The sequence below is a fragment of the Xiphias gladius genome, chromosome 21 (genome assembly GCF_016859285.1).
Source record: "Xiphias gladius isolate SHS-SW01 ecotype Sanya breed wild chromosome 21, ASM1685928v1, whole genome shotgun sequence".
Lineage (NCBI taxonomy): Eukaryota > Metazoa > Chordata > Actinopteri > Istiophoriformes > Xiphiidae > Xiphias > Xiphias gladius.
The window spans coordinates 13767666-13901292 of NC_053420.1; the positions used below are offsets into that span (position 1 = coordinate 13767666).

Sequence of the window (133627 nt, forward strand, 5' to 3'; positions counted from 1 at the left end):
TACTGGCTGTTTGTGTTCCACCTCCTCCTCCTTCTTCTTCATGGCTTTCCTGACTCTTCAGAAGCAAGTCATTTACCACAGCATGGTCAGGTTGAGGAGCCTGGTCCTAAATTAGATCTGAATCAGACCCTCTATTCCATGGCTCATTCTGAAAGTGAGTATGACCGAGGTTGAGGTTGTGACTTCTCTATCGCTGCCTCCTGAGTGATAGGGGCTCCTGGTCTCTACAGTGAGGCTCAGGAGTTTCATTTCCATCCCTGTGATCTAAACAAACCCATTACCGCCAGCCATTTATGCACAGGGGCAGGACGCAAGCCCCGGGCCTGAGGACACAGCCCAGAGCTAAGCTACCGTGGCACAGAGCCACCTTCAATGGCCGTATGTCCATATAGAGAGGGGCGAGGAGGAACGGAGAGCTCGGGCCTCTGCACTTTATCTAAACCACTCCAGAGAGGCGAGTGGAATCGGCTCTTGTGGGCTCTGTTTATCCTCTGCTCCTGTAGTCAATCAATTAGGGGATCAAAGGAGGAGATGAGGGAAGTGTCACAAAGCTCTCCCACACAGCACTGTCTGAGCTGCCACCTTGTCCAGTCTGAGTGACAGCGGACCAGAGGGAGACAAAACTCCCGGGCCAGCACCTCAGGAGACAAGCTGGAGCAAAGGGGACAACCATGGCACATGCCAAGGTCTAATCTGGACAACCAGAACACAAACTTCCAGAGGAATATATGAGGGATGACACACAGCAGGCAGAAACCCACCTAACAATGCATATTAAATGTGTTGAGCAGATCCACTGAAATCCTTCAGTCTCCTCACAGGGAACTGATATAGAAAAATGTGCTTTGGAATTGATTTAATAATTGACCACTGAAATTGCCCCATCAACATGCTTCTGCAGAACCCACCCTGCAAAGCACGGTGTTTTAAAAGCGTGTTTTGTAATTAGACTTAAAAGAGAATTTCCATTTGCGTCAAACTTAACTGAGCCTTGATGATACAACACAGTGATAACACTGCAGTTTGTAGATGATTTGAATCTCTAAATCTAAAGGGAATACTAATATTCTGCATCTATTTATACACACTGAGCTGTTCAAATCTCCTAAATATTTAAAGTATGAAACATGAATGATAGTTACCTCATGATAACACAGTCTGAATAGAAGTTTTAAACATCAGATTTATCTCCTAATATAATTTGATGTTAATGATGTTAATAATTGTGATTAGTGATGCATTTAATTAGTTTCATTTAATTGCAAATTGCAAACAGTAAAGTATTGGTTATTATTTGTGATATATAAAATGTAAATACATCTCTCACAGCGCAACTTGGCATGATTTGCTGTGTTTGCTTATTTACACAAGATTATTTATAGACGTTTTATAGCTGTTGTAACTGCAAATATATATCAGCCATGTTTGAGATATGTTTAAAATCAGTCAGGACTGACTGAACACACCCAAGGTGTGTTTGACATACCTCCAACCGTGCTGATGGTAAAAACTGAACCAGCGCTAGTGTTCTGACATGTAATATAAAGCACAGCGGATGCTTCCATACTACACCGGTTAGTTCCCCTGCATTCACACCATACCACAGAGATTTGCAGACAACATTCCCCCGGCCAGCAGCGGGAGAGGAAAGCGCTGCTGGTCAGCGGGCAGAATGAATGACTTCCTACAGCTGCAAACAGACACACTCTCACTCTGTGTCTCTGAGTCTGGGAAGTCTGGGCTCTCATCGCTCCCTAATCACATCACCAGCGCTGGAACAGTCACTGGTGGCCTGCTGGCTCCACAAATGTACTTGAACACACATGGAGGACACACATAAACATGCAAAGACTGTGTGCATATGTATATGTGCATATGTGCACAGACGCACTCATAAACTTCACACTAACAATTATTTTCGTTATGAAATAATTGGCTGACTTAATTTTTTTGGATTATTTGTCATATTTTCGCTCTATTAAATGAAAGGTGAAGTCTTCACATTTGTCCAACCGGCAGTCTAAAACTAACAGGTATTCAATTCGAAATGACATAAAACAGAGAAGAGCAACAAATTCTTAGATTTGAGAAGCTGGAACCAGAAAATTAGCTTGATGAATGACTTAAATGGCTCCTCAATTATCAAAATAGCTGTTGGTTAATTTTCTGTCAGCTCTACTTCACCAGAACACACATACATAGTAGTAGATTAGAGATGACACAGAATGTGTTAAAAAACATGCAAAACAATCAACACAAACACAGTAAAAAAAGAGACAAATGGCAGAAATCAGTTTTGGATCTTTAATTGATAACAGTTACGCCAGTGTTACAGTAAACACACCAACAGGCTGAAGGTAGTAAATACCAATACAAGTTTCCCACTATTCTAATACTTCATACAGCAGAATAAATTATACCATGATAATATACACACATGCGGAACAGAAAAGGGAGTAAAGCAAAGCACAGGTGTCAGAAAGCAACTAAACAGGTTAAGGGTCAAACAGACAGGAGGGGGGTAAGGAGTTGCTTTAAATATCCAAATGTTTATTGACGCAAGTGTTAGAAATGGGTTTGATACACTAAAGACGATTCTAAAATTCTTCCTTTTTAAAATATACACATGAGTGAGGCGTCTAAGCGGAGCAGTTGGTACTGCTGAAATTCAGTGCGGAGTCAACGTTACTTTGACTTTTAACTGCCTGAAGTCTTATTGGTCCACAAATCAAACGAGACTCAATTCAGTTCCCCAGATCAGAGCGGCTGTCTTCGCCAGCTTCATCATCATCGCCACGCTGAACCTGATGGCAGAGTCCCACACTGAAGGCTCAGGGGTTCAGGTACGTTAGGTCCGTGGGCCAGTCAAGTCTGGTCTGCACTGGTGGCCAAAAACTCCTTCAATATGCTCTGACAGGTAAAGACGTTTCATCCAGCCACCTATTCAAATATACAGTGGTCCTGTGGTCCAGGGAGTTTATCTGTGGTACCAAGCTTTCATTTTCCATTGAGCTCAGTTTGATCCTCATTTATACAATTTTTCATTGTGACATTTGTAATGGAATTTACTAATTTTGTACAAATTCATTCTTACCTGGGCCAAAAACAAGCACAACTTTTGGTCAAAACAGGTAAACCAATTAAATACAATTAAAAGGAAACCAACAGAAAACAAGCCAGTTAAGGAAACTCAAATTAAACATTTACTTCCACGGATCCCTTGCTTACCTACCACTCGACATAGATTTGTTTTAGTATAAAACATACTCTTTATAAACAAACAATACACAATCTGCTCCAGCTACTGTACAGTTTTCAGTTTTTAAAGGCGACTAAGGACCAAATTCTGTCTTGAGATTAAGTTAATAATTCTGTGAACATCATCAATATCACACTGATGCCAATGAAAAAAATCACACACATCTCGAGGGAACAGCTGGTCCTGGATCGTGTCGAGTCAACTATGAGTGCTACACAAATGTCTCATATTCACTATTCTTTAATTTTTTTTTCTTCTTTTTGTACATTTCAGTGAGTATGTCAAAGTGGAGGATTAGAAGGGGCTCCGGTCCAAACCAGAGAGGGGGGCCAATCAGTGGTGTTACCTGTGCCCTTTCACAACTGACTGGATTATATGATTTTCCAGAGTGCATGTGAATGGCACAGCTTGTGTGATTTTTAATCTCATAACAGAAAGCGCTGGAATGCGTTAGTATATTCGTAAATGGAGCCTGAGGAATGTTTCGAAGGAATGCTTATTTAGTCTGAAAGTGGAAACCGACTGACGGTGCATTTACAAAATGTGCTAATTACTCTATGAAAACAGAGATACTGGCTGGTAATGGGAAGGGTCACTATGAATTAGCTCTGACATTATATTTGTGTGATTTAATCTGCTTTACACTGTTTAAGTCACACAGGATTCCCTGGCAGATGGGGATTTGGGAGGAGTAGAGGGGGGGTATTGAGTTAGCCCTCCTTGGCAAGGTCCATATTTCTAAACAAAATACATTAATTTCCCCAATCCTGTTTTTGCAAACAATGCCCCCCTCCCCATGGACCGGGGCTAAGGATGGGGTGGAGGTTAGAAGGGGAAAGCTATTGGCCACCAAAACACTGCTTTAATTCCCTACAGAATCCATCCAGCCAGATTTCCCACAGAGTGGCCAAGTTCTTTAGGAATGTCAAGATGAATATGGAAGTGGGAAGGTCAAATCGCTCACCAACATTAGAGCTCGGGGAACAGGCAGAGGAACAGCAGCTTGGAAAAAAATCATCCTCTCTTGTGTGACTGTGCCGACACGCAAACATGCACACGCAACAGACACTCACTCCCAAATCGTCTCAGCCATCCGCTGTGTTTTACACACCAACATCTAACAGAGAAAAGAGATACGAATGGAATCAAAGAACAACATAAATCACATTAACCATAATCATATAACAGCAACAATAATCTTAACAATATCAAAAAAGAACAAGAATAAGAGTCGCTCAAATGATATTGGCTTTGTTAACTACTATGAACAGCAAGGTCAAAGTACATGTTGTTGATGGCTCTAAATGTGTGCTGGACTGCAGCCATGATAAAGAGGAACCCGGCTCAAGGCAGCCGACCAATCTTGGGTTGTCTGGGGTCCTGTCTGGCCCTCTGAGCAAAACAAAACAGGGTTTGGGGTAGGAGTACGAGTACAAGGAGCAGGCAGGGGTGCCCAAAGATCGAGAGGAGAGCGTGCAGAGCCGCCTGGTGGTTGACAATGGTGTTAAAAGTTTAGTTCCATTCCCAGAAGAGCCTTGTCACACCCGCAAGCGTCACTTTCTCCGATACGCAGCGAGGCTGCATGTCTGTGCGCTGATGTCATGGCCGGGGCTGCAGATCGAGCAGCAGAGAGGCGAGCTGGAGTTGGAGTCCACACTTGATGGAGCATGTAGGAGGGTGGCAGAGGGTGGAGGAGAGAAGGTCCAGGGTGTGTCCCGAGGGCTTTAGTAGGCCTGTCCCGTCTCCACCTGCAGAAGTCCCAGCACGGCCGAGTGGTCTCCGAGTTTCATCCTCCTCTGGGTGGACAAGCTCACGTTCTTAGCTAGGTAGTCTACAGCAGCTACACAGACACAAAAAGACAGAAAAAAACAAACATATGTCAGACAGGTGGTAGATTCCTGAGACATATGTCCTATTCACTCCCATTTCATTCCTCTGATTAAGGCTGAAATAAGTTGTGGCAGAAGCCGGTGAGTCAAATGAAAAACAATTCACAGAGAGAGAGAGTGAAAGATAAAAACCCCTCCCCTGTCCCCTGTCTGAGGTTGGCACGCTGCTGGCACGGAGCATGTGCATCCTGGTAAAGTCTCCATGCTGTCACTCAGACGGGTCCCTGTGTGTGTTCTATGTGCCAGTCTTCATTACACTTGGCATCTCTGATTTCATGCCCTCCACACTCCACATGGCCGATCATTCTCATCCTCAGACAGCAGCTCTCTCCTCTCTTCTCCATTCATTACCCATCCACTGTGCTCAATCACCATCTTAATTAACCTCACATCAGCTCACATCCGCACTGCCATCAGTTTCGTGCTGCTGACAAAACACTGGTACGCACACACAAAACGTGACGGATTGGCACATGCTCACGTGCATCCATGCACCACAACACAAACACATAAAAAAAAAAAAGAAAAAAAAGAAAACCAGCACATGCACAATACGCCAGATCACTACTAGAACCTGCGTATAAATACAAACAAATGTCGGCCTGCTGGCGCTGGCTGACTTGTTGGGGAAGTGTGCTTCATTTTACCTATTATGAATGGCTGTGACAGCATCAGTCAATTATGCTAATCTAATAAAGCAAACTCTTTCCTGCCCTAGGGGTGTGTGTGTGTGTGTGTGTGTGTGTGTGTGTGTGTGTGTGTGTGTGTGTGTGTGTGTGTGTGTGTGTGTGTATGTGAGTGTGTGATGGAGACAAGAGAAAGAGGGAAAGAGAGAGGTGGGCAAGAGGACACTGTGGCCCCTGAGGGTGTGCCGTTCTTTGAAGTGGCCCTCTCGTCTTTCCCATCCAAGTTGAGTGGGGTGTGACTAAGGCAGCTCTCTAGCAGGATGGTGTTGGTGGTGGTGGGGTGAGGGGGGTCTTTATCAAGAGCACGTGTCTTCTTTAACCAACCGGGGTGCAAAGGTCAGGAGGCTCTCTTGCCTGGGTGATGGGCATCACTTAATAGGCTTTTTAAATTTAGCCAATTTAAAAGGAGGATTGAAACAAATCACCCGTTCTCATCGGACACACAAAAAGACAGAAGCACTCATTATATAAATGTTAATGCCGGGTTTACTTACTCTGGCCGTACTGGCTGTACTGGTAGCCTGCAGTGACGGGGTCCACGCTGTAGCTGGTGGCGCTGTAGGTCGGGGGACAGTATGACTGGGAGGAAGCCAGGCTGTCCACACTCTTGATGGTGTCAGAGCGCTGGCTGCAGCTGGCTGAGATGGGGTTGGAGCTCTCCAGGCTGCTGTGCAGGGGGGAAATGGAAAAGTCGTGCTGGGGCTGGGAGGGTACAGCGCTGGGGTTACTCAGGATACTCATCACCTGGGGGTTGAGGGGGAACGGAGGATGTTAGAAATTTGGAAAATTGAGGATCAAAGCACTGACAGAGTTTAGGGAAAGTACTTTTTTCCTGAAAATATAGTGCCATCCTCGAACTTCACGGTAAAGATGCTGATAAAATACGCTATTTCAACTTTAAAATAGGGAAAGGGAAAAACTTCTGCATCTTTTTTTAAAGAGCAGGGGAATGGATACAAGGAGGGTGATGAGGTTAAAAAAAGGAGAAAGGGAACAAGAGAGACTGTTTCCAATAGCTGGCACTGCCAGTAAGTGTTCTGCTGTGGGACAGAAGGGTCCCAGGGTGATAATAGACCCACCATCCGTGCCAGACAGCCCCTGTCCCGGAGCCTGAGGCCTGAGCCTGAGCCTACAGCACAACAAGCACCAAGGGAGTCCCTAATCCCTCGCCCCTAGCCTACCCATCTCATGAATAGTAATGGAGTTGGAACTGGTAAATGATCCCCTCAGATCCCCACACAAAGTAGGCTCCACAAACCTTACTGAGGGCCCCGCTGATACTGCAGGTTGGGGCTCGCCTGAATATTACAGTGTGTATATCATTCAGAGTGCATAAAAGCTTCCAATTCAATATTCTAGATTAATGTAATAGCATGTGACATTCGTCAGAAGAAGGTCTCAAAATATGTAAAAATGGAAGAGATTACCTCTAGTGCTACTTCAGTCTGAAGCACAGTGGCCCAGAACACTGTGAAGAATTTTGTTTTCTTATGCTGCGACTTTCTTTAAGTGAAAAAGGGAAAGTGGTGAGCGTGTGTGTGTGTGTGTGTTGTTGGCAGAGGGTGGTAAAAAGGGAATTGTCCCACACATGCTTCCCTCCTATTGCAGGGAAGCCTCCCTTTCAACATCAGGTTCATGTTGAGTTTCGCTATGCTGCACTGGCCTTTGGCCCCTTGGCTGCTAAACCAATTAGCCCATCATGGAGGTGGTTACACAGGGGTGACACACACATGCAGACATATGTTTGCATGCATGCACACACACAGACACATACGACACAACCATATAGGCAATGCAAGGGCAGGCCAAATAGTCCACAAATGATGCGCTAAGCCATATCCCGCTGAGGGAAATTTAAACATATTCTGCAAATTAATCATATTTTTAGAAAAGGCCTCCCAGGAAATTCGAAGCACTCGAAGCACATAAGAAACATTAAGGCTGGTTAGTCATTTCCACATGTTAATTCTATCAATATGGAAACCCCCATCGTCCCTTCCACATCTGTGGACAAAGCATGTGACATGTATCCATAAGAGGGAGATTCATGGCCCTCTTCATGCTGGACACATGTGATGCTCCTTCCCATATGGAGCCGAGCTGCACACTCAGAGGAAGATGAGAAGTTTATGTCCTGATGCTTTGCGATGGCTGCGTGGGGGGGGGGGTTTGCTGGTTAAGTGTCCTAAGAGAGACAGCTGGAGGGTGTGAGTCCATTTTAGTCATTGGTTAATTGAAGCTTGATTACATCGCTTCCTTATGAAATAGAATAGCCAACAATTGGCTCGATTATTATTCATGCTCATAAAAGTTCTTCAGAAGAAAATGACTTCTTATCATTGACATTGCTGCAGTTTTTCTATTTTAGTGAGTTAGGATGGATCACCCACTTTAGAGTCTGACATGTGTTGTAATCTGTGAGGATGTAGCAGTCCTTCAGACATCCTTCCCAGAAAAAAAGAAAAAAAACAGAGGATCTTGTCTTTTGCTAGGGGGGATAAGGTAATTCTCTTCTGGACCAATAAGGTTTTCCTTCGCTGTGTGTCAGTTGTATTTTTAGCTCACACTGCTAGGTAAAAATCAATGCTGCGTCTCCAAACCATCCCCCCAATCTGATGAAAGTGCAGATAGATGTGAACTCATCTATCAGCCACCGGGTCGGACTGAGTTAGAGTCACTTCAGCCTCTCAACAAGAGTTCTTCAAACCCCATCTCTTATGTTATCCATAGGAGAGTTTTAATTGCTACTTTGATGTCCCCATAAAGTTCTTTCAGTTCAAATTCAAGTGTTAAATGATACTTCGTCACATAAGCTCGTAAAAAAGGTTTGCAGCTTGATACCTTCACATATTTCTATGTAAAACTAAACTTGATAGATATTAAAGTCTGGTATTCCTGCTGTGGTGTTGATTCAAAATCCCCCTCAAACTCCTAGCCAGCATATTTACTGTCAGAGAGGAATACAAAGTTTTTTGTTTGCCTTCTTCTTTTTTTTTTTTTACATATAAAGTGCACACAGTTTAATAGACATTAAGACAATGTGATTTTGGATCAACAAGGTTCTTGTTGCTACAGTATTTGATGGCGTTTCACCGAGTGACGTCTGCTGCACCAGGGTGTAGCTCAAATTTTAAATTACACCACATCCCAGTATGCACATAGGGACATTACACAAGACTTGTGGAGTTTGAATTAGTGCAAAATTTTAGAGCTGAGCAAAAAAAAAAAAACTTAACCACATTACTTTTCTTATATCATACTTTTGTTGAGAAAGACTGCTTCCCTGCGTCGCAACTCTACTTCCTTCCTTCCCTCCCTCTCCCCCCCTCCTCCCACCTCCCTCTCTTTCCTTGCATACAGCGTCCTCAGCAGCCCAGAGTTCGTTTGTTGTTTGACGTTGTGTGAGTGCTGGTTTGGGAGATAATGTGAGCCAGGACCTAGTTTAAAGGACAATGCTCCAGGGCGTTCCCTGCCTCTCTCACACCCCCCTCCCCTCACCCACTTCTTCTCCTTTTTCCGCTCCCTCTCTACAGATAGATTACTTTATAAATAATAATAAAAAAGTAATTAATTCTCTCAACTTCTGAGCCCTCCAGCCTGTGGCGACGTGAATGGGGAAGTGTAAATTGATACAATGTGCATCCTTTCAGATAAATAAATAGTGCACTTGAGACACAAAAAGAGGCCCTTTCATACCTCCCTAATTTCTTCAACAGTCAAATTACACTTTTTTTTGTCTGCATGAATGTTTGACGGGTTGTTCTTTGTTGGATTTCTTGCCAGAATAAAACAATGTGAAAGAGACAGAGCTGAGAGCAGAACACTGCGAGTGAGACAAAGAAAAATAAAAACAAAAAGAAGGGAAAATTGTCGGTGAAGGAAGACAATGCAGATGCGCTGCAGGACCACATTTTTATAAAAAATTGTCTGTGTTATTGCACTTCAACAATTTAATTCTAATATCTTGGGGGATGCTGTAATGTGCAGCATTTATGTCTTTTTATACTTAGCACTATGGACATCACGCGTCTCAAATCTGTGACTCACAAAATACATATTGCAACTGTTTGTCCCCATTCAAGCGAGTGACATTAATAAGTAGGCGCATGAACTCTTGTGTTGGACTAAAACAACACAAATTCACAAATGTCAAGAGAGGAAATGGAGCAGTGAATATATGAGAGCCTATAGAAAGAGGGTGAGGGGGGCAGAGGAGAGAAGAGAAAGTGATATAGAGTGAGTGAGAAGAAAAGTGGAGGCTTTGGGAAGTACAAAGACTCCTGTAGGACTGCACTGGCCTGAGGGCTAGCCTGCCTGGAGAGCTGATAGGAGCCCCTTCTGTTCCATTCCCGGCGCCAGCGCCAGCGCCAATACACCCCACTCCACAAATACTCTTAATCTGCGCAAGACTGGATTAGTTCCTCTGTCACCGATAGCTCTCCGTTCTGCCCAAATCAAAATGCCCCCAAGATGTACCTTTAAGTTAGGCAGAGGTCACCGGGGCAGACAGGGAAAAATGAGTACTCCAAATGTGTGTAAGTTATCTGAGTGGTGCAGAATAGCATCTTGCACCTTAGCAGATCTGTGTGGCTGATACTCGCTTCAGCAGAGAATGATTAAAGATCCACAGTGATGGCACTGAATTTCAGATCAATATTTGAAGGCCAGTCCTGAGGGCGTGATTACAGGAAGAAAAAAGTGCTTATTTCTGTGACCCTGGGATGCACACAGATCCAGTGACTGGAAAGAGTCTGACTTTCAGAGCAGCCAAAATATTAAACATAGACTTTTAAAAATATATGTGCATGAGAGCAAATTTGTCGAATAAAAATATAATTTTCATTGCCTCAAATCCTTGTTCACAAAATCAGAATCAAACCCCTAATAACCTGAAACAAAACCAAAAATGAAAGAAGTAAATAACAAATGAAAATATCAGGGACTTTCCACCCCGAGTCAGTCGACTCCTGCTCCCACAACGTCCCACCCTTCCCCCATCCCTCACATGAGAGGGCCAGCCCAGCGGGCAGCAAGGCCCCTCATCTGAGCAGACAAAATGACTATTTAAAAATAACAGTGATTGCATAAATTGAATTAAAGCGTTTTGGTCACGGTGGAGGTGGCGCGAGGGGTGGCGTGGGGCCACAGCAGACAGCCGGGATGGTGGCAGGCAGCAGATGAAGGGCTCGGGCCTGTATGCCACTGTGTTAATTGGCCGCAGCACATTAATAAAAACTGAAAAGTGTCTTCCACCAGCGCCATCGGATGAAGAGACAGAAACAAAATGAGAGGTAGAATGGGAGGAAGGGTGGGGGGTTGGTGCTGGAGGGAGAGAAACGGGCCTTTGAAGAATATGGGGCGTATGGGGGGTTGGGGTGGGGTGCTAATTGTGTTCAATTAAGTGGCTGATTGGCACTGACAGAATCTGGGCATTGACAAGTCAGGCGCAGATGAGGACGATTAGCGGGCACTGGAACAAGCTGTCACTCATCACAACATGTTAGCCGTCCTGCGCCTGTGTCTCTTCTCCCTGTGCTCCACGAAGCTGTTCGCTCATACAAAGGAGGCAAAAACAAGTGGAAATGGACTAGAATTCGTACTTATTTCAGGGTTACCCGCACCTCTTCTGTGTCTCTTTGCAAATTTTCATTAAGCTAAATCCTTTTTAGCCCACTTTAGCCCATGCTAGCCTTAGTGTTCAAGAAAGCACAGCTGCTCAAGCCGGAGGAAGGTCCCCCTCCCTCGTAAACATCCCACAGTATAAGCTATAAACTTGGCCCCGCACTAACCAGAGGTTAATATGCCGTCTATTGGACTGCAATTGGAGAACGTGTGGGGAGCAATCCTCTATTCTCTGCTAGTGATATGCTTGAGTAACTATGGGATAGATTCAGCCACTGGGAACAAGAGAGGCCCCTTCAAAGCGCACACACACACAAACACACAGACACACACGGACACACACGAACGCACACACACGCGCACGCGCACGCACACACACACACACACACACACACACACACACACACACAGACGTAAACTCTCTGCACCTTGCACCAACGCCTCCACTAAATTAAACGGCAGATTTTCTGATTCCAGGAGAGTGGTTTCAGCGAGGCAGGGCCTGTGTGTGTCTGAGGGAGCAGCTCCAGAAGGAAAGCGAGGCGGATCGAGGGGGTGAAGGAGAAAAAAGGGGGGTGGAGGAGGAGGAGGAGGAGGAGGAGAGGGGTGGGGGTTGTTTGCTAAAAACAGCAGGGGCCAGGTCTAGTGAAAAATGTCAGGTCAAATTGTTCTTGACAGTGTTAATATCTGCACCTCATAGCCATAATTACATGTAAATACATAGTGAAATAGCTCTCAGCTGGAGACTGAGAGGGGAGAGCTGCTGCATGAGACAACCAGCTGAGGACCCAACCACATCCCATATTCTCATCTTATTGTCAGGAGGAAGAGAAGAGGAGAGAGAAAGAGACACGTGAAATGAAGCATGCTGGCAGCTTTGTTTTTTTTGTTTTTTTCTTTCAAAGGCTAAGAAAACTGTGAATGTTGGATCAACTTTGCTGACAGGTCACGAGCATGAGTGCACAGTGAATGAGAGGTTAAGTGGAGAAAGTCAAGAAACCAGTGAGGGACATGCAGGAAGAGACAGAGGGGAAGGAGGGACAGAATGAGAAAACGTGGGTGAGAGAAAAAGTCAGATGGAGTATTAATCACAGCTATGCACCTGTCAGAGTGGCATCTGGAACTAACAGGAACCACATGCAGCTAGACAACATCCCAAAGCGCGGGCTAGCAGGGCAGGTTCACAGCAAACCAGCCCTCCGTCTTCCCCAGCCATCGCATAACCCTCAGTACCCTGACCCTTGACCCCGTAGAGATAGGTCACCCAGCACATTCCCCACCGACACTTCACCTGCCCAGCAGCCTGCTATTACAAGTAGATATTATTATTATTATTATCATATATATTTTTTTTTTCATTGCAAGTCACCTTCGAATTATGTGCGTATGAGGATGGAAATTTCCACAGATGAGCATGTGACACAGTGTTTGCCTGTGTGTAATAGGTATTTTAGATAGGATCGATGTCTGTGCTTATACTTTAATAAAGGCAGTACCACTCTCCACCTTATAGGCATTTCAACTGCGTGGGACACACAGCATGTGAATCAGTCTCAGTCATTTTGCTCCTTAAATCCCCATCTTCTAGGATTTACTGAAATTCATATTGGCTGCCTCTGCAAGATAAATGTAAATCACATTCCCTTATATTTACTATTTATCAGGATGCAGCAGCTCACTTTCAGCAGGAAATATCTCTCACCCGCACACAAACACCCTTGCATTTAAATAGCATTTTTATTGTCCGCCCTAGCCTTTCATCTGGGCGTAGGGAGAAGAGCTGCCTCTCCAGGGGAGAGAGTTGGAGCAAGAGAGGAAGGTGGGGAGAGAGAGAGGGAGAGAGAGAGAGCAAATCACTATTGGCAAGGCATCATGGGATGACAAAAAGCCAAATGGAGGGAAGGAAGGTTGGTAGGTGAAAAATAGATGATGAATACACAAAGCTCCAACCAAAAATATTTTGGAATGAAAAGGAAAATGGCTTCACTTGGGTGCTCGAGAGACCTAAAAGATGCAGTGAGCAACAAATGGCTGAAGTGGACAGACGGCTGGTAAACTGCGGTACTGTCTCAGCTACTTGCAAATGAGCTCTGCATGTAAAGCAGCAGCTATGACCATGATGTGCTCCACAAGTGGCACTGTGAGTTTAGAGTGAAAAAAGTACTGTTAGTTATAACATTACTTCATAAAAGCTACGCAGATATAGCTCTCTGCAAACTGCAGAAAACAAAATAAGATATCATATAGAGGATGAGGGCCAACACAACACAACGACCATGGTGTGTGCAGACGTACATTTCTGGCGCCATAGATGGAGAATATTTCCTCAGAGTTCAAAAGTGTTGCAAAAAAAAAAAAAAAAACAGCAAACACTAATAATCTGTTGAGAAACAGTTTAGCCAGTGGATATGATTTACAGTCCCTGGATTTTCTTGGCAGCTGCCAACAGCAGGTCTCTTTTTTCTGAAAGCCTCTTACATCTTTTTTTATACTTGCCAAATTGAAACAGTATTTGTTTTAATGGGAGTTCTAATTAACCAGTATGTATTCCCCCTCTTGCACTGTGAGTGGCTGAGCTATGAATGCAGGCTATGTGCTCATCCCCTTTGATTTGTTGTCAGTGGAGCCTGCCAGCTGACACAGTGCCCGGTGAGAGGCTTAATGCCCAAGTTTTAATAATGTGGGGGACTACATGAATCTCCCCCTCTCATTGGTATTCAGGTGCAGAATGTCTTGTTAGAAGTCAGGGAGGGAGGCGGAATGAAGCCAGAGCTCCAGATTGTTCCGTACATTTTCCCCTCTCCATTTCTTTTTTTTTTTTTTTTTTTTTTTTTTTTTGGCAACGGCAGAGCTTGCTTCTTAAAAATAATTCATCCCGTTTTTAAAAGAAGCGTCTGCGCTAGCTAATGGAAGAGCAGCAGCACAGTTTGGAGTCTCCCCTGGCTTATCTCTCTCAGACAGTTGTGGGGAGTCGCTGGTGAGCATGGTGTCAGCGTGCGTGGTACGGTGCAGTGCCGCGCGGGCAGGCAGGCCTGGGGACACAGATCAAAGGGAAGCAGGGGTGAGAGCCGCTCTGCCTCTGATCCCATGTACGTGTGTGTGTGTGTGTGTGTGTGTGTGTGTGTGTGTGTGTGTGTGTGTGTGTGTGTGGAGGCCCAGCCCACTCACACAGCCCAAAGGCCCTCCTCAGATACACACACACACACACATCCTTGTCATTCCAAAACACACAACACTTTCATAAAACTGCAAAACAGAAAAAAAGTTCCTCACAAAACTTTGCGAACTTCCTTCATCAAAACAGCAATAAAATCTCTTTCCACCAACCCTATATAGTTCACGGACTCCAGCTGTTCCTATCATGACTCCCTATCATGTTGGATAATCTGTTAACACCATACAACACCACCGCATGCATTCAATAGTGCACTTCCCACTTTTAGTCTGCAAGAGAGACGCTTTTTGTTCTTTTTATTCCCTGTTGTCATTATTTTCCATTTCTCTGAGGAGGGAAACCCAAGCTTTGCCACTGTGCTCCTCGTGCATGGCTTCAGCTGTCAAGTGTAGTTCAGTTGTTTTCTTTCCTCTCCCAGCAGGTGTCCCTGTCATGCAGTAATGAGGAATTCAGCCCAAATGTCTCCCCACAAAAGCAATGCCCATGAACACCGCTTCAAAGAATCATTTTAAAAGTATGGCGAAGGCTCTTTTGAGTTTCCTATCATTGGGTTTTGTTGAAAGTATACAATATTCTTGAGAGATGACTGTGTCTTGGCTGTCCAAGCGTGACCTTTTCAGTTACAGCAATGCTGTCTGTCCAAAGCAAATATTGCTTATTGGTTTTTTTAGTCAGAGTATGCAAAATTCAAATCTGAAGCATTATGATAAGCACCAAAGAGGTCGACACAAAGGCCTATTTCTAATGAAACGTTAAAAATGAAAAAGACAATAATGAAAAGGCAGACATAAGCTTAAATCTTCAGGTAAAGATGGCTGAAAAATACTGGAATGCCTGTCCTCCGTGCCCTTGCCTTTCCTTCTTTCCAACACCTGCTGTGCCGCTAAATGAAACAAGACCAACAACAAAACACACTTCTGGTTTCATACCTTTTGCCCAGCCATGCACAGCTTCAGTCTCACCACCTCTAATATACTGCCTCCCTCGACTGGCCAAACATGTTGTATATCCCACAATGACAGCAACCAGTTTGAGTGTGGATAGCTTTTCCACCGCCTGTAATGGGAAAATGTGTGCTGTCGGGATAGGTTATGGGATTGGGATGGACGCGAGCTCCTGTCGGGACTGCTGAACGCTGCAGGATTCCATTACAGACTTGGCACCTCGCCACTGCAGCCCATTTACTGGGAATCAGAGAATTTTTGTCAATCTTTACAGCAACCGCTAGGCCATCAATGCCAGACACTTGAAGAAATAGCTCACACATACCAATGCACGAGCATATCTCCTGCAAACAGATGCTGTCAAATTCTCATTTCCAACTCGATAGAGTGTATGTTTGTGTTCCTTTTTTCCATTACAGAGACGGGAAAACAGGACAGGAAAAACATGCTGTAAATCATGAAAAATAAACTGCAAAGTGTCAAACGAGTGTCGATAAATTTTCCAAAGTAAAATTAGTTTAAATGCAAGCAAAGACAAAACAAAGTCTTACTTGGATAAGGTAAACTGAATGTTTGTTTTCTGTGTTTTCTGTGTTATGGATAGCTGAATATTTGTGAACTGACGGGGGGGGGGGGGGGGGGCTGCCCAGCCCAGCAGGACACTACACCACAGAGTGAACTCTGATTCTGCTGTCAGTGGGAACATTCATCTCCATGCTGAGAGACTGATAGGAATGCCATACAGCATTCTGCAGGCATTCAATACATTTCAATTCTGTGCAGTGCAAACATGGTGTGAGACATCAAGACATCCACACCACATGCATATGCCCCCCTCAACAAAAAAAAAAAATCCACAATTTAACTTTAAAATAAATGAATGACTTAATAAACAAATAAACTCTATTTCAGGTGGGTTTTCATAAAGACTTCCATCAAACCCACTTGATAGAGTAATTGAATACTGAAAATCCATGCTGTACAGTTGCCCAAAGGCTCCTGTTCTAATCCTCACTATGACAGGAAATGTTTAATATCCCAACACATTTTTGAATGCCTGTGCAGAGAGGGAGAAAAAGCGACAGTGTACCCCATGCCAGTATTAGAGAGAGCCATTAATGAAAAAAAAAAAAAAAAAAAACGACTCCATGTTCCTGGTGTTTTTGTGCAGGTTTGCAGTGAGAGCATTAGCAGTTAAAGCCCCTGTGCCACGATTAACAATCAAACACGCTGTGAGCCTCCATGTTATCCTCCGTCGCTCCAGCAGGAGAGAAAATCTCTTTTTTGTCACAAAATCCTTAATTCTTTCTTCTCTGAAGAAAGAGGGTAATACCAAGAATGTTTCCAATCTGCTTTGAGAAATATTTGAAGAAAAAAAAAAAAAAAACTCCCAATAAAACACGTGTGAACGACGGGGTAATTGTGGACAAATGCAGCATTGAAATTCATTTTCAACTCTTTACACACCATTTCAATCTTATTTTCTGCCTGTTAACCACATCTTGTTGGTGAGGGTGGGCAAGACTGGCCAGTATTGATGGGTAATTGTGTATAATTCACTCCGTACACACTATGTGCATCAATACAAATCATTTTTCATTCTGTGCTACTTAAAGCTCAACCCTTACCATAGAGTCACATTTAACCGCTCATTAATGGAGGTGTCCAAAGAGGTTAACATGTGAAATCCAGCACTTTTCAGAAAAGGAAGCAAACAAACCTGCACATACAGTATCGCACATTCGGATGGCACAGAAATTATGCTTTTCATGATGGGGGGGTGGGGGTTATTTTAGGGGCTTGTACAGATTTAAACTACAAGTAGGAAACCTAGAAACCTAAGAAGGAGTGTACGAGGGCAGGTGAGGTGACCTGCAGGACTAGAAAACCTCACACTTGGAGAGCTCGACCCCTCTGTCACTCTGTACATTGAGCTGTCTGGAAATGATGCGGTAAAGACAAGAAGAAAATCACACATAACACTGGAGTCTTCCAGCTGCAGACAATTACGTGAAGAAGATTATGGGTCTACATTTATAAGCTTTAGCTAATTATTTCATCTGCATGTGTTCTCACCGCGCTGTGCAGGATTTAGACGTCCCAGGAAAGTCGAAACCGCTGTTTGGAGAAGCTTGAGTACTTGCGGTACTATCAAGATGAATTTTAATTTGTTGATGTTAATCCAATTGTTTTACAAATGTAGCAATTTAGAATAGCTAGAATAAATCCAGGGCTTTGGAAGCCGAACATAAAAGCCCACACTGGCAGTTATTTTGCTGAACATGCTGTTTCTGAATTTTAATTTCAGTCAAGTACAATTACATGTTCTGAACAGTGAGATGAGGAGGAAGAAGCCTGAAAAATGTTAACACTACCTATACGTGAAAATATAGATGTGGCGTATTGAGGTAAAGCCTGTTGGACTGACCTGGGGGGAGAGCCCGTTGCCGACAGGGTTCATATGGTTGCTGGATGCTGAGGGGCTCATGAAAGTATCGGAGTAGCTGGAGAAGCTGTGACGATTGGACGACAGGCCATAAGCAGAGCTGCTGTCAGCACTCAGACCTCCCTGGTGCATGGAGGACGGAGGCAGGGGCTGGGGTCTGTGCAATGTACTGCTGCCCTCTGACACCAAAAAAAAAAAAAACACAACACCGAAAGTGCACAAGTAAGAACAAATCGAGGTAAATATATTTAAAATTCTCAAACAGGAACCTCAAAATGGAAGCTCGAGAGGTCGTAAGTCAAACATTCATTGTCCTTCCTGCAAATTCTTTACCCAATAAACATATCTTTATACATTCAAAGTGTTACAAAAGACAGATATAATCTGCTTCTTGTAACAAGCAAGAAACGAAGTGAAGGCTTGTTTCTGTCGCACTGTGACAAAGCTGTGATTGTAAAGATAACTACTTACTACATGGTTCACATATAATCTATAATGTTGTTAACTTGAACATATGGATGACATACAACAAATAAATAGCACTAATGTAATCTTTACCAAAATTAGATTAAATGTTTCAGATGGAACAGTTTTGTGAGAGTCTGGGTGTAGAAGTGTCGGTCTTACCCTGTGATAACGTGGTGCTGGGGTAGCTGGACTCCGGTAGCTGGTATGTGGGTAAAGTTGGCATCCCTGTGGGTGGGAATCCTCCAGGAAGCAGGTGGTTGAAGGCCGCTAGTTGATTGGCCCCGGCCTGTTTACGCCACCGAGCTCGTCTGTTGCTGAACCACACCTAAGGAAGAAATTAAAGTCTTAGAAAAGACACAATTTCAACACAAAGCACAGTTCAAATTCTTTGTTTTACTCATTTTTACTCAGCATTTGACTGCAGAAGACCCTCTGCAGAGTCTGCTGGCTTCTGCCACCTGTGATTGATCTAGTGTCAGTGTAAGTGTAAGTGGTGGTGCTGGTGGTAGTTGAGAGTCAGCAGTCCCTGTGGGAGCTGCCACAGAGGCTCAGTGGTCTGTCCCTGTTGTTCTTAAGTGGCTGAAGCTGTGATCTTATATAAACAGGCTGCCCTAAGCCTCCTTCAGAGGGAAGAAGTCATTTAAAGGTCAGCGGTAGGCCACTGGTCTCAACATCACACACCTCAGGTATGTTTGTGAAACCATTAGATGCTTTGAGAGAGGCCATCACTGCTCTGGAGATACACAGAAACATTAACTGGTATGCTACTACTGTGCTATTTTAATGTGGTTGTTTTTAAAGCTTTAAAAGTCAGTTTAAATAAAGTGTTTTAACTTCAGAGTCGAGACAGAGCTCTATGGCTGCAAATAGCAAAATGCTCGCAAAATGAGCAGCACTAAAGCGCAGACACACAATGTCAATTCCCTGAATGAAAGGAGGAAAAATAGGACTCTTTTGAACCGCAAAGATTTACACATTCTAAAAAGGCTTCTGCTTCAACAAAACACGAATATAATCAGGCCCTTTTGAAAAGAGCCAGCAACCTGTTCCATTTACCCAAGACAAGGCCCGGGCTTCACTGTGTGCTAAGGGTTGAAGGACATTGATCTATGCCTCGCACAGGCAATTCATCAGAGTTTAATACACTGTCAGCGCAGTTCATCTACTGTTGTGTTTCGAATGGCCTGGGCTATTGTGAGAACACATGAAAGAGGGGGACAAAAGCCCCTCCATACGCCACGGAGAACAGTGGACACAAAGAGGGGGCGTCCCTTTTAAACAGGTCTTAAATAGGGACACTTTCAAGGGGACTTACACAGCGACATACTCACTGCTTTTCGGGGGCTGCCTCTTTTTTTGTACACACAAACATACATATAAACTCGTATAGGCCTACAAGGGATCTCAGCCCAACAGAGATCTTAATTTGAATGTGGTTCTTTTCCCACACAGTCACCGCCTCAGTAAAGACCCAGTGATTTTTTTTTTTTTTGCTTATAGTTCGGTTTAATCGTGAGCGCTTACTAGAAAGAAAATGGGATACGACAGGCGACGACTGCATCGAGAAAAAAACCTCAATAATGCAACTGCAAAACCAATAGGAAATCTTTACGTCAAGCCCAATCGCCTCTAAAGACCCTGTTTGAATCCCTCAATCAGATATTCCAAAACAAATGTGGTGTGTGGCTCCAGTGAAATTTCTGCTATTGGGATGTAGTGGAGCGTGGTCCAAGGTCTGAACTAAGCTCCTACTGGGCCAGACAAACAGCTGCCTGGCCCAGGGGAGGGGGCATGGGGGGCACACCCCTTCCTTCCACACACTCCCCATCACCCCACCCCACAGTGCCACTTCACCTCCGACCTCATCCACTCACCCCACCCCTCTTTTTTGTGCACTTTCACTTCCTTCCCCCTTTGTCATCCAAGCTTAGGAAGGAGGTGTTCCATCATGGCAGACACAAAACACTTAGACATTGAAGACGCTTTTCTCTACCATAATATTAGACATTTCCTTAGCAAAAATAAATTCCCTAACAAATATGAAGATGCAACAGTATTTCTCATGGTGTTTACCACTGTAAATTTGTATATTCTTGCAAATAAAATCTATCATAAACATTGAGCTTGTTTTATGTTTTCCCCCTTCAAACTACGGAAATTTAAAAAAGTCTTGTTTGAGACCAGGGAGATTACACAAAAAATTGTCACTCATTACCTGTCATTACATCGCTTCTTTCAGCCAGTAATCATGAAACTCCTGCAAAGTTGTTTCCTTTCTGATCTGACTCCGTCTCCTTGAAATTGAGTTTTTATACCACTGAAATTTTTTTGCAAATGACTCTTTGTGAGGAAATGTAATTGCTATGTTCTACTGTATGACAGTTGTTTGGAGGGGTACGAGCACAGGACAGAAACCAACACCATGGTCTTTCCTGAACCCTGAACAAGTGCCTTGCATGGCTAAATGTAACAAAAAATACGTTTAATCATGCTTTAGTTGCCATTAGCAGATATTTTAGGGAAGACAAATGAAATAAGTTGTCGGTAAACATTCGTGACTTGGCAGATATGTTTTCTTATTATGTTGATAAACAAGTGTAATCCATTCAGCATTATGTTTCTTTGAAAACGTATTTGCGGTTAAAATTTCTAGGCAACGAGGTTGCCTGATCACCTTCCCTTCAGCTGCCAGAAAAACTCACATAGAACAAAGTCACTCCTCATAATTTGTCGGAATCGACAGTTTTCTGAACAGGCTTGCTAAAGTGTTAATACACTAAACTTAGCTAAACTACCAAAGAGGCTGCAGCTCTACTGAGTTATTGTGCACAATGCCAAGTGCAGTGTGTGCACTTTAACACCGTATACATAAATGGGACAAAAGAGGAGCACGTGTCACCGACTGAGTGCCTTCTCCAACAATCATCAGGCTCTCAGCACAGACTGGGATAAACATGTGCACAAGTGGTGATGCACATGCGCACAAGTGCCCCTACGCTATCACACACACACACACACACTACATTATGGGCACACTTGTACATAAACACCTGTGCTCTCACACAAATTAACACACAGCCTGAAGCTGCGGATTTGAGGCTGCGCTCTGGAACCTGATCACAAAGTCACCTTGGACCACAGATTCTCCTCTGCTTTCCCCAATCCGGTTTAATTCTCTGCAGCACAGAGAGCTGCAGCGCTCCTCCGTGTATCCATCCCTACCTACAAGTGTGCAGCCGAACTCGGGTGGCTCACTTCTGTCTTGTTTTCACGGACTAAAAGGTTTCCCTGCTTCCAGTGCACTTGGACATGTCTGCACCGCATCTCTGGATCGTGGAGGAGAAAGTTTTGGGAGGGAAGGCGGATAGAGGAGCAGTAACCCGTCTTATAGAAGTCAAGCTTAGCGCTGCTTGTAAACAGCTTGAAGGAAGACACAGTTGGGGGAGGACGAGGGGTGAAGGTTGTTCTACAGCACAATCAGAAGAGGGTTTAGATACAAACCTCAAACCTGCAATCGGATAAAAAAAACCTGCAACCACAACATTCACTACATTTTAGTCTCCAGTTCAAGTGTGGCTGCTTGCGTCGGTTCATTGCCTTTAATCTTCCATTCACACTCAGCCAAAGGAATCGATTCCTGGCGATCTAGACGCATTTTGCATTTTCTTATCGCTGATCAGTGATAATACCACATTGTAAACGCGTGACACTGCACTGCAGTAAAAACCTCTCTGGGATGTTTCTCTTAAATAAGATCACTCATATTTCAAAATTCCCCGTTCAGACAATCCTCCATGAATTATTTTGTCAAAGACAAGTACTGTATACGTGACGCATTTCAGGAGCCAATTTGCAACATTCGGTAGATGAATACCAAGAGCCGAGATAATGACAAAACAAAATGGGCTGCTGACTTCATATCCACAAAAACACAGAGGGGTGATGCAACCATCCTCAACATACAAATCCTCTTCTGTCTCATACCACGCAATACCCCCCCCCCCCCCCCCCCCCAACACACACACACACACACCTCCTCCTCCTCTCTCCTTCCCCTCTTCTTTCCCCTCTCTCTCTCTGATTCCCTCCCTGCTTGCCTTCCAGACTGGCAATATGCTAATTAAAGTAGCTAGGAGTGTGAATTTGAGAGGAGAGTGGGATTAGCTTGATAAGTATCAGGAGTACAGAAGCACTGTACCAAAGTCATTTAAATTCTAATAATAAGAAACTGTTAGAACATTCACACTGATGCATTGCAACAATTTCTCCCCTACAATCTACACAAATCCTATTTATTCCTTTATGAAACATAAACCCATACTGGCGGGAATACAGTTGCCTGTTGGGTTTGGTTGACACCACTCAGCTCCATTGTGATTTTTCTCTCTTGCCACTGGTACTTGACTGATATTATAACAATCAGGAAACTGTGTATTACCCCTTGATACCTCCCCATGGAATTATATTTTCACTAGCTATGTTGGAAACCGTTTTAAAAGCATCAGCATGAGTTTGAATTTGGCTGTACCGGTGTTTCACATAGAGCTATGAGGGCCAATTCACACTCCAAATAAATCTTTTTCCTGTGCTCATTCCATACATCAACACACCGGCACAAGCCACAGATGAAGAGAGAAACTTTTCACCAAACTGATTTTCACGCTTCGTAAAAAGCAATGCTTATACCTTATTAGATTCCACTAACTATAACAGCCACATGCAGAAAGTTTATTGGTAATGAAAGAGGATCTATGTGACAGATTTGGTAAAGTGAGCCGGCGGCGGCATGCTGAGATGATGAGCGTCAGCCGAGACTCAGGAGTCAGTCTCTTAAAAACTTCAGTCTAAATAGAGGAGAATGTAATTTGCCTCATCTGTGAGTGCTGATTTACAGCGGCCTGCAGCCTATTGCCTGCCCCCCCCAGTGCTACCCTCACCTTGTCCGCTCCTCAGAGGGAGCGTACACAAATGCTGCTCTCTTCCCTAATAGCTCACGGAACGTCTTTGATGCCTGCTCCTGTTAAGACTGAGGGGCTATCAGATGGAAAGTGGCAGCGCACACTGCATCAACGGAGCATATACTGGAGGTAGACTTGGCAGTATCCCCTCCCACCGAGACAGCCTGGAACTAATTGCTGAGAGATATGGATCATATCCCACAATTTGTCAGTTGGGGTGATAAAACCATTGCGAGGCTCGTGGTGGTGAAGGAGCTCTGCTGAAAGGGGCAGCGGGGCTGATAAAGATGGATGGTGAAAGGGTCTTAAAATGGCAGGCAAGGGCAGACACGAAGGAGTTAGCCCTGTTTATGAGTTTTTGTTCTGAGTCAGTGCTAAGCCAAACACTCATCACTTCCACAAGATTCCAGCAGTTTAATTTACAACACAGCTTTGGGCTGTGGCAGTTGAGTGCCAGTGCAGCCATGTTTGCACCTCACCAGTTCAGTTTACCACTGGTCCCAACCTGAAAAAAATACCTTCCACTTTATCGCCATGTTTAGTGACAAACGGATAGCAGTGAACCATGACTTTGGACGCGAATTCAAGTTAAAATATGAGTCTGTGAGACCCCTTCATCACCCCCTGCCTATAGTTCCTTTCTCAGCCCCAAACACCGATTAGTCTCTGAACGACATCTGGAAGATGCGTCATTGCAGCTGTGCTGGAGAAGCTTTGCTCTCAGGCCAAAGGGTCTCCTCTCTCCTGCCCTGTGATGGGCCATTTGGGCACCTATGTGAAAGCCCAGCTGGTGGACATTTCAGAATGGTGTGATACAAACAACGCACACCAGAAAATTCATTTTTAAACTCGTTTTTTCCACATTTAGTTTATATTTATTATCTAAATGTCCATTAAAAAGGTTCAACGCTGAAATGTTTGTGTGATACTCCAGTAGTTTAAGAACAATAACTCCTTAGAGATGCATTTGGGGAAATGCTTTGACAAAACTATCAGACTCATAAAAAGTTATAGCTACAGACCCATATATTCTTGCAAACACGCTCACCAAACTGCATCGCAACTTTGGGCAATTTTTTTTTTTTTTTTGCTACCACAGCCCTATTTCTATGTAACCTTCTCAGAAAATTAAGTTTCAGTTGACCTTTTGAGACTTTCAAAGCATTTAAGAATTAGATTATGAGGAAAACACCATTAACAAATTATAGCCATGACTCAAATTCAGTAGGTTTTCACATGACATCATTTAAGTCTATTATCTAACAGCAAAGAGACAGCAGTCACTCCATTTTATTTCTTCTCTTGCTTTCATGTTTTAATATTAGCATTGTTTATAGATAGTAAAATACACTGGTGCTAATACAGGCATAGATTATTCTTTCACATTTGAGGTGTTCCTGTCCTCTGTGATGTCTAAGAATTGCACTACAATGATGCACTTGTACACGCCATCTACTATAAAAAATTTGGTTTGCGCAAGTGTGTGGCTAAATTTAACCATATTACAACTGTTGAAACACAGTCTACAAAATGCAAAATTGAATATACTTCTAAATTAATATTATCAGAATGAGTTAGAGTAGATTTTCCATAAAAATTATTGATGTAGCTTTCAGTTCTCCCTCCTCTTGTCCATATTTCCCTCTTGTGCACACACACACACACACACACACACACACACACACACACACACACACACACACACACACACACACACACACACAAAACTAATATATTGTCCTATAACATGAGATAAATTTCTCTTCCCTTGAGTGAGGCATTAAACATTCAGGCACAGGACATCCTTGCGTGTTGGGGGGTTTCAAGATGGACAAAGACATGTGTGGAATCAGTTACCCCAACTGCATGTTTGTAGTGTGATGAACAGTTAGCATGCGGTGAGGAGTTTGGAGGGGGGGTTCAGAGGGAGTGTGAATGACTGTAAGAGGAGAGCTGTGCCCCGGACCTTTTTTTTTTTTTTTTTTTTTACTAGTGGCTGATTGATTAATGTTGTTGTCGGGGCATAGGTTCCCTAGAGAGGATGAGGAACCCTGTGTGATATGTGGAGGGTTTTACAAGCAGCGGCGAGCTTGAAAGTGATGCGATGAGATCCTGGCCAAAGGCCGAAATGAGAAATCCATCAGGAATGCATTCCCTTTCTCTCCTCTCCTCTTTTTTTTTCTCAGTCTTTGGAAGAACAGCTGTTGCTATAACTCTACTGTACATATCTTCCTTCAATCTTACATACGACCGCAGGGCACCCAGGGTGTCGGACAGATTCCAGGGTCTGAGGTGTGAAGATGGGGACTATAACTCTCAAAACACTTGAACATAAAGGCTAACGCTAAGCAGCTAACTCCCTTATGTGCACCGTGCAATATGGAAAAAGGGTAATATCTTCCTGACAGATGAATACATCATTGAAGTAGGGAAAAGTAGAGCAATACTATTATTTTCGGGAGGAAACCCTTTAGTAAGTGAGTGTGAATTCAGTAAGGTGTTATACTTTTTAGGGGGGTGCTTAGGGGAAATTACAGTTTTCTGCTGTTCGTGTAGCGCAGAACCCTGTGAGGTCTGCACAAGGAGTAATAGAGCGTAAGCCTCTACAACAGGCTGCATTCTACAGTAGAAGCCAGATATTTGTCTCAGTCATTCATAGGACTAAGCTTCTACGGCACAGTGATGTTGAGTCTTTAAAGTTAGCAAAGCTGTATCTAGGCATGTAGATAGTTTTGTCTACGTTCTGCGGTATACAACTCTGAGATTCCTGCCTCCACCCCAATACACTGGAGGTGAATGTAATTTTGATTGTGGTGTTTGCAGCCTTGAGGAAAAGAAAATTGTATTGGCAACCTGTCGTTCTAGATCGCTGTCCCAGTTACTCTGGATAATCCACAGATCTCACTGTGAACGGTTTTGATTTTCTTTCTACCAAAGAAATAGTTCCAATAAAAACAGTTGACAGAACACTTTGGGAGTTATCCAGAATATGGGCTCATTTTTCTCTGGAAAAACATGTTGTTGTTCAATTTTTTAAATGTCAAATCCTCCCATTGTCCTTAAGATTTCTTGGGCATAGATTGTCTAAAAACATGGACAAAGTAAGCAAAAACTGTCTGCATGGCAAAGTGCTGCTAGAGGTAGGTGAGAGGATGTGTTAGTGTGCAGGCCTGCTGCAGAACAATGTGTGTGCTCGTCCATCTGTGTACTAGCACCGCACTGTATGTCTGACCTGTACTCTCGCCTCTGTGAGTTTTGTCCTCTGAGCCAGCTCCTCTCTGGTGTAGATGTCTGGGTAATGTGTCCTTTCAAAAGCCTTCTCCAGCTCTTCCAGCTGCTCAGCAGTGAAGGTGGTGCGACTGCGCCTCTGCTTCCTCTTCAGGGGCAGGTCAGGCTCCGAATCTACATCTGAACCTTCATCTGTGCGGTTACCTGAGGTGAGAAGAAAGGGACAGAGGGCCATCTGTGTGTGATCATGGAATAAAAAACAAGTTAAGGAGTCTTTTGTGTGAATTAACTGAGGGGTGTTGGTATAAATAGCATCAAATGTGAGCTGAAACTGATCACAAACTAGCTCTGAAACCATTATCTGCATTTTGAAACCTCTTTTGTTGCTCAAGAGAGAGGAACTGGCAACATAGAACATTCAAATGACAGCTACTCCTCTCTCAATATGCAACTGGGAGAATATTATCTTAATCTGTGGATATTTATTTAATATAGAGGAGGCCCTGATACACAATCCTGCCTCTGAAAGGGGCCCCAGAGGCTGTGAAGGCAGAGGGCTGAGGGGGAGTGGGGGTGTCTGTGGGTAGAGGGGTTAATCTGCACAGGCCACCTTGCTGCTCCTCACCCTGCTTTTCTCTCTCATTGGCCCAGGGCACACTGCTCATACACAGCGCAGCCAAAGTGTATAAAATACAACACAATGCCACACCAAAACCATTTTGTCCCGTGTGTTTCCATCTGCTGTCATTAAATGAATTAGAACATATTTTACATTACTTTTTAGGCATTCAACTAAGCTGAATTTTTGCTCGAGGAATATAGATACAACACAAAGCTGTACAATCCAGGCCGACAGGGAAATTTTTGACAGCAAATACGCATTACCATTGCACATTACCGTCATAACTGAATTTAGAAAATTGCATCATTTTCACCTCCTCTGCATGTCTATTCAAACTACATGGCCCTTTTCATTTCATGTCATAAAATTCACATTTTCATAATTTCCTCATTGAGACATTGACAAGGCGGTGTGATGTGCCAGTGTTGCTCCAGGCCTAGTTGGATTGCATCATGCACAGTCCAGAAAGTGTGGGAGAGGGAAAATAAAGGGAGATATTGAAGAAGAGGGTATATGAGGAGATTTCTGCTTCTGACAGCGGCCCTTTGCTGCTCAGCTCAAATGAAAACCATAATGCTCACCTGAATCTCTCGCCTGAGCGAGTTCCTGCCATCTAATTCATTGTTTTTACTGCTCGGATGTCTGTTTAAAGCTCACTCCAGTCAAATCTTTCAACATAAGTGGACAAAAGAATACTCAAACCTAGCCTCCAAATAACAACTGTGAGAACAAAAGAGCAACAGAGCTGGCGGAGTCTCAAGACCAGCTCCAGAGTTTAATTAAACAAGGAATTATGGGATTATATGGAGACTATCATTACAGGCCACTCCATGAGTCTTCTACGAACATTTTTTGTCCCCCTGAGCTCATGCTCAATGATTCTCTGTGGATTACACGTGGCCGCAGGACATGAGGCCGCATTCATTAAATCAATTCTTCAGTCTTATCCTTTTTAATAAAGATTGATTCTTGAAGCACAGACTCACTCCGCTGCAGAACACCCTTGAACATACAAAGTTGAATATGTACATACACCACATATCCCTTTGTTGGTTTTCATGAGGATGCGTATATCCATTTGCCGGGTAACTTGCCATGACGACACTTGAGACCAGCCGATCAGTGTACAGATCACTTTCCAAAGTCACCTCTGTCTCCTATGGGGAGAAGTGGGGGCCAGAGTGGACTCATACTCAAGGGGCTCTGAGAAAGACCCAAAGTCTTCTCCTCCTCAAATTATTTTCTTTTCCTCCCCTTTGTTTGAGGTGCTTTCACAGACTTTATTTTGCAAGTAAACCGATGTGGCAATCTGTGTCACATTTAGCATGCTATCAGGCTAATGACTGATAAACCTCAACAGACAATAAGCTTGTGCTGCTGCTCTCAATTAAGCCCTACAGAGCCAACACATCTGCTCTTGTACATGAACCAGAAGCACAAGGTCAACAGCCCTGCCTGTAATGAGTAAGGGGAAAATGGAAAATGGCACACGCTGCATGGGGCTAACCGGGATTGGGGTTGGATGTAAAATTCATCTATATGCAGACTGCATTTGGTGAGTAGAAGACAGAAAACATCTAAAAACACGTGGCTGCTGTCCATGTTGACGGGAGACAGAACCTGGCACTGATTTCTGCTTAATATATAGTAGTGCTACAATAGAGGACCAGTCGCTCCTTAGACAGCGGATGATTTAGGAACTGCTCTGAATACATGTCAGTATGCACAAGCAGCAAAACAACCACTTTTCAGTCTGTTTTCTGGACAGAAACACTTAAGACTTTAAATTTCATGTGTCTTTTTTTTCCCCTCTCACTCATGTGCCAATATTAACAACCAGAGACAAAATAAGCAAATGTGCAAGCGAAATCCCTGCAGGGCTGACGAGGTCAGTTCCTCAATGGTCTGTTCGGCACAAAACGGCACACTCTGATTAGGCCTTTGTATAATATGACTGCTGTAATTTCCATTCAAAGGTTCATGGGATATTGATAAACCACTCATGCCTTGTCTCATTAGTTATTGTCCAATTAGAATCTAATTATGTGCCATCCAGTGGGCATGATTATTGCCATGTACTCTCCTCCAGGGGCCCTCTGAGCTTTTGCCCTGATATTGATTTAAAATTGTGCCCATTTGGATAGGAATTAATCAGGTTTACACATCGCTTTGTCTAGGTAAGTGCTTCATTAAAATTGAAGATAACCCTGGGTATGTTTAGATAAAACCTACCTTCACCGAAATTGTAATGTATGTTATGACTTACGCATGAGATGGCTTCAAAAAAAAAAAAAAAAAAAAAAAAAAAGGTGATCACCTTTAAGAGGGCTGATTCTATATCTGCCAACAAAGAACACAGTTTTGTCCCAAATGCACACTACATACTAACTGCATACCGCACAAACTATAGTTTACAGATTTGCAGTTAACATACAAGAAATCAACATACTTAACTGTTTTATACCAACAGTGAATGATACTTATGCAGTCAGATCTCAATCAAACTACAACTGTGCAATTCACCCTCCAATTAAACTTGACAAAGAGACAGCAAAATGTTTTTTAAAAAAAAACAAAAAAACGTTTATTTCTGAGATATTTCCGGATCATCGTCATTCACCGTTAGTTTTAAATGTTTTCCAGCTGTGATAAGCTTTCCTTTTCCTCCCTCATTTCCAGCAGCACACTGAAAAATCAAGGGTTTTCAGTCTGGTTTAAGTGGACTTTATTTTGTCACTTTTCCAGTTTGAACACACTACATACTCAGAGACTGCTTAGGATTTGGATGCAATATGGTTTTGGATATTATATATTTTATATATATATATTATATTATATATATTTTGGATAAAATGAAGTCACGTTTTGATTGGGGCGTGCTGGAGATCTTAACTCTTATTACAGAAACCATTGTTGCGGTAGGTAAGCACTTACAATTAATATGTTTGCAGTGATTAACACTGAAAAACAAACAAATGAATGGAGGGGGGGGGCCTCCGTACTAAAAATGAACGCCACAGATGTGGAGAACCACATTACGTCTTTTGACTCCGGTGTGACTTTGCCTTAGTGATGCTCTAATCCTGACCAGACCTTTTAGATAAAACAACAAAGTTCCTACTCTTGAAGGACTTGAGCTGCCAGTTAATAGTTTTAAGGTTACCATGAGGTTTAAAGCCTGCTCTCTCCTCTGATGCTCCATTGCTGACCTCGCAGACAGACTCCTTAGACTACAGGCAGATGGGATCCTCATCATCACCCTGTTTCCTCAAACCCCTCCTCATATCGACCCCTCCCCTCCGACTCCTCCAGCACTCCTCCTCTTCTCCCTCAACCCCTCGGACTCCTCCAGTCCTCCACCTTTACCCCCGGGACGCTGAGGTAATGCTGATTAAACCGACAGCTGTCCATTCAATGCAATTAACCAAGTGATCTTTAAGGTTACAGGTTTATGATGCATAACAACAGCAATAAACTTCATGTCTACCAGGTTGTTGAAAACACTACATCAGGACATCCAATACTGTGAGGTAGTTTTGAATAAAAAACAACCAAGTCCCTAAAGTAAGCGATCATAAGATGGTACTGTCACCAGCATAAAGAAAAATCTGTTGTGTTCTCTGAAAAACGTCATTTGTGCTTTATTCCTTTTCATGTCTATATCTTTATATGTCTCATAACAACAACGAAAAAAATGATCATAAAGGACTTTATCGGCTCTATTCTGAAAATATAAAACCAATTGCTGTAAAAAAAAAAAAAAAGAAGTAAAAAGGGATTATTATCTTTTTGCATTTGAAACTCTAATTTAAAAACAAACAACTTAAAATCCTGCTTTTGCAGCAGTGTAGGTGTAAGGTGTTTTATCTGTCATCTCTAGCTCACCTGTGAGCAGCATTGGCTTAAAGTAAAGTAGTACTCATCCTACTCAGACTGTCTCTGATATCATAACCCATGGCCTCAATATCTGCCATACCTTTGCAAACTATCCAAGACAGGGGGACAAAAACAGACAGGGCTTTGGCAGTGCAGCATTAGCTCATAATGGCTCATTTTGAAAAGCATATTAGTTCCAGCATAATTACAATCAGGCCTCACGCTCTATGTTTTGCAGGCATTCACAGGACCAGCCTCTGAGCACCGAGTCACACCAGTTGACTGTGACTGACAGAAGATTTAGTTAAAAATGGTGTTTTTTCCTCCCTCTTTTTTTTCCCACAGGACAAAAATAACACCGCATCTTTTCTCCCTATTTATGTTGACTTGTTTATTTTGTGCCTACCTTTTGTCGTACTTGATACTGCAATTATACTTTTTGTCAGTCAGAGGGGGTGAATATCAAAAGACCTAATTATGCAAACAGGCCTGTGATAAGAGGCATCTGCCTGAGATGGGATCTGCTATCTCTGACATGCATCTGTCTCTGTGCTGTCTTTGCTGCTCCAGGCCTGCATATAAACAGCCCTGCCTGTCCCCAGGACTGCATGCAATTCAACCACCAACACTGGAGTGGAGGGATGTTTTGGGGGCGGGGGGGATCGTGCAGCAACATCAAATACCTAACAACTTCCCAATTTGCATTTCTCTGAGAATGGTGCAGCATCTCTGCTTAATGCACTTGCCTGTTCATCCCAAAGGGGTTGCCAAGTTAAAGGAGACATGTGATTCATGGCATTTACTGAAGGATGTGTCTGAGATAGGAACCTTATGTGAATACAAGATAGACGACAGCGATAACCAGAATGGTTTAAAGACAAATTCTCTATGAATAATCTTTTCCTGTAGTTATCTCCCTGCTAGCGAAAAACAAAACTCTCAAGTGAGCATAGCCTCAGCATGGTTGGGATTTATTTCTATTAGATATATGCAGACCAACATACCAAACAATTTGTAAAAATTGTGCATATGCAGCAAAATCAAGTTAACTGTTTACTTGGTTTGGTTACATGCCAAAATGCGTAACCAATTTATTCTGGTTGTCAGTGACCTTCTCTGGGCAATAATTTGACATTTAGCTGAAATTGAATCTGGATGAGATATGTAACTATACATATGGATATTAAAAATCCACCTATCTAAAATAAAATCACTCTCAGCTCACCTTTATGGACAGATGTTATAGGATTCAGCTTTGTCTCATGCCTATCATGTCATTACCAGTTTATAGCAGGTGGTTGAGGGCCAAGGGCACCCGTCGAGACAAGACAAATGGAAGTGACCAAGAGCACTAAAATCTGTGCACAACCTGTACAGCCATTACACCTTTTAAAAACTTTTCAGCGTAAGAAGTGGCTGTTGAAAACTTCAAATAGACTCAACAACTACTTGATGTAAATTCTAGAAAAGGACGCTTTGCTTTTGCTACCGAACACACAACCTCTCGCTGCCAGTGTCAGAGTTTTAGACTCTTTTACATCAACATTCCTCAGGAAAATTCCAATACTTTTCTTCCCCTTGTCTCTCGGACAGAATCACAGTCTTTAGAAAAGGAATAGGGGGCTTGAAAAAGAGGAAAAAAATACAAGGGAGGAAGAAAGATGGGAGGCTCTATAATCTTTGGCTCTCACAACAAACAATTAGCCCCCTTTTCTCTGTTTGAGGTAGGGAGAAAGTGGGAGGGGGGGGTGCAAGAGAAAGCAGAGAGGACAGAGAGGGAGAGGCAGCGAGAGCGATGCTCTTTTATGGCTCTTGTCATATGGATGAAGGCGCGGCGCGTCCATGAGAGCGCACGCTCACCTTCAACAACAGGGCGTCCACTGGGCCTCCCGGCCTTTTCAGCCTGGAGAGACGAGCTCCTCAGGGGGCCATTAGAGCATGAATAGGGGCCTGACAGCCCTGTGCAGCTCCGCAGGGCATCCATAAACGCTGACATATTGACTCCCCATGCCTCTGCACTGCCTGAGTGTGAAAGCGTGAAGGGCTTGAAGGGTGGGCTTCTTTTTCTTTAATATACTACTGACTAAAACTAGTAATTTAGTGACAATATGATTTGTTGCTTTTGGCTCTAACGTATACTCTTTTTCTACATGAGGCAAAAACTGTTGTTCACCAGAGTACTGTTTGAAGTTTTTTTTTATTTTCTAAATATAAATTATTGCTGTGATGTAGATATAAGGAAAAATGCACTTCAAACGTAGCAAAAATGTTTGTTTCCACCCTTTGGATAATGAAAATACTACATTTATGAGCATATAATGTATGAATCTACTTTCTAAATTATCCTTTCCTCTTCCAGTGTGGCAGTTTTTAGAACAAAGCCAGATTACAGAGGATCTTACAGAGCCACATGGACTCATAAAGACTTCAGAGGATACAAAATGTGAACCTTATTAGGAAGACTGTTGCCACCTCTCACTTCCCAAATAAGACTGAGCTTTACACCAGGTTTCTTGTTCTTCTTCTGCAGAGCAGAATGTCACTTCCTGAGCTTGAGTCTTTGCTAACTGAGGTCACAGCGAAAGTAATGAAATTAACAGAGAGCACAAGAAAGTAAAAAGAAGCCCATGGGGGTCTCTGCCAAATGGCACTGGAGCCAGAGCCCTGGTCCCCCAGCAAAAAGCTCTAAAAACCTACGCAGGAAATCAAACAGTAATGTCTCAGGGCTATGAGCCGAGGTCTCCTGAAGGAACAAATCATTTTCTCAACAAAGCCAAAGAGAGATTACTGGGTACAGTATAGAAATGCACAGTGGACATTTTTATGTGCCCAAGGGAAGTTTCCTAATTTTCTGGACAAGGCTGGGCAGCAAATATTTTTGAAAAGTTTGAGTGATAAAGAGGACACAAGGAAGGAAAGAGGAGTTGTGAAGAATAATCAAAACCTAAGTAAAAACTCAGCATTCATGTGAACAAAGCTAAAAAAAACCAAACAAAAAAAAACTATGGAAAGGTTTAATTAATAGGCAGTAAAAGTAGTGTTTTATATCTTTGAATCTTACTTTATTCCTGAAAGTGATTTGTCTCTGTAATGTGAAAAAATAAAAAAACCAAAACAATATTGTTTGAAACCCCTGAAAAATGGCTCTATGATCTCCATGTAAAAAATATAATTTAAATCATTTGTGAAATCATTTAATATATTATCAAAATACTATTATACTGCACTGTATTTTTGGCCACTGATATTTAGTGGATTGTAAGTAAACAAACCGCTACCAAAGAGTCCTTTTATATGAAAAATTAAATGAATATTTCCTGTAAAGGGCTTTTTTTCTGGGTACAGTGAAGCATAACAGTGCTTGGCATTAATTTCTGCGATCCCTCCATATTGAGGGGTTGTAATGTGGCACAGTAGCAAAGCTTTTTATACTGAGACTACATATTCCCCAAGGAGAGAATGACTGACGATGCAGAAATAAGCCCATTAGTTGAAAATAGGGGACAACATTTGAAGTTGTTATTTTGTCGGCTAGGACAGGAGCTCCACCCCACTGTTTGGACAACCGCTTTCACATTTAAACTTGGTGGGAAAAAACACATTTCTGATTTGCAACACTTAGGGAACATGTTTATTGTCTTTGTGGTTATGAAAAAAAAAAACATGCACAATTAAAACAAATGAATATTTCAGTGGTGAAGCAAATCAAGAGCATAAAATGTGAAATGTTCTGGTGTTAAGTAGCATAGGCTAATGGCGATTTTTAAACTAGCAGACCATGGTCAGTGTCTCTTATTCATCACTGAGGGAGAGCATGGGCGCACTGTGCTAAACGTAATTACTGTTGCACATTATGTGGACTATTCCTGTATTGTAATAAAATTAGCCAGAAATGCTTTTTGTCTTTTCTAATGCAGCTCCATGGTAACCAGTGGATGGTCATAATGCAACACACTGTCCCGATCTGTGCCAGCTGTCAGAGTTTGACAACCCTAGCTAGCAAGGCGAATTGGAGGAAACTACATTTCTTTCAATAAATTATGTGGCTCTGACCTGCTCATCCATTGCACAATTTAACATGGACATAATAAAGCTTGAGATGTCCTGATGTACTCTATACTCATTTTGTGATCCTTCAGCTTTACTGTTTGGCAGAATAACAATGGCTTAATCACCAAGACAAAGATCTATTTCTCCCAAAAGCCCTGCTCATTATTACACTGTCCATCTTAACATTTTCCTGAGATTACCTCAGACAGGCAGGGAAATCCATTGGGCTATACAGTATATTCTATATTCCTCAAACTACAGAGAAAAATCTTTAACAATAAGAAAATGTGAATGCTGTGCAGACAGCATTTAACTAGAACAGATATTTGTAACGGCACGACTTCTGGGTTTGTATTGTAAGTCGACCACTTTTACTGATTAAATGATAGTCAATCAGCATTGTAATTAATATTCCTAAAATACATGAAGAAAATACCACAAAACCTATTAAAATGCGAGCCTATATTATGGGGTATTTGTTTGATACCTGCGAAAGCAATCCGTGAAAAAACTGACTTTCACGGGGTTTAAAAGCATAATGTCAAATTTAACGTAGAAAAAAAAGAGCAGCGTTCAGTCAATTTGACCAATTAATACAAGATAGCTTGGCCAAATTTTGTTTGGCTTAAATCACAGAGGCAACTACACGTAAAGGCTTTTCTCCTGACTGACATGTCCTGCATAAATATACTGCAGAATTACTGGTGGACCGTTGACAGATTTTAAGGGCTTTGTCATTATTTGACATTATCTGTGAGCAAGCAACAACATTTACGTTGTTTGGTGGATAACTTATTAGACGAAATGACTACAATTTATGAAATTACATGGTTAATTTAATACTGCTTACAGCTGAAATCACACTGTAAACTGTCTGTCCCCTTTTAGCAATTCACCTACTCGAGACAAAACGTAAACCTATACAGTCTTCATGAGGACAGCAGTAGGAGAAATAAATCATCTGATCAGTCCGTGTTTGGGGCTTATTTTCTATGTCGTGTGATGCCCTAATGAAATGAATGTTCAGAATCATTTTATTGCTTGTTGACATTGTTATTGGTGCTTTCTGACAATGTGCACCATTGTTTGTAAAGGTTGTGGGGTCAGTTAATTATGGTTGTTTATTGCAGCAAAATGATGGCAGCTTTTCTAATGACGTATGCAGAACAACTGCAGCAGGAGGTTTGTTATAGCAGATGTTACCTGAATTGAACTGTTTTTTTTTTCTTTCTGGAGGCCAGGTGGAAAGAGACCAAGAGGACACCTCAAAGCAATTAAATGAGATTTCTGTCTGATGACAAATACTATAGGTTTTTCCATTAAAACCTTTGAAACTAATCTCCCCCGCTGAGAACACTTGTCTCTCCTCATGGCATGCCAAGGAATCAGCAGTGAGAGATAAATAAATGGCCTTTAAAAAACATAGGCCCTCTTGTCAAGACACATACCCACTCAAGAGCTGCAACAGTCCACATGTCAACTCATTCTCTTTCCATTTCCTCTGCTTTCTTTGCTAAGACACTCCTGTCTAATGAAGTAGAGGCACTGCAATCCCACAGGGCTAAGCAGAGCTCTGTCATCCCTGAGTGTTGTTTTCCCTCTGGAGACCACAGGCATTGTCCACTATCGAAGGTAATACTCACCAATCAGGATTCATTACAACGCCAAATCTATGAATGAACTTCCCGCCGCAAGCGCACAACACAACTGCCCGGGAGAAGAAATAGGCCTCCCAGGGACCCCCACCAAACTAAATTGGATTGCCAATACGGCCCACAGACATTTGAGAAGTCGAGAAAAACAATGGAGCAGAAAATAAATACTCCAAAGCCACAATGCTGACTCCACTTGGTAAACTAACACAGTATTGATCGTCTTCTTTTTTTGTTTGTTTAGAAAAGCCTCATCCCTGCTAATAGCTGTCTGAGAGTGTAATCTCTCCCTTGTCCTCCCCCTCCTCTCCTCCCCTCCACATTCCCTATTATGTGGTTTCTTTCAGTGCGCCTCACATAGTTTAGGTTCAGTGTCGCACTGGGGTACGGGGCATGGGACTGGGGACCAATTGTTTGCTAATGTTGACACCTGCCAGAGCAGGCTTGGTCTATTTGGGGCCCGCCAAGCTGCAAACTGGATGCTCCCCCTCTTTAGCGAGATTAAGTGTGGGTTGCTGGGGTCACAAATCACTGGACTCCCTCTGATGTTGTGAGGCACAGAGCCAGAGACTGAGAGGACTAAAAGAGAAAGCTGGAGAGGGAGGAACAGAGGAGGGAAGAGGGATAAAGAGTGACAGTCTATTGTTTACTGAAAAGGAGGGGAATAATGTATCTTCTTGAGTGCGCGTAACCACTTTGTCCCATCCAAAGAAATATATCAACAGTGAATCAATGTCATCAAAGCACACAACCGATTTCTGCCTTGCTTGGGGTGCAAAATGATAAGGAATATTTGAAATCTTTTTGTTTAAAATGCAGCATAAACAGGAAACACCAACTGTCACACTGCACATAACAGCTTGTGCAATTTCCACACTAAAAATACAGCATTAGTAGTAAGAAAAAATATGATGCAGCGCATTAAGCCATCTGCTTTCATGATGATTCACAAGACAGACTTGTTTGAGTTCTCTTGAAAATGACCTATGCTCCTCGAGAATAATTAAATATGAAAATAAAGTGCACTTAGATCCTATATGCTGTGCTTCTGCACTCTAATTCTCCAGACAACTGTTTAAGAATGTGTATAAATATATATTTCCTTTTAGGTTTTATTAAACGCACATATAGTGTAAAGCCCAGGGGAAAACCAGCTTGGCCATGACAGACAGTGCCCAGACCCCCCCGCCCCCCGCCCCCCTCCCTTTTTTTTTTGCAGATGTACATTAATGCAAAAAAAAAGGCAGCATTCGGAGCTGCTGCAGAAGCACCCTCTCTCCCTTTAAAACTGCTGCTGTCCAGCCTGATCGTGTCAGTTTGAAGGCCCCTATTGAAAAGTATTCATGCATCTGCCTTTGAGGCACAATAGCAGCTAGTTTATAAACTGTCTGCCCAGGCACCCAAAGGCTTTAGTTCTTATTGTTTTCAGCCCCTTAATAAACTTTTTGGAGGAGTTCATCAACTTGCCTGAATAGCCTATGCAGCAAGTCTCAAGACAGAAAATAACAGAAGGGCCTTTTCTCCTCCCTCTTCTTTCTCTCGTCCTTTTCTAGAGGCTGTTCATCTAACAATGGTGAGAGTAGGCTGTCAGACATCACAGGGCTTTTTTGTACCAATACAAGAAAAAAAGTATTCAATAAAAAGAGAAAGCAACCTCTTAAAATGGGAATCAAAGACAATTGTATTTTCACATTTGCGCAAAAAATAAAGGCTACTCAAGCAGCACAGTAAGTTAAAAATTTGTTTACAAAATTAAAATGTGCGCATATAACTTTATATAGAGACAGGTAGAGTTTTGTAAGGCAGCAGCATTTGGAGCCCCCGTCACTGTAAAATGACATCAATACCTTGCAGACATTGTGTGACATGTTGACAGTCATGACAATGTATGGATTTAAATTTCACATGTTTGAATTTCTAAATTAAAATACGGTTGGAGGTGAAAAATAGAACAAATTTAAATAGAAGACATGTGTTTTCTGTTCAGTCAAAGATTGTCTGACACCTGTTAGACATGCAGCACAGAAATGACGGGATGCAATAAAATGTAATTTTGGCTGTAAGCCAGTAATCCACTGTTATACCTTTAAACTCTGTGGAAAAAAAAAAATTAGCCAAACTTAAAAGTCTTTAATAGATGCCTGCTCTAATTAATTTCATACCTAATTAAAACAAGGCTACAGCCCATGCAGGCTGCCCTGTTTAGCCCGCTGGATGGCCATAATTGAAGTAATAGCGGAAAAAAACCCTGCTTAGAAATAAAAGCCCGCAGCGGTCCAATTCAACAACACCGCCATCCAACCACGCTGCTCACCCCTGCCGCCCCCCCCCCTTCCACCCTACCCCTCCACCATCTGACCCAAAAAGGCCTCATTGGCTGCCCCGGACTAACCACCTACTGTTTCCCACCGATGCACTCGGTGCGTTTTAACACCCTAATTAGATGTGACAAGTTCAACGAGCTGGTTTCAGAGGAGGAAAAGCTGGTCAGGTTATGATTTCCGAGTCAGACTCACAAGGGAATCTCTGGACAGCTGATTCCTGTCAGCCTCATTCATCCTCTTCCAGCCAATTAAACATTACTGCTAACAAAGCGCTGGCAATTTGGGCAATAGGCTACATTAAACGCCTCAAGTGGAGATGTAAATGTTTGCGGCGATGTCGGCTGACGACACTAACACAATGATAATAATAATAATAATAATAATAATAATAATAATGGCATAAATGTAAACAAAATGTAAACAAAATGACATTGTGAAAGACTTAGTGCCTTTATACTATATCTGAAGTAGGAAGTTGTTTATGATATTTGCCACAGGAAAAATAGGGTAATAAATAAAATAATAGGTCTAATATATAGGAGCAATATTTCGTAGAATAATTGTCAACACTACAAATTGCATTTGCCAAAATATTAACCCCATTTCAACAAAAACATTGCAAAATCTATCCCCATATTACCTCAAATTGCCTACCATGAAATATACAGCCTATAATAATTAGGCTACATAATTATTGAAAAAAAAAAAAATGGCATTTTAAGATACGTACGCTACTTAATATAACTCAAAACCCTCATTCTTTTTGCGAAAAAACGCACCAAGAACAAATCATGGAAAAAATAAAACTAATCAGCTAAAAAAAAAAAAAAGGAAGTTACGCATAATTCAGCTACCTATAGGCCCATTAGTGCCTTTGTTGCTATTACCCACACCTGTTGACATGAATGTGTGATGCTGATGTGAAGGCTATGTGTGTGTGTGTGTGTGTGTGTGTGTGTGTGTGTGTGTGTGTGTGTGTGTGTGAGAGAGAGAGAGAGAGAGAGAGGAGAGAGAGAGAGAGAGAGAGAGAGAGAGAGAGAGAGAGAGGAGAACTCGAGCAAAGACAAGATGAAAAACTGAGATTTTCTATTTATTTTGGACCACAGCCCTGCAGGCACAGCGCAGGATCCCGGAGCCCCATAGTGAAAATTGGCGGAATAAAACACAGACAGAAATGGGGGACGCGCTGAAGCACCCTACTGTTGTGACAGGATACCTGCAGGGCAACGCTTCCTCTTTAATTTGTCTCGTATGGCTTGAGACCCCCAACCAGACATTCAATCCTCAGAGTCTACATAAGCCTACTGAATTTAATTCTCGATGGTGAAATTATATGCTATAATTAAATATCATATCATTTAAAAATGCTCGGTGGCATAGAGGCATCTTATCGACTTGGTCTTCCTTCTTCGTTGTTATCACATTAATAGTAACAACATCTAAAATGGGCCTATCAGCATTTGTGAGGAAAACTGCAGGCTAAACAAAGGGCACGTGTGGGTTTACAGCTTATATTCTGATATTTTCGAGCAGGAAATGTTAACCTTGAAATGCTACTATCTGCGTCTAACAATGTGTGATCATAACCCCATAAATGAGGGGAGAAATTGAATCCTTTTAAGTTATTAAGCAGGAAAGGATTATAAACTCGTCTTTATAAATGAGCTAGAAATCCCCATGTCTTCCTCTGTACACTTTTAAATTTCCCACAAGAAGCTGGAGAGGAAAGATTGCCCCTTTTCAAGAGCCCCACAAGAGATGGAAAAACCATTTTTGTGCCCAGATAGGGAGTCGTCCCACATGGTAAGCGCCACTTTAATTAATAGACAGCCTTGAGAGGTATCACTGTCAGCCTGGATAATGGTGGCAGAGCCAGTGTTTGTGCTTCCATGAATATTTCTGATGTGATCAAAGTCAAATGCCAGCACAGAATGAATTTAAGCCTACTCCGGTTTTTTTTTTTTTTTTTTTTTATTTAGCCTAATGCTGTCGACACTTAAAGCTCCTGACACTGAAATGTCTCTCCGGTTTGGTAGGCCTACAAGCTTAAACTGCACTCCTTAAAATTGATGCATTACTCATTACTCATAAGCAATGGGTTTCATGTTCTTATGTTGCACGGTTTGCTTATGTTACCTTGCTGGAACCAATAGGCTAATTTGTTACACTGGTAGCAGCGCCTGCCATCAAATATCGCGATACGTCATTAACCACAAATCTCACCATTAATTTCGAATTTAAAACAAACGTGTCGAAAAAGGAAAAAAAAAAAAAAAAAAAAAGTCACCAAAACTATCAGGTGGAAATGATTACACTTAGAAAAGGTACATTTTTGGGGATATTTTTCATCTTAAGGCAGGTGAGTTTTGTAGTGGCCCTAACAAAAGGACACGAACGACATGAGGAAGAAACGAACGTGTTTATAATTTAACTTCCAACCAGGGGTAAACAAAAACTACATTTTTATCCCATTACTTAAACAAATATTGAAATTCGTCACACCAGACCTAGCGGCCCGATGACTGACTCCCAGTCATTGCTAAGCAACGCGTTACCTGACAACTAAAGAACAAAGCTTAGCCTTCTGCATTGTAAGCTAGCTAAATGGAGTTCATGTGTCGACTATTTTATGACTTTAAAAAAAAAAAAAAAACATATTATCCTAAAGCAAAATGTCGACGAAACAGCCTGGTGGAAATACCTACACTCCGAGAAAGAAAACATTTTCTGAGATTTCTCATCGTAAGCCAGCACAGTGTTGTAGTGGCCCCAACACAATGAATGACATGAGATAAAAAGGAACAGGTCTGTAATTTATCTTCAATTTATTTGGTAAGAGTGTCACCGAAAACTAGGCTAAGGTTCTAGGCTACTTCTTGAACTAATATTTCAATTTGTCACACCATTTTATATGGAGAAACCGCTTAAACATTGCAATTAGTCGTTACCAAGCAACACGCTGCTTCACAACCATAGCACTGAGTTACCTGCAATTTAAGATAGCTCTGTGCCCACTATTGATCTTTGTTGACGTGTTATTATTCATTCTTAGTATTATTGAGTAGTTGTTAAAGGTTATAATACGATCGTGAATCCTCCCTGAGATGTGTCAACCTGCCACTGTTTATCACACCCTCAAAGAGGAAGACGACGGGTAGCTAGCTATCAGCCTACAGGCCACCACATAAATATAATCTAAACAATCTGTTTTGTAAGAAAAACAGAAAAAAATAAAAGTTCCTTTAAATTCAGAGATGGTGGGAGAGCCAAGGGTCCAGAAGCCTTGAAAACCAAGAGACCTGCAACCTGCGGTCTGACATAACTCACTTGACTCGATAAATATCTTCTGAAAATGCCCCAAATTAGCTCATTAGACTGACACTGTTGAGCTGTTAACAAAAGGAATGTCGATTTGCTTTGAACAATAACTGTTTAGAAGCCTATTGTTTACTTGAAAGTATAAATCTGAACATTTGAATTTTGTTTCAATATTCAGTAGGCACTGTATCTTATTTGGCACCTCTATCAATTGTATTCATTTACTGCAAGTGCAATCGGTCCAGAAAATTATTAAAACGTTTTTATTTTATTTTACTTTGTTTTACTTTATTTTATTTTATTCTATTTTATTTTATTTTATTTTATTTTACTATCTATCGTGTCCTGTCTTTCTGCTCCTGCCCCCTTTATAAAAAATGAAGGCCTACCGATGTAAATTCCAGTGAAATGTGGCTTGAGTGGCTGCGGGGACAGGGGAGGTTAATCCGAGTTTAATGCAGTGAAGCACAGCGCAGGGTCTGGGCTATGATGGGTATGTTATCTCTGCCCAACATTTGGGTCTCCCTCAATTTCCACCCAGCCAAATAGCTGCGAGAAAGTGCAGATGGAGTCACTCTCAATGCCTGAGGAAAAAACGTTATTAATAGCTAAATAACTTCCCCATACTTTCACTGAATCTCTCTCACACACTGTTCCAGATGGATTTGTTTGAAGTGGTCTCTCGCTTCATTCCCCTGTCCTTCTCATTCAGCACGGCTTTAGACCCGAAATATAGCTACATTATATTACCATACACTTAGAGACTGGGTGTGTGTGCACGAAAGCGTGTGCGTGTGTGTGTGAGTGTGCGCCTCCGCGCGTGAGTGCCCACATGTGTGTTTGTGTCATGGAAAAGCACGGAGGGGGCAGCTGTTCACACTTTTTTTTTTTTTTTATCACTGTGGGGCCGAGTGTATCGTTAGTAACAGCAGAAATGATTCTTTTTTTTTTTTTTTTTTTTTTTTTTCCTTCCTGCAGGAAAACATGGCTGTACCTGGGAGTGGGGCAGAAATGGAGAGGAAAAAAAAGGATCATCTAGAGTCAATTATTTTCTCCAAATATGTTTGAAACAAAGTGTAAGTCACAATTTACGTTTTATATTCACTGCATTTCCAATTATATTTAATGTAACAGCAGCCTCCTCCCCCCCCCGTTCCTAACCTGGATCTTTGGGTTGTCTGACTTCCTCACACCTCTCCGCCGTTCTGTCACTTTCCCTCCCTAATGCTCGGAAATAATCCCACATGGCATCTGTTTAATTAGACCGAGGACGTCAGGTAATCCTGCGATTTGCTCTAGTGTCCATCGCCTGTCTCCACCTCATCTGACGGTCAGGATGGATGCATCGGTGTGCCAGATGGACGCTGGACAGCTGATTCGCCCTCTCTCTCTCTCTTACCGGTGTGGCGCAAGACAAAAGGATGCCCAAGTTTGCGCAGATGTAGTGCAACCCTTCCCCCATTCCTTGCGCGTAATTAAACTTTGGCACAGACTTTAACGGCCGCACATCACCATTGAAGTGCGCATCATGGATGGGAAACGTGTTACTGCTCAAACAGAATGGTGGGTGGACCAGGATGTCAGCTTGGTGATCACCAGTCGGTAAACAGTTATCAGAATAAAAAAGGCCCATAAAGTGGAACTATTTTTGGCGCATTAAAACGGAGTTTTGGCTGGTTTACCTTCCCCTACATCCTTCTGAAAAATAACCCCTGGCTCCCTGCAGCAAAATAAAATTTACAAATATTGTAGCCTAATATGGTTAACAGTTTAAATACACGTTTAATAAAGATAGATTAGAGCTGGGATAAATCCGTGATGTAACCACTGAGAAAATCAAATACACAGACCTAATAAACAAATAGATAAATAAATAAAGTCTTAAAATCTGGATAAGTAAACGAAAAAAAAAAATCTCATGAATTTTGTGCCCAGGGCGAGCCACTGTGAGCTCCGCTCTGAGATGAAAGTGAAAAGAAATAAAAGGCTCTATTTAATCTGCTTTAAAACCCCTCTCCACATAAGGGCTGTGCTTCAAACTCGGAGAGTGAGGGGCTGATTGGGGATAAATACATTTCTTACCATGCCTGCGAGCTATTACACCCGGCACGAACACAGCCACCTATTCAGCAACCATCGTTTCCAGTGCTTACTCTAATAAGTATTAACGTTATTAAATGCCATCCGGATGCCGGTAGTCTAAACTGCATTACGCAGAGGGTGCGTCTCTTTTTATAGCAACGTAATTCAGACCCAATTTAAAACATAAGCAGCGCCAAGAAAAAAAAAAAAAAAGAAAGAAAAAAAAATGGAGGCACGAACATTATGTGGGATGATTTGTACCAACAGCAGAAAGTCAATAATAATGCGATGGTAATGCGGTGAACACTTAATGAGTCGAACTATCACATTACCCATCGAACGTGTCCTCAGCTCGGCTGAGTTGTGCGCAATGAACGGACTCTCCAAAAATGTGGCCAGCATTCGCAGCCAGCAGGCTTCAGAGACGGTCTGTACGAACACCGGAGATATGTGCGGCAAAAATAGTGACATTTTTTTCTCGTGACATTAACGCATGGTGTGACAGAGAAAAAAAAAAGAGTCCGTTTTCACGCTATCAACTGATCCCTCTCCAACGCCATTATATAAAATTACAAAACTATCTACCAGCGGGGCGTACTGAATAATTCATCTCCTTTTATGTCTCTCCTTGCCCTTTGTCCAAAGTTTTCTCTCTCTTTTACCCGATTTTTGAATGAGAATGGACGGGCCCATACTCTCCTTTTCGCTGCCCTGCTTTCCAGGATTTGCCTTTGTACCTCGGACCCTTCACTTTAGAAAAGCGTCAATAGAGGGGAGCTTTTGCTCGTGAAGTCCATCTTCAAGTTTGAAAAATTTTGGCAGTGTCTTTTTTGGGGGATCTTTTTGGGGACTCTTATCTTAACCCAATTCACACATGTTTGATCATCTAAAGGCCCAACCTTTGTATCGCTGGGAGGCTGTGAATTTTTCACTCCGCATGGCCAAGAAAAACCCGTAAAACTCTAAGCTGAATAAAATATGACAATAAAAATTAAGTGTTTGACTCGTAAACTGTCAAAAAAAAACTCGTCTTCTGCTCGTGTTAAAGAACTTTAAGTTACGCAGAATAAGAAAATCCTCACATTTTCTAATTCAGAGTCTTAACTGCATGTAATGTTTCCCGGGTGTAATATTCTAGCTGTATTTAAATATATAAAATATCCCAGAAAAATATGAAACCCACATGACACAGCAGCACATTTTAAGGTTATTAAAAGCTTGTAAATTCTATTGACAAATATACTGACAGCGAACACCTGCATGAAAGCTTTATTTTCCCCTCCTCGCAGCATTACTAATAGAGCAAATAATAATATGAGCATTGATTTCCTCTTTAACTGACAAGTGGTGAAATGTCAGTGAGCTGACATCGATTGTGAAGTGGGTCAACTGTCAGCTGTCGTTTAGAGGTCGTTAAATGAGTGAATGAATGAGGAGGAATTCGCAACACAAATTAATTTTCTGCAGTTAAATACCTTCTGCCAAGGCTCTCATAAATAACTGAGTAAATGAACAACTGCTGGCTCGGAGTTAAAAGCAGGAATAAATTCTCTGTTTAGCTGCAGCTCGGATGTGGGACATTTTTCCCAAGAGGACGTAAAGTAGGAAGTATGTTTAAAACAATTGCTTCCTGCTTACAAGGCTGCAATTTACTCTAACTAACTAATAATAATAATAATAGTAATAATGATAATAATAATAGTTTGTTATTTCAGACATATACAAAAGGGCCATATATTTTCTGCTGTTAACTTACATTTATCACCGAGGATGCCATCGATGCTATGCTTTGTTTTCTTTTCTCCATCTTCATCCTTCTTATCACAGTCATCCTCGTCATCTTTTTTGCCAAATCGGGCCCTCAAAACGCGGCTGATGGAGCTCACTAATGGCAACAAAAAGGTAAATGGGTGATTAGCCCTGAAACCCATAAAAGAACCATAATAATCCTATCATACATTTTTCTTTTAGAAGGATACCATACAAAAAAAATAGCACAGGTAAAGTTTTACATGAAGCAGCTGCGTTGAGAAAATGTTTTGTAAAATAAAATTCTATAATAACAGGAGCAATATTACACTGTACAGTAAATACAATGATGTAAATTGACTACTGAGCACCAGAGGCAAATTTTCCCAACAGGGTGACTCTTTTTGACTCTGGGTCGAACAGCTGCAGGTGTGTTTTCCTGCTGTATTGAAACATTTTGCTATCAATAACTGGGCCTTAAAAAATGTTGGATTCAAAGTGATGATCATTCAGAGGTGATGCTGCAGTGTTCGCTGGTAATAAGAAAAAAAAAAAGTGCAGCTTACCAGATGAAGCCTCACCTGAAGGAACTGTGCTTCTGTCGCACACCCCGTCCTTCAGCAGCTTATCCCGGATCTCCCAGCTGAACATACCCGGGTTTTCTCTCTTGTACTCCTCGATCCTCTTCTCCACGTCAGGAGTTGCCACCTGCTTTAGGTTTGAAATGGTGCGAATGAGAAGAAAAAAGACAAAAGGAGGGGGGAAAAAGAAAATACATTTCAGACAGTTTTAATTGAGAGGAATTACGGGGGGGAAAGGACACCTGATCCAGTTAAATGATACAAATATAAATCACATCTATAGCTAAATATACAAAACTATAAATGATGCATCACTTTTAGTGGGAATGTTAAAGGCCATTGACTCCACTGTATATAGGAGACAAAGAAATAGGCCAACCAGTAACAGGTCTTAACGGCACTATAAACTAAATATTTAACAACAGTGAAAAACCATGTGCCAAATATACAGTAATAAAAAAAGATCAAATATGACTATTATTTAGTGTTACATGCTTTAAACACTGTACAATCAATTACTTCTGATCAACACAAACACCCTATAATGAATTGGCCCTATTATAGGAACTGACTTCTCTGTGCCTTTATTTTTCATTTCCAGGATTTTTATTAGGTAAATGTTTTCTTTCTCTATTTCTTTTCGATCGACTGTGTAAAATATTGGACATTTATAGAAATGTTAAGGAAAAATAAGACATCAGCTATGAAGTTCGTTATGACCAGTAGGGCTATAGAAAAGATGTTACAGGTGGGCTGTACTGCACATGTAATTTACAAAAGTCTCTGGTTATATAAAGCACATTATTATTATTATTATTATTATTATTATTATTATTGTTATTATATTTCAGACATACAAAGACTTCAAAAACAAAGGAGGTCTAACACTTTTTTTATGTGTGTGTCTTGATCCTTGCAGTCCATCTGGCTGCTTTGATAACACAACATCAGATTTGGACACACTCAGGTGTCATGCTCCCCGTGCCCCTCTGCACCACCCGACCTGACGCTGCTGTGACCCACAGACCCGTTCATGGACCCCCACTCACCCTGGGCTTGCTGCCTCCTATGGCCCCCGGACGGATCGAGCCGGTCTCTTGGTACCGGCAGAGGATCTTGGAGACACAACCGTGAGAAACTCGCAGTTGTCGCGAGATTACGCAGGGTCGGATGCCGTGGTGGGCCATCTCTACTATCTTGTGTCGGATGTGATTTGGCAGGGGCCTCCCGTTGATGAACACTCCGCCAAGCTGGTTCACCCTACCCTGGCCCAGAGGGGTGGATACTGCGCCACAATAAACAATAAAGTCTCATAAACAACCAAAACAACCACACATCATGTCCTCTAAAGCTTTCAAATTGAGATTCTCAGTAGATGAAGCTGCAATTTAGCCCGCGATGTAGTCACAGAACGGCATGTTTGGTTATGTTGCTGACTTTTAATGGGACGCAGTTTACGCACATTATCATATTATACATTTTCAAGAGAGCGTTATGCCAAATTCATCCAGCGTCAGTCTGGCCGACAGGATGTATCCGAGGCCACTTCAGGATCCAATTTCACATTCAAGAGACACTAAACAGGGTGACACTTCCCACCTCGATTATTCCTAGTCATGCTGTACAAATATTGATGTGATCCTTTGAGCCATCTCTTTGCTGTGTGTATTATTGCCATTTCCAGCAGCAGGACACTTGAACAAATCCCGGAGCTCGAGTAACTTGCGAGCTACGTGGTTTTTGTACATTTCAGTCCCGAGCACTTGAGCACGAACTGGTTGTAATGGGAAAACTGTTTCCATAAATGCATGCAAATACAAAGTGATCTTTTTTCCGCCCATATGGTCAGGCGACTTGAGTGTGGTGGGCATAGAAGTTTTTAAAAATTACCAATTAAATAGCTTTGTGTGTGTGTGTGTGTGTGTGTGTGTGTGTGTGTATGTGTGTGTGAGTGTGTGACAATCGAGGTAGGACTTGTAAAAATGCTCCTTAAAATGTGATAAAAAGAAAACATTTGATTAGTCTGTCCTCTAAATTAACTAAGTGTTGTACAGCCAATTAGTGTTAGTTTGGTATAATTTTTAGTACAGAGTATAATGTAAAATACAGTCATTTCTAGGCCTAGTATTATTATTATTATTATCATTAATGCAATTCCTCTGTAATTTGAAAGTCAAAGCATTAGAGGCATAAGAACAAATACATCCATTAGAAAATAAGACAGTTATTAATACATATATTTCATGTAGATACTGTATAATAAGCAGAAATAACTGAGAGTGAGTCTGTCTAGACTCCAACTAAAATCAATGACAAATAAATACAGACTGAAGTCACAAATGCATAAAAAAAAGGTCACATCGTCAAGCTGAACCGAAAAGGCGTGAACTGATTTTCAACGCACGATCTGCTGCTTTTCTGAAACTGTGCTTCAGTTTTCACTCAGGTTGTAAACTCTAATCATCACTGACTGGAGGTCGCCTTCGTTCACCCACCGTTTTATTTCACAGCATGTCGCCGATAACAAACTGTGCTCGGCGTGACTACCGCGCTACACGCTGACGGAGCGGAGTCCCGATCACCCCTGTCACAGCACAAGTTCGAGCCTCAGACCCATGCTGCCATTTTTCTTACCTTCCAGAGGGAAGCCGGTTCGGGGGTAGTTCTGGCCTGGCGCAGGGCGCACCATCCGAGGTACTGTTCCTGGTAAAGTAGCCATGCTGCAGCTACTCAGACAAACACCGAACCGGACTCTGTTCAAATCTGCTACTCTCACAAAGTCCGAGTCAAAAAAAAAAAAAAAAAAAAAAAAAAAACCCCGGAATGTCTTCAAAATGCTCAAAAGGATGGTGTCTCTGCTGTCAAATCCCAATCCCAGGCGGAGAAACTGGACATGCCCTTCTTCCACCGGGGGGGAAATAAAAGTGATGCTCTCCTCTGGTGCGAAGAATCTGCCCAAAAAATAAATAAATAAATAAATAAAGGCAGCAACGAATACAATTAAAAAACCCTTTGGGCAGGGAAGTCTGCAAAATGGAGGAGTTGCACAGAAAGTTGTGTAACTGAATTTGAAAAATGCACTGTTATTCTTTTCCCGTGGTGTAGTTTGGGTTCAGTATAATGTCTGCTGGCTGGTTGGAAGTAGTTTAAGTGGCCAACTTTCGTGCACGTCGTAGGAGGAGACAGCCGAGCGCTCCCATAGGCTCCCTGGCCTTTCTTTTATGGATGAAAGAGAGTGGGTTTAGCCAGGAGCAGACCGACCAATCAGAGCCACACATTCCACTTTTAATTCACTGCCGCCTCCCTCACAAGACCCCATACACCAAACCCAGTTCAAAATGTTATTATATCTAAATGTTATTCTAAATCCCGTCTTTTCAAAATGCGCCCGCTTCCAAACCTACTTCGAAACTGTGGAATTAAATGATGGTAGCTTCCTTTTTTCCCCCTTCGTTCTTTCTTTCTTTCTTTCTCTTTTTTTCTTTATTTCTTTCTCTCTTTCTTCCTTTTTGTGTGATTGATCAGGAGGAACTCAAGGGAAAAATACATATAACCTTTAAACTGCCACTATGGTCACAACAGCGAAGCCAGAAATTTATTTTTTTTTAAACAAAAAAACAAAACAAAACGGAATTGAAAGTTGTTAAGAATAGTTTATTTTTCATACTGTCTGCAGGCAAATAATTAGATTCCGAGTAAAGTATCATATTTGGAAAAAAAAATATCTGAATTCATCGACCGAAATCATCCTGTTTTCGATAAAACGTCAGGAGTGTAAACGTCCATGTCCAAAGTTACTCGTCCACAGACGCACCGGTGCGCACGCGGCGCTGCGTGTGAATAAAACAATCTCGGCCCGACGTGATTGAGGCAGGAATTCGTGATGTCGTCTCTGAGTGGACAAAGCTGCGCTGAAGCGGTTCTGCCGGGCCAAGGTTGGGCTATAAGATGCCTTCGGCTCGTTAACCTTCCAATTAAGTAAGAATACGCGCAGCATGAACATCTAAATCGCTCCTATAGCTTTTGTGGTAATTACAACATTTGGATCGTCCCCTCTATTGATGACAACAGGTTGACTTGCCCTGGAGTACACACAAGAGTAATTGCTTAAGGGTAATTGTTAAAAAAAAAAAAATAATAATGCGCTACTATTAAACTCGAATAAAAGAGCACATATGGCAGAAAAGAAGAGGTGCATGTGTCAACTCTGTGGGCCCACCGTGCATATAAAATTGTGTGACAATTGCCGTGGAAAACACTCCTGGTGGAAGGCAATTTCACAAATAATTTTAGCAACAATTAGGGAGTGTGGAGGGGTGAAATGGCGATTTCACATGCAGATGTGCCGGTGGGAAGGATCTGGTACCCTGCCGAATAGCTATGACCCTCACTCTCCCGCTTTGGTTTGCTTCACATGGGACAGAAAAGCACAAAGAGACCGCCTCACCCTCCTGGGAAGGCGCAAAGAGCACTGGATTAAGTCAAGCATCAATCATGTGAAATCCAAACAATATGAAATTTCTCTGATGGAAAGCATGTTCCTCTACAAATACTCCACCTCACACACACTCTCTCTCTCTCACTCTCTCTCTAGTGCTACAACAGGTATGTGTTTTTAGAATCACACAGAAACACACGTGAAGCTAATAGTCCAGTATCTCCGCAAATATCATCGGTTCACCACCACCATGTCTTGCCTCTGTTATTCTAATCATTATTAGCCTGATATTCATTTGTTATGCAGCTGCTGATAATTACACCCAAAAGAAAAGAGTTTAGAGTGTGCGGGGAAACTCGCATCATTTCAATTATTATGAGTTCAAGTGTGATGTTGTTTAGTTTGTAAGATTTTTGCAAACACAGTGACAAGGATGTTTTCTCACCTGTGGGTCAGTGCTTTGGGACTCAAATATACAGTATATCCTGTAGATTCTGATTTAATTTTGTTTATTTTCTTTATTTCTATAGTCTGCTGTTACACTTTTATCCAAATAAAAAAGTTTATCAGACTACTCTGTATACAATTCCCCAAATTTACAGTTTACAAGCTCATTTTCAAACAGATATGCATGAGGTGGACAATAAGACAACAACAGCCCTGCACCAAAAACGACTTTAGAGCTGAATGAAAACTGTCACAGAGACAAAAAGAAACCCTACAGGCTCAACAAAGGCAGCCTTTATTGCACTGCTTGAATTGCTCCATATTGCAATTGTTTATCTGTTTGTGTTGGTAGTTTTCTTGATGAAATTATTTATACAATAAGGATCAATAACTCTGTAACCAAAACAGTTGATTTTTAATCTTGCAAAAGCCCCTAGTTGCCCTGTGTTTTTTTGTTTTTGTTTTTTTTTTGTTTTTTGGTTTTTTTTGATGGGCCAAGAAGTTGGCATAAAAATGGTGCATGTCCACTAGTGGGCGACTACTGTTCACTTTTTCTATCAGTTAATTTATGTTCGAAAGGGCACGAACCCTCACTAGGCACCTTTCTGTGAGCTTTATGCTGCTCCAAATCATGTTTTTTTAGGCCTAATGCATGTGTGAAAGCATTATGTTTCTGTATTATCTGACCACAACTGGCATCTGAATCAAACTGGTCCTCGTCACACCCCAAAGTGCATTTATCGTGGTTATTTCTGCAGGGTTCAGCTCAGCGTCTGGCTCATGTAAGTAACTCTGTCACTTAAGTCTCCTTTTAGCTGCAGCAGACAGAAAAACCCTTCCTCTCTCTCATGATACTGTCTCCAATCTTATCTCGATCAGGGCCGCTCTTCAAACACTTTCCTACATAGCCTCTCATTATTTGTGTTATGGCAATTACCAAAGTTTCTTTTTTGCTTGTAGGTGAACACTTTTTTCCCTCTCCTATCTACATGTATTTTCTGTATACACAATGTTTCGCTGTTCACATTGAGAAGCACCAAAAAGAAAACACCTTTGTGGAGAGGCATCGCCAATTTAGGCTTTATCTTTGTCTGAGCTGAACAAAGGCGAAAAGTACAAGCATTAAGTGCATATAAACATTATTTTTATTTAAATTTTAGCAGTTCTTTTATCTTCCAGTAGGTGCGGGTGGAGTGTTGGATCCAAACAAAGCAACACTTTTTGTCTTTAGTGAATGGTGTGCAGAATACGTTTAGATTATTTACTATATTATATATATATATATATATATATATAGAATATATTTTAATTTCTGCAGTATAGCAGACGTTGCATCGGCCAGTTCACTCTGAAAGATGCCTGTTCCAGCTGATAAACCTCTGTTCTGCACTGTCTGTGTACAATGAATAAACTCCGTAAGATGAAAAAGGAAAAACCTCCTAGTTTAAAGGGAGAGGATAGACAGTAAAATATATAAATACAGAAATTCAAAACAGGAACTTAAACCAGTATATTACACAGTTTAGATCTTCAACGTAACCACGCTTTTGCTACAGGCTTTCATAAGACTAAAATCAACACAACAAACATTCAGACAAATACCCTGTCTCCTGCAGTTTTCCAATCCCTGTTAGCCTGCACTGTAAAAATAAAAGAAAATTCATAAATCCAATTTGATTGTTTCCTGAAGCTTTTTTCCATTTCATGCACATATTAATGCTGAAAGCAAGCACTGCCTTTGTAGGCAGATGTTTTGAAAAATAATCTTTCATCTGCACGAGTGCTCAATACATGAACCATAAGCTGCTTCTCTCACATGATGGTTGGTCATACTTCTGTTTGTAAAAAAAATCTGTCTGCATGTAATAAAACAGTGTTCACGACAATGCACTGACACCTAAAGATTGTAATAGGAGGAAGTTGCTATAATGATAAAAATAATAATAGTAATGTGCTTTATATAACCAGAGACTTTGTCTCCTAAAAAAAATACTTAACAATTGGTCATTTTTATCATCATCCTATGCCCATGCGTATTTTATCTCCACTGCCAGGCTCAAGGCTCTGGAGACTGTTACTGTGATGCCGCGGCAAACAGCTTCAGGAGCGATAAGGTCTGCACTTCCACCACAGTCTTCTTAACTTGTTGAGACATTTTCACATCTGTTCAGAATTATCCAAATGTGTACTCACTTCCTTATGGGAATCGTTTTATCACGATAGAGAGAGAGCGTATAAAAGTGCTCTTAGAAGGAGACTGGCGAAAAGCTTACTTTGTGTTGTACTTTTAATTAAAGAAAGCTGATTTGAGATATTCATCTCATTATGTGCGGCACAGGGAGGAGCTCTGAACAGGCATGAAGGGTCTGACAAGGTGATGTTTGGTTAACAGGGGAGAGCAAGGACACAGGAATTCCTCACACTCATTTGGAACAACTTAGCCTACGTGTGAACCTTGCCTGAACTCCCACTGTTCATTCTCTACCTAGCTGGCTCTATACAGTACATATAGGAAACACAGAGGCATTATAAAATAAAGTCAGACAAAGTCAAGGCTTGAAAGGTTTGGAGCTTTTAACAAATTCTCAAAAGAACAACAGAGAAAGTCATTTCATATAACCATAAGGACTCTAAAGTGTATAGAACCATCTCAGCATCGCGGACTCTTTTTGAAATGGTCCTTTAGAAAAGCAATGGTTCCCAACCTGAGTCAGGACCCAATTCAACTGAGGAGTCACGAGTGGGTAAGAAATCTATTACCCAAAATTTGTTGTTGTTTTTTGTGTGTGTTTCTTACACTGGCTTTTTTCATCTCTTCAGGCGTCTAAGATGACATCAAATGAAACAATCGGAGGAGAGAAAACGACTCTTTGGATGAACTGCACCCAACTCATGTCCAGAGTCACAAGTTGACATGTTTTTTTTTTTATTATGAGATATCCAAATGCTTTAGGTCACAAGACTTCCCACAACAACCTCACTCTTTCCTACACCATCTATTCACACACAATGTGTGGCAGGGGAGTGGGAAAACAACATATGTTAAGTTGACATCTGAGTCTGGTGTCTGAGTTATGAGTCACGGAGACATCTATAACTCAACCAGTGATCAAACACAGGCCACAGAGAGAGAAGGCAGCTCTCTCTGGATTTTCCAAAGAGATCAGAGGTATCAGAGGGAGCACAAACTGGGCAAGGACACACGAGGAACAAAAGATCGTAAAACTGGGGTATTAAATGATAAGAAAACAGTCATATTCATCTGAGCCTTGGAGCAGAGAGTGAATGTTGCTTCCTTGTTGCAACACCATCAACAGGCCGATCGGTTCTGCAGAGAAGAGTGGGGCATGTGGGTGACATCACACAAACAGGCAGACTCAGCTGGACGGGTGCAGGTGGGTGCAGGGGTGGCAGCAGCGGGCTGGGGGTTGATCTATGGCAGAGTGGGTGACATCCTGTCACTGCTCATTATAGTGTGAATTCTGCGTATCCTCCATAACACCTTCACTTGGCTCGAGCAGTACAAACTGGGGACGTGACACTAGAGATAGAGGTCTATGGAAGAAGGAAAAAGAGTGCAAATCCAGTTTGATCCCTACGGAACAGGTGGAAGATAATGGGGATGGTGGACAATGTGCTGCACAAAGACAGACAATCTGAAGTCTGCAAATGAGAGTGATCTCACGCTTTGAAGCCAGGAAGTAACTGGGGAAAAAATAAGCAGAAAATACAAGGCACATGACAAAGCACTGCTGATGACTGTTGTCTCCTCAGTGTCTCGGGATGTTCAACAGTGCTCCTTTATCCCCCTTAAACAATATGTTAAGAAACCTGTTGTCTGTATATCCCCAGGCTCTTATCACCCCACAGCAGAGCTCACCTGTCCTCTTCTGTTTAATGCAAAAGAAAAACCGATAAAGCACCTCTTTCTGTTTTACTGTCACATGAAATCACACTTCGACTTCAAATGCAACACCAGTTTGTTTAACGTTTGTTTTTGTAAGGATGCCGTTGTGCGGTTGTGAGAGTTTAAGACGATGCCTGCTACTCTGAGTTGCACGTAAACAACGTACCATGTCATAGCCAACCGCTGATCTCGTGGCTTTGATGATTCGCCTCAGACTGGCACAAACGCATTGAGATAATGCAACATTTAAAATGGTGTATAACCTGTCATGGCCGCCTACGATGTCCCCGAGATAAGGCTGCTCTTGGTTTAGTGTCAGTTCCTCAAAAAACGGGGCATCATTATAGTTACACAAGGAGTAATCTTGATGTTGCTACTGGGTTCTCAATAAACAGGTTACACTAACACCCGAATGTGAAAGATCACAGATGAACATATTTCCTTGAAGCGTGCATGAACATGTCTGAGACTAAATCAGTGAACGAGCAACGTGGAAGAATTTGTCCTTGATGATATTTGTTACTCGCCTAAAAATCCCTTCAAAAGTTTAACTTAAACAACCAGAGCGCTTTTTCTATTAATCAGAATGCTGTTTATTGGTGAGATTAAACAAAAATATACTTTAACATTTTTCAAATTAAAACTTATTTGTGCTCTGTCCACTGACTTGAACAGAAGGAAAATCAAGTGTGGCTGCCTTACCATTCCCTTATCTCCAGTCAGAGGAAGAAACAGGCAGATTATTTACAATGTCTTTTAAAAATACTGTTGTTAAAACTCCTTTTTCACACGGTAACAACAATACTGGACACTGAGAGTACACTGAAACCTTTGGTGAGTATGCTGTAAAGGAATACTGTGGGTTGCTGGCATCATTTCATTACAGTGGCCACTGTTACAATCCATTTTACACGACCAAGAATGCTCTGTGTGTGCGTTGTACTCGTGTGCGAGTGTGAGTGTGTGTGGCATGTGATAGGACCAAAATGCTTGGGTATCACGCTCTGATGTGCATGCCAAATCCACTTGTCCTCTCACACAACCTACCACTGTGGCTCTGCCGTTTCAGCTCTGCCAGCAGAGGTCTGGGGAGAGCAGCAGCACAGGAAGCAGGTCATGACCCCTCATAGCAGAAATCACAATGCGATGTGACGACTGAATTTGACCAAATATTACCTTTAGCCAGCTATAGTTACCACATCTGCTTTCACTGACCGTTAATTATTTTATAATTTAATATGCATGAAATGTAAAATTCAGGCATCTCTATTCAAAATGAAAAGATATGTTTACAATTTTAACCCCGATCCTGTTAAATATATCTAAATTACTATTGCTCACTGAAGAAAGCATAAAGCCAAAATGTCTGTGATTTTACTTTTTTTACGCTGCATGAAGAAATGTAAAAAATGTTGCATTCTGATCATTTTGGGTGTGTGAACTGCTTTTGTGCTTGCTGGACTTTGACAGTGGTGGAAGAAGTATTCAAACCTTTTTTTTTAGGTAAAATTAGTAATAGCGCAATGTGAGACATTCCTTCACAAGTGGTCCTGCTTTCAAAAATTAACTAAAGTACAAGTACAGAAGTATTTTCACCAAAATTTACTTAAAGTATCAAAAGTAAAACTGTTTATTTTGCAGCCCAAAAATCCTTGTCAGACTTATATTATTATATATTATATTACTGGATAATTATCACTGATGCTTAAACATGTAAGTTGTAGCTGGTTGTGACAGCATTAATTCAAGTGTTTTATATACCGCTTCATATCTTATGAACTACTCGTATGTTTAGTACAAAAAGTCTTAATCTACAAAGGACCTGCAGCTGTCAGTTAAATGTAAAGGAGTAAAAAGTACAGTACTTCCTTCAGAAATACAGTTGAAGTAAAAGTAGCAGATAATGGAATAAATTGAGTAAATGTACTTTTAGTTGCATTCCACCACTCGACCTTGACATTAGTAACATGCATCCCAGCTCTCTTCTCTCTTTCTGTCTTTGATTGAGATGTTTTTTCTTCAACCCCAAACCCTACCAAAATGTGGTTTTCCACCTTATATAATCCTGAATATCACGATTTCCCTGATGTTTTTGATATCTTCTCTCGTTCCGGCCTTCAGAAGCTAGTTTTCTAAAATGGGAGCTCACAAAATCAGACAGGCATAAAGGTATTTTTTCTAAATGTAAAAAGAAAAAAAGAAAAGGTCACAAACATTTGCTTTAAGTGAGGTTTAATTGAATTTATTTTTGCACTACCTCCTTCTTCTGGTGCTGATGTAGAATAAAGTCAACCTTGCATACATGCAGTATATGACTATCTTTGAACTTTCGGTTTCTGAAATGTAGCTTTATCCTGGTATTAAAGACCTACATGATGTTAAATTAGACTGCGTTTAAGCCCCACAGAAAGTGGTTAGTTTCTCGAAGCTAAAGCTGTTGACGAGGTTGTATTGTGCAAGATGTAAATGATTAAAAACAATATTTTAATACAGTTAAAACACTCCATACCCTAACATTTTTCCTTTAATCAATGGCTGCAAGAGTAGACAAATCTTAGGGGGAAAATGTAACATAAAAAGAAAAAGTCTCTTTGTTAATGAAGATAAAAGTAATGCCTCCATTTTGCATGCTATCACAATTAGTCTCACCACAACCATCTGAAAGATCCTTCCAGAGAAGGGAGATCACTTGACCCCCCATCTGTGACCAAATCCTGTCTTCCCATTAGGTGCTCTCCGCAACCATAACGTCTATCTCTGCTCAAGCTGGACACAGATGCTTAAAAAAGCAGAGGGCATCACAAAGAGCTCACAGAGTAGAAGTCACATGGCGCCTGTGATTGAAAAGGTCCATTATCCTGACTAACCGAACTGAAGAACTTATGCATATGCTGTTTCTTTCAAAAAATAAACCTAAAACAACATAAAACAGCCATGTTGTGAAAAATACACAAGTCTGAAATACAATCCTCAATGTAAACTTACACACAAGTACGCTTTCTTCAAGCAGACATGGAGCTTGTGAGTTTGCATGATTTTAGATGAACACCTCCAACACTGCATTTTCTTAGGAAAAGAAAAATTCTTGAGAGGAATTACGATAAATAAACCAATGTAAAAAATGGTATCACTTTATTTTAACCACCCCTATTTAGTATTAATAAGCAGTAACGGTTTATAACACATTATAATGTAGATGTAAGCAGATGTTCATTGTTGTCAGTGACTTTAGTTCCTGGTGAATGTATATGGTATTAAAATCACAACACATAATAAATGAGAATATCATACTTATATAGCACAGTTATATAACAGTTTCTCGTAATGTTAAACTCAATATGGAGGTTTGAAAATACAGAAACATAAATGTTATTATAAAGATAATTTACCCAAGGGTAATCAGAAAGATTTTGGCTGTCATTCAGTCTAAACAACCACTTTGACGGGTTGTTTTCCTGATAATCCACCTTAGAAAATGTATTATTTGGTATAGAAATGGTGGTTAGAAATAAGTAGCATAAAATAGTTCAAGCCGTTTAAGAGGTTGGGGTGACACAGCAATTCAGTGGTTAACACAAGAATCCAGGTCTGACTCTGGTGTTTCCTCTTGTGTGGTATTTCAATGTTCCACAGACCAAAAATGAAAGTTCACCTCTGGTGTGTAATTTACATCTCATTCAGCACAGGGAACCTTTCTTGTGGTGATGTGGACAATGACGGACAAAGACATCCAAGGGAACTGGAGAGTCAACATTGCTCAAACTGTATAAATGACCGTCTATACAGTATTTCCATGGTCCTGTCCAAGATGCTTTCTTACACTTCATGTATGTGCTTCAAGTGGCTCCAAGCCTGAAAACAAGCAGGTAGGAAAAAAGGGAACATTCAAGTCTGGCAAGATGCAATTTTAGATTTCTTCTACTTTTTTTTTAAATATTTCATTTTCAAGCTTTCAAATTTAACAAAAGACACCAAACAAATAAACAGACACTAGTTCAGATCCTTCCCACCCCAACCCATATACAAGTGAAACAGAAAAAACATGTTCAATACACAGGAAGAGACGCTACCAAGACAGGCTGTTAACGTTTAACAAAGATTATTAAATGCTTGTAACAGTTATTCCACCAATATAGGTAATTTGTTCATCTTTCAGAAGGTAGTATATACCTTTCTGGACTGTAAGTGATCTTCAAATTGGTGACACAGATTTTCTTTTCTGAAAACCATCTTGCTGTAGAGAGTGGCTGACTTTCATGTGGTTGCTATACACTTTCTAGCAACATATAAACCTATTTTAAAAATGTTTTTTGTGAGAATATTTTAGATATGCACAAATATTTGTAAAATTCCCTAATAAACAAAGTTCTGAATCCAATGTAAGATTGAAAAAATATTTGACATGGCGTTTTGGGAAACACACTTATTCACTTTCATGCCCAGAATCAGGTTAGAAGACTGATAGCACTCCAACATTTGTCCGTTAAGACTATACAGCCAGCTGCAGGTTAGCTTAGCTTAGCATAAAGCATGGAGACAAGGGGAAACAGTTAGCCTGGCTCTGTCCTGCACTAAAAAAATCTGCCTATCAGCACCTCTAGAGCTCATGATTTAACATGTGTATGTAAACAGCTGCCAGATAACCAAGGGAGCAAAGAAATAGTCCAGCGCATAACACTGGTAAAACAGTGAATTGTTGTTTTTACATTTTGGTTTATGTATGGATTAAACATACAAAATATAACATGTTCATTAGTGAGCTTCGGAGATGCTGGTAGGTGGATTCTGTTACGGGGGGACAGAGCCAGGATAGCTGATTCCCTGTATTTTAAGTCTTTGAGCTAACCTAAGCTAATCGTCTGCTGGCTCTAGTTTCATATTTGCCAAAAAACAAGGAAAGGTCTTTCACAAAATATTCAACTATTACTTTATTTCCTGTGATTTTTTTTTTTTTTTTTGTCAGTCACAGACACTAACGATGCCAGAAAGTGTAATCCTTGCTGCACCACCAGCTCATACACTGACTTGACACAAGTCCGACCAAAGTTCTATATCATTCAATATTTCAAATTCATTGTAATTATGTGAACAAAAATCTTAAAAGACCCAAAAAGACCACATGCATTTCTGCAATTTTAGAGATATCTGTTTGGAACAGAGTCAAAACAAAGCAATTTTGAGATTCTAAACTCAAATAGGTTAATAAAGAAAGATCTATTACATTTATAACACTGCAGAGAAAAAACAGACATCGATTTAGCTGAAATTGTAAACTTAACCCCATAAATTGACATTAAAAACTATGAAAGAAAATATAGAAAGAAGTGAAGGACTAGATAATAAACCCATGACCTGAAAATTATTTCAAATGTTGCTTAAATTCAGCTTCCAGAGGTAGTGAGAGGTGTTTGTTCGTGCGCAATGTAAGAGCAAGCTCAGTGTTAAGAAGACATTAGTAACATCTTCCACATAGTCAAATTAAATTCAGACATCTTTGACAACAATTTCTGGAACAGGCGTCTTCGTTTAAAGCAGACTCCTTTTGCTTTTTTTCCAAGTAAAATATTTGGTCATCTGAGCGTCTCTAACTGAACTGTCACAGATGATTAGAAGAGGAACAACTCGTCTTGGTATCCCAAAGAGCATGGGGTCCTCACGAGAGACTGAGCCACAACTTGAATCAATGTCACCGTTCAGATAATCACGCATTGCCGATTCACCATGTAAGATGCATTTTGTTTGCTGCCTAACTGTGTAAAGCCTCTATTCATTTTCAGATTTTTACGCAGTAAAAAACGTGGTCAACTCAATAATAACACTTTCCTTTCAAAATTTCAGCCCTGCTTGTTGAGAAGAAAGTGTTTTATGTTGCGTTGTTTACCTAGTTACTGAAATGATTTCTGTGACAAACCAAGCTGACAAAATGTAAAAATGTTTCTGAACTAATATGCTTGTAATTTGGTTATTCTTTTCAATGACAGATGTGTGTATGTGTTTGGATAGTATTTTACATAATGTCAATTAGATTTGTTTTAAATACACTATACTATTAAGTACATTTTATTCTGATAATTGAGGCAGTCTGTCTTTTGTGTTTGTCATGTTTCCCTTGAAAATGGTAAATTGATTTGCAATAACATCACAACTACAGTGGTTCATAATCTAGACAAGTTAGTTAGTCTACCTCACAGAAGAAATTGCAATGCATAAAGTGGCAACCTTGTATTTATTCTTTGCTGAAAGCATTTCAAATAGATGTGATCGGACGGGGGTATAATTAAACCAATGAAACACAAGTATTTTACAAATATTCTTAGGTACGGTCCTACTCTCTTTTATCTGTTTGTAATCGGTTATAAGTCATTGCTGGCTTTATGTATGAAGAATCACGCAGGGACAGTAGGATATTGTCAGAATTACAAACAAGGGCCCATCTCTTTTGTGTGTCTTCAGTGACCTCCCCTCACAGAAAACCATGTGTCTGTCACACACACACACACACACACAGACAGACACACACACACACACACACACACACACACACACAGAGGAAAACAAGCTTTACACAACAGGAGTGTGAAATCACCATGTTCCAAGACTGTGGGCGGTGTCTCTGTGTACTCAGACGACATCAGGCAAAGCAGTGACCCCTGAATTCATGAACGTTCTCAGGAAATCAGCATCTCATCTCTGCTGGGGTCAGCAGCAGAAACTGATTTGAAACTCAGTGCGTTGCTGATAGAAGATACACGACACATGTAGAATAGAAATTACACACAGAACAATGTGAAAGATTATATGACTTACAACACTGAGAGCCTGTCTTTGAGTAATAGATCGCAACATTAAACATTATTATAGAGGTAAAAACTGCTGTTTGTGTTGTATCTTCATTTCAGCCCCATTTCCCTCATCAGAACTAGAAACTAACGAAGCTTTTCATTTAGGTAAGTTTGAGTACATTTACACGTCCACGCATTTTAGGCATTTAGCTGCATTGTACTAATCGCAATGTGCTTCTCCATTGTGCTAATGTACTTATCCACAGAGACATTAAATGAGTGCAACAGAAGAATAAATGTAGCTACTACACACTAATAAGGCTCTAACATCGGTTTAATTTACCACCAAAAGCAGTGGTACAAAGTAACTTAGTGTAAGTATTCAACAATTGTACTTAAGTGATTTTACATTATTAGAATATTTCCATTGTATGCTAATTTATACTTCTACTCAGCTACTCCAGGGTAATATTGTTGTTGTATAGATATTGTAGATTTTACCCATCTACATTTATTTGACAGCTGTAGTAACTAGGTTAAGATTTGACAAACAAAGCACAAGATCTGTTTATACTATATGACATAAATTAAATTACTGAGAAAATATATAACAGTAGAAATTAGTCAAATTTTTCTCCAGCTAAAAGATTAAAATGCTGCTTACATGTCAATGCACATCATTAATAATAATCCAATAGTATAATGTAGTAGCCACAATAAATATTAGCCTATAAAACTCAGAAAGGGACGATTCTGTGTGATGAGTAGGCTTAATTTTACTTCTCATACTGTTACATTTTGCCTTTTAATGCGTCTGTGCTTGCAGAGTTTTTACAGTGTGTTATTACTACTCCATGTAAATATTGTTATTTGATAGAAGTACTTCTAATGTCACTTTTTTTTTTTTTTTTTTTTTTGCTCTTTTGTTTTTGTATATGTGTTGCTGGGAGTTGAATGTTTTGTAGAATAGCAGTGTCTTGTTATCCCGTGTGGGACAGGCCAGATATTTGGCATGACAGAAAAAACTAAGGACCTGTTTACCTTTACCACCTCTGACCACAAGTGACAACAAATAGGCCTGATAAAACTACATCATAACAACGTAAATGCAATAATGTTTCTGTCTAGTATCTTATCTTATTTTACAAGAAAATTTTAAGGGGCATTTTAAAGGCTGTAATTCTTTCTTCTAAAGAGATGCAACGTGTTATTTTTGACTAAAACACAAACGTTCACATTGCAAACTCTGAGCAACGGCGCCAGCACGGGTGTTTAGTGCAGGTCCTCGGAGAGAAAAGCGGTGCAACAGCGCCATCTAGTGTCACGGTAACGCAACGACGCCGAGTCGGCTGCGTCACTTCCCTTTCAAAACATGGCCGCACACTGAGAAATGTCACATTACTTCTTGTGCTGAAAACAAACCGCTTATAACCGTCTGTCTCATAGACTGTCCAGGGAATACACAAGAGGCGACATCAGGGCAGATTTCGCTTTACGAGGCTCAACATCCTCAGAGGTATTTCGCTTAATTTTGCTCATTTCTAGACAGCACGTATTCTACAAACCAGAGAGGCTAAAGTTAGCCGCTAGCAGCTCCAGAGGTGCACCGTGAACATCTAATGACATTGTGGTGTAGTTTAGTAGCCCTATAATCGTATTAATTTACTTTACATGTTTACTGTAAATGTGTGACGGTGTGAAACAATGATGGCGTTGTTTATAGAAAGTTTCAGAGCTAAATATACACTAGTTTAAAGGGGATTTTTTTTTTTTTTGTCTGTTGCAGGATAATCCAGTGAACACCATGGTCCATTTATGTGAGTATTCAGTATGAACAGGCACATCTTGGCAGCTGTCATGTTTCTGTCTTGTGTCAGCAAAGACTGGGGTGTAGTTTAAACAAGATAAGTAAATGTTATGTAACACTTTAATTATACAGCCCGACTATCACAGTGTAACTTCCTTGTATGAATAAGGCACTCATAAAATACTGTCCGGTTCCTACTGATATTTAAAGAAGAAAGCAAGACTATAGAGAACAAGGAAGTAACAACTGGGCATTTTAAAGGAAAGAAGAAATAGATTCAAATCCCAAGTATTTGTGTTTAATACTGAGTACCTACATAGTGAAAAAAAAAAGGGAAAACTTTGGAAAAATGTTGACAACCTTCTTCTTTTTCTATAATGAAAGAGTAAAAAGGGGAGAACAGCCTTACATTATATTACAGTGCAAATACCATATCTTAGTTTGATCTGTAATGTAAAATGCAGGTTGTAGTTTCACTCATTAACAAATGTTATTGCAATGTGCAAGAGGAAATACATTAAAAAGAGGGGCGCTCAATTACAAAAATTTGTTCCTAGCAGTAGCAGGCATTGAAGTCTAGCACTGCAACAACTCATAACAGGTAGGCTGGAGGAGAAAAAAGCCTACCTTTTGTCATGTGCACTGCTGTGGAAGGTTTCTGGTCATCTGAGGAGGAAAAACTAAAACATGATAAAGAAATATCATAACCTTTAGATCGAACATATGTGTAGCTAATGTTTAATGTGTAATGATGAACATATTAATTATTATTTAGATTCTTTTGCTTACCTAGTAAGAGCAGGGTAATGCCATTTCCCCAAACTTACCCAGCACCGGATCTTGTGGATAACCACTACTTGCAGAAGTACATAGTTAAATTTATTTCTGTTTTCCTCTAAAATGCCCAACTGCTATTCAGTTGTTCCCCCTAGTGTCATTGTTCTCTTCTATCGTCATAACTATAAGTATCAGTAGGAATATTTTATTGGTACATGACTCGTACAATGAAATCACAGTATAAATTGCAGGCTGTATTATTATAAAGTGTTGCCAAATATTACATCTAGAAAATGTGTAGCCAAACATTTATATTGGTTTAAGTATTACATTTTGTTTTGATTTGTTTTGTTGAGAAGTATTTCTTATATTTTGTCCACCACATTTATATTATTAGGATAAATTAAATGTTAGAAATAATTCACAACACAACACACAGGCTACAGCCTCCAAAATGATCATCAGGGTGAATCCACATCGCTCTAAAACCGTGTTAATAAAAACTGAACATTGTAAAGGTGGGATTTTAGTCTACATTAGTCTTAGCTAGGTGCGATTAAAGTGGCGTGGAAAACTACAGTTGGGTTGCTAAGTATGATCTCAATCTGTGATGTAAACAAGATTTCATGATTGGAGATCTGCTGCTCGGGAAATGACTTGCACAAGGTAGTCAAGACTTCCGACAGTGCAGCCTTTAATGTATAAAATGGGTTTTGCATCTCTCACTGATGCAGTGAGGTGTTAAACAGTTACAATATGCTCATTTTTTTGTCTTCAACAATGCTTCCTGTGCTCATTTCCTTCTGCAGCATCACTCCTCCTAAAGAAGTACCATGGGGGCTACGTGGTCATCCGACTGGCTCTTGCAGGCCACAAACAAGCTAACAGACCCTTTTATCGCATCGTGGCAGCTTACAACAAGAGGGCAAGAGATGGTAAATATATTGAGCAGCTGGGTTCCTACGACCCCCTCCCTAACATCTACAACGAGAAACTTGTCAGCTTCAACTTTGACCGACTCAAGTACTGGATCGGCTGCGGTGCACACCCTACAAAGCCAGTGGCTAAACTTCTAGGTGTGTATTCACTACACAAGGCTATAATTTCAAGGTGGATCCACATTGCACAATTTTTTTTGTCAGTTTGTCCAGAGAATTCCCCTGCCCATAATGATTTGTTGAATGAGGGAGGACCATCCATCCAACTTTTATGAGCACTAATCATTTTAGGGAGTATTCATCTTGAGAGATACCTCTTTTTGTTGACTGCTCTTTGAAATCTCTGACTCGTTTTTATATTATCTGCTACCATAAATCATCACTAGCGTCTAGTACTATTACATTTTCACTTTGCCCTCAAGCAAGTCATCCATGCTCTCTTGTTTAAAAAATTGAGGAGACACCGATCAAATATGCTATTCATGGTCTTAACATGCATCTAACGTGTCACATGGTTGGTTCTCCAAAAATCCACAAGTTGGGGTAATAACATGCTTATAACTAAATGTATTTAGGACAGTTACAAGGAATTCTAATTTTCATAAAATGATGATGCATCCGCTCCTTCAGTCCCTAAAATATTTTGGCAAGCCTGGGCAATGTCTCTGCTACAGTTAGCTGAAAAAGCTCATAGTGAAAGTTGTGGTCTTTCTCTCTCCCTTCTCTCTTTCGGCAGGGTTGGCAGGATTCTTCCCTCTGCACCCCATGACGATAACAGAGGCAGAGCGTTGTAGAGCCCAAACGGAGCTGACAGACACAGCAACAGCAAAAGGAACAGAGGAAGGTCTGGAGGTGGGACAGAAGCAGGCCGAAGTGTGAGAATTAAAGCTGGGAACTGTCTGCGACTGTTGAGTACCAAAGGATGTTGCCATTATTTGGGAAGAAAACTTATCGATTTTGTTTCCTGACATTTTGGCCTGGATTATTCGTGGAAATTTCAGAAATGGCATATTGTAGTCCTATTTGCTTCACTGGTCTTTATGAACAAATTATATTATAACTGATGCTTCATAAAATTCAGTGGCTTCATGTTCATGAGAGTGGAGTGCCATAACAGGCAGTTGTTTTTTTTCTATTTACTATTTTATGTGACTTAATTAAAGTATTTGAATATTATTGCATTTGTTTGGGGTTAAGTTGCAGTTTTTTCTCTGTTACGCTCTCTCTAACTTTTGTAGGACATTTAAGAACAATTCGCACCAAGAATGCCAGCACTTAATTTTATTTGTTTCTTTTGAAAATGACTCGTGAACTTTGCGACCCCCCCCCCCCCCCCCCCCCTTTGTCTGTTTTCTTCCTTTTTTTTTTTATTTGAATTTACACCATAAATCAAGAGTGAACGCCAGTAATGGGAAACACAAAGAAAGAAAGAAATCAGAAGTGGGTGGGTTTGTTGATATGATATTTGGTAAGTTTTACAGCACTTGGTTCCTTGTGGCGCAATAACAAATTCTCCTCCTATGTACTGTACTGTGTGTCATGGAAACACAGTACAATGTGTAAACTGGAAACTTACTGCTCGCTACCAGAAGTAACGTAAGGTTGGTCAGTATTTTTGGAATCATGATACAGTAAATCATCTGTTTTCTATTTCCAAGACACATGTATATTTTTTTTCTACTTCAAGCTCCAACACTGCCCACAAAAATGAAATGAAAACTTAATCAGTTTCAGACTTCTGAAAAAGTCAGTTGCAGAGTAGATTTAACCTGATTATGATGGGGAAAAAGCAATGGTTATAGCATATTGATCTCTATAAGACATAATAACACCTAGATGTACAAATCATTTAATGAAGTACCACCAACACTGTAATTGAACTGAAATATAATTCATATTTAAATTATGGTTTTTCACTAGTATACCGTATATAAACTGTTATCTGTTGTGCTTGTCACATGCTTATCCTCACAGGCGTTTTGTGCTTGAACAGGTTCATATCAAACCCACAAGTGTGGTATGTGTCAATCAGCTAGTGATAAAAAGACAAATTGGAGCCAAAACACACCTGACAACACCCAGGTGTCCATATGAGAGTCCAGCAAGAACAAATAAAAATCTAAAAATAGTCCTGCCATTGATAATGCTTTATTACCTTTGCGATTGTGGAGCAATCAGTTTGATCCTTTAACTTGCTGGCTTGCTGAGAATTCCCAACCTATGAAATTAAAAAGCAGCAGGGAACTGCTGAAAAATTATGGTCAGCAGTTCCACTCATGGTAGTTACCAATAGACATAAGAGAACATATTCGTAAAAAAAAAAAAAAAAAAGAATATCCCAAATAATTTCAACTGTATTATGAAATTATTGCAATCTACCATGATGCAGTGAGCAGAAAAATACTGTTGCGTAGCATTTCAGAAATTATTTCCAATAAGCAAACAAAGGCGTGGAGGTGCTCTCCATAGCTCATTTATTCTTGTTGCTATTGACACCAGTTATTAACCTGGCTGTGATCATGTCTAACAGTCTATTTATAGCATGACTATTCAGTTCAGTTGACTGTATTGTCAGTGTTTTGCTCAGTGTAATATTCCCTAAATTAGAGTCGTGTGACCTTCTCCATCATGTCCAGCTGATTATATAATAATTATATCAAATTATTTTAATAACCATCTATTAAAAACAGTTTTTGTACTTATATGTACAGGATGAATAAACTGTTTGCTGTGGATTTTACAAAAAAATCTGTAACAAAGCTGCAGAATTACACTCTACTGATGGATAAACAGGCAGTATAAGTCTAGGCTACCTCAGTGCTGTAAGACACTAAACATATATATCAACAGTGCAATGCATAACTGAGGAAACACAAAACAATACGCTTGTTGGAGCAAGTGTCACAAAATGTACATATTTCTTTATAATCAAAAAAGACAAATAAAATGCGGTTTCACTTTTAGAGAGCATTATGGTTCATACACTATATTTGTTAGCCAGCCCTTAGTGAATGAAAAATGCCAGCATTTGCATGACACATATCACTGGTGTCACTGACAATAAGTAATGGTTAATAATTTAACATTAGGTAATTACTCTTTTTTTGCTAGAATAACACCAACCAACCTCACCCACTCACACCTTAGTCCTTAGTCCTTGTCCACTTCAGCATTACTGAAGTAGACAAGGTAATCTTGACCTTTGTAAACAAACAAGTACAGGGTGTGAGTGTACTTTCAGGGAACTTCATAAATCCCTGCAATGCCATGTCAGAATATGTAGAAGGTTTGCCAAGGGAGGGCACTGCATCAGTAACAGCCTCAGTTTACTAGTTGATCATTGATGACACATTGGAAGTTCATTGGGCGTTTGCTGTGAGATTGAAATATAACAGAACAATTAAATTACTTGGCTTCGTGCATATGCATACATGTTCATGGAGCGAAAGACATTGCATCAATTGAAAAACTTCAGCTTTACATCTTTTGGATGATTACCTGAATGTAAAGGAAAATGAAAAAGTGGATTTACTTGCGATCCTGTAACTGGAGGAGGTTTTCCACCATTCTTATAATCCTTACTTTTTTGGTCATCATGCTCATTGCATTCTGTGTGGTCTTTGCACAAAAAAAGGGTAAGTGTGATTTCTGTAATTCTTTATTGCATAACCAGGTGAGCCACAATCACCTTAATTTACTTAAGAATAATTTTACACGTAACCCTCTTAACACTGATATCATTAGGCAGTATATTTATAGTTATTAAATTTTGACATTATTAGTTTTAGCCGTGACAATCTTTCAGGAAAAACTGCTATTAATGTTGAAAGTACAAATAGAAAGAATCTGCTCCTCGCTGTTAACATACACATTAATCCTCACACAATAACTTTCAGGTTATTTGTACTCAATAGATGTGTTATTTTTGGAACAGTAATTTTCACAAAAAATTACTTATTTTGGTTAGTTAATTAAAATTATAAGTCATCTGCAGTAATATTTTGTGCATTTTTTTGTGCCAAATCTTTAAGTCCAAATCATGACTTACATTGATTATCCCTTATATGACCTATATTACTGACTACAAATTTACAATTGCATAATTTTTTAAATACATCTTTACACGGATAAGTTATTACATTGTTCTGTTAGTTCATTTTTTAACGATTACGATCCTCTTAGTACTTGACTGTAAATTTTTCATTGGTGACATCTCAATTCAATGAAACCAGTACAGTACACATAACAGGAAAATAACTGATACTAACTGTATAATGACTAGCAGTTAATAATTGCAGAAATCGAATGTTGTAAGAATACGAGCATTACACAGATGTTAGATATGTGCCCCTTGAGATATGTAAAATAAAGCCTGTTCAACATTGAAAGAAGGGAGTTTAATTTTTGAGGGACCTTAGTTATTATTAAATTAAAACTAAATCTAAAAGCCAGCCTTTGCACTTCTGCAGTGAAAGAAAATGACGCTGACAACAAAAAAAAAACGGGGAAAGAGTGTGTCAATATTATTAACTTTGCAGAAAGGATTGACTTAGACTTTGGGGTAGTTCTAAGAAGACGTTGAAACAATAATATTATTACATACATATTGATTTTTGACATAAAACGTAGATTTTGATTCAAATTACTCTGCACTGAAAGATATATGTATCATGCACAAATTTTGTTTTGACAGGAAATCAAAATTCAAAACAAGATCAACCTGATGGAACATGGATGAAACCACAGATAGCGGACAACTATAAATGGAAGAATCTGACAAAAATAAACATGAAAATAAATGGACAGTCAGAGGTTTTAGAAATTAGACCTTTACAGGAAGAAAGACACCAACAGTATAAGACTGACTCACTAGAAACAAGAAAAATCAATATTTCCAGAACAATAATTGAACCTATGGTGTCGCTATCATCGACTGTTGTTCCCCCAAGTGAAACAACAACCATTAAAGAAACATCAAGGTTCATCTCTAGCATTCATCCTTCTTCAACACAGTCTATGCCAGCGACCAAGACAAGTGAATCCATAGGCTCATCACCTTCTTCCACACCTACCAGTGCCATCCAAACTTCAACCCTTCAGAATACTGAAACCACAAGATCAACTATGCAAAGTGCTTCCCCTACTGAAGTCTCAACAACTCTTTCAACACCACCGGTAACGTCCACATCAACAATTGAACCTACGGTGTCACTATCATCGACCATTGTTCCCACAAGTGAAACAACTACCATTAAAGAAACAACAGTGCTCACCTCTGGCATTCCACAAACTTCTATAGTGTTGCCTTCTTCTTCAACACAGTCTGTGCCAGTGTCCACTACAAGTGAATCCATAGGCTCATCACCTTCTTCCACACCTACCAGTGCAATCCAAACTTCAACCCTTCAGAATACTGAAACCACAAGATCAACTATGCAAAGTGCTTCCCCCACAGATGTCTCAACAACTCTTTCAACACCACCAATGACTTCCACATCAACAATTGAACCTACGGTGTCACTATCATCGACCATTGTTCCCACAAGTGAAGCAACTACCATTAAAGAAACAACAGTGCTCACCTCTGGCATTCCACAAACTTCTATAGTGTTGCCTATTTCATCAACACAGTCTGTGCCAGTGACCACTGCAAGTGAATCCATAGGCTCATCACCTTCTTCCACACCTACCAGTGCCATCCAAACTTCAACCCTTCAGAATACTGAAACCACAAGATCAACTATGCAAAGTGCTTCCCCTACTGAAGTCTCAACAACTCTTTCAACACCACCAATGACTTCCACATCAAAAGTTGAACCTACTGTTTCACTATCATCGACTGTTTTTCCCACAAGTGAAGCATCTACCATTAAAGAAACATCATTGCTCACCTCTGGCATTCCACAAACTTCTATAGTGTTGCCTTCTTCTTCAACACAGTCTGTGCCAGTGTCCACTACAAGTGAATCCATAGGCTCATCACCTTCTTCCACACCTACCAGTGCCATCCAAACTTCAACCCTTCAGAATACTGAAACCACAAGATCAACTATGCCAAGTGCTTCCCCTACTGAAGTCTCAGCAACTCTTTCAACACCACCAATGACTTCCACATCAACAATTGAACCTACGGTGTCACTATCATCGACTGTTGTTCCCACAAGTGAAGCAACTACCATTAAAGAAACAACAGTGCTCACCTCTGGCATTCAACAAACTTCTATAGTGCTGCCTATTTCGTCAACACAGTCTGTGCCAGTGACCACTGCAAGTGAATCCATAGTCTCTTCACCTTCTTCCACACCTAACAGTGCCATCCAAACTTCAACCCTTCAGAATACTGAAACCACAAGATCAACTATGCCAAGTGCTTCCCCTACTGAAGTCTCAACAACTCTTTCAGCACCACCAATGACTTCCACATCAACAATTGAACCTACGGTGTCACTATCATCGACCATTGTTCTACAAGTGAAGCAACTACCATTAAAGAAACAACAGTGTTCACCTCTGGCATTCCACAAACTTCTATAGTGTTGCCTTCTTCTTCAACACAGTCTGTGCCAGTGTCCACTACAAGTGAATCCATAGGCTCATCACCTTCTTCCACACCTACCAGTGCCATCCAAACTTCAACCCTTCAGAATACTGAAACCACAAGATCAACTATGCAAAGTGCTTCCCCCACAGAAGTCTCAACGACTCTTTCAACACCACCAATGACTTCCACATCAACAATTGAACCTACGGTGTCACTATCATCGACCATTGTTCCCACAAGTGAAGCAACTACCATTAAAGAAACAACAGTGCTCACCTCTGGCATTCCACAAACTTCTATAGTGTTGCCTTCTTCTTCAACACAGTCTGTGCCAGTGTCCACTACAAGTGAATCCATAGGCTCATCACCTTCTTCCACACCTAACAGTGCCATCCAAACTTCAACCCTTCAGAATACTGAAACCACAAGATCAACTATGCAAAGTGCTTCCCCCACAGATGTCTCAACGACTCTTTCAACACCACCAATGACTTCCACATCAACAATTGAACCTACGGTGTCACTATCATCGACTGTTGTTCCCACAAGTGAAGCAACTACCATTAAAGAAACAACAGTGCTCACCTCTGGCATTCCACAAACTTCTATAGTGTTGCCTTCTTCTTCAACACAGTCTGTGCCAGTGTCCACTACAAGTGAATCCATAGGCTCATCACCTTCTTCCACACCTACCAGTGCCATCCAAACTTCAACCCTTCAGAATACTGAAACCACAAGATCAACTATGCAAAGTGCTTCCCCTACTGAAGTCTCAACAACTCTTTCAACACCACCAATGACTTCCACATCAACAATTGAACCTACGGTGTCACTATCATCGACCATTGTTCCCACAAGTGAAGCAACTACCATTAAAGAAACAACAGTGCTCACCTCTGGCATTCCACAAACTTCTATAGTGTTGCCTTCTTCTTCAACACAGTCTGTGCCAGTGTCCACTACAAGTGAATCCATAGGCTCATCACCTTCTTCCACACCTACCAGTGCCATCCAAACTTCAACCCTTCAGAATACTGAAACCACAAGATCAACTATGCAAAGTGCTTCCCCTACTGAAGTCTCAGCAACTCTTTCAACACCACCAATGACTTCCACATCAACAATTGAACCTACGGTGTCACTATCATCGACTGTTGTTCCCACAAGTGAAGCAACTACCATTAAAGAAACAACAGTGCTCACCTCTGGCATTCCACAAACTTCTATAGTGTTGCCTTCTTCTTCAACACAGTCTGTGCCAGTGTCCACTACAAGTGAATCCATAGGCTCATCACCTTCTTCCACACCTACCAGTGCCATCCAAACTTCAACCCTTCAGAATACTGAAACCACAAGATCAACTATGCAAAGTGCTTCCCCCACAGATGTCTCAACGACTCTTTCAACACCACCAATGACTTCCACATCAACAATTGAACCTACAGTGTCTCTATCATCGACTGTTGTTCCCACAAGTGAAGCAACTACCATTAAAGAAACAACAGTGCTCACCTCTGGCATTCAACAAACTTCTATAGTGCTGCCTATTTCGTCAACACAGTCTGTGCCAGTGACCACTGCAAGTGAATCCATAGTCTCTTCACCTTCTTCCACACCTACCAGTGCCATCCAAGCTTCAACCCTTCAGAATACTGAAACCGCAAGATCAACTATGCAAAGTGCTTCCCCCACAGAAGTCTCAACGACTCTTTCAACACCACCGGTGACTTCCACATCAACAATTGAACCTACGGTGTCACTATCATCGACCATTGTTCCCACAAGTGAAGCAACTACCATTAAAGAAACAACAGTGCTCACCTCTGGCATTCCACAAACTTCTATAGTGTTTCCTTCTTCTTCAACACAGTCTGTGCCAGTGTCCACTACAAGTGAATCCATAGGCTCATCACCTTCTTCCACACCTACCAGTGCCATCCAAACTTCAACCCTTCAGAATACTGAAACCACAAGATCAACTATGCAAAGTGCTTCCCCCACAGATGTCTCAACGACTCTTTCAACACCACCAATGACTTCCACATCAACAATTGAACCTACGGTGTCACTATCATCGACTGTTGTTCCCACAAGTGAAGCAACTACCATTAAAGAAACAACAGTGCTCACCTCTGGCATTCCACAAACTTCTATAGTGTTGCCTTCTTCTTCAACACAGTCTGTGCCAGTGTCCACTACAAGTGAATCCATAGGCTCATCACCTTCTTCCACACCTAACAGTGCCATCCAAACTTCAACCCTTCAGAATACTGAAACCACAAGATCAACTATGCAAAGTGCTTCCCCCACAGATGTCTCAACGACTCTTTCAACACCACCAATGACTTCCACATCAACAATTGAACCTACGGTGTCACTATCATCGACCATTGTTCCCACAAGTGACGCAACTACAATTAAAGAAACATCAGTGCTCACCTCTAGCATTCCACAAACTTCTATAGTGTTGCCTTCTTCTTCAACACAGTCTGTGCCAGTGTCCACTACAAGTGAATCCATAGGCTCATCACCTTCTTCCACACCTACCAGTGCCATCCATACTTCAACCCTTCAGAATACTGAAACCACAAGATCAACTATGCAAAGTGCTTCCCCCACAGATGTCTCAACAACTCTTTCAACACCACCAATGACTTCCACATCAACAATTGAACCTACGGTGTCACTATCATCGACTGTTGTTCCCACAAGTGAAGCAACTACCATTAAAGAAACATCAGTGCTCACCTCTGGCATTCCACAAACTTCTATAGTGTTTCCTTCTTCTTCAACACAGTCTGTGCCAGTGTCCACTACAAGTGAATCCATAGGCTCATCACCTTCTTCCACACCTACCAGTGCCATCCAAACTTCAACCCTTCAGAATTCTGAAACCACAAGATCAACTATGCAAAGTGCTTCCCCCACAGATGTCTCAACGACTCTTTCAACACCACCAATGACTTCCACGTCAACAATCGAACCTACAGTGTCTCTATCATCGACTGTTGTTCACACAAGTGAAGCAACTACCATTAAAGAAACAACAGTGCTCACCTCTGGCATTCAACAAACTTCTATAGTGCTGCCTATTTCGTCAACACAGTCTGTGCCAGTGACCACTGCAAGTGAATCCATAGTCTCTTCACCTTCTTCCACACCTACCAGTGCCATCCAAGCTTCAACCCTTCAGAATACTGAAACCGCAAGATCAACTATGCAAAGTGCTTCCCCTACTGAAGTATCAGCAACTCTTTCAACACCACCGGTGACTTCCACATCAACAATTGAACCTACGGTTTCACTATCATCGACCATTGTTCCCACAAGTGAAGCAACTACCATTAAAGAAACATCATCGCTCACCTCTGGCATTCCACAAACTTCTATAGTGTTACCTTCTTCTTCAACACAGTCTGTGCCGGTGTCCACTACAAGTGAATCCATAGGCTCATCACCTTCTTCCACACCTACCAGTGCCATCCAAACTTCAACCCTTCAGAATACTGAAACCACAAGATCAACTATGCAAAGTGCTTCCCCCACAGAAGTCTCAGCAACTCTTTCAACACCACCGGTGACTTCCACATCAACAATTGAACCTACGGTGTCACTATCATCGACCATTGTTCCCACAAGTGAAGCAACTACCATTAAAGAAACAACAGTGCTCACCTCTGGCATTCAACAAACATCTATAGTGTTGCCTTCTTCTTCAACACAGTCTGTGCCAGTGACCACTACAAGTGAATCCATAGGCTCATCACCTTCTTCCACACCTACCAGTACCATCCAAACTTCAACCCTTCAGAATACTGAAACCACAAGATCAACTATGCAAAGTGCTTCCCCTACTGAAGTCTCAACAACTCTTTCAACACCACCAATGACTTCCACATCAACAATTGAACCTACGGTGTCACTATCATCGACTGATGTTCCCACAAGTGAAGCAACTACCATTAAAGAAACAACAGTGCTCACCTCTAGCATTCCACAAACTTCTATAGTGTTGCCTTCTTCTTCAGCACAGTCTGTGCCGGTGTCCACTACAAGTGAATCCATAGGCTCATCACCTTCTTCCACACCTACCAGTGCCATCCAAACTTCAACCCTTCAGAATACTGAAACCACAAGATCAACTATGCAAAGTGCTTCCCCTACTGAAGTCTCAACGACTCTTTTAACACCACCGGTGACTTCCACATCAACAATTGAACCTACGGTGTCACTATCATCGACCATTGTTCCCACAAGTGAAGCAACTACCATTAAAGAAACAACAGTGCTCACCTCTAGCATTCCACAAACTTCTATAGTGTTGCCTTCTTCTTCAACACAGTCTGTGCCAGTGTCCACTACAAGTGAATCTATAGGCTCATCACCTTCTTCCACACCTACCAGTGCCATCCAAACTTCAACCCTTCAGAATACTGAAACCACAAGATCAACTATGCCAAGTGCTTCCCCGACAGATGTCTCAACGACTCTTTCAACACCACCAATGACTTCCACATCAACAATTGAACCTACGGTGTCACTATCATCGACTGTTGTTCCCACAAGTGAAGCAACTACCATTAAAGAAACAACAGTGCTCACCTCTGGCATTCCACAAACTTCTATAGTGTTGCCTTCTTCTTCAACACAGTCTGTGCCAGTGTCCACTACAAGTGAATCCATAGGCTCATCACCTTCTTCCACACCTACCAGTGCCATCCAAACTTCAACCCTTCAGAATACTGAAACCACAAGATCAACTATGCAAAGTGCTTCCCCTACTGAAGTCTCAACAACTCTTTCAACACCACCAATGACTTCCACATCAACAATTGAACCTCACGGTGTCACTATCATCGACCATTGTTCCCTAAGTGAAGCAACTACCATTAAAGAAACAACAGTGCTCACCTCTGGCATTCCACAAACTTCTATAGTGTTGCCTTCTTCTTCAACACAGTCTGTGCCAGTGTCCACTACAAGTGAATCCATAGGCTCATCACCTTCTTCCACACCTACCAGTGCCATCCAAACTTCAACCCTTCAGAATACTGAAACCACAAGATCAACTATGCAAAGTGCTTCCCCTACTGAAGTCTCAACGACTCTTTCAACACCACCAATGACTTCCACATCAACAATTGAACCTACGGTGTCACTATCATCGACCATTGTTCCCACAAGTGAAGCAACTACCATTAAAGAAACAACAGTGCTCACCTCTGGCATTCCACAAACTTCTATAGTGTTGCCTTCTTCTTCAACACAGTCTGTGCCAGTGTCCACTACAAGTGAATCCATAGGCTCATCACCTTCTTCCACACCTACCAGTGCCATCCAAACTTCAACCCTTCAGAATACTGAAACCACAAGATCAACTATGCAAAGTGCTTCCCCTACTGAAGTCTCAACGACTCTTTCAACACCACCAATGACTTCCACATCAACAATTGAACCTACGGTGTCACTATCATCGACCATTGTTCCCACAAGTGAAGCAACTACCATTAAAGAAACAACAGTGCTCACCTCTGGCATTCCACAAACTTCTATAGTGTTGCCTTCTTCTTCAACACAGTCTGTGCCAGTGTCCACTACAAGTGAATCCATAGGCTCATCACCTTCTTCCACACCTACCAGTGCCATCCAAACTTCAACCCTTCAGAATACTGAAACCACAAGATCAACTATGCAAAGTGCTTCCCTACAGATGTCTCAACGACTCTTTCAACACCACCAATGACTTCCACATCAACAATTGAACCTACGGTGTCACTATCATCGACCATTGTTCCCACAAGTGAAGCAACTACCATTAAAGAAACAACAGTGCTCACCTCTGGCATTCAACAAACATCTATAGTGTTGCCTTCTTCTTCAACACAGTCTGTGCCAATGTCCACTACAAGTGAATCCATAGGCTCATCACCTTCTTCCACACCTACCAGTGCCATCCAAACTTCAACCCTTCAGAATACTGAAACCACAAGATCAACTATGCAAAGTGCTTCTCCTACTGAAGTCTCAACAACTCTTTCAACACCACCAATGACTTCCACATCAACAATTGAACCTACGGTGTCACTATCATCGACCATTGTTCCCACAAGTGAAGCAACTACCATTAAAGAAACAACAGTGCTCACCTCTGGCATTCCACAAACTTCTATAGTGTTGCCTTCTTCTTCAACACAGTCTGTGCCAGTGTCCACTACAAGTGAATCCATAGGCTCATCACCTTCTTCCACACCTACCAGTGCCATCCAAACTTCAACCCTTCAGAATACTGAAACCACAAGATCAACTATGCAAAGTGCTTCCCCCACAGATGTCTCAACGACTCTTTCAACACCACCAATGACTTCCACATCAACAATTGAACCTACGGTGTCACTATCATCGACCATTGTTCCCACAAGTGAAGCAACTACCATTAAAGAAACAACAGTGCTCACCTCTGGCATTCCACAAACTTCTATAGTGTTGCCTTCTTCTTCAACACAGTCTGTGCCAGTGTCCACTACAAGTGAATCCATAGGCTCATCACCTTCTTCCACACCTACCAGTGCCATCCAAACTTCAACCCTTCAGAATACTGAAACCACAAGATCAACTATGCAAAGTGCTTCCCCTACTGAAGTCTCAGCAACTCTTTCAACACCACCAATGACTTCCACATCAACAATTGAACCTACGGTGTCACTATCATCGACCATTGTTCCCACAAGTGAAGCAACTACCATTAAAGAAACAACAGTGCTCACCTCTGGCATTCCACAAACTTCTATAGTGTTGCCTTCTTCTTCAACACAGTCTGTGCCAGTGTCCACTACAAGTGAATCCATAGGCTCATCACCTTCTTCTTCCACACCTACCAGTGCCATCCAAACTTCAACCCTTCAGAATACTGAAACCACAAGATCAACTATGCAAAGTGCTTCCCCCACAGATGTCTCAACAACTCTTTCAACACCACCAATGACTTCCACATCAACAATTGAACCTACGGTGTCACTATCATCGACTGTTGTTCCCACAAGTGAAGCAACTACCATTAAAGAAACAACAGTGCTCACCTCTGGCATTCCACAAACTTCTATAGTGTTGCCTTCTTCTTCAACACAGTCTGTGCCAGTGTCCACTACAAGTGAATCCATAGGCTCATCACCTTCTTCCACACCTACCAGTGCCATCCAAACTTCAACCCTTCAGAATACTGAAACCACAAGATCAACTATGCAAAGTGCTTCCCCTACTGAAGTCTCAACAACTCTTTCAACACCACCGGTAACTTCCACATCAACAATTGAACCTACGGTGTCACTATCATCGACCATTGTTCCCACAAGTGAAGCAACTACCATTAAAGAAACAACAGTGCTCACCTCTGGCATTCAACAAACATCTATAGTGTTGCCTTCTTCTTCAACACAGTCTGTGCCAGTGTCCACTACAAGTGAATCCATAGGCTCATCACCTTCTTCCACACCTACCAGTGCCATCCAAACTTCAACCCTTCAGAATACTGAAACCACAAGATCAACTATGCAAAGTGCTTCCCCTACTGAAGTCTCAACAACTCTTTCAACACCACCAATGACTTCCACATCAACAATTGAACCTACGGTGTCACTATCATCGACCATTGTTTCTACAAGTGAAGCAACTACCATTAAAGAAACAACAGTGCTCACCTCTGGCATTCCACAAACTTCTATAGTGTTGCCTTCTTCTTCAACACAGTCTGTGCCAGTGTCCACTACAAGTGAATCCATAGGCTCATCACCTTCTTCCACACCTACCAGTGCCATCCAAACTTCAACCCTTCAGAATACTGAAACCACAAGATCAACTATGCAAAGTGCTTCCCCTACTGAAGTCTCAACAACTCTTTCAACACCACCGGTGACTTCCACATCAACAAGTGAACCTACGGTTTCACTATCATCGACCATTGTTCCCACAAGTGAAGCAACTACCATTAAAGAAACAACAGTGCTCACCTCTAGCATTCCACAAACTTCTATAGTGTTGCCTTCTTCTTCAACACAGTCTGTGCCAGTGTCCACTACAAGTGAATCCATAGGCTCATCACCTTCTTCCACACCTACCAGTGCCATCCAAACTTCAACCCTTCAGAATACTGAAACCACAAGATCAACTATGCCAAGTGCTTCCCCGACAGATGTCTCAACGACTCTTTCAACACCACCAATGACTTCCACATCAACAATTGAACCTACGGTGTCACTATCATCGACTGTTGTTCCCACAAGTGAAGCAACTACCATTAAAGAAACAACAGTGCTCACCTCTGGCATTCCACAAACTTCTATAGTGTTGCCTTCTTCTTCAACACAGTCTGTGCCGGTGTCCACTACAAGTGAATCCATAGGCTCATCACCTTCTTCCACACCTACCAGTGCCATCCAAACTTCAACCCTTCAGAATACTGAAACCACAAGATCAACTATGCAAAGTGCTTCCCCTACTGAAGTCTCAGCAACTCTTTCAACACCACCGGTGACTTCCACATCAACAATTGAACCTACGGTGTCACTATCATCGACCATTGTTCCCACAAGTGAAGCAACTACCATTAAAGAAACAACAGTGCTCACCTCTGGCATTCAACAAACATCTATGGTGTTGCCTTCTTCTTCAACACAGTCTGTACCAGTGACCACTGCAAGTGAATCCATAGGCTCATCACCTTCTTCCACACCTACCAGTACCATCCAAACTTCAACCCTTCAGAATACTGAAACCACAAGATCAACTATGCAAAGTGCTTCCCCTACTGAAGTCTCAACAACTCTTTCAACACCACCAATGACTTCCACATCAACAATTGAACCTACGGTGTCACTATCATCGACTGATGTTCCCACAAGTGAAGCAACTACCATTAAAGAAACAACAGTGCTCACCTCTAGCATTCCACAAACTTCTATAGTGTTGCCTTCTTCTTCAGCACAGTCTGTGCCGGTGTCCACTACAAGTGAATCCATAGGCTCATCACCTTCTTCCACACCTACCAGTGCCATCCAAACTTCAACCCTTCAGAATACTGAAACCACAAGATCAACTATGCAAAGTGCTTCCCCTACTGAAGTCTCAACGACTCTTTTAACACCACCGGTGACTTCCACATCAACAATTGAACCTACGGTGTCACTATCATCGACCATTGTTCCCACAAGTGAAGCAACTACCATTAAAGAAACAACAGTGCTCACCTCTAGCATTCCACAAACTTCTATAGTGTTGCCTTCTTCTTCAACACAGTCTGTGCCAGTGTCCACTACAAGTGAATCCATAGGCTCATCACCTTCTTCCACACCTACCAGTGCCATCCAAACTTCAACCCTTCAGAATACTGAAACCACAAGATCAACTATGCAAAGTGCTTCCCCTACTGAAGTCTCAACGACTCTTTCAACACCACCGGTGACTTCCACATCAACAATTGAACCTACGGTGTCACTATCATCGACCATTGTTCCCACAAGTGAAGCAACTACCATTAAAGAAACAACAGTGCTCACCTCTGGCATTCAACAAACATCTATGGTGTTGCCTTCTTCTTCAACACAGTCTGTGCCAATGTCCACTACAAGTGAATCCATAGGCTCATCACCTTCTTCCACACCTACCAGTGCCATCCAAACTTCAACCCTTCAGAATACTGAAACCACAAGATCAACTATGCAAAGTGCTTCCCCTACTGAAGTCTCAACGACTCTTTCAACACCACCAGTGACTTCTACATCAACAATTGAACCTACGGTGTCACTATCATCGACCATTGTTCCCACAAGTGAAGCAACTACCATTAAAGAAACAACAGTGCTCACCTCTGGCATTCCACAAACTTCTATAGTGTTGCCTTCTTCTTCAACACAGTCTGTGCCAGTGTCCACTACAAGTGAATCTATAGGCTCATCACCTTCTTCCACACCTACCAGTGCCATCCAAACTTCAACCCTTCAGAATACTGAAACCACAAGATCAACTATACAAAGCGCTTCCCCCACAGATGTCTCAACGACTCTTTCAACACCACCAATGACTTCCACATCAACAATCAAACTTACAGTGTCTCTATCATCGACTAATGTTCCCACAAGTGAAGCAACTACCATTAAAGAAACAACAGTGCTCACCTCTGGCATTCCACAAACTTCTATAGTGTTGCCTTCTTCTTCAACAAAGTCTGTCTCAGTGACCACTGCAAGTGAATCCATAGGCTCTTCAACTTCTTCCACACCTACCAGTGCCATCCAAACTTCAACCCTTCAGAATACTGAAACCACAAGATCAACTATGCAAAGTTCTTCCCCTACTGAAGTCTCAACGACTCTTTCAGCACCACCAAAGACTTCCCCATCAACAATCAAACCTACAGTGTCGCTATCATCGACTAATGTTATTGAAAGTGAAGCAAGTACTATTAAAGAAACAACAGTGCTCACCTCTAGCATTCCACAAACATCTATAGTGCTGCCTATTTCGTCAACACAGTCTGTGCCAATGACCACTACAAGTGAATCCATAGGATCATCACCTTCTTCCACACCTACCAGTGCCATGCAGAGTTCAACTCTTCAGAACACAGATATATCCGGAACAGCTATGCAATCTTCATCATCTGCTGTATATCATAACTCAACTCCTACAATTACAATCCACACACCTTCTACAGTCTCATCCAACACGAAACCTTTGACGCAGTATACTGCAGCAACAAATGAAAAAACCAGCAGTCCACAAACATCTACACGAACTGCATCAACTTCAAAGGCTTTGACGTCAGCTGAAATCATCAGCAGTAACACAGTTACAACAGTTAGTCATTCAGCATCTACCATTACCCCCCTCTCAAATGCTACCCTCACTGTGACAACAGCATCTACCACTCTTCAGTGTAGAGATGAGGACTGTCAGTGTGTTCAGGGTACCTGTATATTTAACACGACACTTGGAAGGTGTCACTGCCACTGCCAAGACTTTGTCTTTGGTGATAGGTGCTCTTTTGGAGAAAATGACACCTCTGCTCATATTGGTGAGATTTTTCATCCCCAAATACAGTTCTTCAAAAAATATTTATTAACTGATGCAGTAATAAGTTGCTTTTAGCAATATGTTCCTTTTAAATTTCTACCCTTTTGGCTTTGAAGTTTCTTACTAAGTTTTGAGTGTAAAATGTTATTGCAATGTATATATAATACCATTTCAATGTCAATACAACAGTGTTATATTTTTTTGTAGATACCGGAGCAATACAAACTCGAAAAGCAAATTTTACTTTGTCAATCCAGATGTCTTTTCAGCCAGCTTTTAACAATTTAAGCTCACCTCCATCCCTAGAATTCATCGACATATTAGAACGACAGGTAGAGATTTTTTTTTCTCCGTTGCATGACATAATGATCATTACACAATAAGTGCTCCAATTTCAGAAAATTTGCTCATGTCTTTTAACTTATTACTTAATAATGAAATAATTGCAGATCCTTGTTTTATAGTGGGTGTTTTGCTCTCTAGCGTCTATGATGTTAATATCCAAAAACATGGATTTTTTGCCATAACTGTGCTTTAATAGCATTTGTTCTGTTCTCCAGCTCGAGGACCTATGCAAAAAAGCAGATCCACAAACCTTTAAAAAAGTGGAAGTCATCGCATTATTGTAAGTGTTTATTAAACTTTACTGATGTAAGTTACTTTTTTATCAAGTACAGGCTGTTTTCTTTTGGTGATTTGTTTCTATTTTTATACTGTAGAGAGGGAAGTGTTGTTGCAGAGAGTGTGGCGGAGTACAGCTATCCAAACAATGAAACTCAAATCCAGTTTATCAACACTCAGCTTGATGGGGTGTTGACTGATATCTTGAATGACACAAGTAACCTCGATAAGATTTCTCAGGCCTTTAATAACAGCCGTGTGAAGTTAAATGGACTCACCTTCCAACCACCTACAATTACCAGTAAGTGTACTGGTATTTTTCAGTTCAAAACGTGTGCCTTTGACATGTTGCTGCTTTGTACAGTCAGTGTTTCTTCATTCAATATTTGTCCAAAATTTTATATTTGTATTATAATACTTGTACAAAATGATTAATTTATCACTTTTTTTATCATCATTTTTTTATCAATCAGATATTACAGATCTGAAGCCATATGTTAACTGCACTCAGTTTGCTAATTACACTGCTGAGATAAGTAATGGTCAATGGCAGTGTGTTGGACCTTGCAAAACAAACCCTGATTACTGTCATCAACATGGACAATGTGTCAATGAGATTCTCAAAGGGCCCATCTGTAGGTAAGACAAAACATCTGTTTTTATTTTATTGCAAGAAGATTAAATATGTTTAATATGTTTGCCCATGATATAAATTTTATTAGTCTAATTCACTCGTGTGGCTCTTTAACCCAGGTGCTTTGAGTCTAGCTTGAAGCAGTTCTATGGCCCACAGTGTGACCTCTTCCATTGGGGTCCAGGTTTCTATGGAGCACTGTTTGGATCATTGGCAGCAGCGCTTCTGCTTTTGATTATCATTGTCATTGCTGTCATTGTCAAAAAGAAATATATGGGAATTTGGTGAGTTGTGATGCCTTAGATGCATCTTCTAATATAGTTGTATGCAAATAGTCAGCAAATTGTTTTTTTGCCAGTAATCATAAACTAAAAATACTGACATGTGAAACTTATCATACTGTTTCTCTATTTTAGGAAAAGGAGTAATTCCTATAACAGAAGACTGTCTGCTTTTGAGGAAGACTTCTTTGACTTCTATGATACAGGTGTGTCCTGGTCTGGTTTTTTTTTTTTTTTTTTTAATTAATTACTGATTTATTTTTTTAAAATACAGCAAAAAATTCTTCAGCAAGGACTGTTAACATTTGCAGTTTCAACATGATCATTTATTTTGTCCAGGGAGTCCCAATTTTGGATTGGCAGGCTCTTACACATCAGGGAGTTTTAGGCCGCATCTAGAAAATGTTGACACCCAGTTGCAGGTATTCTTGTTTAATATTCTGGTATTACATACATAAAGTCTAAGTAACTACTGTGCCCAGAAGATTATTGAGAACAAGAACAGGTAAATGTAAGATCATATGTAAAATAATGATATTCATATGTGATTCTTCTTCTGTTTCTTCAGGTCACAACAAGACGTCCAGAGGTTTTGAACATCAACCCTAGATGAAGGCTACAGTCTGGAGAATTTAGTTTTAATTAGAATGTTTTCCATGTTAGCAGTTAAGAAAGATACAGATCAGTATGAGTTATGAACTGTGTGTAACACATGAAATAATATACTAGTGTACTGCTTTTTATAATATTTATGATGTTAATATCAATAATATTTATATATATTTATATATATATAAATATATATTTTATATATATTTATATATATAATATTTAATATTATAATATTTATGTTAATTGTAATGCACGATACCCTCAAATAAAAATGAACATGTAAATTCAGACTCCAGTGTTTTTAATTCACACAACAGCCATTTATTTTTGTAGTTATTTGTTTGAGTTTTTAAATTTCTCCTCATTAAGATGTCATTTTATTTTATTTTTAACGAACAAGCATCGGTCTCCTGCAGTATTGAGAAGACACAAGGTTAAAAAAAAAATACAAACATTTAATTCTGTTTCTTCCTGAAACTCTTGCCTAGGAGTTGTTTCAGCACTGCTGTCTTCATCATACAGGAACATTTTTGACCCGATGGCTTTTGCTGTAAGCATTGTACGTCTATATTTACTAAGAGTGCACAAGATAATTTCAAAAATGAGTTCACATACAATAATCTATAGCCCACACACTCAGTAGGTTGACTTCAGTCTGGCTGTGGACCAAAGTACAATTTAATTCAGACCTGAAGCAAAAATTCACTTTAACCTGACTCAGATCTCCTGCAAGTGACACATTGCTATCATGTCACCTCCCACACACAGCTTATAGCGGCTAGGAGCTAGAGTTGGCAAGAACATTATTATAGTTAAAGGCTTAGTTCAAAAATTTAAAAAGGAGATTGACTGTGAAAACTGTTTAAGCAAGAGTACACTGTAGAGGAGAAGAAATGGGTGTTAATTTTATCTAGGGAAAGTATGAGACTAATTTGCAATGGAACTGTGGCCATTTTGAAGAGAGGTGAAATGCCACAAGGACACCAAACATACCCGTTTTCAACAATTTTGCTGCAAGAGTTCAGAGGTCAAAACCTAAAAAACCTCACCAGCTGAGGCGTCATATCAGGTACCATAACTGTAAAATCAATGTAATCAGCATTTTCAACCCCAAATATAGAAGGAAACTTACACCGCAGGAAACTCATTAAAGAACACTTAGAGCAGTGTCTCTGTTTGAATGCCAAACATTTTGTGCCCAAGTTTGAAGACATAGTTTCACAATGACGCTCTCAGAAATCCCATTAATACAGAATTTTGTTTGGTGTACATAGTTCTGGAGTTTGTTTGTTTTTTTGTTTTTTTGTTTTTTTACATTTAATACCAGTATCTTAATCCATATGACACTGTGGAAATTTGGTAAGTGTATCTTCTATTTGAGTACCCCAGATCTACAGCAGTCAAACCTCTCTCCAGTTGTATGCAAAAAACCAGTACAGTAGCCATGCGATGCTTCGACCGTGTCAGAGAGGTGTTTTTTTTTTTTAAATAAGCATCTGGGGTCTCTGTATTTGTGTCCATTAGTACAAATCAACTGGTAAGAGGGTAATGGTTGCTTGTGGATGTCTATCACAGTCATTACACTATCCTGTCACTAGATGGCACACATGCACTCATTTTAATGATGTTGTGTCTGTAATGTGTGAAGAGGGAGGGGCAGTGAAAGGCGGAGGGACCAGTGAGTTTAATACAAGTTTTTATGATCTTTGAGGTGAATAAGAGTGATCTGAAAATGCTTAATTTTTTAATCAACCTCAGCAGTGACATTCTGTCAGCATCAGGTAATAACAGCTTTATCAGTATAGTAACTGTCCAATATTATTTTTCCTGCCAATCTGACTAATTGTCATACTGGCATTGGTGAGATCTGTTTTTAAACTGTGCCACTGCCACTCAAATTGCAGGTGTACGTCTCTGGAATTAATCAGCAGATTTTCCAATCTAGCTGCATTTTTTTGGAAAGTGGGACTGGAATCAGAATATCCCGGAAAAACCCATGATAATTCAACAGAACACACAAACTCTACTTCGCCTGCCTCTTAGAAATATGACACATTGCAGATATGCATTTTCTTCCTATAACAAAAAGTATATTTGTACTGTACATAACAGACACAAGCATGCATATTTATGATAAGATAAATACCATTCTGAAAACTCATCAGTCTGTGGCAGAAACAGAAATTGTATGAAGTACTTTGTTGAGCATTCTCCATATTTTCTATAGCTATAAGAATTTCATATGAACAGCTTTTCCAGATTTAACTGCTCAGAGGTTTTTCACAACTCAGAATCTCACTATTTGTTAGTGAGATTCTGAGTCGGGAAAAACTGTTTCACTGGTTGTTATGTATGTACGAAGTACAATGCATTAACTGAAAAGGGTCACAGTTTTATGCAAAAAGAGTTTCTGAATATGGTATACACTTTAAGGTACATTAAAACTCCAGATGTTTTATAGATTTATTAGAAAAGTGAAGTGGTGTGAATTGCCTCAAACCTGTAACATTGTGTTATTGAGTATTTTAGAATCACAATCTAGAGCCTGATGCTCAGTTTAAGATGTATTTAATATTGAAGACAAAATTTGCATTTAACCAATGACTATCTTACTTATTAGTTGCATGTGTAAATGTATAACAGTATCAGCTTGATATTCCAATTCAATTTCTAGACCTCAGAGTGAGACATTCCAGTATTACAATCATATCTGCACAGGCTGTAAACTATGTTTTACCATTACTCAACATACGTCTCTGTTGTTCATAACACTGTAGCAGAATTAAATGTAATTTTTTTTTATTAGTTTTTAAGTGCAGCTATACAACCGGCTCTATTACTCCTGCAGGAGCATTATTATCGTGTCCATTTTACATATTTTTACTAGCATACATATCATCGGCTCTATTACTCCTGCAGGGAGCATTATATTCGTCCATTTTTTACATATACTGTGTATATACATACCATAATAAATTATATTATTACATCATAGGTTATATTATGAATTATTAATATAACCATATTATATCAAGGTTATATTATAATTTTTTTGCTTCTTATTGTCAAACTTTACAGGGTTATTATTTCTTAAACATGATTCCCGCTACCACTAAATCTTTATGCATTGCAGATCTATGCAGCAATGCAGAATTGTGTTAAGAGCCAGACACAGAAAACAGACATGCTCCCTTCCTCTCTGATAACTGCAGACTAATCAGCAAAGGCTGTATAGCAATTAATGAGGCAGTATTAATAATTACTGTAATAATTCTTATCATTAAAATGAGTTTGTTCCACTTGTTAATCCACCAAAAGTGCCAGCCAAGGACTTCTATCTAATTAACTGAAAATATATTTATAAATACATAAATATTTGACATAGTTGAGCGACTACAGCTGGGCTGAACACAAGTTTTACAGTTAAATTCGAGTTGTGTAGGCAAAAAAAAAAAGCTCCATTACGAAACATAAGGATTTATGTGTAATTGTAGCTTTAAGAAGAAAAAGAAAGGACAGAAAAGGCCACAGAAGCCATTTGGGACACAAAGTCACTGAATTTCACACAGAATTGTAGTGATCCCTTGTGTCTTTCTGGCCATGTCTGAAATGCTCAACAGGCAAGTCAAGTCAAAAGTCATGAAAATGGTGAAAGTGTAGGCCAAGCAAGTTCTGGCCTAGAGCACTATAATGCCTTTTAGTGCCACATCAGTGCAATGAAGGGTTTTGCTTTTTATTTATACACAAACTAATGTCAAACCACACGCCTTGTTAATTCATCTGGCACTTGATCTTTCTTGCCTCCAGCAGACTATATTTAAAATGAGCACCCTGCCTTTCTGTCGTTGCTATAGTCACCACCTATGCTGTCGCCTTGCAGCTCAGTTAAGAGTGAACCAGGTGAAAGGGTTTGCAGGTGGCCTAGATAGTTCAGACTGCTGCCTTTTGCCCCATTGAGAGAATAATGCGAAAGCAATTGCTATCAGCGCAGCAAACCTACAGAGATGGTCACTGCTTTGCTGAGAGGTTATGGTGGATATTGTAAGTGCAGCTGGATTGCAGCTTTTTTAGTAATTATTTGACCTCTTACGCTCCATGTGGTTCACTGTGGTTTCAGCTCCATGCCTAACCACATGGACTCAAGTCAAGAGTGAAACACTTGCAACATTGTTAAGTGCTTAAAAACCTGTGGGTGCAAAGCTGGCTGCCACCGAGCATCTAGGCAGTCATGCAAGGGGAGACTGTACTATAACCAGGAAGAGGAAGGCAATACACTGTACACCTGTCAGTCGGCCATTGTAAGTCACTCTTCTCTCTCTGGATAGAGGCCAGTCACAATAAAGGCACAGTATGAGGGTGTGTGGGTGATAAAACAGGCCAGACAGCTGAGCTGAGAGTTCACTCTTGACAGATTCAGGAAACAGAACGAAGCAGGCTCATAAATAAGTCATTTTATTTTGCTTTCTTTTTAAAGACTATATACTTATTACCTATTTATAACAACAAATGGAACTGTTAAATACTGTACACAGCATACTGTACTCTCCCAGTGCATGTCTTCACCACAACAGAGAAGTTGTGTCTCGATAAACTAGTCTTCATTCAGTTTTATTATTTCTAATAAGACATATGAATACCTTAAGATTAAATAGTATCAGTGTATGATGTAAACATTTTTCAAACATTTAAGTCATAAGCAACATTGTGTTGGCAAGGTTTTGTGAGCCGGAGGGAGAGAAAAAGTATACTTCAATGACCTTGTGACCTTAGCATTTATCTGTTTCCCAAACTGAACACCGTGCTCCATACCAAGGGTTACTTCAATACATATGCTACATTTACTGTACCATCCTGATGCTTCATGAATAATCTACAACAATAAAATTCAAATATTCTCTTAGGCTGCCAGCAGCCAAAGTCTCTCAGACCACACCCACTGCAATCATGTAAGGCAGGAATGCATGAGCAGAACAGGAAAGTCTGTGTCAGGTAGGTAAACCCTGCACTGTCTTTGTAATGCGTCTGTATTAACAGGTTAGCCTAACATCTCTGTGATCTAAGATCTGATGATCTAAAATCTCTTTAAGGATATTCAGTTAGAATTGACTTTTAACTGACGTTAATTAAAACTACGTCTCAGATCGCATATGGAGCTCGTTACCTCATGTGCTGTAGATTACAATGTCAAATTTTGCTTTTGGGCACAATTTAAATGGGGGAGTATATGAAATATAGGGTTAATATCGAAGGGAGGTAGTACTTGAGGCAAATTTGTTCCAAGCAATGACTCACAGCTTGATCAAAAATAAGCTCCTCGAACTGTTTGACGGAATTTCAGTAAGAATAGCATACATTCACTTAATGTTCATCAGGCAAGAAAAGAGTCTCTGCAAGAAAAACAGACCTGGATACTGGAAATAAGCAATCAAATGTGTGCACTTTTTAGAGGGCTGAGCTCAAAAGCAGGCACTGCAAACAAGCAGAGCACAGTAACAATTATGGATGACATTTTTCTACTTAATTGTAGAAAGTCATTCTATTAAAAAAAAAAAAAAAATACACACAAGAACACTTTTCCAACTGCTGTTCACATGCACATATGCATAAACACATTCACGCACATACTGTACATACACACAAACACACTAGACCACAGACAACTACACCATATAAGCTGCACTAGACATTCCAACGGACACATGCATTGCTACCAGTAATGTACCCACCTTTTAGTACAAAAATGTACCATGACAACATGCCATGTGGGAAACACAAATTTACACAGATACAGTGGCCTGAGTAAGAGTGAAAATTCATCAAGGCCTGGAAACCATATCAGTGTTGATATATAAGAGCAAACTGAATAGATATGTGTGTGCTAGCATCCTTCATTTTGTTAAATATTAATTGGCCTTGTGTTTAGACTTCATATATTAAGCGATACATGGTTACATTACTGACCTTCTGTCCCCTCTGAGATACAAAAGCAGCATCACAAAGCCCCAGTGCATCTCACAAAACAGCCTCAACCTTACAGACACACAATACTGAGCAACTGAGGTTCAAGGCCCGCTTGTACCTTCTGACTGTACCACATCATCAGCAAAAACAGCACAATATTGAATGTCATGAAATTAAAGTCATATCAAAAATAAGCTCTACAATGTTGAATTTGCCCACAATCTATAGTCAGAGATACAATTATTATGTAAAGTATCTCAGTTGTGATAGCTATTCCAACATTACCAGTAACTGAATACAGTGCACACATACCTTGTGTGATCAGAATACATAAGGGTTTTAAAAAAAAAAAAAAAAAACACACATTAAAAGCAGCAGTTTGGGGGTTTTTAGTGTCCATTCCCACCATTTTGTCAAGTGGTTTTTGCTCATTTACAGTAGAGTCCTTTGCTATTTCCACTTAAACTTTTCAAACTAAATCCACATGTGCATTTTGCCTGGCGTGGCAGTTCCAGTCTGAGCTTGATACATCTGTATTGCGAGCTGCAGGGCTGTCCATGACCCGAAGAAATTTCTCTACACAAGGTGAGTCCACGAAAGCAGACCGCTGAGGCAGGAGATAGTAATGTGTGGTGCTGGCCTTCTTGCCGTTCTCCATAACAGGGAGGATGCAGGGGGAGCCCTCACTGTTCTGTCTCTGTAAACCTCGACAGCTTACAGTATACTTAGGATCTGGTGCAAAGCTTTGGGTAGGTGGCATTACCCCATTAATGTATGTTGGGAGGCTCTTGGGGCTGGGGGTGCGAGAGCTGCCTCTGGACAAAGGTTCCCTTGGCGGCACCTTGGGTGGTTTGTCCTCATCGCTATAAGCCCCAGATGAAACCTCTGCTGACCAGCGGCGGTAGTCTCCTGTCTTGATTGTTCGAGGAGGGATAGGGGGTGGCACCTCTGGCTTATCCATACTGTGGGTGTGGCGTTTGTGGCAAGAGAGGCGCAGCAGCGCGGGCTTGTTAAAGGATCCAGCTGGGCCAGAATGAGAGCGTCGTAGCCTCCTCTGAGCCTTGTCCTGCTGTCTCTGACAGAACACTGGCTCAGGCGGTTCCTGTTGCTGCTGCTCATACTGTTCCCGCACTTCCTGTGGAGGATGAGTCTGATGGTGCTGCTGGGGCTGCTTCTGGTTTTGTGGTCCTAATGGACCATCATAGTAAGCATAGTTAATCTGCCCGCAGTCTCTGAAGCTCCTTCGGCTCAGCACTCCATATCGAAAAGGAGACGATTTGGGACACTGATCGGACACCAGGCAGCAGCTGTCGTCCGAACTCGTGAAAAATTCGACCTCATTGTCCATAGCCTGCTCAGGGGAGATGTCGGTTTGTGGTGGGATGGGGGGCAGAGGCTTGGAACATCTGCCCGGTGTCTGTGGTGGACTGCTGCACTCATACACCGAGAGCCTCTGGAATGAGGGGACCACCTGGTCATCATCAGCAGGACTTGGGGTGGAGGGTTCAGCACCGCAGGACAGGGAGAGCTGGGAGGGCCTGGATTTCTTTGGAGGTAATCTCTGTGTGCTGGGACTGTGTTTATGTCCTGTCAGAGAGGCAGACTGATTAACAACAGTTGCAATTTACTACTGCAACTTCATTGGATGCTGTAAAAAGGGACTCCTATGGACTACTATCTTTTGCTGTCGTTTTAGATAATCACTCACAATATCTGTCATGGAGATGATGATTAAAAAGGCACAAAACATGCAACGCAGTATTTGCAGTTATTTCAGAAGACCTATAATGTGAAGATGGCAGATCACGCACTTACTCTCATAACTTAGAGATGGTGGAGGTGGCCCCTTTTGTTGGGCTCGAGAGCTGTGATCTGTGTGTGCGGTGTCCATACTGAAGTAGAAGCTGTTAAAGAACAACATTTCAATCTTAGATTAATATAGCTTTAAATGAGCCAAACAACACTTCGATGTAATTTACAAGAAATCTCAGACTGACCTGAACCATAAAACCTCAGCATGTCATGCAGATTTGAAAATCGTTCCTTTCTAACAATCTTCCCCTACTGGACTGCTAGTCCTGGCATCTCAACACTCACTTGTCCAGCTCATGGCGATAGCTCCAGGAGGGTTTGGATTCAGCCATGCTGTGACAGTAGCTGCCCCGCAGGAAGGGGTTTTCTATGGGAAAAGAGATCTCCTGGGCAGTCAGGCCCACTGTGGACATGCTCCAGGCACACTCGGGTCGCATCAAAGCCAGGAAACACTCAGATCGCCCGGCCGGCTGCCCCCGCCTCTGGTCTACCTGTAACACAGCCAAGAATGATGATGAAAGGAGGCTGGAAGCAAAAGCAGATGAAAGCAAACGGTACATGTGGTAGCACTCTGAAAAATACTCAGAGCCACCATTCTCTGGTGAAGCCAAGAGGAAAGAAAGTACTGATATTAGAATATAAAGCAAGTTATAAAAAAATATCTCCCTCTCTGTTGCCCACCAGGCCAGATATTTAGAAATGGCCTTGTCTGTGTTCTGCGAGAGGACGAGACAACAATCTCCCATAACAGAGGAACTGACAGAAGCTCAGTTTGACAGGACTTTGTGACACTTGTGTCCCAACACACCCTGGGGACAGAACATGCTGTAATTCATAATGTCCTGCTCAGAGTATTTTACAAAGCAAGGATAAAGGCAGCAGTCTGTAACATCGATGAAAATAAGAGTCCCTGAGAAGGTTCTTGTTGGAAAGAGGTTGCTATGATGCACAGCTTGTTTTCTTGTTTATTCTTCAAGTCTATTTTTATACGGCAACTGACCTGAAGTTAATTGGATGTTGACACATTGGTTATCTGTTATGAAACTAAATGTAGAAACTGTCTTCTATTTTTTTTTTTTTTTTTTAGAGGATTTACCTTATTACAAAGATACATTTCATAAAGTGGAAACAGTGACAGCAAGGAGTGCTTTGACTTTGGCTTATGTGATATTACACCTGGAAAAGGTGTAGATGTGTATATTGCGAAAACAAATACAGAACACAGCAGTTATTTTTTTACAAACTGAGGCGTTTCTATACTCAACTTCAACATTGCAGTCTTAGGTGTGAACGCATTTGCCAACTTCCAGATTTCTATTTCTAAAGACTGTGCCTCTGCTTCTAATAGGTTTACGGTTTATTTTAAAAACATGATTGTGCTGCGCTCTGCTGCTGCCGCTTCTGCAATCTCGCTTGTCCCGAACAGCAGAGGAAGGGGCTTCTCCTGTTGCCAGAGATATACCTGATGTTGCAAGAACTCCTCACGTCAAATGACCTGAATGTTCGTGTCATGTCAGGTATGTGTCAGGGCTGAGCAAACAATGTATACAATATTCAGAGGGGAGGAAACTTGGCAGCATACTGATATTTGTGCAGTCAGTGATACACTGGAAGCAAACTCTGATCGGAGTCTTTCGTCTCACACTGGATTAACATGTTCAGTATGTCACAGACTCTTGACTTTCTAAATTAGTTTAGAAAGTCAGACAATGTAATGTTTAAGTGCGCAGAGGAAGTACATCATAGGTAATTATAGGAGTCTTTGTTGTGCAGCATGTCTGAGTTCACTGTGGCACCAGCCGTTAATTGTTACTCTTCTCATGACTTCAGTGCACCAGCAGCAGTCTTAACAGAATGCAGGGAAACAGGTGCATCCATAACCCTGGTGGTTACCTCTGCTGGAGACCCCAAATGAGGTGCGTGCACACTCGGAGACACGCTGTCCTCCTTATAATGCGGGAGTGATGACTGAGAAGAACACGGCCCCCTCGTTCCTGGTCTCCTGTGAGCCATATTTATGTGCTGCCCTGACAGCTGGTGAGAAACAAAGCTCTAAAACAACAGGAAGCCTGGGGCATCAGCCTGAGCCAAACTACCCAACAAGGCATGCCATCCCCCTGCCCAGGGCCGTCGATTCGGTTCGGCGGGGACGGGAAGCAACATGATCCTCGATAATGAACCCCAAGGGGCTTGTGCTTCCTCTTGCAACAGGTGCAGAGACAGTTCATCCTGGCAGTTCACCATAGGAGCATTTACAGGCAACGTGATTAAACAAATGATGTGTAGTCATGCAGAGCATTAACCCTAGTAAGGGGGAATTCAACCAATTCTGATCATTTGACCAGAGAATGGGGCTTTTTAAAAATTTTTTTTTTCCTGGCCATTCTGTTGATACAACAGGTGGACAGGCTCAATCTGTGTGCGTGAAGCCACCACGGGGGCTCATGGGTGCTGGAAAAGGAGGAGGTCTGCCCGGTGCAGCGGCGATGTAAAACACCAGCCGATAGCTCGCTTTTGATACAAGGCCCGCCGTAGTCACACGCACAGACCTTAGGAGGAGGGAGTTCACACCCCGCTCACGACACCCCTGCAGCGGTTTCCGAGCAACCATACCCGCTCTACCTGTGCGGCAAGCAAACAGCGCGCACACCCCCTCACTTTACCGGATTGAGATAATAATGGTTAAAAGCCCTCTAGCAGGCAGGTGACTCACACCACAACACATAAATCAGCCACCTGACAAGGCCAGCTAATGATGATATGGGCTGAAATGTTATTTCCCTTTTGTTCAAGCGGAAAAAAAGGACACAAATGCAACACAACAAAATAAAAGAATCAAACCTGGTTATTGGTTTGCAATCGTCCGAAGGTTATGTAAGAGATCCAAAAAAAATCTTCCCATTTTATAGTTATCCTAAAAGACTGATTTTGTACGCACACACTCAGTAAAAGTTGACAAATTTGTCCTCAGTTTCTAGAGAGATCTTTTCAAATCCTCTTGATTGCGGCTGGTAGACAATTTCATCACCTGAATGTCTTGCTCCGTGCGTCAAAAATATGAAAACAAGCATTGGAAACGTTAAAATGATCTCAGCAGAGCCCGAAGTTGCATCAATCGGCGGCGTCTGTCGTGCTGGCACCGACATGCAAAACAATAGACAGGCGAGACATGGACTCCCACCGCAGCCTACACCAGACATTTCTAATCACTCTCTGAACTCACCTAAACAACTTCGCAGCTCTCCTCCGCCGAACCGGCCCCTAGGCTGCTCTCCGGTAAAATACAGCTCCTCGGTTTCTCTGGGGGTTTGATTTTGAGTCAGTAATCTTCAGATCCCTACATGCATCGGGAACAGGACGCCAGCGAAACCGGTGGCGCTTCGGCTATAATGTGACACTTTGAGATAAGTCCAGTATTGTGGTGAGCAATGTCTTATAAGCTTCACCACACTAAAGACACACTGTGGCTCCGCCTTGCGCACTTGCCCTTAAAGGCGCAGTCTTCGATTACGCCAGTGTCTCTGCAGTGTACGTGCGGCGGGACAGACAGAGAGCACATGGATTGCAGAATCACCCTTGGACATACACAGAGGGCCAATTCGAGCTTAAGTTAACCTGATGTGATCAAAGTCTGCAGTGCTCCCTTTATCACTACGTTTAACCTCAGCGGACAGAGGAGGTGTGAACACAAGGATACAGCCATCTGACAAACTCTTCCACTGGGACTGGGGGGGGGGCATTCAGTAGACATTTAGCACCTTAACAGTTCTGTGAGTTCATTAAGTTACAGCTCGAGAAAACGGTTGAATGCACTACACGCTCCCAGATCATTTCAGTTCGTCGCAGACAGACGTCCTCCTGCAAGTTCAGCCTTTCCAACGTTTCCACTCAGTGACCCATTTTACATTTGAAATGCGTCTCCGGTGGGGCTTCATACACAACGAGCACACACGCCGCACGGATCTGCAGGGAGACAGAGGCACAGGATGGGGATGGCTCCAGGGTTGATAACACAGACAGCCGGCAGAGATCCCGCAGCCAGAAACACCCTTATCTGCACAGTATCGTGCTGCCTACCTGAATGCAGCCCAGATTGTTTAGCTTTCTCCTCTATCAGATCACCCAGGGCATTTTCTTTCAGCCGGGCCTGATCTCTGTTTACCTGTCACCGTGTTCTCTTAAACACAGAGTGATTTGTTGAAGGCTACAGCTTGAATACACATAGATCTTTTTTTTTTTTTTTTTTTTGTCTCACTTTTAGGGTAATGTAAGAGTAATCCCCCACGCCCCCTGCTTCCAGTCACTTAGCCTACTTAGACCTTAAGTGCTGTTGCATTAACTATGTCACCTAACCTAACCAGGCTAAACAAACCCGACACTGACATGCACACTAACCAAACACCGCAATACAATGGCAAACAAAACAACTCGTGTGTTCAATAGCCAATAGTGGCAGGAAGCAGAGATGTGTGTGCGGAGAGAGAACAGAGCGTTCTTGTGCCCGAGTTCGTAAATCCTTTACAGCTTGGGCAGAGGGGCCGCCCCCCTAAACTCAAAAGGCATATCATTACATATGTGGCCTCTGCGTGGACCGGGCTCTCGCTAATCCCCCTTTATAAATTTCAGGCACATTTTTGGGATTCCTCCCCCCTTCGCCAGTTGTGAGCAGCAGAGGAAGGGGCGAACGTTTTACTCGGTGACATTTACAGGGACAGTTGCAAAAAATGATCTACAAGCGGCAAGCTCTCGTTTCATGTGACGGACGGTGTGCAGGAAATACTCACGTGTGCCAATAAAGGTAATATTTCAAAATTGGGGGGAAAAAAAGTAAATGTAATCAAATGCGGTTAAATGAAAGATGTGTTTGGGTGTATTCCTGCTTTACTGCACCGAGTCTGCCATCAAAACCCTTTTTCCATGTTCCACCAAACAGACACATCCAGGAGGATGAATAGGCTTCATGTCCAACCCCCCCCCCCCAAGCCTGTGAGCTCCAATGTGATGTCATCACTCACAGGAAGCTCCTTATAAAGTTAGTCGGAGGGGGGGGGCAGGGAGGGAGGGAGGGAGATAAGAACCCACAGCCAGAGGAAGCTCTGATGAGAGCTTGAGATGGCAGATGAAAGAGCCTGTGTCACAGAGGATTCTCAGGAAAAATGACTTTGGCGTGTCTTTGACTCACACTGAGATTTGTCCACCACATCCAGCGTCCCCCCCCTTTTCAAAAAGAAAACACGACACCTGTGGCTCGTTTTTTCTTTTCCGCTGCACTTGGAGTAGAAAGGAATTCCCCCTCCGTGGCTCACGCTCGCAGCGCAATGGTATGGTTACGAGGTGACTCTCCCAGCTGACTACTATGAAACCCTCACCACCAACAGGAAGGGTGGAGTTAGATTAGAAACAAGGTAAAACAAAAACAAACAACAAAAAAACCCTGTGTTGTCAGCGTAAATGATTTATTCGCCATGGAGGTCACAGCGTTGATTGCCCGTGTCTGCGGAGACAATTAAATGACATGTATATTCAGCCTGTGTCCAAAGTTCACAGTGATATAAACACAGCAGCAAAAGGTTAAGCATCGTCCTACGCGGACGTCAAGCCTGGTAGCCGGTAGAAGATTGCGGTGAATAGCTGTTACGCTCCTGCTTGTGGGCTGTTTAGTCTTCCCACGTTTTGTTTGTTTGGTTGTTTTTTTTTCATTGCAACAGAGGGATCTGGTTTTAACTAAGGTTTGCCGGTTGTAACGAATAAAAGGTGATGGAGCACTTTGTGGCCAGTGAATCCTGAAATGTCCTACCTCTGCGCACGAGATCCGCGGCTGTAGTTGAAACCCTCTGAAAGGCGGATGAAAGCCTCAGCTCACCGTCAGTACAAAAAGAGGTATATAGCCCTGGCGATATTTTTTAGTTATTTTATTTGCAGAGATTTTGATATTTTCACACTCCAGTACACTGGGCTTGGGTGGAATCTTGATTTTGACGCTAAAAGCATTGAAAATTTACATGTGAAGACTTTGTCTCTCTAGAAAGAATGTCCCTGCTAGCGTAGATGATCGACAAACCTTGTTGTGAGCATTGGGACTAAAAGTAGTTCCAAGGAAAACTTCACAGTGAGGTTATCCAGATTAGCAGGAATATTTCAAAGACATTTTGCAGTTGTAATTTTTCACACAAACAAACCACAACGAGCAAATTCTTAAACATAATAGAAATATATGATAATCTGTTTTAGTTGGTCATAACAGGAGGATACGGGGTTGAGATGATAACCCCCCCCCCCCTTCTCTGTTGTCTCTGTTGTCCTGCATCAAGCTCCATCTGCTGAAATAGGCCATGAGATGTGGCTGAAAAGTTCCAGAAACACTGTGATCAGAATTTTAGCTTTTTCCAAGCTGAAAATGCGGCTGTTTTTCTTTTTGTTTAAATTCTCATGTCCGGATAGTAAATATGAACCTAGCAGACCGTTAGCTTAACTTAGCATAAGGACTGGAGGTAGGGGGAAAACGTTCCAGTGTTATAGCGGTTATGTGTTGGACTTTTTCATGGGCGGGCACAGTGATTTCTTGGCACCTCCGATGGTTGCCTAGACTCCAAGAAATAGTAGAATGTGTTGTTTTTACACTTTGGTCTCTGTGTGGATTAAACAAATGTGTTAATGAGTTAATCATCTAACTCTCAGCAAGAAAGCAAATAAATGTATTCCCCTAAATGTCAAAATGTGAAAAAGGTGAAAACCTTTAGAAACAAAATTCCATTTACTTCCATTGTGTTTAGGTCATTGTAGAAATTATATCTCAGAAGTTAAAACTATCTGAACGGCTAAGAAAGTAAGAAATTATACATTTTCATAATTGGGGTGAACTCATTTGGACTGATGTGCTTTTATATATTTGTTTATTGTTAACAGTTTGTAATTTTGTTTCTAGGGAGGTGCTGAATGAATACCTTAATATTGTGAAAATGAAGAATGCAAATCATTGCCTAGCCGTCCACAGAGAGAATCAACAGTAGCCCACAGAGAGAACGCATTTTTCACTTCACCGGGACTGTCCTGCCCTCACAGTCCACATTGTAGAGTGGTGTGTCCAGTCGGTGCAGCTGTGAGCACCGCAGCCAAAGCGAAGGCTGACACATCGTAGCATATTACTGCTGGATCGTGGTTTCATCTGGCAGACCCACACACATTTGGCTACTGCTGTGGAAACAAAACACAAATCCCCAGGCAACGGGCTGTCATCTCTCACTACAATGTAAATACAACAGTATTAAAGCTCCTCTACTTGTTAACCATACCAAAGTAATGAGAGTCCCCCAGCTGCTTGAGTTATTACTCACGTCCTGTAATATTTCAAAGACTTCTGGGAAATGGAGGGATTTTAGGGTAAATTGCTTCAAACGCAGGTATTTTCTATTTTGGAGTACAATATAATCAAAAGCAGCAATAGCGAGTCATTGTTACATCACTCTTCGACATTGTCATGTTGCGTGGTTCAATTGCAGCCACAGCCTGCTGTTAGTAATGGGTGGAGCGAGCCAGTCCGCCTCCTTGATGATGACACCGGGTGTTTTGTCTTAAGGACCTGAGGATCAGTTTACACATAGACCGGGGGAGTTATTGGCAAGCTAATCCTATGACTGAGACTGAATCAAAGTCGTGTTAGTAATAATTAGTATGGCTAACATACTGTAATGCTGGAAAGCAGTAAAAGGACTGGGAACATACTGTACATTACATTCAAAGTCACACATGATCCAATACACAGACACCCACACAAACACTCAGTTGTGTCTGATGTTTGGGGAGAAGCTGTGAAAACGACAGCTGTGGTCTGATGGAGAACGTCACGCTGGTTCGACTCTCTCCAGACGCTGGTTCAGAGCAAACTCTGCTCACAGGCTGCACCACTGGAGCTCTACAGGATTGACTGACACAGATGGAAACATTCTCCTAATATGCCTTGTTTCCGGCCTCACAACTAATATTGAGTGCACAGAACATCGGTTATCTTTCTCTACATTTTCATTTTCTGTTTTGGCGGCTGAATCCTAAAGGGTCTCATGAAGAAATACATTACGAGTTCCCTGGAATGTAATGCCTGTATTTCAAACGTCCAGGAGTTTCCTTGCATTTGGCCGATGAGTATCCCAGGTTTCCGGTGTTCCTGATGTCAGCCTGTAGAGGAGAGGGTTTCACTTAATGTAGCAATCTATTAATCTTAAGTAACATCTGATTGCTGGGGGAGTTGTGGGGCTCTTCCCCTGAGTTCCTGGTTCAGCTTCATTCTGGGGGGATATAGGAAACACAGCATGCAGTGGGACCCAAGGCCCCTTGGCTGTTCTGATAAAGATTTCAGATGTTGTCCACCAAGGAGATCCACAGGCCTGCCATCAAATGGGGCACTCAAGTATAAATCAATAGCCACAGGGTTAGGAAAAAAAATTCTCTGTAGGTACACTGAGAGGCCAGAACACAAACACATGTGTAGTGAAGGATGCAGTCACGGATCCAGTTCACCCGTGAGCTACAGTCAGTGAGCTGTGTGTGTGTGTGTGTGTGTGTGTGTGTGTGTGTGTGTGTGTGTGTGTGTGTGTGTGTGTGTGTGTGTGTGTGTGTGTGTGTGTGTGTGTGTGTGAGAGAGAATGTGTGCATGCGGCAGGCCTCCATGACATGGACTGAGTCATTCAGGGCAGAATATGTGCTTTGTCAGAGCAGCTTTTGTTCCATTCACACATGGACTTAGGGTCCCTAATGAAGTCAGCCAGACTACCTGATCTGGTGCTGGGCTGCAGCCACATTAATTCCTTACAACAGAAAGGCTCTGGATCACTGCTCACACAAGCCTCTTAACGAGTGAACCGACGGGTTCGGGAGAATGCAGATGAGGTCCAGCTCCCATTTTCCATCCCCTAAAAGCAGGTGGGTTGTGCAGATGCATATGTTTGAGGCAAAATGTGGCGCTCCAGGGAGGGAGCCGTGCGTGGGTGTAAATGCAGAGCCAAGTCTTGCCCCAAACTCAGTCGTAATTGTACAAGAACTATATCTGCCTTGAGGGTACCAGGTGAAAACTAAGACAGATGAATAACTAAACTGCCAATCCCGATACAACATCATTTGTTCCTTTTCTCAAGACTTAATGCAAAGACACACTAAGCCATGGCAGTATATTGAAGATCAATGAATTCCAGAGAGACACAGCTTTATCAAAGTGCTTATTACAGGTAGTTGATATAATGAATGTTCTTTTTCATAGCTTTACTGTTTCATGTGATAATATACAATATACAGAATTAAAGGAAAAACCAGAATAAATTCAAGGATTCAAGGAATTCAAAAGTTTTATTTGTACTATTAACAAACAATATGTAGGAAAACGCAAACGTCATACTCTTAAGGCTGCGCTAAGAGACTTTTGTGCAATGAGCAGTAATAATTATTAATAATTAAAATAGGTAAAAATAAGTATTAGGAAAAAGATATGTTAAGGATAACAATCCAAGGATGAAACATTCTAGCATATGTAATTTAAGTATTGAAATGCTTGTACGGTGGCTGGGTACGAAGGTGGGCTGTGCTATTTTTCAGGATATAAAACTAAAACTTGTACTTAGGTCACAACTGTATGTCTGTGAAGATTCTAAGTCATCCAGGTCACGGTATTCTGTAAGTGCTATGCGAAGGCAACTGGACTTGCTTGAAGTTCTTGAAGACGTTTCACCTGGATGGGTGCTAACACCTTGAGGGTCGTTAGGGTGACAAGTGAGGCCTTGACCCACAGGTGGTGTCTCAGACCACCTCCTCTGTTTAGTGACCGTGACTAAACAGAGGGGGCCACCCAATGCAGTTCACTCCCCAGACAGCTGGACACCCATCCACACCAGGACTCGTGACCTCAACGAATACCATGAAGGCAGGGTGGGCCAACAAATTACTTGTCACCCTAATGCCCCTAATGGTATTAGCACCCATCCATACCTTGACCCATGTGATCCTAACGACTCCCATGATGACCAGGACGGTCAACGACGCATGTGACCTCAATGACTCACAAGTGTTGCTGATCTCACCAGAGGATATTTACCTGGAACTCCCCACTAGTCAGGTAGAACTGAAGAAGTCTTTCGGATGAGAGGCGAAACGTCTTCAAGAACTTCAAGCAAGAGGCAGTTGCTTTCGCACAGCAATTATAGAGTCACAACTGTATGTTAAACTATACAATGTTGAACAGACTTGGGTGCAAATATACAAATGTTAAGAGTAATACATGAGAGAAGAAACTTAACAATTGCAGATGCTTCCATACAGGACAGGAGGGCTCACTGAAAGTTTTGATGAGTATGGACATGATGTCAAATTACAGTATGCTATGGCCTCCACAATCAACAGATCTTAACCCAGTCAAACACCCAAGGTAGAATTTGAACTTGGGTGTTATATATCGCTCACCAGCATCGTCAAAAAACCAAGTGAGAGAACGTCTTTTTGAGTAACAGTGTTCATCCCTCCAGTAGAGTTCAAAGATTTGTAGAATCTTGTGACAGCCAAACGATGTACCAAGATACTTTATGTTGGTAATTCTTTAACTGTTTCCCATCTCCATAATTACATATTCATATTTTATCATATTTACTCTACGTGCTCCTAAAACAACTGAAAAATATTGGAGAGTCACATTCTACTCTGTAGTACTGAGACTAAGACAAAACCGAGCGCAAAATGGAGGTTACACTAGAGCCACTTTCACTGCTTTGTAAATTCAGCTCTGAGTGGAAAGAACATTCAACGTCAAGTTTAAATAAGGGCTGTAATTATCTTGGAGGCAGCAGATTATTCTCAGCTCTGCAGAAAATTAATGGGTTATCGCTGCCGTAAACCCTATTTTTAAATGATGCAACAAGTGAATCTTTTGAGTTTCGCTCGGGGTCAACAGTGTAATTCTGATTTAGCATCAAAAACATAGGTCAAGCTTTGTCCTGTCGGTCTACTGTACATTCAATAAGCCAACAGTTTACACAGCAGTAGGGTCACTAAGACAGACAGCTTCTGTATGAAGAGGCAATGAAATGTAGAATTAATGGTTGCTAGGTCTTGTAAATTAAACAAAAGTCTCAGTTTATTCTTGCCTTCTCTCCACCTTCCGGTAAACCCTGCAGACGCTGTCCTCCCTGCTCTGCTGTGGTCCCTGGCAGGAAGTAAATCAGCCAGGGATCCGCCCCAGTCCAAACACTGAAAGGGCCTCTGGAGCCTGAAGGCGTGTGGGAGGTGTGCACTGAGCTCACGGGGCACAATGTGCCTGTTACTTCCTCGTCAAGCAAAAAAACAGACTTTGCTGTATACACACAGACGTGCACATAAACCCATATTGACTTGTGCAAAAATGTGTACACACATTGACGCCAGCGCATACTTGAGGTTACACATAGGCAGCAGACAAGACAGACATACACATGTGCGTGCTGAAGTCAAACATTTTCATTTTCATATTTTTTTCCACTTCAAACAACACTATACTTAACACCATCTACCCACAAATTTTCTTCTAAGACTCTATTTACTGTACTTAAGACCCCGACATAATTACTCCATAATTTTGATCCTTCCCTGAATCTCCTTACTGAAAAATGTTCAGAGGTACCCACTGCACAGGAAAAGAATGTCATTTTACACTTCTCTAAGAGATATCACACTCACATATGTGTCTCTCTGACCTCAGACTGCCTTTGCTGAAGGACTGGCTTTAAATAGGGGCACATGTCGAAGTGGTTAAGACACACTGTGACACTCCGCTTGTGTTAAAGAGCCTTGTATGTTATCTCTCATGACCTGAACCAAGCCCTGAACGTGCCTGTCTTCAGAGGACATTTTCAAAAGAATAGAGATTTCTGCATTTTTACAAAAGAAAAAAAAATGGCATCTTGTTTTCCACAGATTAGTACCGGATGTTTAGCCATAAGTTTTTGTCAGAACTTAGAGGAAGCAGTTGTGAATACATCCTCGACTCGTGTAAAATTTCCACTATACTTTTCAGGGAGATGAAACTTGTTAGACATCAGACAATGGCCCTTAACCACATCTCTCTCTGTTTAACTAGGCCTTATAATTAGCCCTGCCTAATTAAAATGCTTACATAATACCCTGGAATAACTCGGAATACACTTGAGCACAAAGCTTCAGATTATAGCGTGGGTAATTTTCCATGAGCGTGTGTGTCTGTGACATCGGAGACATTAGTATCTGTGCCCTTCATTTGCAGGCGACAATTTCCAGCCATCCAATTACCAATCATGTTTCCTTGACAAGGATAAGCTCGGCTGTCCTGACTACCAATGATAGCCTGGTCCCATCTGCTCCTTAGCTAATTACTTAATCATATCAATTTCCGCAACTCTTATCTGCTGGCAGGATGAGGAGGCTGGAGGAAGAGGATCCTAATGTTTACATTAGCCCCACCACAAACACAGACACATATGGCTTTATTTTCCCACAGGCCACCACCTCTCAGGCCACCACGTTGCCATAAGTGAGACAGAAGGACACGCAGAGTGATAGACAGACTAGACAGATAAGGAGGCGGCCTGTCTTCAAATGTTTACTCAGATTAGAGCTCAAACTGAAAGTAAGCATCTTAAAATGCTGTAGAAGGCGACGGGAGAACACAAGGGAAGAGTTACAGGGTAAACATAGTTAATAAGATACAGACAGATGGCTGCTATGCATAAAGCTAGCTTATATGAAATTAAAATCAACCTTTAAACAGATATTTGGGACATGAACATGATGAAATAATATCTGCACTTGTTTAAATAAAACAGTGCTGCTGCACAGTGAGTGTGTGCGTTGAGCTCATCCTGCATAGCTGCAATCTCTTTTGATGTGAGCTGGCAAAGTGTTCCCACCAGAACCTGCTAATTAAGTTCAGGCTCATTAAAATGCTGAAACCAGGTCCTATGAAATACTGTTTGGAATGCTGAAAGCACCAAACAAATTCCTGCAAAATCTTTCAATCCAAGTCTTTTTAGATTAAGAGTCCAACAACCAATGGTTGAAGTGAGTGGCCGTGTTCTGTGTGGTGAGAAAGCGTGATAAAAATCAGGATCTAAAGGTGTTTTTATATGAAAGTCCACTGAAGTACAGCTATCAGCAGCTTTGCAAATTGTGTAATATTTGTAATGGAGAGGGGAAGCATGGAGGCTCTAACACGTTCTCCCAAACTCTGCCCATCACTAACTAGTGGATGCATACCAAACTCAGGTCAGATAAGATTGTAAGTCATTGAAAGGGGTCCAAAACACCCAGCTCTTCCCAGCCCTGTTCCAGCAGCTCCTTTCAGGGATATCTCGACTTGGCCCTCTATCAGGACAGGAAGCACCCAGCTGGGAGAGACAACAACAGCTCTGCTTCCTCTGGCTTTTCCCTGCGCTGGGAAATCGAGTTAATAGGAAGTAGATAAAGCATCTTGCAAACTGAAAACTGTTGAGCTTGTGTTTATGAGCGTTCACATGTAGGTACAGCATGTCCACATCCACTTGCGTCTGTGTCTTTGCAAGCGTAAGAGTGGTACAAATAACGTCAGCCCAGGATGAAGACCAGAGCTCAGAGCACGGGCAGCACTTCGTGGGAGTATGTCAGCATGTTGTTGGCACTCTGTGTGAGACGAAGCAGACATGACACTAGATGTGTTCTCCTAGTCCCTGGTTGCCTGTTACTGAGAGCAACAGCAGACACATAGGGGAGGAACCGATTTTATAACGTGAAACACCTAACTTGTTCAAGAGCACAAACACCACTCCCTGCTGTCTACTGGCCTTTTGTTTTTGCATAGGCACGTGTCCATGTGACGTAATACAGATCTCTCATGTGGCACGGCTATAGCTGGGCAAACAGAGCTGTGTCATGTTGTTCTAAAGCCAGTGTAGTATTGGTGATATTTGTACCTTCAGTCAAATCATGGTGTGGAAGTGAAGAGGAATTTCTCAGGATAAACATTCATCCATTATAAGGGCTTGATGATTCACATGGAAAGAGGGAGTTAGAGAGGAAGAGTGTGTGAGGGAGTTTGAGAAAGATGGGTCAGGGAGTAGTCACAGGAGAGAAGCCACCCACACTTACCACAAAGCCTTGACTCATGCAGTTTGGCTGGCACATGGCTATGGGGCAGGGGTATTACACAGGGTCTCCTCTCCAGGATGTGCCGCCTGACCCGAGCCAGAGCAGCAGAGCAGAGCGAAGCGTCCAAATCACTGACAGCAGCTTTCACGACTTGAGCCACAGTGACTGGTGGCTGATTAGAGTAGACACACAATTATCTAAATCATGACATACGACCCTGAAAAGAGCAAAGTCATAGTCATGCATGCTGTCATGAGTGTCACTCCTACAACGGTGAGGGTGTGTAGCATGCTTCAGCACTGAATAACTGAGCTCTGCAAGACTTTGTGATTCTCTTCATCCAATTATTTCACTTCCTACATTTAAAAAATCTTTAATGTGAAAAATAACACATGACAAGCTATTCCAGTTACAGAGATATTTATGAAATACATTTTGTACTTTGTTAAATACACTGTTTACAAACCGCTGTTTGTCATGTTGTGTTCATGTATTACTCTTTTTCTGCACTCTCTAATCAGTTATTTTCATGTTACACAACAGGGTCATTCATTTCTGTGCAATGGTCAAAGAAAATGAGGCAAACTTTCTTCCTGAGAGGGATATTACTTCCGCTCACATGCCAAAGTAAGATATCAGAGAGAAGAATGACCTGTGGTGCAATCCTCATTCTACGAATATTTACTGTTCTTGTTCCAGTTAGCTATCAACATGAGTGGTTATGATCATACTGTATGTAACACCTAATGTTTTTGTTTGTTTTAGCACCTGGCCTCTTGTTCCTGTTTTCTATCACCTGTCCCTGGTCACTCAGTGTACTCTCCGGTTGTATAGCCAAGCTGATAAAAACCTCTCTCCTATGGACACCAAGATAAGAGCCTGTGATTACGACAGGTGGAATAGCTGGTGTGCACTCTCACCTGGGCACGACACACATGTGATGTGAATAAATCTGTTCTTACTCTTAAGTGTGTTTCCTGAGTGGTTATGATGAGATCTTTTCTACCTACAGGAACCCCTCTGTGACACACAATGTAAAAAACTTACTGGAGTGTAGGCTGAGTAAGACACAATTACTCAACAGCCAGGGGCCAAGTTGTGTTTGTTACCACTATATTGAATTAAGAACTGGTACCAACTCTAGTATTAGTCAGCTTGGCCTGACGCTGAAAACTAGTGACAGATGAACAACTGGGCAAGAACGGTACAACACTGTAGGTTTAGAGGTATGATTTATTTTGAATTAAAACACCCATGAAAAAAGTTTGAAAGACTCGCAAGTTTAAACAGATATTCTACTATCATCCCAAAGTTATCATGACCCGTCATTGTTCCGTGCCACAATGTTACCAAAAGCCTGGGAAAAGTTAAACAGTTCGGAGCCAGCTCATCCCGGACTCAAATCAGCTCCTCATTGAAAAGACCTCAGTGAGTTCGGTATCCAAGCACGACAGCTTGTTGGAATAATGTTGTGGCAAACCCATGTGTTTACAGAGCTTCCCATTGTGGTAAACATGGATTTAAAAAAGTCTGACAGCTTTTAAACTCCCACCACCCACTCTGTCTCATAAAGGCAGGACGTGGCTGAAAATGCAGCTTGAACTGGGCGCAGACCTCCTTCTGTTCCCACTAACTGCATTTTGTGCGGCTGACTGATTCGAGTCTAGTGTTTCATACACATACAAAACCCACACAATGTTTGTTTTACTTGTTGCCCTAGTGATAGTGGCATCTCTCAATAGTTGACCTGAATAGATGCAGTGGGGGTAGTGCTGGGCACCGTTTAAATCGATTTGCTTCTGCTATATTTATGAGAATAGAAATGAATCCGACATACTGTAGTCCATTATAATTGAAATCTGTCCTCGCAAATAAACCATGCTGGGTTTGTTTGCTCTTGGTAGCATCAAGCATACAGTGTCTTCTTTGTTAAGATTGAGTGTCGGCTGCAGATACACACTGACAGTGCTGCTGTCCACAAGGCTTTGTCTTAAATAAGACCTTTTCCAGCAGTTAAGGTCAAAATTACATGGTCACTCTCAGTGCTGAGTGTCTGATTGGTAACTCTACCCAATGTGGAGGACGGCTTGAGTGTCTGTATGTGGCACTGGGAGTCTGTTTCTGGAGTGACAGTGATGGACAGAGACCAAATCAGATCATCCTGGGCCAGATGAGGAGGGCCCGGGGCTGAATGCTGTTTGTTTCTGGATCGACAGGCTGTTCCTTTTTTCTGCTCTGTTAGCTATTTGATAGGCAGAGGGATATATTACTGCCGTCTGTTTGTTTTACAACCCGCTGGCACCAGACCGTCTGCCTCAGGTAGGACATGCACCTGTGTGTTCAACAAGACTGATAGGGCACAAATACAAACTACACACAGGCCTAGAGAGAGCTTCACAAGTCTTTAGTGCTGACTGTCTCTTGAGTCAGAGCAGTCAGATACTTTATGAGTAAGTATATAGAATTCGATGAACCTATACAACCCTGTCACACCTTGGACACAGCAGACAGCTTTGCGTACAAAATTACCAAGGGTACTATTCATTTCTCAAACTATTTTACAAGCCTTTGGCAAAGAATCATCTGGGCTTGGAAAACACACTAACAAAATAAAGCAGGAAATTTCAATAAGTTGGGACTTTTAGACTGTGAACATTTTTAGTTGCGTTATCAAGAAATCAATGGGTTTCAAAGAATGACTCTTGCAGAGGGCTCAAATGTTTGTCAGATAATCGTGGGGCAACACTGAAGGTTTGTCATCTGTGACTGGTTGGACCTGATCTGTCACATGTATCTCTGTCCTCTGGCTGAGCACAGAGGGTGGGGTTTTACCCCTGTCCTTTCTGTGCTGAAGAGTAAAAAAAAAAAAAAAAATTTAGACTGAACGTCTCTGCCCATGTAGTTGAGCACCTCTCACATATCCTCACTTTCCCAAAGTGAAGAAGTTGAAAATAAAGCTCCTTTTTTCAGATCAAATGAATTAGATTAAGTTAAATGGGCTGATTGTATAACTACTGTGGTAAAAGTATGTCACTAAAACTATAATGTGGCCCCTTACTTTTTATATCAACCGGCTTCTGAGAAAGAAAGGCTGACTGTTACTGGGATGTGCTGACAATACACTTACTGGTATGTAGTTTATAAAAAGTGTCGCATATATTTCTGGCAGCTGTGGTACACTTTATCTGCACCATCCTTGATGCATGACTTGAATCCCCACTGCATACACTCACTGAAGGAAGAAAAAAACAGGTCAGCATATTGAGCAATCATTTGGCACCGAGATCATTGTGTGTGTCAGGTCATGTAAGTAAATGTGTGCAAAACTGCATTTTGCAGTCTGAGTGTGTATACATGTGGATCATGAATCTGTGTCTACGTACATGCAAGATTTTTTTTCTCTCACTGGAAGTACTTTAAAGCTTGTTTAAGACAGACACATTTTGCAGACTTTAGTACAACTGGAGTCAAACTTGGCCTCTCTCTGTACTGAGCATGTATTTAAAGAAAAAGAAAAAAACTTGAAAAGTCAAACAGGAAAGTCAGGATTTATGAAAGGGGAAAAATGTGTGGCTGCAAGGTTAACCCAGTGTTGTACTTGAGAGAAAACGTACATACTGATCTCAAACTGAGCGTCCCCTTTCATGTTACCAATAATCGCCTCCCCCTAACCTCTGGACAGGAGTACATGTGTTTCCATCACCTGTGGGTCTGTGCATATACATGTGCACTGCAGGCTCTGTGTGTGTCATATGGCCACGGTTTACAAACACAGTCTGTCTCCCGTTACCGGACACCAGAGCTATTCTGGCCTCCTCTTCCGATGCACACCATCCTAGTGTCCGGTCTCCATGTGGAAGTCAGAGAGCCAAGGTCACCGGGTCAAATTCCTCCAGCTCTTTGGCATTCTGCCCCAGAGTTCAAGTAGTGTGGAAGCGTGTGTGTGTATGTGTGTGTGTCTCTGTGAGTGAGTGTGTGCGGAGTGTGTGCATGAGTTGTTTGTCTTTCATGCCACAAACTGCATTCTGTTGGAGGAGAGGCACTGCAAGAGAGTTCTGCACTGGTGACAGTTGGAGGTGCACACACATACACATGCAGAGGTTGTATTTGAAATAAAGAGCTTTAAAAGGACATGTTATACAGGAGTGTGATTAATGTGGCTGTCTCCACACATACTTTCAGCGGTCCTGGTTGGCTGGGAGGTGAGTGCTATGAGAAACTGCTGTTTGCCCGGGGGTTGACACTGATCCTTCAGGATCTATTGCGGATAGACATATTTTCAGTCTATCTGGTTGATTTAGACTCTGTGTACTTGACACTTGAGCACACGAGCGGAAGTGAAGAGAGTCAGAACAGCACTATAGTGTGAGAAATTCAACACAGTTTAGCAGCTAAAAAATCCAGTCACAGAGATTCACCGGAGGCAGACACTAAGTAAACAGGGTTTTTTTTATACAGTGCAGGACTAATGCATCTTTATCCAGTTTCAGAGATATTTTAAATATTTTTTTGAAATTCTTTAGAAAGAAAAACTTTTAAGAAAATAAAAGTAGCAATACCACACTAAAAAAAAATACTCCATTACAAATAAGACCCTGCATTAAACATTTATTTTTATCTCTTACATTATTACTGCTCCATTAACATCTAAGAGCATTTTTATGCAGGCAACTAGTGCAGGAGATAAATTTAAGGACCTTTCATACTGATGGGCAGTTTAATCTGTAGCAATGCATCACATTTTATTAAGTGGTCATATGTCCGGCATGTAAAATCATAATCTGCAAAGTAACTAGTAATTATAGCCGTCACATAATTGTGGAGGAGCAAAAAAGTGCAGGATTTACATATTCAATTAAAAGAAGCAGAAAATGGAAATACTCATCAACACTTTCACGTAAGCATAGTCAGAAAAGACACCCTCCTCTGAATTGAGGTGTTTGTTTTGATAGCCCAGTGAGGGAGAGGACGCCCAGGTAATCCCAAAAGGTAAAACACCCTGTCCTCCTTGGTCTCGTCTTCTTTCCTGGGCAGCATCTGGAAAGAGAGGAGCCATCTGATGACCCCACAGAGGAAGACACACACACACAGCACATCTCTGTCTGGAGAGGGTGGGACGAGGGGCGTGGGTTGCCATGACAAAGCTTTTTGTCCTGCAACAACTGCAATTAAATGATCATAACGGTCTATTACTAACATGAGACATGTCTGATTGTAACAGACAGACTAAATACAAGCAGCGCTGTGAGGGTTCTTGCTGGATGAGCCACTGGCCTCAGTGGACGGATCTGTGGTTTAAAACGTAAAAAATAAAAAGTCATGAGCTTTAAATCTCACTATGAAGTTGTGATTTGTGAGTTACTTGTATATACTACTAAATATTCAGGTATGACTGATGTATATATCTCTGAATTAAAATGAATTAAATCACTGAAAATCTATGGTCACATTAGCAGCACCATGAGGCTGTAATGCTTATTACACACCAGAAAACAAAAACATTTATGCTATTAAATATTTACGTCTAGTGGGGCTTGGGGGTGGTGCCAGAGGGAAAACCAAGTTGTTACATAAATAAAAAGGATTTCTCTTCTTTACGTTCTGCATTTTGGGACGTCGCAGTCTCGTCTTGACAGAATAAGATCTATTCTCAGACTTGGTCTGTGCCTTGAGCTAACATTAGCATTCTAGTACACCTTATGTTAGCATGTTAACATGCATTATAAAGACTGGTTAATATGTAACATTGGCATTTTAGCACATAGCATTTTAGCATGTTAAATGCTAAATGGTACGTAGCAAGATAGCATGCTAAAATTCTATATATTACATAAATTCAGTGCCTTCTGTGTTGGCATGGTGAAGTGCTAACTATTTGCATGTTAGTATACAGTATATGCTAACATTAGAATATTAGTTGCATTGATATTAAAACTACAGCTGCTGCGGAGAGGAATTTGAACAGGACCTGAAATGTTGGACAAATGGCTAAAAGTAAGCTAAAATATTGTTTTTTTGTTAGTTTTGTTTTTTAACCATTAATGCCCATCATATCCATCATACCTTTAGGTTTCAAAATTGGTTCAAATCTGTTTACTAGAACTCAATTTGTCCTGTGGTAAAATTACAGAAAATCAATAGGGCTCATTGCACCAACTTTTTTATATGCAACTCAACTTTACAGGCCGACTGAAGAAAGCTGATATGTTAAATAAAAACATTAGACGTGTTTCATTTACATCAGGACAGCAAAAACAAAACCCACACAAGGCCATTTTCCAGAACTTCCTGGAGTTCTGTTCCCTGAAATTCCAAGAGTCCTGCCGGAAACCCAACATGAGGCAACAGGCCACCCCCCTGAAGGGGTCGCAGAGTGTGAATAAGTCCACAGAGCGAACATGGCCGTGGCCGACAGACGGACTGAGTCAGCGCCACATTCCAGTGGAGTCAACCATCCACTTTACCCTCAGCACACGCACCCCTCAGCAAACACACACACACGCGCACACGCATCACCTCTTTCCTTTTTTTTCTCTTGCACACAGCACACTTTACAGGTGTGCCGGGTTTATACCATCAACTTTAACCTGACAAATTAATTTCCCTTTGCCGTAATCCAAACCACATGTCACTCAGTCTGTTTTACTCATCTGAACATACACAGTTTTCTCAACACTCATCTCTCTTTTCATTTCAGTGTCAATGTAAGTGCCACTATCCAAATGTAAATGTGAAGTCTGAGATCTTTCAGATATGAAGAACTTCTCTTTCCCTTCTTTTTTTTCTCTCTGCTCAAGCTAATGGCATATACAAGAGAGCTGCCACAAGACAAACACACACACACACACACATTGACCAACACCCTCCATACAGCAGTAGGCAGGAGAGACTGACTGTCCACCTCTCTGACAGCGACCCAGCATACAGTACATGCATCTCTCTGCGGATACGACAGTCAGCACAGTATATCCCATGCAGCTGCTCCGATGGTCAAGTAGTATCTGAAAACCCCTACCCCCACACCTTTCCTGACGTCGAATTAGAGGGGGGCTGTGTCTGTGACCGCCAAGCCGACATTAACACCCACTTCATGCTGTGATTGACCTGCTGCGCGGAGGTGAGAAAGGAGCCAGGGTTTGAACTCTCTCTGGCTCTCGCTTTTCATCCGTCACATGACTATTTCTGTCACTTTTCATGTGAACAACATCATGAATGTCTTCCAGGAGAGACTGTCTGAAAATGTGCACTGTTATCCCCCATATTTAAACTCTGTCTGGTGGTCGGCTTTTCACTAGTTCTGTTTGATCACAACCCGAACCTAATCCTCTGCCATATCAAACCAGTCAGTCCTTCTTCACAGGAATTAGCATGTAGCAGAGTTTTGCCAACTGCAAAAACTCAGTGTGACTGTACAGTTTTGTTAGTCTTAATTTTTTTTTTTAAAGTAAATCTAAGCTAGAATACATGGCCAAAAGTATGTGGACATACCAGACAAGTTCTTCACCCCCAAATCAAATCCATTTTTTATGGACTTTGCTTTAAAAGATAGGTTCACAATTTTTGAAGTCTGCCTTAAACCAATACTCACATGCCCATATGTACATTGAAAGCACTGCTGGTCACTTTAATTGTTCCTCATGTCCATACTGGCCACAAAGAGAACCCTTCCTAAAGCAGTTTCAGTGTAAGTGATGGGCATGTGAGTATTAAAACTGGCTTGAGAAATGTGAACCTTTCCTTTAAGCACAGGGGACAATGTCATGTTGAAAAAAATATCTGTGGTGTCTGTATACTTTTGGACAGATTGGCGTACATAACTCACTCCCTCTTTCTCACTTAAATCAAAATTGAGTTCAACAGGTCAAAATAAATTCCCCGAACTTTATTGGCATTACCACAGTCCAATACAGTAAAAGCCAAAGTACTGTATAAATATTTACATAAACTCACAGTATATTTGAGAACACTGTCCTGTATATACAAATATGTTAATGTATAACAGTCAAGGGCTTTTAACAGTAAAGTGCCTAAAAATGTAATTTCAACTGGATTTTTCAACATTATTTAAAAAAAAACAGAAAAAATAACAAGAGAGAATCTTATTTTGTATGGTGTGTCATTAAACAACAATAAATAAAAATAGGCAAGGAAAGGTACATTTATTTGTGAACCACCTTTCAGCAACAAGGTAGTTCATCACTCATTCATCAATAATAATAAATAATTAAATAAGTGCTATTTTTAAAAGAAATTTGAGGTCTATTATAGGTTGAACAGATTAGCCGGTGTCTGTCTTATTGTTCTCTCTATTGCTTTCTTTCTCTTTCCTCTGTGTGGAACAGTGCGGGGCTGTTCTGCTGTGCCGTAAAGGTGTGTGATTAACTCTGTGTGAGTCAGATACAGGTGTTTTGCAATTTAAGGGAAGCCTCCAACCCCACCCCCTTCCCCAGGTTTTTTAGGTTTATAGCTGTGAGACAGTCTGCATCTTCACACGCAAGCCTGCTGTCAGCCAGGAGGAGCTGCGGCACACAGATTATCATTCATCACACTGGAGACAGTCGGGGGGTCTGCAGCTGGGGTGTCTGTGTTTACATGCTGACAGATTTAGACCAGGCTTAGATATGACTTATCTCTCTCATTGGGGGGAAGTTGATAGCAGACACAGGTAGAGTTTGCACTTACTATGGTTAAGGATAACAGCCACTGATAAAAGCTGTATTAAGCACCATAATAGAGACAGAGGTAAATCTGAATCCTCGGATAAGATACACAGACTCTTAGGAACTTTCTGGACTCCAGCAGGATATTATTTCTAATTTAGGCTGAAGGAGTCTGAATGGAGTCTGGGGTCTTCAATCCAATCCAGAGCCCTGCACTGTATCACAGTGCTAGGCTGTCATCATGAGGGCTATTACCAGTGTGTGATAATGGTGATGACTGGTATTGTCACTTGCCTCGAGTAATGCAATGTGGATTTTCCTGTAAGGTCACCAGAGTGACGCAAAACCTGTGTCTCAAGAGCACAAACTGTGTCATCTATCCCAATAAAATACAATATACCCGGTGTGAGTATAGCACTTTCAGATGCCTTGCACCCTGCCTTTGAATCAGAGTGTGCCAGACCTGGTGTAGAGTAACATGATCAACGGCAGCCCTCTTCTCCAGGTTTTCAGCCGTTGTAGATGTCCTGTTTTAGGTCATTCTTTTTTCCATTTTCGCTAAGTGGTTACTATTGTCACCTACAGCAAGAAGGTCCTTCAAACCCAGCCCAGTCTGACATTTCTGTCTGAAGTTGATGATCTCTCCATATGGTTTTCCAATTTTACTCCCTCAGGTCAGATGACCTGATACAGATCTGTATCACATCTTCAAAAATATATTGAGCTTATACATGAAGAAGTGAGACAGATGACATCTTAAGGGATAGGATCACATTTTTTTAAAATACTAAAAAATAATAATTTAAACAATATTAAAATGCTCATATATATGAATTACACGTGTATGTATTAAAGCTTTACTGGTCTTTCCATATTGGGCAGAAGTTCCTCCTTGTGTTAATGTCCCTCAGCTAAAGCATGGTGAGGAAACTGTCCTCATAAATTCGTATTCAATAGACTCAAGAGACCCATTTGATTTGACTAACTAAGACTGCTCAAACCTCAAATTAGCTTAAGCTAGAGGACTTTGAATTTTGGCCCCCATCTCTAAGAATCGATCTCTTCACTGCCAGTATGGGCAGGAGGAACAATTACAGCAACCGGTAACTTTTTCAATGTACATATCGACCAGTGAGGATTGTTTTAAGACAGACAGAAAAAGTGAACCTATCCTTTAAAGTGGCCATAACCAATATTTTTATAACAATGGATTAAGTGACTATATGTCTAATTTAAAAATCAGTTGTTTGTAATGATGAACCTACAGAACATTATAACTAGACTCCGCAGTTTCCTGTTGTGATTCACTCTAATAGCGTTGTTTTCAGTCGCAAAAGGCAGCTGTTTACAGCTAAAATGCCCTAAAAACCCACTGTAGACTACTTGCTCAGCAATAAAGGGCAGACTAACAAAGTTAGCAACTAGCTGGTGAACACAGAAGAGCCTTTATCAGCTTAGAGAATGGATATTTTCCTCAAGTGTTGGTGGAGGTCAAAACAGAGCTAAAAGGAGAGTGACTATTGTATTTACATCTTCACTCGGTGGACAGAAACACGACTCCAAATGAATGCTAATGTTGCTCTCAATTTGCTGGATGTCTAACAGGCAATAGTTTGCCATACACAAAAGTGGCTAAAAAATCAGCTACTGCAGGTTTAAACATACCCCAGCTCAATTATTGTTCCAGTGGCCAGAGACCACATCACTGTATTTTCCTTTTTCTTATTTTGCATATTTCCTTTTTCATTCCTCTCTGTCTGTCTGTCTCCCGCCTTCCTCTCGCCCAAACGGCTGCCCTTGGGCTGCCAGCACTAAAAATAATTGAAATAGTGATACAGTGTCAAACAGTCTTAATGAGCAGCTGGAAACTGCAGAGGTACTGCCTTCATCTGCAACCTATCAGTGATCGCTGGAAAATTTGGGCCAGTGATGGAGTGATAAGGGTAATGTGAAGGCTATGCTAGTTAAGTGATGTTCAGACTTAGCTGCTTTGCTTACTAATGAGGAGGTAACTAGCAGCCACTGTTTCCATTCATGTTACAAAAAGGTGCTGTTTCCACTTCATCTAAAGAAGAAGATAGCAAATACCCAAATATAAATGGCCTTTAAAAAAAAAAATGTAGAAAAGCATTCACCATACCTGAGAGTATAAATAGTGAATTTTTCTACTGTTATTTTTTCAGGTGCATTGTATGATTTTAGGGTCATTAATGCATTTTTTTCACCAACAGAAGAGGCAAAACTGACCTAAAACAATGGGAATCGATTCATTGAAAATGCAATTGAAAGCACCAGCCCTATCTCAGTCACTTAATGTCTTCATGATTGCGTTGCAAAGCATGAAAAGCACCATGACTGGAGACAGAGTCAGGTTCCCTGAAATGACTGGGCATGTGGCTGCATGGGGCAGCTCCTAACCTGTGCTGAGAGGACAGACACCCTGAGGGTTGGACTGTGGCAGCTGGTATGTTTCTAAAAACAGGCAGCCCTCCCCTCCCTCTTCACCCCCCCGTCCTCCTCTGTTCTTCACAGCAGATGCTAAACTCTGTCTGTCTTCAGAAGGAAGCAATTATTGAGTCAGAGGGAAAGACACGCCTCCTTTTAATAAACCCACATCAAATCATCCGATGACTGACAGCCGCAGAGCGTGACTCACACATTGGACGGAAACAGAGAGTCAAAAGTTTCAACAATGACAGAGAGAAAGCTGAATTAGAGGTCTTAAGAGAGGCAGTGTCATGCATCAGGGCAGAGCTTCAGGCACCAAACATCCCACACTTTCCTCCCCTTCATTTCTCTCTTCATAAACAGTACTTCCCTCCTCTACTCAAGCAGGGTAACCTGGCCACAGCACCTCATATTACTGATCTCCTCTCTTTCTCACTGCTTTCCTTTCTCTCTCTGTCTGTCTGACTGTATGACTCCTGTCCTCTGTCCTATGTCAGCTCAGTCGGTTACGTAAGGTCGACCTGGTAAAATTCCACAGTGCCCGCTTGTTCCCTGATCTCTAACTTCCAAGTGTTTCACCAACAATTTCTTACTGTTCGAATCCAGCCGCCCACTCATAGGATGTTTTTCCAGCTGCTCACAAACAGGCTACCTCACTTCAAATGAGGCTTGAATTGAAAGAGAGGCTTTACCTTTTGGAGCGTCCATCATCTGGAAACACTCAGCGTCATTGTTAAGTGGTCTTGCCTCCCGTTCTGGAGCGTCTCCTGAAGATACTTGTGTGAACTGGGGAAGCTTTGGCTGCCGCTGATCTGAAGGACTCAAAAACGGTGCTTTTATTTTAGGGAATTCTTAATTGCCCTCGGCGAAATGTGCACACAGTGAACATCAGACTGTGTATTTGAAATGGCATTGATACTACTTTTACTTATTTTACTAATTTTAGTTTGTCCTTTCATAAAAATGTTTTTTAGATTGCTGTACAAAATTGAATTCAACTTTTTTATTGTTTGCAACTGTAATACACAAAAATTAAAATGTTTGAGTACAAGTTAAATCTGCAACTTGAGGTGCAGCTGAAACAAGTTGTGAACACAACACCGACAAATCATCACCTTTTAAGTTGACAAACTTGTTGCTTATTTTTGCATCTATGTCATGTCCAACTGATTGTAAGTCAATATTCACTCTCTTTAAACTCTGTTTTTGGTCTCTACTAGCTCCTCAGGGAAATATCTGACTCTTCTGCTGCTGAATGCTCCACTGTGTTCTCCAGCGTGTCACTAACTCTGTCTGTCTGCTGTTTGGTACTGAGCAGGTAGTGGACAGTGGCTTTTTAGAGTGTTTATGCTGAAAAATAATGTTTTGACAGAGGTGAGAGTGAACCAAAACGGTAGAGGGAGAGGGAGAGAGAGAAAAAACAAAGGGAGCTGCACATTCAGGTGATAATTCTCTGTAGGTTCATCACTACAAGTGACTCCTTTCACCCTGTCACATTCTCATCATCTCATCATTCTCAGTCTAAAAACATCATTTATAGTCGCTTTAATGCGCTTGAACATTTTAGCCCCATTCTTATCCCATCACACTACATCGACTCTTCAAAATTTGATTGCTGTACACATTATATTTAATTTTACTTTAGAAAATCGCTCACATCCCCAGTTCCAGCAGGTAGAAACCACAGCAGGAGGACAAACAGAGATCACAGATAACTCGTCTCATGAGTTACAGACCGGAGGATGACAGATGAGACCTATCAGTTAGCGTTGGGAAGTAAAACAACACCACCACATGGGCATGAGTGCACGCACGCAGGCGCACACATACACACACACACTCTCACACTCACACACACACACACACACACACACACACACACACACACACACACACACACACACACACAGTCAACCGTGACAGATACAAAGTCAGATTTTAAGTGCTTTCTGCTGCATTACTCATGTCAATTTGAAATCAATAGCTCCACAGATTACGACATTAATAAAAGGTATCAGTTACAAACATCCTGTCTGATGCAATTTACCATCAGAGTGTGTTGTCTGGAGATACTGGTATAATGGAGGGCAAAAAACAGAAAGTGCAGCGATGTCACCCAAGCTCTATTACAGTAATTTGTCATATAAAAATATGTTTGTATACTACGCTCATAATGATGTTCCTTCACAGATGACCAAACAACTTTAATGTTATGTACGTTAAATGCAATAACAATTGAGCACATGACAAAATAGTTTTCTATTCAACATGTACAGTACAGTATCCACATACAGTAAATTCAGCTGCAGCTTTGTGCAGGTCTGGCATTGGTTGTACAACACAAGTCACACGAACCATCCCTCTTTCTAGTTCATTTGTCCCCGGAGTTTACCCAGCTGTGACAACCTGGATCTCTAAACACAGTGAGGTAGCACAAACTGAAAGATAATCAAATCAGTCATTACTTTGATGTCAGGTTTCAAGGTCTTTGGTCATTGTTCCCCTCACTCCTCCCCCCTCAAACTTCCTCACAGTCTGAATAGGTCGTGCAAGACTCCCGTCCCTTGAAATAGGAACTCTGCTTTCTGCACGACCACTGTGCAAGTCAGCTGTTTGCACAATCCCTTCTCATTTCATTTCATAACACAGGACAAGATCCAGCACAAGGTAAAACTCTTCCCTTCCCAGATTATTCAGCGAGGTCATAAAATTCCTGCTGCTTCAACTCCATGGGCAGCTGTGAGTCAGTCATCCACTGCTGTGTAAGTAGCAGAGCAGACTGGCAGCGATGAAGCCAAACATTCTTGTCCCTGATTTGAACTGTGAATGGTTTTCAGAGCTGAAACCCACCAAAGAGTTATTTTTCCCCTGACCTACAGGTTAGTCAATACAGAGTGCAAACATCATTGTTCCAGTCCCTGAACAGTTCTAACACATTTCTAAGAATCTGGTTATATAGTAAGTACTTAGCTGAATTGTATCATAGTTTTGTCACTGCTGTGTACAGAAAAATGTTGCAGCCATGGATAAAACCTCCGCAGAAAAGTGTGATAAGTTAAAGCATTGGCCGATGTGACACTAACAAAAGCCGGAATAGTTGACTGTCAGTAAGTACAGCACAGAAGTACAATAAAAAAATAATAATGTATTCCATTATTTATATATATTCTTGCACATGTGGATGTATATGCACATACAGGTTGCAACACACTTGTGAGGCTCACACAAAGACACACACACACACACACACACATACACACAGAGAGAGAGAGAGAGGCTGAAGACACGAAGAAGAACAAGTTTTACTGCTGGAAGGGGGGGAGGATGAATCCTTTATTTAACCCTTCAAGGTGAAGCAAAAACACCTCCGTAGTACGCTTTTGTTCAGGCTGCGATAACATGCACAAGTTTTACTGCATGATGTTATACCACCACAGCTGGTTCAACCCTGACCAGCCGCCCCCGCTGTCATACAGCAGGATCTCGTCGTTCCCACATTTCCTCCAGCATCATTGCCACGGAGCTGATCGAGACAGATGGTCTCATGTCAAGCAGCACAGTTAAGTATTCTGCTGCCTGGCTGGCTGTCCTCACTCTGCACAGAGAGGCTGGCTAATAATTTGTCAGCCCCTGTGGGGTATGAGGCCAGCATGTCAACAACGGGCCCAGTGTTTCACAAGCCAGCGATGGAGATTAGAGAGCGAGGGTGATCCGGTCTCTCTGCAGGCAAGGGGGGAGCAGTGGGAGGGAAGGAGGGCAAGAGGAAGCAAGGGAGAGCGGGTGGTATTCCTGGGTCTCTCTCAGGGAGCGACTGTAGCTCAGACTGTGTTTTGCAACAATCACAACCGTTTGCAACAGAAAGAAAGGGAACTAGTGGTATATTATTTATATTGCCAGGCACAGTACATGTGAGAGAATCTGTTTCTTCACATTAGAACGTGCATGGCGTTCCCTGGATGCAAACAACGTCTTATGTTTTCTCAATCTGAGACGTGTTGTGCAACAATGTTCCCTCCTCCGCGGGTCATACAGCTAACCTACGGAAAACTACAAACAAAAATGGTTTCAGACTTGCAGGACAAAACATGTTTCTCCAGATTTGGAGTAAACCAAAACATTAAGAGCTAGAAAATCATTTCAGGACTTACGCAGGTTGACACCCCTCTGTTATCAGTTGTTCAAACAGCCCTTTGCTACAGAATGTACCTGCTGTCAACAGAGCTGCAGGAAGCTGCACCTACACTCCATCACTGGCAACATAATACATCTCGTTCTGAGTTTTCTCTCCTCAGCCCTCCAGCTCTTCATAATATATATATATTCTCCTTCTGTATTTCCCCAGTAAAGTGCCAGATTTCAACAGCCCTATATCAAGGCACACTGTCTGAGTCCTATAGGTGAAGCAGATAAAGTACACACCTCTGACATCTAGTGGCTAATCTGCATAAATCTCTACTGACGTGGTGGGCTTCATATGCACCAGGGTGAACACTGTAGAACTGTAAAGTGTATTCATGCATACAATATCCTGAGTTGGGGGACTTGATGGGTACTGTTTTCGAGAGATCAACCTTCAAAAGTTCCCCCGAATTTTGAAAAAAAATATTTTGCCATGCAGATGCCATGTTTTGTTTTAATTTGCCCACTGTTTTCACAGGTACCATTTCTTCAGTAGAAAGTAGATTCACTGAAAGCAACTAACTAAATTGATCTGTTGATCATCCAGAGTAACTGATACATTGCTTCGGAAAAGACACTACACAGGGTTTCTGCCGTGTTTCGCCAACTTAAATCTAAGACTTTTTTTAGACATATAATGCAAGGTAGAGGTCTGATGGTGCTGACTGAAACTCTTCAGAAAGGGATCAAACAGCCTCCTGCACACAAGCCACTGTGGAAACAATCCCACTCTTAGTTATAGGTGAAAGACGTCCCCTGACAGTGCGCAGTTGGATACTAAAAACATTTTATACCCAGCATAACTGACTATGTCAAGCTAGATAATATAATTTGTGAAGTAAATGAAAGACTTTTTAATGCTTTCTTTTTTTGAGTAAACTAAATTCAACTGAACTCCATTGTATTAAAGCAGAAATCTCAGAGACCAATATCACAAAACCAGGACAAATAAAACCAGATTGTATCTGCGGGGATTTTAAGAAACAACTCTTTAATCAAAAGTTCACAATGCTAACAAGTGAAGCTACTACATCCACACCAGCTCTAAACTACAACATTATTATCGTATTTACCATTCTGAACAACCCCAAGAGAACCCCGAGTGGCCTAGTGTTTATGATAATAATTTTCCGAGTGTGTGCCAGGCCATTGAGAAATTATTTAATACGTGGAATGGAGACAGAAAATGTGTTTGCATGTGTCTGATGCTGAAAGTTTTCCATTGCTACAATACACAACAAGGCAAAAGGGGAATTCACGCTTGAGAAAGAAAGCTGCTCAAACATAAACAAGATGTTAATCTGAATCTACTGTCTGCGCACAAGAACAGGGCAGCAACAGCGAGCCTGCACTAATCTCGCCAAAGATCCAGTCAGAGACATGTAAGCAGTTTTAAATGTTTCTCCAAATGAAGTGACTGATGATTCACAGGGAGGATAGAACCTTGATTGCTGGCTCATGATAAAAGAGTGAACTGTAGGTGTAACGAGCAGACAAGCTGTTCTAAAGAAAAAAACACGACTTTCATCACCGGTCTTCTTACGTCAAGATAACTAACAAGATAGCCAACAGAATATGTCCTTTATGTCCCTGAACAAACCCTTCCTGTAACTGATACGTCTTCAAATCAGGCCTGTTCACATCCAAAGATAAGTGTACATGTGGGAAATGGTGAAAAGTTGTATTCACATATAATTACCAGAGCCCACAGCAGGTCACTCTTAAGGTTTTTGGTTGTAATGCAGCAAAGAAGGTTAATGTGAATTGTTCAATGCAAAACTACACTATTGAAGGGAAACGTGAAATTCTCTATTGCTCGGTATGATGAGATACCATGCAAAATGCAACCATCAGTGAAGAAAATGTTTTAAATGTATTTTATTTCAAGTAAATAATTCAGACAAAAGCCATTAAAACTGTGCACCATTTTCACACATTAGCTACCACTACAAAACCAGCGTGAGCAGAAACTAGATAACATTAGGACTAGTTACACCATATTGAATTGTTTGTACTGGACAAACCGGGCAGTGAGTCGTGTGGTCAATATGAAAAACTATCAAACATTTTATCTGTCAGAGGTAACAACCCAAACTATGCTTCAGTTGGACTCAAATCATTGCTGAATAACAATTAAAACTGTATGTTGTTGTAAATTCAGGTAAAGTTGTAAGGTGTGCATGGTCATTGCTCTGCTCTGTGGCCTTCTTTCAGTTTGGAAACTAATTCTAGTTTCCTCTCTTCCTATTAATCAAATGATCAATCGTGTGATTCAGGAGAATACGTAGGGTATTCTTTCCATTGACAGTTGGGATATTGTCTGAAAGTGAGTATGGAGACATCGAAGAGAAATGTTCCTGGAACTGAACCAGCAAAAACCAAACTCTTTCTTATAATATAATACTCTGAATCAGATTCCCTGTCATTTCTGTTTTGAATTTCTTCCTCTTGCTCTGCCAGTTAATCAGTGGCACAATTGAGTAATTCACCTGAAAAGGTTTGGTAACATTTCTAACCTGTATTCTCAAACCTGACAACACCATTGTTAACATGGTTAACTAACAGGGTTAACATGACCAACAAAATTAGTTAGTCTCATATTTAGCTTTAAAGACTTGTTTGAGAGAAGTGAATTGAATTGTTCACTGTGCAGATTCCACAGAAATTCAAAAAGATGACATTTGAGAGTTCTTACCAGTGGATTTACATCACAAATTTTTTCATCTTTTTTTGTGCGCAAACAGGATTTTAGGACTTTCCTGACAAAAGCCATATCAAACATAACAGAAATTTTGAGCTGCAATAATAAGTCAATTAATCGTTTAGTCGATCGACAAAAAATGAATTGGCAACATTTTGATAATCGAATAATTGTGTTATTCATATTTTCAAGCAAACATGACAAATATTTGTTGGTTCCAGCTTCTCAAATGTAAGGATCTGATGCACTTCCTTGTTGAACATGATAGTAGGCTGTTAGTTGTTGTCGACTGTTAATTGAACAAAACAAGCCTTTCAAAGATGTGTGTTTATGGACAAAAGATTTAATTGATTAATTGAGAAAATAATTGGTAGATTAATTGAATATAATAGGAATATAAAAATAAAATCCAAATGTAATTGACTATTCAATGCAATGACACAGACTGTGAGAAGTGTTAAGTTAACAGGGCATTTGAAAATGCGGTTTGTAAATTTAAATATTTGCTGAAATATGGAAGAAGAAAAGTATGAGGACCTACAGTGGTAACAGTGTACATGCCTGAAGACCCGAGTCCTCGGGGCAAAATATCATCATTTAAATGAATAAAACAGAAGAAAGCCAGGTTGATTTTAATGGTGATAATTAAATTGTGTATTAAAATAAGTACCCAATTATAATCTAGGAAAACAAATGAAAAAGATGAACATTTTTATTATGACATTTTTTCATGCGGCTTTTAATTTGTTCTTATTTCACTAGAAGCCAAGTGGGTAGAAAAGTTGTTTGCAAAAGGTTTGCATACTAGGCACAACAGTGGTTCAGCTGTTATCACTGTCATCTCCCTTTAATCGATAACCAGCTGGTGTTTTCCTGTTTCCTTGAATTCACATTGGTTTTGTCTGGGAGCTCAAATTTCCGCCCACAGTCCAGAGACTTGTATGTCAGGTGGCCAGGAGACTCTCACACTGTCCCTGTGGCGGTATGACTGTCAATGACTCAGTAATGTGTCCAGTGTCTCTCTGCCATCAGTCAAGTTTACCTATTGTCTCCTTTCTAGTTTATATGCATGGCACTGTTTCATAACAATGTAGTTCAAAGTGCTTTACGGGATGATAAAACATTAAACAAAAACAGCTATTTGTTTTCAAAATTCTGTGGCAGAAGACAGCTTTGAAAACAAGTAGCCTCGACCTGTATTAGTAGCAATAAAAGTTATGAGGAAAAACTTGAACGCTTGTTCAAAATTGTATCATAAAGACCATTTAAAAGCGCTTATGTCTTCTGTAAGTTTATGCAAATATCATGGGAGGAAATATGTCAATTTGCTTGTATGGATGAACAGCACTGCACGCAAATGAACATGCAAAACCAACAGTGAGGCGAATGCACAACATGACAACCGCAAATGAAAACGTACAATAAAACATATCTTAATATGTATGTATATACGGTATCTTTAAAGATACCACCATCAGGGTAAACACATACTACTGCTTTTCATAACTGCACAATGGCAGCAGTAATAGGGATAAATTAGTATACAGTAGATTTTCACTAAAATGACATGATAAGCAACCCACAAAAACTGACATTTGCAAAGTGATAAATGCTGTGATAACAACACAGGGTGAGTGGGCAAAAAGGAATTTACACTATGCACTCATTTCCTGACAGATAGTTACGCCAAAGAGGATCAAATTGCAAACCACAAGCAAATGTCAGAAGATTACCTCGGAAAAAATTGAACACCACCTGCGCAACAAACACAAACACATACATGGTGCAAAATGAGTGTTTCCTTCTTACAAGCAACACCTTAAAAAACCAATAATGCCATCAAATGAGATGCCAACATTCACAGTTCGTTCAGAGTTAAGGTTCTATCAATTACACAACATCACAGTAACGGTGCAATTAATACTAAAAATGTTGTTTCGTTTTTTTTAAATATTAGTAAAAGATATCTCTCTTTAACATTATGAAAGTTAAGGGGTGCGGATGTTTAATTTCATGTCCATTGATACCACAAGGGTAAATGTAGGTCAATAATATTTTAATGGCCATCTAACATGTTTTTCAGTTACTTCGTATCAAACCTTCAGGTGGCCAGGGAAGGGAGGGGCCAATTACACCAGCGGACTTTGGGGCTTACTGGTGAGTTTGCATGCAACAACATTTCATGATATACTGACACATAGGCCCGCTGTTCTCATCAGTCTAGCTTCTGTCTTCGGCTTATCCACATCATGGCTGCACCTTTCATTCTGCTGGTTCTGTGCTGGGAGTTTAGACTGAGCTGCAGTGCGCATGGTTCGCCCGAATGGTTCAGAAACATTTCTACCAGTCTCTTCAGTTTGTCTGGGGACATTATGCTGGGAGGGCTCTTTCCCATTAACCAGCTCACCAGCAACCTCAGCCAGAGGAGGGAGCCTAACAACGTTAGCTGTGAAAGGTAATATGTCATGAAAAAGCAGTTTTGGGAAATAATTACACTATTATCTGAGATTTTGCAGCAATATGTATACTTATCCTGACTAACAAGGCTTCTCCTTTGTTTTTGTTTCTGCCTGGGGTCCCACAGGTTAAATGAACATGGACTAGGACTTGCTCTTGTAATGAAATATGCAGTGGATGAGATCAACGGAAACCAAATTCTGCTCCCTGGCATCAAGTTGGGTTATGAAATCTATGACACATGCACACAGTCTGCCATCATCATGAAGCCCAGTATCTCCTTCTTCACTGTAAAATCTAACAAAGTACTATTTGTGGAGTGTAATTACACCGACTACGAGACCAGCGTATCAGCCGTGATTGGTCCTTATAGCTCAGAAATGGTGTCCATCATTGGAAAACTCATGGGATTCTTTCTGATGCCACAGGTTTGGTTAGAAATACGTCTGGTCATATGTCCAAATATATATACTCCCTTCCCGAGCTGATTTTAAATTTTGTATTAAAATTTTTTTAAATGTAAAAGTAAATATTAAAAGTAAACCTGAACATTTGCGTGTGCCTAATAAGCCTTAAATTGTTCAGGGTAAAAGGTGTTTACTCCCTGCAAGCTGCATCAAAGAAACATATTAATTTGTTCATTCGTTATTGTCAGTTGTTCAATTGTTTTGTTTGGTTAAATTTTAGACAACATAATTACGCAGAAAACAAGTTCCCACTTGCACTGCAAATTGTACTGCAACCTCAATGAAGGTGCGCTGTGTCATTAAGGGGCAGGCCTGAGTAACATCAGTGTAATAAAATACTCTGTCATAATATGACTCTTCTCACTTCAGATTAGCTATGGTGCGACCAGTGACAAATTCAGTGACAATCATCTCTACCCATCATTCTTCCGTACGGTGCCCAGCGACAAATGGCAAGTGGATGTTGTGGCGCGTCTGCTGAAAGAGTTTAAATGGAACTGGGTGGCAGTGGTGGGCAGTGAAGAAGAGTATGGACAACAAGCTGTGCAGACATTCTCCAAAATTGCAGAAAATATGTCTGTGTGTGTGGCCTATCAGGGGCTTATTCCAGTATACACTGACCCTGAACCAGCGGTCAAGACCATCATCAACAATATCCAAGCAACCAACGTCAGAGTGGTTGTGGTCTTTTCTCTCCCAGAGCCAACTGAGGTCTTTTTTAAAGAGGTTAGTGAGGCAGAGAATTATCAATGTGGGACAGCACATTACATTAGTATTACATGTTATTGGTGGATGGATTATATTCAATTCAGTGCAAGTCATCCAATCCGATATATTCCAGGTTATCAGGAGGAATATAACAGCTGTGTGGATTGCCAGCACAAGTTGGGCCGTCCATAATCGACTGACTTCTCTCCCCAATATTCAAACGGTGGGTACAATCATTGGATTCATTGACAAGATACAGACCCTGGATCTGCTCACTGCCTACACACAGGAGCTCTTTAACAAACTGAGCAAGGAAAGGATGAAGACATCGCGTCCACCTCCAAAGTCTGGCAATCCTGACAATCCCTGCTCACAATGTTGGAACTTATCACCTGCTAATATTAGCTTGGTGAAAGATCTTGCAGTGCAGCACAAAGCTTTCAGTGTGTATGCTGCCGTCTACAGTGTGGCACAGGCATTGCATAACCTGCTGGGATGCAATTCAACTGCCTGTGCATGGGGATCTGAAACCAAAATCTATCCCTGGAAGGTGATTTTTTTTTGTTTTTTTTTGTCTGCTATATAGTTGTTTGCAGACAGTTTGGAATTTAAAAATTTTTTAAACAACATTTAATTTAAATAATGAATAAAATCTTCTTTTGCAGCTGTTGGAGGTTTTAAGGAATACTTCTGTAAACATAAATGGAACACATTTAGTGTTCGACAGTAATGGCAACCCAAACATAGGATACAGTGTAGTTGAGTGGGTCTGGAAACCCTCGGGTGTAGATTTTATAGATGTTGGAAGTTTTAATGAACAACTGTCCATCAACAAGTCCCTCTTCAAATGGCACACTGCAAACTCAGAGGTAATTTCCGCAATTTATTAGAAAAATAATATAACCTTTTAAACATATATACATTTTAAAAGATTTGTAATTAAATCTAAATGATTTTTTTTCCCATAACAATCCTAACTGTAGTGCCGAAACTTTTGCAGGTTCCTCAGTCCACCTGTTCAGCAGCATGTGAGACAGGCCAGGTCCGCAGAGTCAAAGGCTTCCATTCCTGCTGTTTTGATTGTATCGACTGTTTGCCAGGTACTTACCAGGCAGATAAAGGTAAAGTTGTTGTCTATACAGCTCTCAAATCCTTGACCTTATTTGAAGGACTAGTGCAACATTTGGGGAAATATGCTTATTCACTGTCTTGCCGAGGGTTAAATAAGAAGATTCATATCACTCTCATGTCTGTATGGTAAATGTAAGGCTGTAGCCAGCAGCCAGTTAGCTTAGCTTAGCATAAAAATTGGAAATAGGGGTAGACTGCAAGAAACAGCTTACCTTTGGACAGAGCCAGACTAGCTGTCTCCAGTCATCAGTGTTATGCTAAGCTAACCAGCTGCTAGCTGTAGCTCCAGATTCAATGGCACTGATCCTCTCACCTAACTGTGTGTGAGAGGATCAGTGTATTTCCCAAAATGTGGAACTATTCCTTTAATAGTCACACAATCAAACCATGCATCAAATACAGTCACATTTTTATTTTTTGTATTCTAGATGGTATGCTTGTTCATATAACCAAATTTCCTGTTGTCCTTTCTAACTCATAGATGACATCCAGTGTACTAAATGCCCTGCAGGTCAATGGTCCCTGATCCACAGTACTAATTGCACTAAACCCACCTTTGACGTTTTGTCCTGGGACACACCTGAAGCTCTGGAAATGACGCTGGCTGGGGTGCTGTTGCTGCTGTGTCAGGCATCAGTCAGTGTGGTGTTCCTGAAGCACCGGGGGACTCCATTGGTAATGTCGTCGGGTGGGGCCCTGAGTTTTTTGGCTTTGCTCAGCCTGATGGGAGCCTGCCTCAGTCTGCTGCTCTTCCTTGGGCAGCCAGGAGACGTAGTGTGTCGTCTTCAGCTCCCCCTCACCTCCATTTTCCAAACAGTCGCCCTCTCCATTATCACGGCCATCTCACTACAGGTAAGCAATGACCAGTAAAATACATGGCTATAATGCAGAGCGATATAAAGAGCACACATTGTAAATGGACTGAAAACCCATTTTTCCAAACAGATATTCTACGTGACAGAGTTCCCAGAGACAGCCGCCTCTCACCTGCACATACTGAGAGGCCCTGGAAGTTGGATGTTTGTGCTGGTCTGCTGTGCTGTGCAGGCTGGTCTCTGTGGCTGGTTTGTGCGGGAAGGGCCCTCGCTGTCTGAACATGTGGCAAATATGAAAATAAACTTTGTGAGGGCCTTTCTGTCATGTCCAGTGTTACCTTTAATTGGATTTCCCTTAATGCAAGGTTTCAACACTGTAATGGCCCTTATTTCATTCATGTGCACCTTCATGGCAGTGAAACCTCTTCATCAGTATAACCTTTCCAGGGACATCACCTTTTCCTCCCTGATCTACTGTGTGATTTGGGTGACCTTTATTCCAATCTACATGGGCTTGACTGACAAGAACAAGTCCATTGTCCATGTTTCTTTCACTCTGGTGAGCAACTTGGGACTGGTGGCAGCCTACTATTTCCCAAAATGCTACTTTCTGTTGAGGAAACCCGATTTCAATACACCAGAGCACTTCTGTACCTTCCTAGAGGGCGTCCCAACACCAGGTCAGGAGGAGCCACAGCCACAGCCGCAGTCGGAGCAATAAACAGCCACACAGTGTCTAAGGCGGCTACCACAGTGCAATTTAATGAATAAAAACCCTAATAAAAAATATCTAAGAATCAAATATTTTTTAAAATTTACATTTGCATCCTGCGTATGTGAACAAAGAATGTCCGTGTATATTATAGCTTGAGGCTGAGGGCTATGAACTGTTACATTAGGCTCATAAATCATAAGTTTTTCCTTTATTGCTGAATTAATATGTAATTATGAACAACTTAAATCACAGAAGATTCTCATGTACAATGTATAGAAACAGGACATTTCAATATTTAAATATATATTTTGCAAATTTTTATTATAATAAATAAATAATTAATAAATGTTGTTAACAACTACATTCACTGGCTAACGGTAAAGTTAAAATTCTACAACTGTAGGAGTATTTTCTTTGAATTTTCTCCTAGTATCTGTCAAATGAGCAAGGCACAGAATTTTCTCATTTGGCAGGAGTATTTAAATAAATTCAATAAATACAAGTAGCAATCCCATACTATACATTACAGATCTACCAATAATATGGCAACTGACATCGATATCAGTTTTTGTGGCAACCGATATCAATATTTGGGAGTTAAAAAATCCAGTAACTGTACATGTCATTTATTTATTTATTTGCTTTTCCACAAACACATAACATAAACAACAATCTTCATGTGGAGCTGTTAGATTTGTGTTTTTGTTAAAAGTCCTATGACCAAGATTCACACTAAGGAGGACATTTTACGGATGAAAAGTCAACTTGTCAGTGCTCTCTGGTGGATAAACTATGTAATGGCGATACTGTTTCTAAATTACCTCAAACATAGTTTGATATTTATGTACTGTGATTTCTTATAACTTATCCACCGACATACAGTATACACTGCTACAGATATATGTGCAATAAGCTAATATCGACCGGTATCTTGGCCTGGCTGAGTATTATCAGCAAATATGTTAGATCTAATTAAAGTATGAAAAGTAAAAGTAGGAGGTAAAATAGCCCCTGTCATTGTCATATCAATTCCACTGTTGGATTATTACTTATGTCTCAACATGTAAACAGCTTTTTATGCTGTAGCTAGACAAGGGAAACTAATTTTAACTACCTTATATTATGTTGGGCAGTGGTGGAAAAGGTACTCAGATATTGGACCTGAGTAGAAATAGCAATACTACAGTGTGGAAATACTCTGGTACAAGTAAAGTAATGGATTCAGCATTTTACGCAAGTAAAAACAGCCTACCTAAGTATTAGCATCAAATTATACTTAGTGTTCCATATTATTGGATTAGAATTATTGATGCATTGATGTGTAAGTATCACTTTAATATTGCGGCTGGTAAAGCAGGAACTAATTTCGGTTACTTTATACACTGCTGGGTGGGTACAAAGTAGCTAAAGCTGTCAAATAAACGCACTGGAGTAAAAAGTACAGTTTTTACCTCACAGTTGGATTACCATTAATTTGTTAGCAATGTGCACCACTGAAGTCTCATCGAGTCCTCCATCCTCCATCTTGTAGCCCCAGTCTTGTAGAGGGACTCTGTGTGAAAAAACTAGTTTTATAACCTTAACTGTTTTAGTTTATATTGAGCTCTTTTGTTCTTTCTGAGATGTTTTCTGTGTGTCCAGTTATTAACACAAAGAAAACCTTGGGAGGGTAGTATTATTCCGTCAAAG

At 41.2% G+C, this 133627-nt stretch overlaps 7 protein-coding genes and 1 long non-coding RNA gene across 12 annotated transcripts; 6 read left to right on the forward strand and 2 right to left on the reverse strand.

Annotated features, from left to right (window-relative positions):
- Window positions 1-4983: 4983 nt before the first annotated feature.
- pax7a (paired box 7a) lies at window positions 4984-49648 on the reverse strand. 3 transcript variants are annotated; one of them, XM_040159525.1, is made up of 9 exons: window positions 49564-49648; window positions 47979-48214; window positions 46930-47059; window positions 46356-46484; window positions 26680-26867; window positions 18649-18814; window positions 18004-18200; window positions 6329-6578; window positions 4984-5099 (listed from the first exon to the last, which is right to left on the reverse strand). In XM_040159525.1, the coding sequence occupies exons 1-9, from the start codon at window positions 49646-49648 to the stop codon at window positions 4984-4986; spliced, it is 1497 nt and encodes a 498-aa protein (XP_040015459.1). The 3 variants fall into 3 exon arrangements, with proteins under 3 accessions (XP_040015459.1, XP_040015457.1, XP_040015456.1); XM_040159523.1 differs by having other exon boundaries at window positions 26680-26879; XM_040159522.1 differs by having other exon boundaries at window positions 26680-26879; window positions 46915-47059.
- Window positions 49649-63833: 14185 nt separating this feature from the next.
- Window positions 63834-67206, forward strand: mrps16 (mitochondrial ribosomal protein S16). Its single transcript, XM_040158603.1, has 4 exons — window positions 63834-64019; window positions 64290-64320; window positions 65897-66163; window positions 66762-67206. The coding sequence occupies exons 2-4, from the start codon at window positions 64308-64310 to the stop codon at window positions 66902-66904; spliced, it is 423 nt and encodes a 140-aa protein (XP_040014537.1). The 5' UTR covers window positions 63834-64019; window positions 64290-64307; the 3' UTR covers window positions 66905-67206.
- A 7036-nt stretch (window positions 67207-74242) lies between these two features.
- Window positions 74243-78328, forward strand: LOC120807235 (mucin-5AC). Its single transcript, XM_040159003.1, has 2 exons — window positions 74243-77548; window positions 78207-78328. Exons 1-2 carry the CDS (start codon window positions 74548-74550, stop codon window positions 78326-78328), a joined length of 3123 nt encoding a protein of 1040 aa, XP_040014937.1. The 5' UTR covers window positions 74243-74547.
- A 1125-nt stretch (window positions 78329-79453) lies between these two features.
- LOC120807236 (cell wall protein DAN4-like) lies at window positions 79454-80803 on the forward strand. The gene is made up of 2 exons (XM_040159004.1): window positions 79454-80471; window positions 80723-80803. Exons 1-2 carry the CDS (start codon window positions 79494-79496, stop codon window positions 80801-80803), a joined length of 1059 nt encoding a protein of 352 aa, XP_040014938.1. The 5' UTR covers window positions 79454-79493.
- A 3003-nt stretch (window positions 80804-83806) lies between these two features.
- LOC120783262 (mucin-3B) lies at window positions 83807-85903 on the forward strand. Its single transcript, XM_040116130.1, has 8 exons — window positions 83807-83962; window positions 84191-84255; window positions 84350-84552; window positions 84725-84890; window positions 85005-85169; window positions 85302-85372; window positions 85506-85588; window positions 85735-85903. Exons 1-8 carry the CDS (start codon window positions 83888-83890, stop codon window positions 85777-85779), a joined length of 873 nt encoding a protein of 290 aa, XP_039972064.1. The 5' UTR covers window positions 83807-83887; the 3' UTR covers window positions 85780-85903.
- A 4311-nt stretch (window positions 85904-90214) lies between these two features.
- Window positions 90215-96977, reverse strand: errfi1a (ERBB receptor feedback inhibitor 1a). Of its 3 annotated transcripts, XM_040116562.1 has the most exons (4): window positions 96775-96977; window positions 93837-94042; window positions 93555-93643; window positions 90215-93326 (listed from the first exon to the last, which is right to left on the reverse strand). In XM_040116562.1, exons 2-4 carry the CDS (start codon window positions 93986-93988, stop codon window positions 92209-92211), a joined length of 1359 nt encoding a protein of 452 aa, XP_039972496.1. In that variant the 5' UTR covers window positions 93989-94042; window positions 96775-96977; the 3' UTR covers window positions 90215-92208. The 3 variants fall into 3 exon arrangements, with proteins under 3 accessions (XP_039972496.1, XP_039972497.1, XP_039972498.1); XM_040116563.1 differs by lacking the exon at window positions 96775-96977 and having other exon boundaries at window positions 93737-93944; XM_040116564.1 differs by lacking the exons at window positions 93837-94042; window positions 96775-96977 and having other exon boundaries at window positions 93551-93643.
- Window positions 96978-98149: 1172 nt separating this feature from the next.
- LOC120783359 lies at window positions 98150-108579 on the forward strand. The gene is made up of 3 exons (XR_005706330.1): window positions 98150-98349; window positions 108201-108284; window positions 108423-108579. It is a non-coding gene; the product is annotated as an uncharacterized LOC120783359 (long non-coding RNA).
- A 19315-nt stretch (window positions 108580-127894) lies between these two features.
- Window positions 127895-131944, forward strand: LOC120783235 (taste receptor type 1 member 3). The gene is made up of 8 exons (XM_040116066.1): window positions 127895-128100; window positions 128230-128530; window positions 128939-129295; window positions 129411-129827; window positions 129943-130146; window positions 130278-130398; window positions 130890-131260; window positions 131354-131944. Exons 1-8 carry the CDS (start codon window positions 127895-127897, stop codon window positions 131942-131944), a joined length of 2568 nt encoding a protein of 855 aa, XP_039972000.1.
- Window positions 131945-133627: the final 1683 nt, after the last annotated feature.

Bases quoted from the DNA above. Each gene is read 5' to 3' on its own strand.
- pax7a (XM_040159522.1), bottom strand. From the start codon at position 49,648: ATGGCTACTTTACCAGGAACAGTACCTCGGATGGTGCGCCCTGCGCCA. The intron at 18,815-26,679 runs GTCAGACATACA...TTTCTTCCTTAG, and splicing joins TCACAGAGGCGAGAGTACAG to GTGTGGTTCAGCAACAGACG. The intron at 18,201-18,648 runs GTAAGACCGACA...TTTTGGTGTCAG, and splicing joins CAGCACCACGTTATCACAGG to AGGGCAGCAGTACATTGCAC.
- mrps16 (XM_040158603.1), top strand. The intron at 66,164-66,761 runs GTGTGTATTCAC...CTCTTTCGGCAG, and splicing joins GCCAGTGGCTAAACTTCTAG to GGTTGGCAGGATTCTTCCCT.
- LOC120807235 (XM_040159003.1), top strand. From the start codon at position 74,548: ATGCAAAGTGCTTCCCCCACAGATGTCTCAACGACTCTTTCAACACCA. The intron at 77,549-78,206 runs GTGAATCCATAG...CACACCTACCAG, and splicing joins TGTGCCAGTGTCCACTACAA to TGCCATCCAAACTTCAACCC.
- LOC120807236 (XM_040159004.1), top strand. From the start codon at position 79,494: ATGCAAAGTGCTTCCCCCACAGATGTCTCAACAACTCTTTCAACACCA. The intron at 80,472-80,722 runs GTGACTTCCACA...TGAAACCACAAG, and splicing joins CAACTCTTTCAACACCACCG to ATCAACTATGCCAAGTGCTT.
- LOC120783262 (XM_040116130.1), top strand. From the start codon at position 83,888: ATGTCTTTTCAGCCAGCTTTTAACAATTTAAGCTCACCTCCATCCCTA. The intron at 84,256-84,349 runs GTAAGTGTTTAT...TTTATACTGTAG, and splicing joins GTGGAAGTCATCGCATTATT to AGAGGGAAGTGTTGTTGCAG. The intron at 85,589-85,734 runs GTATTCTTGTTT...CTGTTTCTTCAG, and splicing joins ATGTTGACACCCAGTTGCAG to GTCACAACAAGACGTCCAGA.
- errfi1a (XM_040116562.1), bottom strand. From the start codon at position 93,988: ATGCGACCCGAGTGTGCCTGGAGCATGTCCACAGTGGGCCTGACTGCC. The intron at 93,644-93,836 runs GTGAGTGTTGAG...GTTCTTTAACAG, and splicing joins TATCGCCATGAGCTGGACAA to CTTCTACTTCAGTATGGACA. The intron at 93,327-93,554 runs GTAAGTGCGTGA...CCTCTCTGACAG, and splicing joins ACCATCTCTAAGTTATGAGA to GACATAAACACAGTCCCAGC.
- LOC120783235 (XM_040116066.1), top strand. From the start codon at position 127,895: ATGGCTGCACCTTTCATTCTGCTGGTTCTGTGCTGGGAGTTTAGACTG. The intron at 128,531-128,938 runs GTTTGGTTAGAA...TTCTCACTTCAG, and splicing joins GATTCTTTCTGATGCCACAG to ATTAGCTATGGTGCGACCAG. The intron at 130,147-130,277 runs GTAATTTCCGCA...AAACTTTTGCAG, and splicing joins GGCACACTGCAAACTCAGAG to GTTCCTCAGTCCACCTGTTC.